At 37.9% G+C, this 105556-nt stretch overlaps 2 protein-coding genes across 3 annotated transcripts; both read left to right on the top strand.

Annotated features, from left to right (window-relative positions):
• The first annotated feature begins 12665 nt into the window (after positions 1 to 12665).
• LOC145775854 (endoplasmic reticulum-Golgi intermediate compartment protein 2-like) lies at positions 12666 to 22999 on the top strand. Its single transcript, XM_082587234.1, has 5 exons — positions 12666 to 12952; positions 17362 to 17500; positions 19624 to 19829; positions 20996 to 21213; positions 21531 to 22999. The coding sequence occupies exons 1-5, from the start codon at positions 12771 to 12773 to the stop codon at positions 21956 to 21958; spliced, it is 1173 nt and encodes a 390-aa protein (XP_082443360.1). The 5' UTR covers positions 12666 to 12770; the 3' UTR covers positions 21959 to 22999.
• An 8836-nt stretch (positions 23000 to 31835) lies between these two features.
• LOC145775288 (von Willebrand factor A domain-containing protein 8-like) lies at positions 31836 to 75827 on the top strand. Of its 2 annotated transcripts, XM_082586546.1 has the most exons (43): positions 31836 to 31895; positions 32544 to 32610; positions 41968 to 42129; positions 42880 to 42957; positions 43471 to 43607; positions 43837 to 43947; positions 44183 to 44350; positions 44541 to 44705; positions 45066 to 45230; positions 45660 to 45758; positions 46513 to 46641; positions 47033 to 47176; positions 48266 to 48504; positions 48950 to 49063; positions 51670 to 51838; positions 52175 to 52383; positions 52652 to 52758; positions 53061 to 53260; positions 53565 to 53641; positions 53907 to 54118; positions 54523 to 54660; positions 54926 to 55131; positions 55539 to 55690; positions 56579 to 56675; positions 61645 to 61786; positions 62266 to 62465; positions 62997 to 63196; positions 63957 to 64082; positions 64478 to 64578; positions 64803 to 64957; positions 65414 to 65606; positions 66654 to 66735; positions 67200 to 67307; positions 67845 to 67944; positions 68172 to 68354; positions 68606 to 68688; positions 68829 to 68937; positions 69442 to 69567; positions 69936 to 70003; positions 70584 to 70674; positions 74071 to 74241; positions 74633 to 74799; positions 75462 to 75827. In XM_082586546.1, exons 3-43 carry the CDS (start codon positions 42021 to 42023, stop codon positions 75562 to 75564), a joined length of 5733 nt encoding a protein of 1910 aa, XP_082442672.1. In that variant the 5' UTR covers positions 31836 to 31895; positions 32544 to 32610; positions 41968 to 42020; the 3' UTR covers positions 75565 to 75827. The 2 variants fall into 2 exon arrangements, with proteins under 2 accessions (XP_082442672.1, XP_082442673.1); XM_082586547.1 differs by lacking the exons at positions 31836 to 31895; positions 32544 to 32610; positions 41968 to 42129; ... (3 more) ...; positions 44183 to 44350; positions 44541 to 44705 and having other exon boundaries at positions 45192 to 45297.
• Positions 75828 to 105556: the final 29729 nt, after the last annotated feature.

Genomic DNA, 105556 nt, shown 5'->3' with positions numbered 1-105556 from the left:
ATGCTTTCAGTCTAAAAAAAATTGCCTAATTTTAAACAAAATTGCGTTAAAAGAGCGAGTTATGCCAATACCAAACATTCAAACATCTCAGCCAGGAATTCGCAACAAGAAAACACAGAGACTTAGCTTTATTTCCGAAAAATGCCGAAGAAAACATGATCTTATCCTTTTGCTATGCTACCGGACAGCACCATTTTACAGGAATATTCGTACCCACATTTTTGTTGAAAATGCTCTCAGAATGCACCAAATTCAAAGTAATTTTTCAACATTTTCTGGGGGAGGCCCCCCAGACCCCCCGCCGCTGGGTGCTCAAAACCTCCCCTTTTAAAATTCCTGGCTACGCTACTGAGGCTACAGCTAATTATCGTAGCCTACTTTAATTTTACCCCAATCAAGATGTTAGGCCTACAGCTTCGGAATTCTACAAGCTTTCTCGTGCTTTTCATAGCGCCAATTACAAGCCTGACCAACTATAAAAAGCAAAACTTTGTGACTTTATTCCGTAGTAGTTATAGTTTTCTACCGTAACACAAGTCACTTTGCCGCACGATTTGGCTTGATCAAAAACAGTTTCCTTTCGTTCACTTGCCTTTTTTCAGCACCCTTCTCTTTCCGACTGCGGCATTGACGGTTTTATAAATTTTCGCAAAATCGTGTCATGCTGTTGGTTGATTGATCAAGCAAAGAAATTCTTTGCTACAGCATTTTGTTGTCTCGCAGCAGATGCTCTAAACTCGTGTTCACTATTCGATTGCTACTATAACTATAAACACCAACCCGGCAACCCGTTGCCTTGAATATACATACCGCCCGAAAACCCCATGGTAGCCGCTTTCGTGGTTTTCATGGCAAGTTTGAAAAGCCTTTCATTTTCTCTGTCTGATTTTTAAAAACCGTTTGTTACTTCTAAGTTAGATTTTGGAAGTACGTTCTGAGGAAATGGTAGCTAATAATTCAAATGTTAAAAGAGTTAAGCAGCCTGGCTGTGAAACTTATTTTTAAGTCTTTGTTTTTTTTGGACATTGCAAGTGTTTTTGGACGCTGTGTTATAGGAAATAATTTTTTTATCTGGCAGCCTTGAGATCCTCTTAGAGTTTTTATTGTAACGGCCTATGGCTGAAGAACCTAACAGTTAAAAACGAACAAACTGAATTAAAAGAGAGCTTAGGCTACTGGATAGCCTAGACTACATTTACATAAAATACAAAACTGAATAAAATACTTTCATAACTATTTTTTCACCTGAGATTGACGAGCAATAATCTCCACCTTACTTCCTGGAAAAACGGAGGTTCAGCAAAACTACGCTTTCCTTATGGCAGACATAGCCTACACAACTCAAACCACTTTAGCTACTTGCATGGTCATAACTTTAACCTTACATACATAACTACGTTAGAGTTTAGACTGCAATATGTTATGTGAAAATGTGACATGTGACTATAGTGAGCCAAGGCTGGGACAAAATTGAAAATACAAGCTATAACTACTTAGGCTACTACTACTAAGCTTACTACACTATTACTACACGGCGCTACTGCATAATATGCCCAGCCAGAAGGTAAATTTTGTTCTCAACAAAATCATTGCAAAACTATGAATCTATAAGAAAGAATTTGTTCTGAACAAATAGCCGAGGTCAAATCTTGCAATGTCAGCAGTGAAAGCACACAATAACGTGTTTATCACCTTTTGAAAGGCTTTTCAACGCAAAGTAACCAAACACGAAATCAACTAAAGTTTGGTTCGCTCACTGAGCCTAGTAGCGAGGTAGGCTATAAAGGCTTTGTCACAAACCAGTGGTTGAGAGAGAAGTTTGGGGTTGTGCCAACAATTAACAGGTCCGCTCTCCCTGAGTCATAAAAGCGATTTTAATCTTAGATTTGTATTAACAATGCCTCAAAATCAACCATAAATAGTAGGGTGGATCGAAAAATCCAAAAATTTTATTTTTCTAAGCTAGTATTTCAAAAAGGTGCGAAATACCCATAATAACATACATGCAAATTTTGTTTGGGTTTTGACAATTTTTTGATCGCCCCCCGCAAAGTTTTAATTTCCTTAATATCGGGTTGGAGAAACTCTCCCACAAACTTGGTCAAAAGCATAAATGCTGTGTGACTCACTTATGCGCTTTATGATGTCATAATAAGCGACTTGTGTTTAAACAGATAGGCTACAATATTGACCCTTTTATCACCATTGCTAAAATACTTGGTTATGTATCTCAACAATTAGCTGATGCAGTATTTGATTCTTCAAAAGAATACTAGATATAAAAGAAGCTTTATAGTAGGCTGCAATTATTGGAATTCGCTTGCACTGCAGGTTCCACAAAGTTTAATAAGTTATATGCGCTTCTTACAGATTAAAAGGCAGTTCACTTAGACCAGGGGTGTGCAACGTGCGGCCCGCGGGCCAAATGCCGCCCGCGAAGAAAAATTGTGTGGCCCGCGAAGATGTGCTAATTTTGAATTGTGTGCGGCCCGCGAAACGTGTTTATAATTTAGTTTAGTCTGGCACGTGTGAACAATTCATTGTGGAGTGGATTATTGTAGATTTCGCACCTTCTGTTAACCATTTTAGAAGTCTCCCATCGGCCACCGCTAATCCATTGTATTTAATTATTTGGAACGTAAAAATGTATGGTCACATAAAAGGCATTATGAACAAAGTATGACTTTGGAAAGCTCACGTACAGACAGGAAATCTTTTCCACTTTCCAACATTAAGAGACTAAGAAATGCATCCTGAGATGAAAACTGAATTTGCTGACCAACTTGAAAAATTGTTGTATGAATTTTTGGCTTGTTTCAAGGACTTCAAATCTCATGAACATTTGTTTGGTATATTCGCTTCGCCATTCAACACAGACAAAGCACCAGAAGATATAACTTGAACTGATTGATCTTCAAGAGAAAACGGATTTGAAAGTAAAGTATTTAGAAATGAATCTTGGCAATTTTTACCAAAAACATTTCAACTAAGATGACTTTCCACATTTGAAAAATCCATGGTTCAAAAATGGCACTTTTTGGCTCAACTTATTTGTGCGAACATTTTTTTCTAAAACGTGCGTCATGAAATCTCCCTATTGATCGGTTCTGACAGATGAACACCTGGAAAATGGAATTCGAATTGCGATCACTTCCATTAAAGTAAATTTGGAAAAAGCCGTCGGGAAAAGAAGCCAGCTGCAAACTTCTCACTGAGCTCGTTTAGAGACTGTGTGACAATAAATTTGAATAGCAGTTTTTTTCAGAAATTTATGCGTCCTAACTTATTATTTCTGGAAGGAGATAACCCCTAATATAAGAATAACATAAATAACAAAAAAACTACTTTTTTGTGCCTGCAACTACTAGAAATCATATGTTAAATAAACGTGCGGCCGCGGTTCCACCCAGTTATATATATCTGGCCCTCCTGTAATAAAGGTTGCACACCCCTGACTTAGACTAGTACGGGTAGCCCTACTGGGCGATGGCCTAGTTTTATTATTACTTGGATCTTCACCATTTAGCGTATACCAGTTTGACTGCACTGGTGAATGTGGCATTGATCTGGCGATGTGAAACCCAGGATGCTTGAATCCCTCAGACACTCACGATAGCTGACTATAGCTAATTAATAGAACCCTTATATGTCAGCGATAACAATCCTTATGAGAAACTGCAAGCATTGGTTATGTTCATTATCCGTGTTTATGCTCCAATGTGGTTCACAATAAAATCACACTCATCTTGCAAAGATGGAGCTAGACACATTCACCAAATGATAACAGCATCACGATATCTTAGTCAGAAGCACAAGAAAAATATCAACCTAGTTATAGGCTTCACCGCAACTGATACTTTGCTCATCCGGAAAATATAATTTTGGCTATGATAACTTACCATCGACCACATATTCGAGAACTAGGCCTGTGTAGAGTGATGAAAGCTAGAGCTGCAAAACCTAGCGGAAAAATACAAAAATTTAAAGTTCGAGCAAAGCTTAATTTTTATGCAGTGAAATACTTCGAATTTATTACCTGGACAGATCTTCGTATCACGGAGCCTCATGTAATTAAAACAATGACGGATGTTGAGCTCCGGCAATTCATCATGATAGATGTGACTCCCAATGTATTTTTCCTCAAATTTCCATGTGACACGCAGGCAGTGAAAGGCTCGTGAAGCTGGTTACCGACGCATCTAAAGCAGTTTGTGGACCGAAATATCGAGACGGCTTCATTCGTGCCCGAATTGCTTCTCGTCAGTTAATGCCAACATTTGAGTCTAAACGTGACTTTATTCACTTCAATTTGTAACTGTTTGTTGTATTGCTTGCAGTCTTTGTATGCATGAGCGCATAAATTAATAGGAAGTAACTTTGCCAATGGGCTACCTGTCAACCCAGTCATGTAAAGTTTAAGCTTGTGAGTCTATAGTTGGCCATCTGATGGTGAATGTTAATAGGCGTTTACCTGTTGGAACCTCGGGAGTCGGGTGGTCCAACCGCCAAGTCACTTTAAAATTAATATGCTGAAAGAGGGTGAAGTCAAAATTCTTAAGTACCCACATTTTCATTGTATTTGGTGTTATTTTAGAACCTTTTGCCCAGGGGCGCCGGAAGCGGGGGGGCAGGGGGGGCGGATGCCCCCCTGCCCTCAAATTTTCTGCAGATGGAGGGGCAGGGGGGCAATGGTGCCCTTTTAAAGTCATGTAAGCAACTGCACATTTTGCAATATAACAAGTTCTGCTATTCGCTTTTAGCCTAATAATAATCTTTCATTTTTGCCTCAAAATAATATTTACGGCAGAAAATTTTGCAACACAGTACAGGCCTTAAAACTCGTTTTTTTTTCGGAAGCTCCTTCTCGGCGGCCAAATCTGTGTGCTTGGAGGCCAAAATACAAAATAAAAATAACGATAGCACAAGTAAATAGAATTAAACTTGCAACAATATTAAAATGATCACTTAGCGTTGTTGAAGTCTGGGCCTGGGCGACGTCCTACAATAGAATCGTCGCACCGCGCAATAACTGCTTTATCGGGATTGTAATCCAGTACTGCGGGACCATCTAACGACACTCGCACGAGTGTCTCCAATGTGGCTGATTTTAAAGAAGTTCGCCATTCCCCTAGAATTCTTTTTAGCAACGAAAAACAACGCTCGACATGATTGTGTTGACGATGACGGCAAGGTAATAAAATAAGTATTTCAATGATGTGAAGGACATTACTAAAAGAAGCATAATTTTTGCAAAATATGATCAAAAAATGTTTTCCCCTTGGATGTCAACTAACCTAGTTCTCCTTTTTAACAACGATTCAATGTCCGACAACATCGAATCGACATAAAAACGACAATATTGCCAGCCGATGTAAATTAGCACTTCGGATTAAGACTTTGTTAAGATAAACGTCGAGAATTACAAACAAGACTTACAGCGCTGGTGATTGCAGCTGGATATATTCCATCAATAACAAATATCCCCGCACAATGCAACAGTGGCGATTATGACTCGCTGACCTAATTTTGCGTCACTCTTTGATACTACATATTTTCGACAGTTAATCCACGACCATTCTATTGCAAAATTAAATAATTGGTTAGAAGAGACCGGCAGCCAAACTTGGCTGATTGAAGAGGTAGCACCGGCGGTCATTTAAGCACTACTTAGCGGCCATGGCCGCAGGCTGCTTTAAGGCTTGACAGTAGGTTACATCATTATAACATAGCATGATGCCCTTCTTTGTATACTGGACACTTGTATGCTATCATTACTCAATACATAGTGAGCTGATAGATTAGCATTATCGCTATATCTTAAAACTTGACAAAAAATTTGCCTTTTAGTAAAAAAAGTGCCCTTTTTTCGTAATCTTGCCCCCCCAGTCAAAAATCGTTCCAGCGCCCCTGCTTTTGCCATATCTACATAGCGAGTTAAAATCGAAAAAAAAATTGCCTTGCAGTTCTTGTATGTGTGAGTGCCTAAATTTGTATGTCGCGGGGGGAGATCAAAAACTTGTTCAAACCTCTTCAATTTTTTACATTGTGTTTTGGTGATATATTGGCAACTTTTGCCATATCTAGCTAATTAAAATTAAGAAAAAAAATTTTTTTTGCCATTTTTGATCCACCCTAATAAATAGCCCATAGATTAGGGTTGCCATACCGTCCGGAAAATTCCGAACATGTCCGGAATTTAGGGTGAAATTTTGCGTCCGGGAGGAATTTAAAAAAATGCTCAAATGTCCGGAATTTTATGATGGGTGTTTTGGGGGAATTAAAATTGCGGGAATAATCCTGTAAATTAATGGTGTCGTAGAAAATTCGCTCAGCCAGCTCATTTTACTGCATCTGCAATCGTACTGTGCACACTGCCAATCCAGAACATTGTTATTTCGTACCGTGTGCATTTTTTTTACTACGAGGTTGTACGGAATTATGATGTAACAGAGCGTTTTCCTTATCAATGATGTTTACCACTTAGAAGTCAGTGTTACCATTTTAGTCTTTTTAAAACCAAATCTGGTTTATCTTGCAACCGTTTGGTTTATTATTTTTCGATTTGGTTTATTATTTTTATTTATTTTTTTGATTTATAATTTGTTTTTTTAACATACTTTACGTCAGATATTCGGTTCGTTGCAGTGATTATTTCACTCGAACAAATTTTTTAGTTTATTTCTGCTTCAATTTGGCTTATTCTGGTCTTTTTTGTTTAGCTTCATGTGTCGTAATGCGATTCATCAGTATTGTATGTTGGTTTATTTTTTAGTGTAAATCTGCTTCAATTTGGTTTATTCTGGTCTTTTTTTTTAGCTTCATCTAAGCGTCATCAAGTTGAGCGTCGCGACTATGAAAGGCATATTGACTCTTCAATATAATTTCAAAGATATGTGCTGTAGTGAATTTTTCTCATTTTTGAAATCACACAAGGCCCTATTGAAGAGAAGAGTAGACTAGACCAGGGGTCCGCAAATACTTTTTGGTGCGACCCAAAAAGCAATCGTTCGAAATCTTCGCGACCCAAACGTTTCGGAAGTATATAGTTTTGCGCAAAACACTTTGCAAATTAATATCAATTCCAATACGGTCGTCCCCACTTATTAAGGCCACATCGGGATCGGACGATTTTGGCTTATTAAGCGGGGGACAATTTTCTACCACTCCAATACCTTCAGTAATTCCGGAATGGACCAAATTGGGCTTAATAAGCGGGTGGACCTATTAACCGTGGGCTTCGTCGTCGTGCAAGCCTCTGGGGCCGAGGGTCTACTCTATCCTTTTATCACCCCAGACTCAAGATGTTCCCGGACTACACTGAAAGGCTACTAGAGAGCAGCCAGTCTTTAGTTTCATCATCCATGACACGCAGACCTTCCACTTCGTTAGGTGGCTTGAAGATGGTACAGTCATTGATGATGTGGTCTGCGGTCTGTTCCTCGGCACCGCATTGATAGGAGGAGGAAGAGGCCAATTCCCCAATGGCGCATGATTAAGCGGAAAAGCCCGACGTCCGTACGAAGACGGTTGAGGCGCACCCATGCTTGTCTTTGTAGTGTCAGGCCGATGGGGCATGTGTCGGCGTCGGGGGATGAACGAATGGAGTCTGGTGGTACTTGACTTCCATTCAGAATTTCATTTATAGTCCGCCCAAGTAGCCGCAGAGATGAAGTTCATTTGCTTCGTTGATCAGAAGTTGAGCGGCTGGCACGAATAGGTGTCTTGATTTTAGTCGACGGGGTGCTGGTTTGGGGAAGCAGAGATCTTGTGGTGGAGAAGATAGTTAGGCTCCAGTGCCCGTCGACCGAGAGACAGAATGGCTTCTTCACGACCAAGCTCAGCAGGTTGGATGCCAGCGAGAATGGCAAAATTGTCCAATGGTATGGGACGCATGCATCCGGTAACTGTGCGCAGGGCGCTGTTTATGGCAGTGTCGATGTTATGACAGTGAGCACTGCAACACCAAACAGGTGCACAGTACTCTGCTGAAGAGTAGACAAGGGCTAAAGCTGCTATACGCAAAGTGTCAGCCCTCGCTCCCAGCTGGAGCCTGCCAGGCGCTTAAGTAGTGCAGCGTGGGATGTCATTTTCTTGCGCAGTGACACCAAATGGTAGCGGTATGTGTACGATCTGTGTAGTGTCACCCCAAGGTATTTTGGTTCGGGGCAGAAGGACAGAGGTTTTCCATTGTTCTGAACATGTAGCTCACGATCAGCTTCCCGATTGTGTAGGTGGAAAGCTGCCGCAAAATTTTGGTTTCGCTGAGTTTGTCGCCAGTTCTGGAGATAAGCTGAGAGAGTTTTCATGCCCTAGCTCAAGCTGTCTTCCAGGCTATATAACCGTGGGCTTAACTACTTTAGCCCTACTACAATCCAAAGTATAAATTTTCTTGTAGCCTACCAAATTGTACGAAACTCAGCACATCAAAGACTATATGATTGTATTTATTTTTGCCATACAACTTATATTTATGGTAAGTTTAAACCGTTTTGCGACCCACTGTGGATGCTCTCGCGACCCAAATTTGGGTTGCGACCCACTATTTGCGGACCCCTGGACTAGACAACCGAAAACAGGCATTGCCGTCGGCTGCAGCGTGGGTCAGGTGTACGTCCAAAGGCGTACAGCGATGCATAGCGCTCATGTCCGCTTTCCCGCAATGCAGGATAAAGATATAACAAACAAACAATTAGATCTTCAGAAAAATATGCATGGTCAGAAAAGTAAATTTGTAGTGACTTGACTTACAAGCGTGTCTTTAATTTGTTTTAAGCATGCAATTGCTTTTCTTCTATTTTCGGCACAACCTAATTCTCATTATTATTTTTCACTCTGAAGTTGAGATTTTTTTCAGTGACGGTCCGTAGCTATGAGAGTGCTTACCCTGCATGGTTTGAAATTCTGCTCGTGACAGAAGACAATACTTTTCACTTCGGTAGCTGGCGCTTTAGCATGAGTATCGTACAACGTTTGCAGCTTTAGCATTTCGGTAGCGCATATATATGGTCTCATGAAAATAGTCATGCACTGTCCGGAATTTTGCTTTTTCAAATATGGTAACCCTACCATAGATACACGATTAAAAGCAAAACCAAATTTCTTTTAAAAGGTGATTTTTTGAGAGATAGGCCACGTAGCCTATGTTCAAACTGAGTGTCTTCTCTAACTCACAGTTTGACAATTTAGACTTGCGTCTATGATATGAGTATGACAATCTCTAACTTGACTAATAAAAATGCTACTATTCTTTTTACAATCCGTGAGAAATAGGTACCAATATTTCCTTTTGCTCGTGTTCTGCGTTACACCACTTTGATTTATTGATTTCATTTTTATCTTCAGACTGAAGGAGCTTTTTTGAAAGCTTAACCTAGTAGCCTACTCCTATAGCAGTTTCGCATATTTGTAGACGTGGAGGCTTTGAACTACTATGGAGGCCTGGTCACCGAGATTGACAGAGTGAAGTTTCCGCTTGTTGATGAAGTGTTGTTGCTAGAGAACTATTCCATCCACTTGGTGCCACTGAATGGAGAGCAGTCTTGAAATGCATTGCTCAGCGCACACCCCGAGAGCCGAACCAGCGCCGCTTGCTATTGAGTCGGTTACGTAACCTCTGAACTAACGAGGCGGACTTTCCGCAACCGAATTGTTTTCTATGCCTGTTTCTAGATAGCAAATCAACCGTTTTTTACGTTCTTTCAACGTCTGCTAGCAAATCTCGTTGTTTTTTTAAATCGAGTCAACATTTGTAAACAATAAATCAATGTAGCCTAAATACATCGGATGTAGGCTACTGTTGGGGTCATAGCCTTGGCTACGTACCAAAAACAAGAATGACTTTGTGTTTAGTCTTTGGTATGGTGCAACGCATGCGCTCGCTTTTCAATCACGTGATCCTAGTCTGGCGCCCATAGCTTAGCTATAGTTGTTGGCAAACATAGGTCACTTGCACTCAAGGTGTGATGAATTGGGTGGGTGTACTGTAGTTGCTGTAGGAAAAGTGGCCGAGATAATAAATAAACTACCTTTCTTATGCTCGTTAATGCCAAAGGCTTTATCATGAGAACCTTAATTGTATTTTCACCCTCCAACGCTTGAAATCAAATGTAGGACCACTTTTACCTCACCTAATGGGACTTAAATTGCCAATCTTCTTGCAGTACGGTAATTCAAGTTTTTGAGGTGAATAGCAACAACCAGAAACCGCAACTCACAGAGCACCAGTGACATTCGGTGGCTTAAACCGTTGGGAAAGCAACTTGGAAATATGGTGCAGCAAGGTAGTAGGCACGAAGGGAGTAGGCCTAACCGTCGGACAAAGCCCGAAGGCGTGTCTTCCAGCGGGGGGTCTGGGGGGCCTCCCCCAGAAATTTTTTGAAAAACACTTTCAATTTTGTGCGCTCTGAGAGCATTTCCAAAACAAATCAAAAATAAAAATCTGTCAAATTGCGCTTCGCCTATGTCGTGATCATACATCCATTTAATGTTTAGAAGTCATGAACAATCTTAATTTTGACGTTGCAGCACCAAAATCCAGTGTTAGACATGGAATAATAGTTGTCTAAACACTTAATTTGTCATGAATGTTCAGCATTCTCAGGTATTCAGTTGGGCCTACACTACAAAAACAAACATTTTAGGCCTTAACATTACAACCGCAAGCAATTTGTACAAAAACCTGGGTAAGTTTTCCTCCTGCGTATAGAAGCTTAACGAACTAAGTATTGCATCCGCACCTGAACGTTTGTTGGCGAAGTAACGTTATATCAACGCTGTAAAATGGACAAAGGCATGACTATAAAAGCTAGTAGGCTAAAGTACATGGCGAGGAGACATCAAAAAACAGCAACAATCTTTTCGCCTTTATGATGCTGTGCTGTGTACCGTGACGAGAGACCATTCTGTGCGTGTGACGAGATAGTCTAGCCATTGTACGCATGGACGTCACTGGGAAAGCAACTCTAACCATAACACATCTGATTGGCTAAGCAGCTGGTGACGTTTTGCAAAACGAGTAAGGATTGAATAAAACGAAGGCGTTTTTTTGACGTTTTTGAGTGTGGGGAAAGCAACTTTGATAGTTGATTTACCTGGAGCCTCAGTGATTGTTTCTGACAGGAACGTTTGCGTTAATTGGCATTTATAGGCAAGACATGCGGTTTGGTGAGGACTTAGACTACTCACAAGCGTTACGAGTAATTCTAGTCACGAACACAGTAATTTTCAAGTTAAAATAGACGTGATAAAAATAATAAGAAGTTAAACCTAGAATTCAGTCATTAGCCTATATTTTGCATAGTTTTCGCTCAGGTAATCACTGCTTTCCTTGCTTTCCCTTACCGATCGTCACTGCAGAGCACCCGTGGCGGTAAAAGGATAAACTCTCGGCCACGGTGTCCAACGAGAGGAAATCATCCTTCTGATCCTGAGCAAGTGCACTTTTCAGTGCAGGCAGTTTCACTTGTCGTAAGGGTTGGATAACACTGTTGAATTAAACCTGCAAGGCCTTGGCCGCCGCAGATCACGGATTTCAGGACGTGATCTGCGGCGGCATCAAACGCAAGAAGACCTCACCTAATAATCATCACCATGTGCCATCTTCGAGCCAAAGGTTGGCTATCATTTGCTTTCACACGTCACATTCTTCCACCATTATTTTTGCTTCTCCGATGCTTGAAAGGTCGTTCTTCGTTGGTAAAGCTGGGCGACTTTACAAACTCCGGCACGAACTTTACAGAGGATTTGATTTGCAAATGCTTTTTTTTAGAGATATTTAGTTTGCTACCGCTGCCTTAATTGCAAGCGGCTTTGTCTGCTTTTAAACCGACACGTCGTCGGTAACCCACCATCATAGGGCTATTAGCCTAACTGTCTAACAGTAGCTTCACCTTCACAGTACCGTATCTCAATCAGTCAATCATTTTATTTTTCATCATTAATGTGTCCGGGACGAAAAAGATACTAACTACAAAAATCGATATAAACCTACCAGCACGTTAACGAACGGGAAAAGGTGGCAAACCTTGAAAGGTTTAAAACGTGCCTGAATGAAAAATTATGTAGCAGGCTATATCAGTAGTTAGCACGGCTATCTTAAATTCAATTGGTTTGGTTTGGTTTGGTTTTGTATCTTTATCCTCGGACTGACAAAGCCTTGATAGGTTATTCCTGGTACTTGTTCGCATACTTGTAGAGGCACTTGACGCAGGGCCGGTTACCGAGATTGGCAGAGTGAAGTTTTCCGATTGTTGAAGTCTTGTTGCCGAGAAATTATTCCATTCACTAGGTGCCGCTGAATGGAGAGCAGTCCTGAAATGCGTTGCTCAAACGCACACCCCGAGAGTCGAACCAGCGCCGTGTGATCTTGAGCCCGGCGCGTAACCACTGAGCCACTGAGCTATCGGGGCTTAAAAAAGATCAGTATTGGCTCTACTTCTATTCAACATCGATAGCCTACTCACGACTTGCCAAGCATACCCGCAAAACATGCAAATTTCATTGATTCAATGAAAGTGGTAGAAGTTGTCCTTGAAAACAAATACTTCCAGTCTAAAAACAATTGGGATTTCAAGTAAAAATCGTAAATTATTTTTGGGAACTCTGGTTGGCAAGTTTGTTTTGTTGGAAGACGTTTATCTCTACAATTTTTATTGTAGCCACTAGCCAGGCCCTGGTGGCGTTACAAATTAAAATAAGTTCGTCTCAACCCAATCAGATCCACCACCACACTTGCATCCGCTATAACATAAAAACATAGTGAATGCTTTAAAATGCTTCGATATCGTGGACCAAGTAAGAAAACTATTGAAGCTGTTAAAAGCCTTGATGCATTCCCCAAAGTTTCTGAGTCATATGTGAAGACAAGTACAAGTGGAGCAACGATTTCAATTATCACTTTTTTGTTCATAGCTTTTCTTGTTGTATCGGAAATTGTATTTTATTTTGATACCAGGTAATTTTGCAAAACATGATATTCCTGACAGAGGCTATGATGATTAATATTAATTTGGCTAATTGATTGACAGAATGTGCTTTAGTGTGCTGTAGCACACTCTAAAGTAAAACTACAAAACCACTTTGAACTGTTTCACAAGATTTGAGTTGTAAGCCTATAGTCTATGTATGGGGCTGGTATACAATCCCCCCCCCCCTGGCAACTCATGACAAAGAGAAATTGACCAAAACATGTGGATTGAAGTGTGTGAACAGTATGTAAAGCTTCTATATCTCCAGAAATGGAAGCTACAGCTCAGCAAGGCAAAGACAGTGTCGGCGGCCTTTCATCTAAACAACAAGGAAGCAAAACGTGAGATCAACATTACCACCGATGACGAACACCTCCCCTACTGCGCCGAACCTACCTACCTCGGCGTAACCCTGGACAGGTCACTCACGTACCGACGACACCTGGAGTCACTGCGCAAAAAACTATCTGCGCGCGTTGCACTTTTGAGGCGGCTGGCGGGTTCCGGCTGGGGAGCTGATGCAAAAACCCTTCGCACAGCTACTTTGGGCCTCGTCCATTCTACCGCTGAGTACTGCGCAGTGCGCACCAGTGTAGTGCCGCAGCTCTCACACCCGCCACATTGACACCGCCATCAATGCCGCACTACGCACTGTGACTGGATGTCTGCGTCCCACTCCAACGGACTGCCTTCCCATCCTTGCAGGCATCCAACCTGCTGAGCTTCGCCGTAAAGGAGCCATGATTTCCCTTGCTCGTCGCGCGCTGGACCTGGACCCCGACCACCTCCTCCGTAGTACACTTCAGCGCCTACCTGGAGGACAGCAGCGACTGAAATCAAGACGCCCATTTGTGCCCGCCGCACGACAGCTTCTGAACAACGTTGAAGATCTTGGAATAAGTGCGGCACACTGGACAAACTACACATGGAACATGGAGTGGCAAAACAACACCTCCCGACTCCGTGATTTCCTACCCGACGTCGATCTCCACCCTTCCGGAAATGTCCCTCGCAAGACTTGCGTGGGTCCGGCTTAACCACCTACGAACCGGTGTCGGTCGCTTTCGTTCAGACATGTGCAGATGGGGCCTGGCTCCCTCACCCGGATGCGAGTGTGGCGCCACAGACCAGACAGTAGATTATATCGTCCATGACTGCCCAATCCATCAACCACCACATGGAACGCTTGGACTGAAGGCCCTGGATGACGAGACTGTTGAGTGGCTGATGACATCATGCCCTAACATATAGTCCGGAAGAAAAGCTCATACGACGAAGAAGAAGTAAATCAATCAATCACTCAATCAATCACTGGTTTATTTTTTTCTCAAATTATCACGACAAATACATTGGTACATTACATAGAAGTGAGAGAGGAAGGAAGCGAAAGACCTTATGAGGTCACCAAGTCAGCTTCCACCCCGGCGGCAGTACCGTATTTTACAAAAAAATACTACCAATGAAAATTATACTGAAAACACTTAGAGAAAATAATGAAACGTTGAATAAGGTTACAATCGCAATGTGGGGGTTAGTAAATGCAAGCCAAAACATGAGAAGATTGTATATGAACATAACATAAAAAAACAAAACAAAAACAGAGAAATCAAACAAAACACAAATTAGATCCCAAAAGTTGTCAGACATGTCAGATCAATTTCACTGAAAAATACACAACAGAGTTGCATTTAGCAAGAGTAACAACCGACCAAGTGCGTTTGATATTGCTTTTTGAATGAAAAGGGAGACAAACATTTAATTTCTGAAGGAACCTTATCCCATGCTTGGGGTCCCAAGTACTGTAGCATTTTTTGCCCGGAGTTATTATTAGTTCTGGGTAAGAAATATTGGGATTTTATCTTGTGGCGAGTATTATGTTGATGGATATTATTTAAATCATTAAAATAAGCACTAAAACAATCAGGTAGAAGTCCATTTTTATATTTGTGCATGAAATTGGCATACTCAATTTCAATTAAGTCATTAAGCTTGGGAACATCAAATTTAACATATAATAAATTTACAGAGGCATGTCTAGGGTAAAATAAACATGCTCTAAGAGCTTTATTTTGAATAACTTTTATGGGATGTAAAATAGATTTATCAGCCCTACCCCAATTTATTAATGAATATTGTAAATGAGATTGAAAAAGAGCAAAATAAACAACACGCAATGTACTAAGTGGTACAAAATGTCTGAGCTTATATAAAATTCCACAAGTTTTATTTAGCTTTGTGCGAAGACAAGTTAAATGTGATTTCCATGATAGCTTGTTGTCAAGGGTAACACCAAGATATTTAATTGAATCTACTTGTTGAATAGGATTTCCATTAATACTTAATTGAAAGGATTTGGCTTTGAAAGGATTTTTACATATTATCATGTATGCAGTTTTTGAATAGTTAATTGACAGCTTATTTTGTCTCATCCAAATATCGACAAATTTCATTTCTTTATTTACTCTTTTTTGAAGGCAAGTGAAGTCTTTATCTGTCATATGTAAATTGGTGTCATCAGCAAATAATGTTGTTTTAAAATTTGTTGCATTTGGTAAGTCATTCACATATAACAGAAAGAGTAATGGCCCTAAAACAGAGCCTTGAGGGACACCACATTTTACCTGTTCAAAGTCAGATGTATTTCCAAGTATTTTAGTACATTGTTGTCTATTAGATAAGTAGGAATTTAAAAGACTCAGAACTTTACCTCGAAGGCCATAATTGTAAAGTTTGCTTAGTAAGATTTTATGATCTACAGTATCAAAGGCTTTGCTTAAATCCAGAAAAATTGAGCATGTGAATTCCTTTTGATTCATGGCAGATAACAGTTCGTCATATATTCTTGTTGTGGCTAGTGAAGTGGAGTCATTACTTTTAAAGCCATGCTGGCATGTAGACAAAATGTTATGTTTGTTGAGAAATTTATTAATTCTTTGATATAGAATTTTTTCAAAGATTTTAGAGAATGTCGACAGTAAAGAAATTGGTCGAAAATCAGTTAAGGCTTTGGGATGAGGGTGTTTTGGTACTGGAGTGATTTGTGATAGTTTTAGACAATCTGGATAAACTTCTTGAGCAATGCATTTGTTGAATAGTTTGACCAGGACAGGAGTAATGACACATTTAGCTAATTTAACAGTTTTAGTGGAGACACCATCCAAACCAGGAGCTGTTTTTGTCTTCATGCCATTGATACAATCAGAGATTTCGCTTTCATCAATATCTTCAAAAGCAAATGATTTTAATTGACTTTTTATATCACTACGTGGATGTACTGATGGTATTTTAGCTGCCATTTTTGTTCCTATTTCAGTGAAATGTTTGTTGATTAGATTTGTAAAATTCATAGAATCAGTTTCATACGTTGTGTCATCAATGATTATATGTTGAGGTAAATTATTTTTTGAGGAAGAGTTTTTGTATGTAGTTAGATCATTAATCACTTTCCACATTTTTCCAGAATCATTTTTGTTAACGTTAAACAGATTGTAGTAATATTGTTTTTTTGCAATTCTTTTTAAGTGTGACAGTTTATTAGAGTATGCTTTGTAGGAAAGAATCTGTTTAGAATCATCATGCCTGTAACACAATCTGAAAAGTTTATTTTTTGTTTTGATTGATTTGTAAATGCCTTTAGTTATCCAGGGTTTAAGTGTTAGTTTTTTTTCACGCCTGAGCAATTAGGTAAACTAGTTTCACCCTATATGTTTGGTTGAGTCCTGTCTTTGTTATGAGTTGCCAAGGGGGGCGGTGAGTGGGGACTTGTATACCAGCTCCGAAAAATATTTTTGTACTCTTAAGTCTTAAACGTGTAATAATGTGGTGGTATTGTGTGTATTAAAATTAGGCTATAACAGTGCATTTTGTGATTGCTGTTTTGATACCAATTTGCGTCCAAACACCACTGTCCTTCTAGCAAGATAATTCAACGCAATCCGCCTAATAAAATGATTTGTAAAAAATGTGTCTTGAAGAATGCGATGGCAGTTACAACACACAAACCCTGATAAAAATACTTCTCGTTGATATGTATATATATGATATTTTTATGTCACTTGAAAGTCAGAATGCCATTGTTTCATTTTTTTATATAAAACAAAATTTTTGGTGTAAAACGATAAAACTTGTACAAATTGTGATAGCATTATTGATAAATATACTGTTAAATTTTTTTCTGACAAATTGTTTTTAGTTACAAAACATTGATAAAATGGATGCAGTTATGTCAATGGTCACAAATTAGTCCATGGATCCTACAAGATGCTGGATATAGGCTACATCAGGACAGTTTTTTTCTGGTTTATTAACACTCCTGAAAGAGCTTGTGTTGTAGCCTTCAATCTTTTATGTTTCATAGCCTATATATTTTGTAGCCTACCATACTTCAATATTTCAGATTTGAATACGACTACAAGGTTGATGTGGAATACGATGCCAAGGTCTGGTTAAACTTTGACATCACTGTAGCAACACATTGTTCTCTAATTGGTGCTGATGTTGTTGATGTCACTGGTCAAGCAAATTCGTATGAAACTGTGAGTTTTGATTATTTATTATTTTATTTTTAATTGCTTTTAAAATGTTTTGTGTTTGAAAATGGGCCACTAAAGCATATATATACAATTTAAAACATAATTTAAACCTTTAACCGTACCTGTTACTAGCGTAGACCTTATGGTCTCGCCCTCTGCTAATTCAGCAATTTCACATAGAAGCAGTGGCGCTAGAACCCTGAGATTTCTTGACTTTTACTGTTTTTCTTGCCCCCAATGCCCCAACTTTTAATCCCGATTATGTTGGTATCGGATAATTGTGAAGTTCACAATACTGTAAACCTTTTGTCACAGCCAGTTATGAAATGCAAGAAATTTGCTGATTTTCAATAGCTTGATTGACAGTTTACTATTAGCGTGCGGTTTCATTTTGTGTTTGTCGGCGGCGCTAAAATTCCATTCTTTACCCAGGCAGCAAAATCCGTCATTTTTACATTGATTCAATGTCGATTTTGCTGTCTGGGTAGGGAGTCGCGATCTGACGTGATATAAGTCATTCTTTGCTGCAGACAATTTAATTAGGAAGGTAATTTGTTATTTGCGCAAATTGCTTTGTAGTGCAAAAAGTGCATGGAATACTGTCTGCACAGAAACGGAAAAAAAATTGATGAAATTCTGTGTTCAACGCAAGAAGACTTTCAAAATAACATGTGAACTGAGAAATTTGACCAAGAAATGGCGAAAATAGGTCAAAAACCGAGTCTTTATCACCTTTTCTACCTAAAATACACAATCACGAATATATTTTGTGAAATAAATTGATTGAAGTGATAGATAAGGCTTTTGACCAATGGCATACTTTTTCCTGTTGTTATTTGATATAAGCCGACGGAGTAATTAGCAATAAGAGAGACGTAGACCTGATGGTCTCGGCCAGTAACTCTTGCCGCCAAAAGGAAGCAGTAACAGATACGGTTAAGGCATATATATACGGTATTATATATATAATTATACTAAATCAAATATAGTTATTACTATCTGATGCCTTTACAAATTGTTTCACCTAACGGATCATCAGAAGGTCTTATTCAAATTAATTCTATTTTTTAAGTCAGGGGTCCACAAATACAGTTTGTTACTTAATTATGAAACTACACAAATATTTTAGAAGCACATTCAACATTCATTCTCGATGCCCACTACTGGAAGTTTAAATTTGTTTTGCATTGTGGGTTTTGTTGGTATTTAACAATTATGCAGTTGTAATATTATATATAATGTGTGTCACATTAGGTATATATATACACATTTAAAACAATGAAAACTATTAACACTACAAAAAGTGCTCAATGCTAAGCAAAAAAGCAAAGCAGAGCGAATTAAATCAAATATATATAGTTATTATTCATACTATCTAAAACTTGAACAGTGAACAGCCTGTTTCACCTAAAGGAGGATCATCAGAAGGTCCTTAAAGGGATACTAAAGGGAAAACCTGACTTGGCGATTTTCCACGTTCTTTGTGTTTAACATGCTACCATAAAACGACTTTCAATAAAATTTTGCCCCATTGCGGTCTGATCAGCATTCCGCGCCCGCTTTTGTCAGCGCTTTCAAGACGACAATAGGCGTGAGCAGCGAAGCGTGCGACTGTGCAGTCTACATCACTATAGGCGAGCAATCAGTTGATCGCGCAATAGTTCTTACTGCGGGCCATTTAACTGTAGGCTATGTATGTATGTACATCAAAACAGCAGGTTTCAACATCAAAACTACAGACAGTTTGCTCAAAACATCAGATCTGATGTTAGTGTTAACGTGGCTTTTGTTATTGCTGTCTATAGTGACGTATTCTCGAGCAGTGTTTGCACTTTTTGATCATTTTGAAAAAAAATAAAAATAAATGAAACATTGAACTTTGGGCCTTGCCAGTGCCATTGAAAACATTTTTTTTTCGGTAATTCTTTTTGAAATGTATTCTTGAATGTTCAGTTTACGCATTTTAATGCTTAATTCCCGTTTGAAAATTTCATTTACTATGCCTTTAATAAGGACCATTGTAGTTTTGGGATACATACATTGGGATAAAACTATATAATAATGCATACAACTAAACATTTTACACAACTTTATCTGAAGATTGCAATGAATTCCTTTTTTAACAGGAGATTGTGCAAGAAGTTACAAAATTTGGGCTAACTCCTGAGGCTGCCAGTAAGAGGAAAAGTTTTATTGCACTTAAACATGGCTTGCTGAAATACAATGATGGCCATAAACTAACAGAAATCACACTAAAACATGGATTAAATGCAACAAAGCTTTTTCATGATCGCAAAGCTGACTCTGTTTTGAAGAATGGAGATGCTTGCAGGTATGTTCATGAAGTATTCAGTATTGAGGACAGTATATATTGAGTAAAGGTATATAGTATAATTTAATGTATAATTATAGTAATTATATAATTATTAGTATAATTAGTATAATTATATAATTGCTCCATTTTTCACATCATTAAAACCCACAAGTAAACTATTGCTAACAACTACCGTACTTATTTTTCATTTCTGCTCTACATCTGAGATAAACACGTTTAGGTGTCATTTTGATGCAGGGATGATTTTTCCGTTTCCATCCATTTGTAATTTTACTTTTCTTAGGGGAGGGGGGAAGTTAATTTTAAATTTGTGGGTTGTCGGTATTTTACCTAACCCAAAAAAAACGGGTGTTTTTTTTTTAATAACCCACTTAAAAAAAAACAAAAAAAAACATAAAAAACCCAGAGCATCATATTTGTCCAATTTTTATAAGAAAATTAAAAAAATGAACCAAAGTACTACAAGGACATTGCAAACTTCAAATTAGGACTTAAGGATGTGATTGTGAAGGAAATTTCCAAGGATAAATTGAAAACACAGTGGATATTTCTGTACACAAAAATCAAGTACTGCCACTTTGTACTACACTAAAACTCATATAAAAATGCAAGAAGGCCTCATAATTAAACAGCCCTAGTGCATTGTTTTATTGAGTTATGCCAGCATGTACTGTTAGTGAGAGGCACTTCATTGGTAAAAAGTAGTATTTGAGGTGAAATAAGCATGATTCTACCTTTTTTGCATCTTTTTTAAATAAAACCCCCAAAAAAAACATGCGGGATGGGCTTTTTTAAAAAAACCCGAGTTTTTCTCAACCCTGACGCGCAAAAGCGTACCGAAAATACAAATATTCTGTATTGAACAAAATAAGAAATAATAATTTTCAGGGTAGGAGCGAGTTTTTGGATGCAAATTTTATTTTTTTTCCCGAGGTCTTGAAATGTTCTGTTGTACTCTAAAACCAGGGCTAAAATTGGATTCGGCAAAAAAAAACGATTAACCCTCCCCCTACTTTTGTTTGATGTTTTTAGCTTGTGTGAAGTGATTAGTGTTCATTGCCGAGAGCATCGACCATTTTTGCTAAACTTTTAATGTTGATTATCTCAAATAAAAACAAGTTTATTAAAGCCAAACTGTTACAGACCAATTTTTACTTTTTCAGATTTTTTGGAAATGTTCCTTTGACAAAAGTAGCTGGAAACTTCCATGTTGTCGCAGGGAAACCGATGAACTTGTTTGGTGGTCACGCTCACCTTTCGCTTGAGTTCTCTGACGTTAAATATAACTTCTCCCATCGAATCGATCACTTGTCCTTTGGTGACTTGCGAACGGGTCTTATAAATCCTTTGGATGGTGACGAAAAAGTTTCAGATAAGCCAAGTAGGTGTAGTTGGGTACCGTCTGTTGCACATAAGTGATTAGGCCTGTATTGGTCTCTAGTTATTTAGTGCTCGGTTTTCCGTCTTTTGTTCCCCGTATTGCGAGGGCTGGACGTCGGCAAACTTCGATCCATCTTGATGGTGGCTTTCCACGCTCTCCTATTGTTATTTTTTTTTATTGTACTGTAATAGCAAGCCTTGTACATGATTGCAATTAAACCTTTGACGAAACATGTTGAATGTGCGATTGATTATTATTATTGAATAAGATTTGATTTATTTGTAAATGACAAAAAGTGTTTCTGTTTATATTTACAGATTATGCGTTTCAATATTATCTGGACATCGTGTCAACGAAAATTAAATCGAGGAAGCTACACGCAGACACCTATCAGTTCTCTGTCACTGAATTGTCTCGCGATATTGATCATTCCTCTGGCAGTCATGGCATGCCTGGACTCTTCTTCAAATATGACTTTTCACCTCTGTGTGTTTCAATTAATGAACATCACATTCCGTTTGGACGATTTTTTGTGAGATTGTGTGGCATTATCGGGGGTGTTTTTGCAACATCGTGCATTTTAGATGGACTTTTTAATGTTTTTCAAGGGTTGTATAAAGACTTCTACAAGAAAACAAATGGCAACGTAGAAGATGATGGTTCCACGCAGCTTGCCACCAAAAATGGATTGAATATTGCTGAACAGGTTTCAGATAACGTTGGTTTAATCCATCCTGTGACATAGTCTATTCCCAAATCATGAAGTGTTTAAAGAAGCACACGTATACGGTATGGGTGAAAACAAGCCTTAATCGCTTGTTTCCTAAGAAGCTGTTCAAATATGTCATCACCTCTTGAGGGATGGATCATAGAGTGATCATATGTTAAATAAATTGGCAAAAAGTTTAAGGTTTAGGGCGATGTAACGTGAAGGTAAGAAAATTATGGGTCATATGAAAAATGTGATATTTGAATAACCCCTGAACGTATTAATATTCATGTTTACGCCAGTTTATTCAAGATTTGAATAATAACGTGGTGAAAAAGCCATCTTTTAATTCATGTAAACAGATTTTTTATATGCTATTTAATTTTGTTATCTTATTAGACACTCTTCCGACTCGAATTTATTGCTTACTGATATAGTATTATTAGATCATTGTAGGAGACTCGCATAGAATGAAGTTTAAGTCAATCGTTGTTCTGGTATCGTTCCAAAAAATTACCTTTGAAGTGACTGGGCAGCGACTTTGAAAGATGTGCCTTTTTTAACTCGAGTTGGCCAGCCCAACCGATTTTGACACAAATTTTTGTATAGCCTACGGTTCTGGACATCATCATCACAATCCATCGTCGGTTTGTTCCCCACTAGTGGGGGTGGCCGATTGTTTCCGCGCAGCAATTGTTTTAATCCCTTTTCTCCATTTCACCCTGTCCCTGACAAATTTCTGTTATCTAGTTTGTTTTTCAATTGGCAATTTTTGTTCAAGTCAGAAGTTAGTAGGCTTAAGCTACTGCACTTTGAGTGGTTCTTTCATTTCCCGAACAATGTTCTGCACATTTTGTGATTTTATTTACACTCTTCCTTTATTTACGCAGACCGAATCGTGCAAGAGCTCTGCATGAAATGTAGAGAAATTAGGCTACAATAATAAATTATTATCGAGATACAGTATAAAAATAAATTTTAAGTTTAAAAGCATTTAGTTGATGACAGCTAGTCCTAAAATGATTTATTTCTGGACATCAGTTTAACTTTTAAAATATTCGTTGATTAAGTAAAAGTGGAGACATTTTCAAAGTAGTATGGCTTTGTAAGCTTATATTTTAAGTTATGTTTTGACATTATAAAAACATTAATTCTGAGAAATCAAGAGCTTTTGGGAAAATTGCATTCATTCCTTTTAAACAAGGACAAGCAATTGCGCGGATGCAAGATGGTAGGGTACAGGCGCGGATTTATGGGGGGTCGCCCCCTAGAAATTTTGTGAGGAATTGTTGAAATTGCATGTTTCCACATCAAATGGTTTGATATGCTTCTAAACAGCTGATATTAGTCCCACAGCGGACTTAACTTATCCCGGGGGGAGGGGAGGGAATATTTTTTTGTTAGGCCTATTACTTTGGTTGAAATTATCCATCAATCAAGACTCCGTTACTTTCTTTCATACAACTTCAAATATATTTTAATAGCAACATTTGTAGTAGCTGACTTAGCTGAAACCAACGCTAAACCAAATGACGTCAGTTGAAATAATCTGAAACTTTGAATGGCTGTTTTATAGTTTTTATTCATTATAATTTCAATCAATTGCCGTATATGCCTGCAAACACACAAATATCCAATTGGTTATGGACACTGCATACAGGGTTTTAAACCAGATTTCAAGTTTACTTTGCATGCTTAGCAATTTTTATTCAAGCAAAATTTATTTTTTAAATATTCACAATTGATAAAAATGGCTGTTTTAATGTCTATTTTATAGCATATCGTATATGTCGTAGTATCATTGTTCATATCTGTTTCATCTTTCTTTTTAATTAATTTTCAAATTTTTTGCTCCCCCCCCCCCCCCCCCCCCTATACCTCGTTGTTTATGAATGAATGAATTGTCCGTCCCGATGGCTCAGTTGGTTAAGCTTTAAGATCAAGCGGCGCTAGTTCGACCATCGGGGTGTGCGCTTGAGCAACGCATTCTAAGGACTGCTCTCAATTCAGCGGCGTCTAATGGATAGAATAATTCCCCGGCAATATCACTTCAACAATCGGAAACTTCTCTCTGTCAATCTCGGTAACCGGCCTTGCGTCAAAAGCCTCTAGTCTACAAGTAAGCGAAACTACCAGGAATAACATTCTATCAAGGTTTTGTCAGTCCGAGGATAAAGATTCAAAACCAACCAACCGAATGAACTCAAAAAGATTTCGTTCAACAATGAAAAAGTAAACCTACCCAGGCCCGGATTAAGGTCAAGTGGGGCCCCTGTGCTAATGAATTTTATGAGGGCCCTTACCAGCTTACGTGGAGCGTAATGGAAGTAAGCTGGTTTTGCTTGCAGAGGAAACCGAGCTTAGCTAAGTTAGATATCTTTGAAATAGCACGGGATCGATGATTAAATAGGTAGGCACTTTAACATTACCCACTGGTCGAAGAGGTACGCAATCATGCGTGACAATGTTCAATCAATATTTGAGGCATTCCATTATAATTCAACAAATCCAAATAACCACTAAGTCTTCAATTTTGATGACTAAAGCATATGTCATAGTATGCGAAAAATGCATCTCGGCAAAAAAAAAATTTTGAAAATCGGACAAGCGGTTTTCGAGATATCGCGTTCTGAAGTTTTGTGGCTGTCACTAGGTGGCGCTGTTGATGTTCCCAATGTTTTTTTGATTTTAGGGTTATATTTGAGGTAGAAAGTCGGTTGAAGTGTCTATTCCACCATTTTTCATGAGGTAGAATTCAAAAATGATGTCAATTTTAGTCTACAAGCATTAGCTAAGGAGTTATGTGGCATTTAAAAAAAATTGGGGGACCAAATGGCAAACCCCAAATTGTCATGTGGGTAACAAGATATCCCAAAATTTTTTTTTGTTCTTTAAAGTTTCTTGCGTATACTTCATGATAATATACTGTTTATTTATGAGACTTTTGTCCTTTTTGCACAATGCAACCTTTTATCAAAGACTTGCATGAGAAGTTATATGATCTATTAATGCAATATTTGAATAATGCATGCTTATGATGTCACAATAACAAATTACAGATTTTCCCAAAAACCTTTTTTCATAGTGAAAATTGCTCAGGAAAACCAGCCCTTGTTTCAAAATTGCAGTCAAATTTTGTTTTCCCGGGCAATTTTCACAATGAAAAAAAGTTTTTTGGGGAAATCTGTAATTTGTTATTGTGACGTCATAAGCAAGCATCATTCAAACATTGCATTAATAGATCTTTGATATAAGGTTGCATTGTGCAAAAAGGACAAAAGTCTCATAAAAAAATATTATACTATCATGAAGTATATGCAAGAAGCTTTCAAGAACAGAATTTTTTTTCGGGATATCTCGTTACCCACATGACAATTTGAGGGTTGGAATTTGGTCCCCCAAATTTTTTTAAATGCCACATAACTCCTTAGCTAATGCTTTTAGACTAAAATTGAGACCATTTTTGAATTCTGCATTATGAAAAATGGTGGAATAGACACTTCAACCAACTTTCTACCCCAAATATAACCCTAAAATCAAAAAACATTGGGAACATCAACAGCGCCACCTAGTGACATTAACAAAATTTCAAAACGCGATATCTCAAAAACCACTTGTACGATTTTCAAAAAATTTTTTTTGTTTAAGTTCAAATTTTGAACACAACAAAATATATCAAAACCAGCATCTTTTGAAACCTAGTGGTTACATTTCTTTCTAAAATTTGTTGAATTATAATGGAATGCCTCATTTGTGTTTTAGTCACAATTTCGACTTGTTAAAGTGGCTACCATTAAGATCCTTCTTGCACTCAGTTCAGTTGCAGAAGAAAAAATAGTATTAGCAGAGGGTGGGAATCGAACCCACGAAATCGAAATTACTATACTCCTCTGCCCTAACCATTACGCAACGGTGGTTGTGGTGAAGCATTCAGTTAAATTTCTTTGTATCAAAATTTTTCGATCAGAATATCACGTCACGAGTCACATGACTGAAATCAGCTGAATCGCGAATGAACATGTCACGCATGATTGCGTACCTCTTCGACCAGTGGGTAATGTTAAAGTGCCTACCGATTAAATAAGCATGTGCAAATTAAGTCAGCAATGTTTACGTTATAATGGATGCAAAATCACACACATTAAATCAACGAAACCGTGCAAGGGAAAACATTGTAGCAAGGGACCACCGTTAGTACTGCACAGTGCACACTACACTGCAAATTGCAATGAAAGGTTATTCTGAATTTCTATTCTAAACTGCTCTTTCATTCACTACTAACTACCAATAGGATTTAGAAAATTAACATGAAATTCAGCCGAAAAACTTTTTTCTGGCTTTCTTTGCTGCAAAGTCTGTAAGGATAACATCAAAATTTAGAAGTCGCAGTTTATCACACTCTATGCTGAGAATACAAGAACCATATTTTATTTCACGTGAAGGGGTAGATATATTGATAAATGTGTTACTTTTTTTATACAGAGGGGCCCCACTTTTCTTAATTTTTTTTTTTTTAATTATTTTCAGGAAAAATTTGTTATTTTATTTATTTCATTTTTAGGAAAAGTGGGGCCCTCTGTCTGCGGGGCCCCTGTGCTTTAGCACACCCTAGCACAATGGTTAATCCAGGCCTGCCTACCAGATATTTTGCTGTCTGCTTGGCGTTAAATCTTCAATTAAACTACGTAGCCTGCGTCAACTATCTTTTCATTGCCTATTAAAGACAAAAGTGGCAGCTTATTGTGATTTAGGAAAGGTAGGCAATAGGCTATGCCATAAAATAAAACTACGGTACGGTAAATCAAAACTGACCAAAATAATGTAGGCTACAAAGAATCCACTGCTGGTTAATTCAAGTAATCTAGTCAATAGTCATAAACTGGAAACTTTAAAGCCCCCTGAAAAAGCAGTTTATGAATTATTACTGATTTGATTGCTAATGCAAGTATTGAGCAACTGTGTCACTGATAGAATGTCTGTTGCATTTATCAGCTGGGCTATAACAAGCAACTTGGTTGGTTTGAATCTTTATCTTCGGACTGACAAATCCTCTTATAGGCAGGGCCGGATTAACCATTAGGCTAATAAGGCTATAGCTTTAGGCCCTGGAAAAATTCGGCCCTCAATTTTTTTAAGGTGATACAGTGATACATGTAAAGCTGATAGTGATACAGATCCAGTACCGGTACAGTAAAGTTATTTGCTTAAAAACAAATGACCGAGTTGAGTTAATCTACATATGAAAAGCCCATTTCCAAAACCACGTAGGCGCCATTTTTACCGAAATTGAGTTTAGAGCAGGGGTTTTCAACCTGGGGGTTGTGAGCCGTTTTTCGGAGAGTTGCGCGGATTTTCGGAGATTCCTCTACTCGGGGATTTTCGGAGATTATTATATCGTTTAAGCCAGTGATTCCCAAACTGTGTGCCGCGGCACACTAGTGTGCCGCCAGAGATTCTCAAGTGTGCCGCGAATCTTTTTGGAGTTTTGGAAAAGAACTGTATAAATATTTAAAATAATAGCTACCTCAATCTGCAGGAAAAAGGATTGATTGCAAGTTACAAAGTGGCTCACTTGTTGGCGAAACGTAAAAAATTACACACGGATGCGGAATCAATAATTAATGGGACCAGCATTAACCATTGTTGTTGAAGAAACGCTTGGTAGTGCTGCCCTGGAAAAAGTTGGAGTTCCGTTGTCAAATAACACAATTTCACGAAGCATAGAAGAGCTATTCTCAATCTCAGATTTAAAAGATCAAGTTAGCGACCACTTTGTTGCTATACAGACAGAGCTGTCTGTACTATGGTCTTAAGCAGTTAACGAATCTACTGACAGAACTTGGAAATCTAATCTGCTGGCTTTTATTCGCTTCATTAACTATGAAACATTGGTAAATGAATGTTTGTTTTGCAAAGAAACGAAGGGCACAACCAATGGAGAAGACATATTCAAATATTTTACTTTCTGAGGTGTTTTTGTTTTGTTTATCTTTATCCTGCATTGCGGGAAAGCGGACTTGAGCGCTATGCATCGGTGTACGCCTTCCGACATACACCTGACCCACGCTGCAGCCGACAGCAATGTCTGTTTCCGGTTGTCTACTTTACTTATGACTTAAATTTGGTACTACCCATTACTCGAAATCGATCACTAGGTAGAGGCAATTATCGTAAAGTTTCTTGCCCAGAGAAACAACAGCAAGTGCGAGTGGCTGGAGTCGAACATGCAGGCTCTCGACTGCGAGCCCAACGCGCTAACCACTCGGCCACAGGTGAAATGGAGTATCTGCGTGAGCGTTTGTACTGATGCTTGTCCTTCAATGCATGGGAAAAATAAAGGTCTCAAAGAAAGTCTTTGATTCGTTTTCTGCTCTTAATAAATCAACTCATTAACAAAAAATCATTCCGCAAATCATGAGCACATTGTTTGGACTTCAGCTTGCACTGCAACATTACTTTCCACCATTTGGAAGCAATGAATCAAGCAATCTTTCTGCAGAAGAAGAAGAACAGCTCATTGATTTACGAAACAACCCGTTTTTTCAAACGCTGTTTCCACAAAAAACTTGGATGAGTTTTAGCTGTCTGCTTTCAAATCCTATTCCATGATCGGTGCAAAACCAATCAAAATTATATTGCCATTTGCATCTTCATGGCTATTTGAACATGGCTTTTCTGTTTTGACTGAAATGAAAAGCTGTAAACGAGAGAGACTGCTTGGAATGGACGATGAAATGCGGGTATATTTGTCAACAATGCAACTTCGTTTCAGTCACAATATAAACAAGCACATCCATTCCATTAACACGCAAAAATAATGTTTTTAAAGCAACTTTTATTCTCTTGTATGTGTGCCGCGAGCATTTTATAATTTTTTTAGTGTGCCACAAGCTGAAAAAGTTTGGGAACCACTGGTTTAAGCTTTCAGACGTTGCAAAAGGCTTTAATTATAGGAAAGCATTCGATTTGTTTCACCAAGTTCTTGTACGTTGCTTTGTGCAGACTAAAGTTAACCAGTAACCACGCTATGGTAAAAAGCAAAATTCTGTAGAATCCTATGCAAATATAGGTTTCTCAGTATTGTTTTCAATGGCATTGAAAAAAATTAGTGTCGGCTATTTTGTTTGAAAGTTCTTTCAGCAACATGAGCACGCATCGACAAACTTAATAGTTAAAAATAGGCTATGCGGCACCAACCATCTCACTGAAATTAATTTAAATAAATCCATAAAAGATTGTAATAGATCCAACCGGTGAAAGTGCGAAAATGTAGATTATTCTCATTTTTTTTCTCCTTTTATCTGGCTAAGATTGATAGAAAAAGAAAATAACAATCGGAAGAAATGTAATAAAAGCCGTGATAACATCGCAAAAATCGTTTTTCGTTTTGAAAATTTACGTTGAAACAGCAAAACAAAACATAACTGGATGTCAGCATGAATCAAATTTGGTTAAATTTTTTATTAAATGCTTTTGTTGAATACTTTTATGGAGGGTCGCGAGATTATTGATTGCTCTGAGGAGGTCGCGGTGGGAAAAAGGTTGAAAACCCCTGGTTTAGAGTGTCATTAGGTTGAGTATTACCAGAGGTCAGGTACCTACTATCCATTCCTTTTTTTGCAAAATCTTTTCCATCGGCTTCAAATTTGACACAAAAATTGCGTTTGTTTCCAAAACCAATTACGCGCCATCATGAGCCATTTTTCAGTTATGTTTATGCTATTTTGCAGTAAATAATTTCAATTTTTCATGTATGTATTCTTATTACTTTTTTTTAGCTTGATTTGCAAAATTAGGCCCTTCTCTAGTAAACAGCCTTAGGCCTACAATACCCTTAAACCGGCCCTGCTTATAGGTCATTTCTTGCAGTTTTGCATAGCCTAGGCCTACTTGCCGAGGCTTTGAATCACTGATGCAGGGCCGGTTAGCGATATTGACAGGGATAAGTTTTTCTTGTTTTTGAAGTGTTGTCTGTGATTTAAACCATCCACAATGGGTGCTGCTGAACGGAGAACAATCCTGAAATGCGTTGTTCAAGCACACATTTCGAGAGCCGAACCAGCGCGCGTGATCTTGAGTTGGGTAGGGCACGAAACCACTGATCTCGCGGACTAGGAATAGCCTAATGTTTTTAAATTTTCTGAAGCAGTCCATCATTTTCAGTTTGTTTTGTTTTTTCGACCATTAGCCTACAATGAAAAACTATCTTTGCCAAACATAGCAAAGGTAACGAGGTCTAGAAAAAAGTAGAGGCATGAAAACGCGGATGTTATACAACGTGCTTATAATACCTTACCGAAACAAGACAATTAGTTTAAAATATGGTACAGTCGTAACCAGGGCCCACAAGAGGGGGGGACAACCGGTGCATTGCACCGGGGCCCGGTGAGTTCAAGGGGGCCCGACAAAATGTCTAAATTCACGCGTTAAAGTTGATTTCAACAATTTTGTATAAAATATTGTTTTTTCTATTAGTTCCGTATGTCGATTGGGCCCCCTCATAGGTATGCCTTTTTTTAAAACCACAGAATTTTCCATTTTTTGGGTTCAAGAGGCCCGACAAAATGTTTAAATTTGCGTGCTCAGGTCGATTTTGCATAAAATATTGTTTTTTATGTTAGTTTCGTAGTTCGATTGGGCCCCCTCATAGGTAGCCTATAGATGCCCTTTTTCAAAACAACAAAATTTTCAATTTTTTGAGTTCATGGGGCCCGACAAAATGTTTAAATTTGCGTGCTCAGGTAGATTTTGCATAAAATATTGTTTTTTATATTAGTTTCGTGTTTCGATTGGGCCCCCTCATGAGTATGCCCTTTTTCAAAACTACAGAATTTTCAATTTTTTGAATTCAAAGGGCCCGACAAAATGTTTAAATTTGCATGCTCAGGTCGATTTTGCATAAAATATTGTTTTTTATATTAACGGTAGTTTCATATTTCAATTGGGCCTCCTCATGGGTAGGCTATGCCCTTTTTTCAAAACTACAGAACTTTTAATTTTTTTAGTTCAATGGGCCCGACAAAATGTTTAAATTTGCATGCTCAGGTCGATTTTGCATAAAATATTGTTTTTTATATTAGGCTACTGGTAGTTTCATATTTCGATTGGGCCCCCTCATGGGTATGCCCTTTTTCAAAACTACAGAATTTTCAATTTGTTGAGTTCAAGGAGCCCGACAAAATGTTTAAATTTTCATGCTCAGGTCGACTTTGCATAAAATATTGTTTTTTACTTCATATTATATTAGTTTTGTATTTTGATTGGGCCCCCTCATGGGTATGCTTTTTTTATGACTACAGAATTTTCAATTTTTTACTTTCAGGAGGGCCTGACAAAATGTTTAAATTTGCGTGCCAAGGTCGATTTTGCATAAAATATTATTTTTTATGTTAGTTTCGTATTTCGATTGGGCCCATCATGGGCATTCTTTTTAAAAAACTACAGAAAACACGTATTGCAGTGTGAATGAATATTTCAGTTTATTTCAGTGGTGTTTTAATGTGAATATTTGGGTGTGTACGGTATGTTTTAATAAGCAATTGATTGGTCAGGTTAGGTTACAGTCATTACACAGAAGGTATTCCATGCATTTTTCTGACATCTTGTCAATTTTCCTTTTTATTTGTTTTCACTAAGTATTTCTTAGCAGTCTTCTCCAGCCAGGCCAATCCAATCTTACTCTTGAATTTCAGGAACAGTGTCAATATTAACTCAAAACAGCCATTCTGTAGTTATGCAGGGTATTTGTAAAGGATTCGATATCGATACATAGTATGTATAGTGATAGATGTAGGTACATTTACATTGATAGGACATGAAAATATAAATACATCAACTTTGTTTTCTACTGATCGCTTGCTGTAGAAATGAAGAGAAAGTGATCCTCAATCCTGCTTGAATGCAGTTTCACTTAAACAAGCAAAGAAAACTAAAGGAGTAACAATAAGAAGCAGCCTATTGATCCTGAAATTAAGTTGGTATATATATATATATTTCTTAATGTCATGAACAATAGCAATGCATTCATCCAAGTTTGGTCTCCTAGTCTCTGCTGATTTTAAGGTCAGAAATGATATTGTACAGTATGTTAATGTAAAGCTGTATGCACACATATGCAATACTACAATACTACATGTATCAGCCATGCCGGATAGTGTTGCCATTTTTATCTTCAAAGTGGATATTTTTACCCACTTTTTGCCATGGTTACATTCAGGTGTTGCCAGAGTTAGGATTAAAGTTAGGAAGGGTTAAGGTAAGGGTTAGAGTTAGGAATAAGGTTAGGGTTTTGATCTTTGCCCAGGACTAAAAAAAATTTCCAAAATATGATACCCTACAAGTTTTTGTTTTTAACAGCTATAAACTTTTCCTCAAAGTTGGGCAGAATTCCTTATCTGGCAACACTATTGAGGCTATATTTACACTACCTAGTGTAACTATAGCCAGTGTTGGGCGCGATAACTCATTTTTCAGTTAAGCGATAACGATAATCGATAAACAAAAAAATGCCTAAAGCGATAACGATAAACGATAAATCAAAAAAAAGTTAAGCGATAACGATAAGCGATAAATTATCGCCGATAATGTCCGATAACGATAATTGTTTTTTTCTTGATTATAGCGCTGCCCCATTCCATGCAGCACGAACTGTTTTCATCAACATGACGAAAAATCGAACATAATATACGGTAAGTTACTGTAGTGTAAAGGGACAAAACTTTTTTAAAGTTATGCATGAATAGAATCGCAACAGCGGCAGTAGGTATCGAATCTTCAACCTCTTGATCCAGAATCAAACCACTGAGGTAACCGCCGTGCTCATAATTATACCTTCAGATGCCAGTTGGCTGCTTTTATCAATTGAGTTACACTGCCGCTTACGTGCAGTAGGCAAAATGAATAAATCAAATGAAAATACCATAAAAAATTTCAAACTTTGTATTTTGCTTTCTGCTCAAAAGGCTGTTTAGGCTACAGCAAAGTCAGCAATAATTTAAAAAATTCCAAAAAACTCCAAATGCTTGAAAATTTATCAGTAATCTTAAACGTTATTGGTAGTAAAAATGTGCATACTGTGAAATCCATCAAGCTTGTCAAATTAGTTGTGTTTGTTTTAGAACAATAACATAATTATTGTAATTTACTGATAATTTTTTTTGTTTTCTTTGTGAACACCATCATTAAAGCAATGGCAGAACGCTGAGTTGTTGAGATAAGAATTACAATGTAGGCACTGTATTAGTGGGAATAAAAATATTTGATTGAGGTAGGCTATGTCGCATTCGCATAAGTAAATGAGAAAGGTAATACTGTATTTGGCATAATTTTACCACGCAACTCGATGCGCCTATTGTCATGCAAAAACTACTACAAGATGCAAAAAATATGATGTCGGTCTGCATGTCAAATGCTTCAAGCAATATCATATTCCGCAATGGCTTGTTTCAGTGATGTTGTGTTACTTTGCTAATTTTCATCTTCATATTTTTTGAACTTTCATTTCAATAAAATGCTCGATGACAATATTGACATGACAAAACATGAACAAGACGTTTCCCATTTATCACTTTGAGCAATAAGTAAAATGTAATAACACTTAAGCAGTACGCACAAGAAACTTGTGAAATTTGATAACGGATTTGCCTAGTGTCTTATATATAGGACGGCTTTTTTTACAAAGTACAAACACAATTAGGAAAAAAATAATTGTGATATATTTTTTAGGTCATAATTATGCAATATTTAAATTTTCCGAATTTTTTTTTAAGTAGGCCTACTTTCACTTTCGGCACAAATGGGTTAACTTTTTAAGTTAAATGGCACTTACGCATTTGGTTATTATTTTTTGATTAAAGTTATATCGCCAAGCTAGAAAAAAATCGATCTTACAGTCTATAACCGATCTTGTGTTGTTATTATGTATGAATTTTGTCTTTTAAACTGAGTTTGTGACGTACACGTCTCAAGGCAAATTCTTACAATTTTAGTTAATCTACTCATCTAAAGATTTCGTGCGCTTAAAACAGTAAGTTTCATGTTTTGACCCGAGAGATTTTATTTTTTTACGACAATTACTAAAAACTATCACTTCCAACGAAAAAAGAAAACACAAAAATAAAATAGTTGGTCGTGAGGTGGCGCGAAAGACCATGTTTCCGATGTAAAAGCGGCCTCGTATTGCGACACTTTCACAAACCACTTGCCCATTTCTTTCGCTTCGCTTCAAAGGAATCTGTACCGCCTTGCGCTTACATTTTAATTGTAAAATTCACTCGCGATTGCTCATTGCAGCAAAACAACAAGAGACTTGTTGCATGCATTTCATTGCATTGCAATTTGCAACTCTAAGAATTATTGTGTTGTCAGGGCCGTCGCTGCAGGGGGGCGTGTCTTCTCCCCTGACAACGACCTGTGCACACACACTTCAGGCACTGAAGAAGAACTGGTTTTAATTTTAGTATCATTAACTACCGTAGGTGGCTAGTAAAAATATTACTTTTCATGATCTTTCCACTTGTGTGTTGATCCGAAATAAAATTTATCGGCGATTAATTATCGGCGATAATCAAATATTGCCTTTGGCGATAACGATAAACGATAACTGAAAAAATAATTAAGCGATAACGATAAGCGATAAAAATTTATCGCCGATAATTATCGCCGATAAATTATCGCCGATAATGCCCATCACTGACTATAGCCACAGCCTTTATTCTTTGTGTATAACTAGTGTGTATCTGTGAATTTAAAGTCATAAACACCAGTACAATACCGGTACTGCATTCTTTGTGAAATGGTGGAGTGTTAATACTTGAACCTAATGTATTCTTTGTATTATTTTTTAAACAGGTCTGGTTTTAAAATAAAAACACTGTGCGGAACACCATGTATGCATTGGCCTTGTGGATTAACGCGCACCGCAAGTTTTGTTTGTGATTTGTGAGTTATCATGCGACATGTCGCGCTGGGGGGCCCGGCAGCAACATCTGCACCGGGGCCCGGCAGGGCTCTTGGAGGCCCTGGTCGTAACACTTTTCAGTACAATCAATTTATTTCTGATTCATTTTTAAGTAAGAATAGCCTACTTGTCAATCAATCTATCCCTTTATTGTTAATCAAAACAAACTTTTGACCATGCCATCCCGATGCCATCCTTGAATGTCCCATTTTTAAGGCACCAAATGAAATGCATGGTATAGGGGCACTGGACGAAGCTACACTAACCTTTCCATCACTTGCCCTGAAATTTTAACAATCCTGTTTTATATGAAAAAAGAATCTAATGCTTGTCAATCTATCCTTTTGTTGGTGTCCGACGTTTTCTTCGTAAACAGTTCTTCGTAAAGCAATTCTTCGTAAGCAATTTTTCGTAAAACAATTCTTCGTAAAGTTAAATCTTTGTAAAACAATTCTTCCCAAAGCATTTATTCGTGCATGCAATGGAGATTTGATGTATACGAAGAAATGCTTTACGAAAATTTTTTTTACGGATTTCATTTCACCAACAACTGTTTACAAACAATTGTTTTACGAAGAATTGCTTACGAAGAATTGCTTTACGAAAAATTGTTTACGAAGAATTCGCCTATAACCCCTTTTGTTGTACTTGGACTCATGGATTACAACACCAAATAATTTTGATATTTGGCAACTCTAATTACAAGTTGATCACTTCAGCAAATTGCGGTAGGCACTTTTACGTATTACACTGCCCGAAAAGGTAACCGCAACCATGCGTGACATACAACGTCGCTGATGTTGGTAGCGCTATCATGCGTGACATGACTCAACACGTGATTAACTGGTCGTCTTTATCGAAAGATTTTGATACAAAGAAATTTAACTGAATGCATCGCCACAACCAACGTTGCCCAATGGTTAGGGCAGAGGAGTAGTAATCTCGATTGCGTGGGTTCGATTCCCACCCTCTGCTAATACTATTTTTTCTTCTGCAACTGAACTGAGTGCAAGAAGAATCGTAGTGACTGCAATCAATGGAGTTTATGAGAAAAGTTGTGACTAAAACACCAGTAATGTCATATACGTTACGCATGGTTGCGGTTACCTCTTCGGGCAGTGTAATACGTAAAAGTGCCTACCGCAAATTGCAACTTTTTGGTGTGGTGTTTGCATTTGCACCAGGGTTGCCAGATGGCCTTTTTTTAGGCCAAATTCCAGAAAACTGGCCTTTTTAAATTGCAGTTGGCCTACAAAAATTGATGCAAATAAGGCCAGAAAATCTGGCCTTATTTGGCCCTTTTTATGGCTGCAAGTTTTGACCGGTTTAGAAAGTATTATTTTAAGGAAATTCAATTTCAAATGTAATATAAAAGTATCACTTATCATCACTTAAAGGCTGACCTATATTCGTTTTAATTTTAATTAGTGAGTAGAGACATTGGTAGAGAGTAGAGAATGTGTTAGCGGTGGACAGGGCGGTTCTATTAAGTTGCACCTGCCGTAAACCGTCAAGTATACACTTGCCTTGTTTGTTAATGTGATGTGTTTGCATTCCATTTGTTCAATTTTGTCGTATTTTGTTTACTGCTAAATAATTTCAAACGCGAGTATTAGTTTTAGTTCTTATGACAACTTAAACGTATTGATTTCGTACTGGGTTGGTCTGTGAATAAGTTTATTATAAAAACCTACGACAACACATTTCACTGATTTTTGAACACTCCACGTTTACCGTACTTCTGATCCGGTTTGCAATACGCAAAATGTTACAGAACGACAGGAAATCTTTGCTTTCGTTTATTTTTGATTTTTTAGATTCGTGGTTTTAAACTTCTATACATCAAATAAGCTGGGATTTTTTTTTGCTGAGACTTTTCGGTCATTTGTCCGAAATGACTTGAAAAAATTCGGTCATTTTTTATTTATTTTGATCATTTTTAGTCATTTTTGGTCATTAATAGTCAATTGACTAAATCAAATGTAGTTATTACTATCTGAAGCCTTTACAAATTGTTTCACCTAACGGATCATCAGAAGGTCTGCAAAAAACATGTAAACAGTAAAGAATCGATAATTCTGAAAAGATATTAAATATTACAACTGTAAATTAATCTGCCAAAAAAAATCTCTAAACCTGTACTTCCTGAGGAGATATTAAATATTACAACTGTAATTTAATCTGCAAAAAACCTCTAAACCTGAATTCCTGAAAAGATATTACTGTAAATATTATAACCGTAATCCAATCTGTAGAAAAAAAACTCCAGAATTACTAAGGACAGCCTCCATCCGCCACGATAAAGTTTCAATCAATTTGTCCCAATGGAAACCAAGCAACAATGATGGCAACATCTATGACATCACAAAGAAGCAAAATGCTTGTTATGATCGGCGAATCCTGTAGTAATCTGAACAGAATGAACAAAAATTGTTTTTAAACCTGTAAAAATTAAATGAGTTTTACAACCTGTAAAAATGAAATGAAATTCAATTTTTTCAAAATTATAACCTGTAAAAATCCCAAGAAATTGTGATGATGTAACCTGTAGTGTCCTGAACAAATGAAATAAAATCTGTTTATAAACCTGTAAAAATTAAATGAGATTTATAGCCTGTAAAAATCAAATGAAATTTTAAAAACCTGTGAAAATCAAAAGGAATTTATTTTATTTTGAAGTACTTGAGTTTAAATTTGTTTCTATGACGACATTTGCCGACCAGTTCCGAACGCTTGTTCAAAAGGTGGCCACTATCAGCCTTCAGAATGGCCAGCTTTTCAGCCAAACATAGGCCACAATTGTTACGACCACCACCACTATAAGGCCGAGCACAGCTGTGGATGGACCAAGTTATTTTAGGATCAACACCCTTGTCCTTAAGGTCCCAAACTGCCTTAGATAGTTCGGTACTGTTTCGTTTAGACCTATCCATGAAGGTACATTTATGGTTGGAAAAACGTTTTTTAAAAGTAGTTTCGCAACAACCAATGTAATTAAGAACCTTCGGGCTGTTATCAATGGTAGCTTTGTAAACAATGGCCTTCTGCAAGCATTGCCCATTCAAAGGACATTCTGGCCTCACCCTACAATTGCAACCAGGCTGCGATGGTATATTATCAGCCTGCAATATTGCTTTATTGTGGGAGGATATGACGCTTGCAACCAGGGCCCACAAGAGGGGGGGACAACCGGTGCATTGCACCGGGGCCCGGTGAGCTCAGGGGGGCCCGACAACATGTCTAAATTCACGCGCTAAAAATTTCAACAACTTTGCATAAAATATTGTTTTTATATCATATTTGTTCCGTGTTTCGATTGGGCCCCCTCATGGGTGTGCCCTTATTTAAAACTACAGAATTTTCAATTATTTCAGTTTAGGGGGGGCCGACAAAATGTTTAAATTTGCATCGGTTTAAATTGTGCAAAGGTTGATTTTTCATAAAATATTGTTTTTTATATTACAGTAGTTCCGTGTTTCGATTGGGCCCCCTCTGGAGTATGCCCTTTTTTAAAAATACATAATTTTCAATTTTTTTAGTTCAAGAAGCCCGTCAAAATGTTTAAATTTGCGTGCTGAAGTCGATTTTGCATAAAATATTGTTTTTTATATTAGTTTTGTATTTCGATTGGCCCATCATGGGCATTCCTTTTTAAAAAAACTACAGAATTTTCAATTTTTTTAGTTCAGGGGGGCCCGACAAAATGTTAATATTTTAGCGCTAAGGTCTTGTTGATTTGGCCAGGCTAACCATCGAATCAAAACTAGCCAAAACAATTGATTTTGACACATCAGAAATTTTTCTGGTAGAAAGGCTAGAAAAGCTCCTCTAAAAAATATAGGCTTTATGTGAATAGGCTTGTTTCAGAGAGTAGATTTTATGTCATATTTCAGTGTGTGCAGGCCTTGAATTTGCAGTTTTTGTGGAGGTCCAACTGAACTGCCTCCTTCGGCTTGTTAAAAATGCAACACCAAGTCAAATTAAATCATTTGCAGATTTTCATTGTCTATTGTAAACACTTCAAGGCTACTACTGGTAAACAAGAGAGATACCCTGAGGCAACTTCCAAAATGTATAACTGTACATTCTTACTCTACAATTAACAATAGTTAGATCAGATGTGCACTGTGCAGTCACTGCTTTGTAATCCTGTTGGAAGTCTAGGTGTAATCATGACAGAGACTAGCGAACATGTCCACCGGCAAGGCCTGCAATCCCTGCATAGTTGAATGTGGTGGAAATGTCTGTCAAGGATTTGGAGGGCTGTATGTGTGTTTTATTGTGAATATTTCAGTGTTTATGTTTAATGCAAATATTGCAGTGTGAGTGAATATTTCAGTTTATTTCAATGTTTTAATTTCAGTGTTAGTCTGGGTGCTTTAATGTGAATATTTGGGTGTGTATGTTTTAATCAGCAGTTGATTGATCAGGGTAGGTTACAGTAATTACACAGAAAGTAATCCATGCATGTTTCTGACAAATTGTCAGTTTATGACACTTAAGCAAGCAGTGACTGTTATGTGTATTGAAATATTGTTAGAGTTGCTGAGCAAGATGTTCTCACTGTCACTTTTTCAGTACGGTACAAAACTGTTTTTTTTGGTTACAAATTATCGAAGTAGCTATTTTTTACCCACTTGTTGCCATGGTTACAATCCGGTGTTACCAGAGTTAAGATTAAAGTCAGGAAGGATTAAGGTAAGGGTTAGGAATAAGGTTAGGGTTTTGATCTTTGCCCAGGACTAACAAAAAATTTCCACAATACAAGTTTTTGTTTTCAACAGCTTTAAACTTTTCTCAAATTGCAGCATTCCTTATCTGGCAACGCTACTGAGGCTATATTTACACTATAGTATATAGTGTAAATATATCTAAACACAGCTTACAATTATACTGAAATCATGAAACTTCTCTGATCTCTGATATATATACAGTACGGTACAATATTTTTGAGTTTTTAGGGTTTGTTAATTCATTTTGCTATATTAATGCAAGCAAGTTTCATAAAAGCAGTGCTGGAAAATAATTTTTGTCCTTGTAGCAGGGCCAAATGTCATAACAGTCTAACAGAAATTGAAAAAAAAAGATGAGTGAAAGTGCGATATTTGAGTAAAAAATCATAGGTCTTCACTTCTGTTGAAGTACAAGTACTTTTAACTCTAGACAGAATTAGAAGTGTCCTAGTTGCAGTGCAACCTACTTTTTCCAGCACTGCAGAAAGGTGCTGATTTTCAAAAATATGTTCAGTATATGAATATCAACAAATATATATATATTTTTTTCTTAAGTTTTTCTTTTTGTTTGTTTTCACTATTATTTCTTAGCAGTCTTTTTTGGCCAGGCCATTCCAATCTTATTCTTGAATTTCAGGAAAAGTGTCAATATTGATTCAAACAGGCATTCTGTAGTTATGCAAGGTGTCTGTAAAGTCTCGATACATAGTATAGTGATAGATGTAGGTACATTTACATAATTGGTAGATTGAAAATAGAAATATATTCAACTTTGTTTTCTACTGAGTACTGACCACTTGCTGTGGAAATGAAGAGAAAGTGACCTCCAATCCTGCATAAATGCAATTTTACTCAAACAAGCAAAGAAAACCAAAGGAGTGAAAATAAAAAGCAACAGCCTATTGAGTATTGATCCAGAAATGAACTTGGTATTTCTTAATGTCATGAACCAATAGCAATGCATTCTTCATGTATTGATGAATTTAAAGTTGTAAACACCACTACAATACTGCATTCTTTGTGAAATAATGGAGTGTTAAACCTAATGTATTCTTTGTATTATATTTTAAACAGATCTGATATTAAAATAGAAACACTGTTCAGAACACCATGTGTGCATTGGCCTTGTGGATTAACCCGCACCCCAAATTTTGCTTGTGATTTGTGAGATCATGCGACATGTCGCGCTGGGGGGGCCCGGCAGCAACATCTGCACCGGGGCCCGGCAGGGCTCTTGGAGGCCCTGCTTGCAACATTCGGAGTACAACTGTAGCTCAGCTTAATAGTATTACGGTTGAATATTTTGTGCAATCTATGATGGGGTGGAAAGTGTATGGAAACAAGTTTGAAAAATTCCTTACCAATATTGCTATCAACCTGCAAGCTGAAAGGAGGGTTAAACCATAAAATTTTCCGGCTCCTTTTCCTATCAACCTCTATTTTTATTATTTATTTTCCTATCAACCTCTATATTTATTATCTATTTTTTTAGTCAATTGACAATATATTTTTTCGGACATTTTGACCGAATTGACTACATTTTTTTAGGACATTTTGCTAAAAAATCAGTCAATGACTGATAAATGACCAAAAAAAAAACCCAGCAAATAAGTTTTGATGTGAGTGAAGGCTATATTTTATATTGTTATTGCGAAATTGAATTTTATACATTCTTTAGTTGATACAAACAGTGTTTTATTTTAATAATTCTTCTGTATTCATGTATAGCCCTGAAAATAGTTTCCAATCCTGTAGTTGTAGACATCCCTGGTACATATACTCAATAAGACAAATTCATGCTTATTGCTTAGCTAGATGTTCCGAATAGCACTGTTCATGAATTGAAGTAATAGTGGTTTCTAGTTTATCTGCTACTACAGTAATTTTTCATTAATCAAATTATGCAAACGAACCGGTCATTATGCTCTGACAGTGCTAAATTATTATCTGTCATATTTGATTGTAAAATGGCATTTTCAAAAAATTATTTCAATTAAGTTGTTAGCGTTTATTTAGCCTTAGAAGTAAATAAAAAATTTGGCCTTTTTTTGGCCTTATTTTATAATGGATTTGGCCTTACTATAGCTTGAGTATCTGGCAACCCTGATTTGCACTTCTACGAGTTCACCAAACGCACTTGTAAGCAAATATGTAGTTTTACATCTAAGGATAGTTTGTTGATATAGGACGAAAAGAACGTGAGCTTTTTGTTAATAAGTAGCGAGCTAGTACAAAAATCATTGAACCATTTGAAATCTGGTCAAGCTCTTCAACAGATCATCTCACTTTTTAAGTGAGATCTGGGAACTTATTGACCTGTTCAAGATGTTGCAATAGAATATCCTTTTTTATAGGAAGTCTAAAGTTTCATTGCCTGGGCAAGCTTGTGTCGAACTGTAGTTTACCAATGTTACGATTGCTTATGAAGTCAGAAAAATCAATTCGTCGTATTAAAAGGTTGGCTGGAATTCTTGATGAAGAAAATCGCAAGCTTTTGTTAACTCGGAAAAAACATGGTTGGTCCATTGTACAATGTACATGTTATTAAAATAAAATTTAAAATAAAATGTTAACATTAAAAAAATAAAACATTAACATACCGTACATAATCTTTGTGTGAAATTCTGTTATCTACAAAAATCAATTAAACCTACTATTTATATATAGGCTAGTGCTTATTGTGGTGTTATTAAACATTAGAAACAAAGATTATCTGTTAGCAGATTATCTGTCAGATTTCTAGCGTACATATCTAAACATAAACAACTAATTGAAAAAATCGTTTGTTACATTCACCTTGGGACCTTTGCAATTTTGGATAAATGACAGTCCTTTACCTGGTTTTCCTAACTATTTTTTGGCCTTGTTACCATACCGTACCTTAGTGGTGCCCCACTCAAGATCAAGCAGCACTGGTTCGGCTCTCAGCTTGTGTGCTTGAGCACTGCTATAGTTTTAGGTCATTGTTGAATGTTGAATTAAACAGGCCTACTTTATGTTACATATATAGACGATTAGACGTTTATTCTAAGTTACGGTAATATAAGTTAATATGACATAGTTAATATTGCTACATAAGTTATGAAGGTGAAAAAGCACTGCTGTGCTTGCAACACCATTATTATTATTATAACTTTTAGCAATGCTTAAAACTTTTATTTTTATTGATGACAAATATATATTTTTGATATTATTATTATTCCATTTTTTCGTTGTTGTTATAATTTGTATTTTGATTGTGTAAATTTTTGTAACTTTTCTTTCAGATGGATTTGTTTCATTTGGAAGCACAAAAGTTCCTGTTAAAGTTCCAAAGCATCCCGAACTTGTTCCATTTGCATTTGGTAGGTTGGGTTGCTGGTGCAAGTTATTCTATGATTGCTTTGCCTAGAAGAACCTGAATTGCTGTATAAAGGCAATAGGTTGGCCTTTAAAAGTGTTGAAAGTTCTGGAGTTTGTAGGTTTTAAGCCGCCTGAGATTTTATCAGAGAGAAATACAAGAGAGACATTGCCGAATGCCGACCATTGGGGGCGGGCGGCTTAAAACCTACTAGCCCAAAGTTCTTTTCAATCAAACCATATAATTTACACTTCATTATTTCTATATCCTTGCTAAGTGTTTTAGCATGCTTGAGAGAATAGACTACATAAAATATATAGTTTTATTTAGCCAGAAATTGAAATCTGTGAGGTCACCTCCAGAACATGTGGTTAGCTAGCCCAAGCTGGGTTAAGAATTGAGCAGTTGGTAGAATTTAATAAACCATGCTAAATACCCAATGATATGAAGAGTGTTTAGAAATAGCTGAGTGAAAGCAAGCCACCTATTTTCAAATCGTATTTCTTTTTCTTGACAGTTTCTGAAAACAAAGATTTACCCCAATCTGTTGTGAGGCATTTGAGATGGATGGCTCAGAAGGATCTGCTCGGACAGGATATATTTTTAATTGGTCCTCCGGGGCCATTGCGAAGACAATTAGCAATGCAATATTTGGTACTATTTACTATTGTTTTTTTATGTTTAGATTATTTTGATCCCACAAACAAAGAGATGAATTATTCTTTTAATTTCTTTTTTAACTGTGAAATCATAATCTTCAGTGTAGGCTGTTATAATCTCACTGTCACTGTTATTATCTGACTGTAACGGTCTGGATTATGGATTTATGTTATTAAAAGTAGCAACAACTTACTACACATAATTTTTTAAATTCACTTTCTAGGAGTTAACGAGAAGAGAAGCTGAGTATATTGCTTTGTCACGTGACACTACAGAGAGCGACCTCAAGCAGCGCAGAGAAATGAGGAGCGGTACTTCATACTACATTGATCAAGTTCGTGCAAGTTTTGACGTTTCTTGGCAATTGAAATTGTTTATGGTTATTTGCACTTTTAAAACAACAAGGTTTACATGTTAATACAAAAAAAAAACGGCCAAGTTTTTTATTATATTTAACATCGTAGACATAACATACAGTATGTAACTATGCTATATTACTACCAGCATGTTATGGTTATGTATTGTGGTCTTGCACTTATTTTCTATTTGTCATTTTGCTTTTTTACCAGTGTGCTGTCAGAGCTGCCACGGAAGGACGAGTATTGATCCTCGAAGGTGTGGAAAAGGCTGAAAGAAACGTTCTACCTGCCTTGAACAATCTGCTCGAAAATCGTGAAATGCAGTTAGATGATGGAAGGTTTCTGATGCATTTCAAGAGATACGATCAGCTCTTAAAGGTTTGTCAAGCACAACTCAATACACAGCATAATAGTAGTACGGAACGTCGGAACAGTCTATGCGGTTCTGTGTTTTTACTTGACATACTACTACCAAGTTTCCTATAAACTACGAAGCAATCATTGAGTTAACCAGATTTAGAGATTGCTTGTATCGTTTTTGTCGGATAACCTTATATTTTGTTTTCAGGAACATTCGAAAGAGACATTGGACAAATGGCAACTTGTGCGAGTTAGCGAAGACTTTCGAGTGATTGCTCTTGGCCTCCCAGTGCCAAAGTATCGAGGCCATCCTTTGGATCCCCCTTTGCGTTCCCGCTTTCAGGCTAGAGATGTCCATCACTTGTCCTACAGTGTGAGCTTTTTTAATAAATCAATCTTAACTATTTATCTCTGATTTTGCAATATAGTAAGTATAATCTGGTGAGAAACATTTAAACAGCTCCCTAGTTTTTTTCCGAAGTAGTTATTAGATGCTAAGATAATTACAGAATGTTAAACATCATGACAATATAACGTATGTGATGTGTGAACATTGTCACTAATGTCACTATCAAAAAGTATTGTATTTGAGTAAATATTAAAATAGACTTGTTTTGTCTGTTCCAGTTTTTGTTTACGTCTGTTACAACTTACAGTGTTGCATGCCATTTGGTCTTAAACATCGGTTAGCTGACTAATTTGTAAAATTTTAAAATTAGAAATTTTCTTCCAGGATCAACTAGAGCAGCTGTACGAACGTGCCCCGTCCTCCGACTCGCATCTTTTAGCGCGGATACTTTCCTGCGCGAGCACTTTAGTGACCCAAGAATCAGCCAGTCTCGGCCTACCCGACTTTCCTCTGGATAACTTAGTCAAAGCTTCCGCAGTTCTTCAAAATGTAAATAAAACCCTGTGAGGCAACAAATAGCCTAGTACTTGTACGACCATAGCCTTTGCCATATTAGGTACTTACTACTTACCTATCCTAGGGATTCTACGTGTACAATAATATTTTTATATTATACATAGTCCTTTCAGAGTGTGACTGTGATGTACTGGATTGTAAAAATCTGCTTAATGTCAAAATTTTGTAATAACTCTGTAGCCCAATGCTTCGTTCTTGTATTCAATTTTTATGCATTTTAGCTAACTATTTTCATTCCTTCTGAGTTAAAGCGAAGCGTTCAAGAGTTCTATTTTGAACTTTGCCTCACTGTGGTAGGCTATATAGAATGTTGTAACTTCACTGCGATAAATTGCATTGTCATCTTAAAGTGGATGTTTGCATAACGTACATACAGTTAAACATTAATTAACATGCGGGCAGGTGCCAGATTATCCTTTGTCAGAACTGATGGCAAGATTGTACCCCTACCATCTCTTGCTTAACAAGGAAGGCTTGCAAGCTGTGGGTGACATATACAAGGTAATAGAACTATTTATGGCGGATTGCGGAGACGTTTAATACCGTTTTTTTCTTTACAACTTTCCCTCATTTGAAACGTTGTTTGCAGGGTGGTCGCTTAAAAATGAAACGGTCAAGAAATATGACGTAAATCTCCATAAAGGCCTTTTATTTTATCTAAAGGCCTCTTAGTTTTCCGGCGACCAAGCATGGCTCCAGAGCTGTTTCCCGGCGATCAAATTCTCGCGCTCGGCAGACAAGATATAAAATCCGTTAAAAACTCGTGTTTTTAAAAACCTGTTAATTAACATCGTGCTTTTGCGTTCATTCAGGTAAGAACAGCGCAAACAAAGCCCTAAAACATATTTGCAGTTTTATGCAAGTGTACTGCTTCTCAAGTAGGTGTAGAGCTAGTCTTCGAGTTTTTATTGGTCTACGCTTAGCTTTTTTGCGAAACTTTGATCAGCAATATTTCTCGTCGGACGTCGGCGTGTGAAAGACTTTGCCTTCGGAGTGAAAAGAAAAACGTCTCACGTCCAACCGCGAGTGGGAAAAAGTTTCAAATACCAACGGAGTGAAGAAAATGTTGGCTTGTGGAAGCCGGCGACTAAACGTTTCCTACCAGCGCGGTAGTTTCGGAAGCCATTTAGCAACTTTCGGCGGTTATCGTCGTCGGGAGCTTAGAGGCCTGCCGTACCAGTTTTGCTTTAACGACTCGTGTTTCATATCTTCGTTTTAGTCTATATGCATTTTAAAATCCATACTGCGTTAACAGAATTTTGAAATCAACTCTTCCAAGAATGAAAGAGACGACAGTTTCAAGCTGGATTCCGTTCGTCTAACCGACCAACCAAACGAGGCAGTGGCCACGGTCATGCTGAACGGCAATGGGCATTCTGTCAGAGTGAGAAATTATACTATTTGAACATGAAGTAGGCTATGATTGCATCAATGTACGCGAATTAGCTGAAGAAAAAGGGTTTTACAACCAAGACCAACGAAAGAAATATAAAATTTTGCTTTAATAAAGCATTTGCAGCTATGATTGTAATGACATAATTGAAATGCTTAAATTTACTTATTAGTTCGTGAAACGTTAAAAAACATTATCGTTTGTATTTGAGCTGTAGAACTTACCAGATAACATTCATCTGAAAAACACAATTTTTTTTAAATCAAGCCAAGCGATTACATACATTACACAATACACACCCAGTAGTAGTTAGTTTCAACTTAGTATATATCATAATTATGTTGTTCAGATGCTTGTACTGTATCAATTGATTGACTTTCAGGTGTCCAGCGGAGATCACCACGTTGTTTCTCAAAGAGGGGAATCCCCGACTGACAACTTTGTTGCCACGTCATACCATCAGCGGTTGCTTGCTGATATGATGCTGACCCACTCAACGATGGATATGTGTGTTGTGGGGGGCCGGGTGAGTTTGAACAATGGACAAGCTAAAAACTTACCAGATTGACCTTGAGAAAATATTTTTTTTAAACTACTGTTCGTTCAATACTAAATTTTAGATTTGAACAAAATTACTATTATCGCCCGTACTTCCTGCTTGTTTCAAGGTTGGCTGCTTTCAACGTCATGGTCAGTTTGCAGCTTCCCGTTGTCATTTGCGTGTGAGATGCAGTTATACCTTTATTTGATTACTTCCTTGTTTAAGTGTTTCTTTTTTAGGTACCCGGTCATTTGGACGACAGGACGTTAGGTCGACAGAACGATTTTAGAGTTAGGGTTAGTTAACTAACTTTAACCCTAACCTAACCCTAAACTGAATCGTTCTGTCGACCTAACGTCCTGTCGACCAAATGTCTGTGGACCAAATGTCCTGTCGACCAAATGTCTTGTCGACCAAATGTCTGTCGACCAAACGTCCTGTCGACCAAATGTCTGTCGACCAAATGACTGTCGACCAAATGTCTGTCGAACAAACGACCGGACACCTTTTTTTACACATTGTGTCATTTTACTATTATTCTCCTGTCGCTGAAATGCACAACAAAATGCATCAATCAATTTTCTTTTTCATAAAGTCTTGTAATCCTCGCCTCAATAGGCAGTTTTTGCCGCAGGTGCCTCCTATCTGCTAAACGTATTCGCTTAATAATTATGCGCCATGTGATGTGTTTTTGCCTTGCGTAATTAAGCATCATGTGATTTTGTCTTTCCTCTACTTTGCCGGTTCATTCTTGTGCATTTCTTTTTTCGATTCATTGTATGTAGATCAGTTAAATTTTTTCAATTTATGTATAGCATCAGTCATTTTGTTACTTAATAAGGGCTAACATGGCCGAAAACGCTCATGTTTTGTAGTTTATTATTCTGTTATCGCGTTATGTTAAATGCCGTGTGGCTGCTAGGTTGCGTTTGTCTATGTTTCCTGTTGAAGTGACATATTTTTACATCATACATTTTCCGCTGTCTGGATCAAAATTGCTTGTTTTGCAAGAAATCTTTTCATTTAAAAAATAGTATTCATATTTTACTTACTTGTCCACTATGTGTTGTTTAGGGTTGTGGAAAAACCAGCCTTGTCAGGGAATTCTCAAAACTTCTAGACTACCGGACCGAACCGGTGCTCATGTATCAAGACATGACTGCTCGAGATCTGTTGCAACAACGTTACACTTTGCCTAATGGTGACACCGTGTGGAGACTGTCACCGCTGATCCAAGTTGCGCTAGAAGGCGGGCTTGCTGTTTTGGACGGCTTGAATCGTGTTAATCCAGGAACGCTTTCAGTTCTGCAAAGGTTGTTCAATGTTCAACGATCAACGTAAAACTAAAATCAACTAAAACTCGTTTTTTTTAATCAAAAAGAGTTATTGTGTTTCATTTGTGTCTTGGTTTCGTGCATTATTCTACTGTTTTTAACCTCATTGACCACGTCATACAAGTAAACGGCGTCTGTATTCATCGCATTTGTTCATCCGGATATGCTTCGTTACACTTAGCCCTTTCATGAAGCAAAGTTGGCTATTGTGTGAGCATCTGTCTTACGTTTGATGGTCGTCGGTTCGAGGCCTACATAGAGCACACAGCTTTGACTTGGAAAAACAAACAAGATATCATTCTTGATGGTAGACACGAAGTTTGACACAATCTTGCCTTCCCGTCCACTTAATTATGCAAATCTTTAACTCTCTGCATAATCCTGAATACGACAAGAAAGCAAGTTTCTTCATCTACTTTTTCAGGCTTGTGCACGATCGGGAAGTGACGTTGCATGACGGAACGAGATTACTGAGGCATGACAAGTTTGATCTTCTGACAGGGAAGTTGGAGTTGACACCTGAAGAGATGAATGCCAAGTGCGGTTAAATTAATATTTCACTTTTCATGGTTCTGATTTCGACGCAGTTTTACTTATCTATAGATTAGGTAGTAGGGTGGGTCGAAATTTGGACTTTTTCTCCGATTTCATTGTTACAAACTTTTTTTCTTGCGAATAGCCATAAAACGACATTCCTGAAAATTTGAGCTTGATCGGACATCGTCTTCATTTCTAAAAATCGCGATTTATAAAGGTACCTGAAGCGATTATTTCGAGGCTTGAAAATGCATTGTTTTTAATAGGAAGTTGTTTTCACGAGATTTGAAAACGTCATAACATACTTAATTCTTATTGAAAAAAGATGATTTATGCGTCAACAGATTCAATATAATTAGGAGAATCCAATTCATTGTGTACTGACTCCGGAAAAGGATGACGTCATCAATGACGTCATTAAACAGTAATTTGGAAATAGCGATAAAACTGATAATCCTACATGCTTCATCTCTAAGTTATTTGATAATGAATTGATGTACTTTCCAAACATAAACATCATGCTGGTGCTTGATGACGTAATTGATGACGTCATCTACATTATTAAATTACATTGCACTATGATGGCTTTTGGAAAATACTGCGTGTTTCTGATAGATAATGGATCGTTATCAATTAGTTATGATTCGCTTGATTTTAAATAACAATATTGCTCTTTAAAGATTTGTTCCACACTGCCTTTCCGGGTGTGCAAAATAGGCATTCTTTTTAACAAATTTCAACGCAATGTCTCGAATTTTATCAGGCAAAAGTGAACAGCACTGCAATGATTTAAGGATATGCTTTGGTCCGTCTTTGTACAATGGTTCACATTTTATATTGAACCAACATGAGGCATATTGAATGACCATATGCGCAACAATTATTTTCAAGTTTTCTGCAATGTCACTTGGCAATTTGTGATCACTGATGTATAGTTTGTAGCAACGTGAAGCGAAAGTTAGCCACCACGAATGATTTAACGGACCAATCTTTGCGTACATCAGTTTAGATGAAACATAGCCATTTCTAATGGCCGGAATGGCCCGATTCGGTGAGTCCGATTCGGTGAGTCCGATCCCTTAACGGGGGATTTTTTCAATTTTTTTTTTTAATTATCGGGTACCGTGGCCTAATTATCATTGCCGTTTTAGGGTTAGGGGTTAGGAGTTAGGGTTAGGGGTTAGAGGTTAGGAACTCACCGAATCAGACTCACCGAATCGGACTCACCGAATAGTAGCAGACCCTCTAATGGCATTGGTAATCTCGTACAGAGATACCTTTGATCAGTCGATAGATCTTTTACTATGTGCTCCGGTAGCAAACGATTTCCTGGCCCCATATTCACAGGCACAAATAAAGGGTTGACTTCTTCAAATTCAACTCTACTTAGCAGCTTCCCTATTGGCCCTTTAAATGGTGTGTCACCACTGGTAGGTCCATCTAATGTAGCGAAGACGTGTCGAAGGGGTAACTTATTGGATGCAACTGTGCAACATGCATATAAACCAACTCACACGATGACCAAGGCGTTGTTCTAGTCCAGTTATCACACCTGATTTAAATCCAGTGTTTACATTCACGGAATCACACCCAACTACTTTGACACAATGCACCATATTATATTTTTTGATACAGTCCATGAGAGCATTTGTAATATCTACAGCTGTTCCTGATATTGGACTGACAACAGTTAAATACTGATTTCCAGGTTTCTGAACAACACTGTAGTGTTTTTCGCGAACAAAAATCTTGCCACCTGTTCTTGATGCTATCTTAACAGTTTCATTTTAATAAAGTGGGTGACGTCATCAATTACGTCATCAAGTACCAGCATGATGTTTATGTTTGGAAAGTACATCAATTCATTATCAAATAACTTAGAGATGAAGCATGTAGAATTATCAGTTTTATCGCTATTTCCAAATTACTGTTTAATGACGTCATTGATGACGTCATCCTTTTTCGGAGTCAGGACACAATGAATTGGATTCTCCTAATTATATTGAATCTGTGGACGCATAAATCATCTTTTTACAATAAGAATTAAGTAAGTTATGACGTTTTCAAATCTCGTGAAAACAACTTCCTATTAAAAACAATGCATTTTCAAGCCTCGAAAAAATCGCTTCAGGTACCTTTTAGAAATGAAGACGATGTCCGATCAAGCTCAAATTTTCAGGAATGTCGTTTTATGACTATTCGCAAGAAAAAAAGTTTGTAGCAATGAAATTGGAGAAAAAGTTCAAATTTCGACCCACCCTATTAGGTAGGCTACCTCAATTTGAGAGAAACGTATTTCGCTGCTGAATCATTTCACAACAATTTGATCACTGAACCAAGTTGAGAGTGTATTGCGGCTTTTATTAATGCACTGAACTCTTTACATCTGTCCAATTAAGGGGCAGACATCGATTCCATGGATGTTCATACCGTCACTAAAAGTGGCATTGAATTTCTTTATCCTTAATGTCACACGAAAAATTAATTTGAATTGTTTCATTTATTCCACTCAGCATATCAGTATTTTTTACAATGATTCAATGTCTGCTGAAGCGCTGAGTGTAAACAAGGGATTGATTTTCTAGCTGAGTGAGTTTTTTTTTCAAGGGGCGTGCATCGAATCCATCCGTCCTTCCGCATCATTGCTCTCGCTGAGCCCCCTAAGCCAGGATCAACGGCCCAGCAGTGGCTTAACCCGGAGCTGTTAACTCTCTTCCTGTACCATCACATGGCACCACTTAATGTACAGCATGAAATGGAAATTATTCAAACCCTGGTGAGAACGAACAGTGAACCTGTGTTGCTCTGTTGCGAAGTTTGTGTCTTATACGCTAGCAATATCACAAGTACCCAAGTTTTTCTTATTTTTCGTATACGCCTACGCGTTGACAAAATGTATTTTCGTGCCTTTAGAAATCTTCCAAAGATGTTTCTACATTTTAACTTGATATAATTTAAGTGAAAGTAATGGCAAAATGTTATAAGACAGAATTAAGTTCAAACACTTCTTAAAACCAGTAGCCATTTGTAGTTCATTTCAACGTCTGCGTTGAAATGACATAAAAATGGCTACTTTTGCCACCTAGAATCAACCTAGACATATCTTGACTAGGTTCCAAAGGTCAACGTATCTGAAGTGAAAGGTCTTCTCAAGCTGTGCCAGCGTCTACGATCTTCAAAGGATGCGAATTCACAATCTTTGGCTTCTTCTTTGTCCACCCGTCAACTCATCAGGATAACGCATCGGTTGGCTGCCAGCTCTCTGGGACAAGACAGAGACCTGCTCATTTCTGATGCTGTGCATAAGGCGTGTCTATCAAGGTACTATTGTAAATTCCCTTCCGGTATGGCTCGTTAGTTGTCGTGATAGAAATGCCGCGTTTTGCAAACGGAAATTCGGCTACTCACTGTGGTGACGCAATTACTCGATAAGCCTTATCACAGATAGCAAAATTTGTCATTTTTACATAGGTACAACGTCTGCAGACGTGGAATCAATGTAAAAATGGCCGATTTTGCTGTCTGGAATGATATTGCTGCAGATAATTAAACTTGTACCTGGTCATTTTGATATATATTTTTTCCTTAGATTCCTTCCTCATCTTGCCAGCACTGCATTAAGTGAAGCGTTGGTGAAATGTGGTTTGCCACCAGATCCTCTGCCAGTCAAAGACTTAACTATGAATGATATTTCATGTACGTGCGTTTGTGTATTGATTTTCTACACTAAATCGCACTGTTTAGTATCAGAAACTGATCTTTCTTCAGCAACGTGTTTTGCAAACTAGCAAGCAAACAGCATTGGTATTGGTCGTGCATAGTCTATATCTTCATACTAAGGATGTCGTTTCAGCTCCATTCATTTGCAACAAACAACATTACATTAAAACTATGGTGTGCAAATATTGTTGGGTTTGTTCCATGTGTTTTTATTTTATTTCCTCCAGTGACACCTGTGATGAATTTTCTTAAAACTTGTAACACAATTTATCTACCAGGCGAAGTTAAAGATGGCGTGCTTCATATTGGTGATGTGTCCTGTCAAACATACTTGGGCGACAAAGAGGCGGTGACGTCATCGTCCGCCGCGAAGATCCCGGATGTTTTGTTCTACGACAACGCCCAACATCTCTCTGTGATGAAAGACATGCTCCAAGACTACATCCTCGGAGAGCACATCTTATTAGTCGGAAATCAAGTTAGTCTAAAGATCCTTGAAAATGTTTGAGCGGTTTAGCTCATATGCAGACGTTGAATTAATGTAAAAATGACGGATTTTACTGTTTGGGTCTTTGTAAACTCTTAAACACACGGCATACGGCAAAGAAACAACAGATGCAGTAAAATATTCGTGTTATGCTTCTTACTTACCGCCAAACCTAATTACTGCAGCTTTGTAAAACTCTGTAGTTTGTGTGCTGCCATAACTGACAACATGAAATATTATCTTTTCGACACAATTTTTTCAGTAAGCAACATTTTGTTAATGTTTTTTGTTTCAGGGTGTTGGAAAGAACAAGATCGTTGATCGCTTTTTGCATTTGCTCAACAAGCCTAGAGAATACTTACAACTGCACAGGTACACTTTTCACGATGTCTTTTTCTGGTCTTTTCATCGAGAAACTTATTTTGTGTGAACATATTAAGAAAAATCATTTTTGACAAACTGTAACAGAGAAAGGTTGCCACCAAACGTACTAAATAACGCATTGGAGAAATGACTGGTAAGATTTTACTGATGTATATCACGAACGTGTAGGTGTATAAATCACAAAGTGAAAAGAAAATTACGAAAACATGATCCGCCAACTTGCCGTTACTGTTCAGTGCTAACATTTCCACAGGGACACTACTGTTCAGAGCTTAACAGTGCAGCCAACGGTGCGTGACGGAATCATCGTCTACGAAGACTCCGCTCTTGTGCGGGCGGCTCGCCTCGGTCACGCTCTAGTCGTTGATGAGGCGGACAAAGCTCCCACCCACGTCACGTGCGTGCTTAAGGCCTTGCTGGAGAGCGGAAGAGCTACGTTGGCCGATGGAAGAAAAATAGTGACGAGTAAGAATGCTTTTGGCGTCTTTATGATCAGTTATATCTAGTTATCACCAGTTTCAACCGGGTGTTGGTCAACCAGCGTTTCTCGTACACCTATTAAAGTTTGAAATCACATCATGCTCCACAGTAGTTTGGATAAAAAGGAAGATTTTTTGAGAATACAATGCACTCACGGAAGCCACTTTGACTTCATCGCCTGCACTTTGACTTCATCGCCTGCACATACCACATCCTTATTATGGCGGCATCATCGTGATGCGCTGAGCTGAGCTTTTGCTCATCCATCCATCCCAGACAGCAAAATCCAGACGTTGATTCAATGTAGAAATGACGGATTTTGCTGTCTGGCTACGACCTAACATCATATGATCTCACTGTTTCAACTCGTCAACAAACGTCTCATTTAGATCCAGCAGAGATGGCCAATTTATCCAGCTCCACCTCCACAAAGGAGATCATCCTCATGCATCCGGACTTCCGCATGTTCGTCCTAGCCAACCGACCTGGGTTCCCGTTCCTTGGCAACGACTTTTTCGGTGTCATGGGTGAGTGCCAATCGAAATATGGTGTCACGACACATGTGCCGTTGTGCCATATGAATGTGCTTTTTTTATTGATATTAAGCAATGACACCAGTGGTGACTATTAATTTCTAGTTTTGACCCGTTTGTTATATGCGCTGTTGCAAGATTTTGTCATATCGCAGCTGTTTGAACAACCGCGTAATCAGTGCGTATTATGTGACGTCATAGCTACAATTCTGGCATACTACGTCACCAGAGTGATAGTAATATAAAATTTTCCTTCCAGGCGATGTGTTCAGTTGCCACGCCGTGGACAATCCAAGCGTCAGTTCAGAGCTCGACATGCTGAGGCAATACGGCGCCAACGTTCCAGAAGCTTCTCTGAAGAAGTTGGTTGCTGCTTTTGGCGAGCTGCGCGACATGGCCGACAGAGGCCTCATATCCTATCCATACTCCACACGCGAAGTCGTTAATGTTGTCAAGCATTTAGAGGTGATTTTCTAACTTTTCGTTGTTACTCATGGAAGTTTTGTTAATTGAAAGGAAATTTTAAAGTTATTTCTGTTTTACTTAGTTTTTGAGATACAGAGCCATTCTTTGTTTCAGCGAGTTTTACCTCTGGCGCATATGTTTTGCCGTTTCATTTTTATCCTTTTTTGTTAATGAATCAAAAAGGCAGCTGTTTCTGTGTGTTCATAACCTGAATTGTTTTGCATGTATTGGTTGCCGGCTTCACAGCAAGATTCTTTTATTGCTAATTCTATTACGCCTGTTGTTTATTTTTCGATTTTCAACGCTGGTTTCGGAATTGACTCATCGTCTGTTAAAGAATAGGTGCAGACGATGGATGAATTTTTTTTTTCTTTTGTACTAACAACAACTACGATATTATTCTTCAGCAATTTCCAAAAGAAGGCATTGCGAATGTGGTCAGGAATGTGTTTGACTTCGACGCCTACAGTAAAGAGACACAGGAGCAGGTGGCCAGCGTCATGCACAAGCATGGCATACCGGTCGGAGCAAAACCTCACGACGTTAAATTATCAAAATTGTAAGGAGCAAGCGCCATCTTTTTACATCGGCTAGCGACCCAAACAACAAAATCCGTCATTTTTACATTGATTCAACGTCTGCAATGTAAAAGTGGCGGATTTTACGGTCTGGGGAATTGGTTTGTCTATTAGAATTGATGTTCCAGTGCCCATTAAAATGCCTTTAAAGTTCATGATACCCGATTTATCGCTTTAAAATGCAACTTAGATGAATAATTTTTTAATATTTATTGTTGTGTTCTTCCTGGCGAAGAATGTGAAGAGCACGTCACCGCTCCAGCTTATAAATCTTCATCTTGGATTTTTCTTTTGTGTCGTTTGTTGTTTTCTGCCTGTTAAGTTTTTGATTCGTTGGATGCAAACTGAACATGAAGGAACTAAGTCAAAATTCAGTAAAATTTTTGTGCACCATTTCTGCATTACATGTTTGCACAGAACCTTTTTTGTAGGGAGTATTTCATCACGTTATAAACCTGCAGAAGTAATTAACTTTCAAAATATTGTTGCATTTGACAAATGTTACCTTGAAATACCATGTTTGAAATTTGTAATTTTCAGCTTGAGATATCCTAACTAATAATTCCATCGTGCGTATGTGGGATCAGCAGAATGTGCAATAAATCAGCATCTCGGCAAAACTTTGTTTCTTACTGATGGAGATTCACCGAGCTAGATATACGAGTTCACTGCAGGTTTATAACATTAGGCAACGGTTACAGTTAAAACTCTTACAAATTTCCGCGTTAAAATATATTATACTCAGCGGTTTAGCCTCTGACTTTTACAAGTGATTGTCTGCGTATGAAGAAGCCTATTTAAAGTGTTAACCTTGCACTGACGTGGCGGATGCATGAACCTATTGGCACTAACTTACAAATTGTGTTTAGTTTACCGCTCGACAAGCCAAAGTTGGATGGATATTGGAATGTTTTAAGCAAATCAAAAGAAACATGTCAAGTTGTTCCACAGAATGTCAGAGTTAAGGTTTGTCTCATGATTGTAACACTCCTTGTAGAGTTGATTTGTAGCACAAAAGTTGAATATACGAGAAAGTTTTTCATCGTCCAAAGCCACAGTTTCATCCGACTCTCTTTAAGGGCCCGTCTTCATTTCACCTTGGAACACAAGAAGCAATGTTATTAAAACTCTTGATTCAGACCAAAAACATTTCCTTAAACTCCCTCGTTAGATTCGTTGGCGTAGCCTATGAGCAGGTCATTCCAGGTTAGATTGGAGGGCAGGAAGTCATTAGATTGAAATTAGATTAGAAATGAAATAAGATTGAAAATACTCCACAAAGATTAGCCAAAATTTATTTTTGTTTTTCTTCTAGTTTCTTTTACCTTTAAACTTTTCACCACATTAAAGTTGACTTTGTTCTGACGACAAGAAGAGAGCCAGACCAAAAGTAGCCTACTACAGTTTCGAGTAACCGAAAATTGTTTCCTCACCGTGATATTTCTTCCTTGTTAATAGTCAAATTGACTAATAAAACTTTTCTGCTTTTATGAACCAACCCAGCAAACTGTCCACTTGAGGCGTTTGACTGTCTCTTATCATTAAATCAGTCCTGCTACTCAACGCAACAAACAGTTTGCCAGCCTCATTTTTGTAATCACAAATCGATTTCGCTAATATAGCATCTTCAGTATGATCTTGTCAAGTCGATTTGTGATTACAAAAATGAGGCTGGTAAACTGTTTGTTGCGTTGAGTAACAGGACTGGTTTGTTAATAGTCAATCACAGTAGTTCGGGTGAACATTGCCAATCTTAGGGCCGTAAAAAGATAAACTCTCGAAGCCAAAAACTCAAACATAGCCCAATTGTGTGGCAACTGCGCTCGTTTTATAGAACCCAAACAGGCATCCGAGAAGTCTTTCCAGGAGATGCAAAATCCTCCTCGGCTCCCAAAACGTGCAAAATTTGTCTAAAATGCAAGAGAAAATGTATTCCATTTACTGTCTGTACAGTGAGACAGCTTGAAATGTTATTTACCTTGTCCATCAGTCATGGACGTCTGTCCCTCTCGAATCCTCGTATATTACTAGGGTTGGGCACACATAGACTTTTTCTCTGTTGTCCCATTAAAAGGAGTGTTTTTTATGGCCATTTTTCACGCTGATCACGAATCCGTTGAAATTTTTGATCTATGATGACGTTTTAGGTTGGTAAAATGCAAAAATTCAAAATGGCCGCCAAATTTACACATTTTTTCAGCTAAAATTTGATAATTATGCCTTATTAAGTCATGTAATATGTCATTTCTTCTGTTGTTAGGATCACTGATATCGATAATCATGTTTTTAAACTTATACAGGTCAACTGGACCGCTCCAGATACATATTGCGATAAAATCTGCACTGAAATGTGAGCAGAACCATAATTTCAAAGGAAAAATTAAGATATAAATTTCCATAAGCTACTTTAATTTTCACTTCAACATCTGCGTACCAGCATCTCAATAACTTTGTTTGTACAAGAGTCCTTTGAATTTCAAAGAACTTTTTTCAGCAGGATATCGACAGCAACAAAAACATTGTCTTCTGGCTTGATAGCATTTCTGATGGATGTTTTCAGTTCGTCTATACTGAACTTCTCAAACGTGAATGTTTTTATACCGTCTGCACATTTAACTCTACGCTTTTGGCGTATATCGGGCGCCACTGTCAATCTAAGGTAACCAATGTCGTTGAGCAGTTGTGATTCATTAAGTCTATCAAGAGAGTCAAGTGTATTTGGAGTCGCCGGACCTCCATGCTTCTTACACTCCTCAAGTACCAGTAGCACTTTGGCTATTTTCTTCTTCTTCGCTTCTTGCTTTATCAGAAGCGCAAGTTGTTGACTTGTTTTTAACTTAACAATAAAGTCTTGTTCAAGCTTTTTCGCCTGGGTAACTTCTTCTGAGCACCTTGCCCATTTTCACTTCTTCCATTTCTCATCTTCATTGAGATCTGTAAGCGACGAATCTATGAGAAATTTATCCGTTGAGACTACATTCTTCCTTGAATGAGTTCTTACTGTCGTCGATCCACCACTGAAAGTTATACGGTTATCAAGTTTGGCGAATTCGCATCCTAAATTTGTCAATGGTGCATGTTTCAATTTGACGTCGTCACTACTTTGACCTGCAAAAAAGTTCATCTCGGACAACTGTCTGTCCATTGCATCTAGAACTTCATTCAGTACAGCACCATACAATCGGACTTGACCCCTCTCCGCGTTCATGCACTCCTCTTGCTTGGCTCTAATTTCTGGTATTTTCTTATCGAAAAACGACCTGACACCTTCCCAAGTTCTCTCACCACCCGTGTCATCTTCACGTTTATCAATATAAAGTGATATTGAATGTGCAGCGTGGCTAGGCGACAACAATTTGGCGATTGCTATCTGTGCCAAAGTATGGACGCTGGTGCTGGGAGATGTGAATACTTTCTCACCAGCAGATACGTGTAGCAACTTTTGAACACCAATCTTTTGCTCTATATTACGAAAAACCTTATCGCAAGCATGGTCAATTCCCAAAATTACATGGGCACAGCATTTTATCATCTTCTCCGCTTCAATACCTAGATGTTGCAAGAGCGTGGTACAGTCACCTGCCCTGTCGGACATCCAAAAATCGATGGCACCCTTGATTTCATCAACGGTTGAATTTGACAATGCTGCCAAGCATTTAAGCTTGTACTCGTATGCTGCGGCGCCATCTGCTCCTGCGTGACTTAGATGCTCTGTGTAACCAGTAGTCATAGTACGTCTGTCACGACTGGGTCCCGATATTGTAATGTGGTCGGCCTTTACATCATACAACCGATGGCCGGCCGCTTTAGTAGTGTCATCGAGGCCGACAGTTACAACAGTCAACACTGTCTTCTTTCTCTAGAAGTATATTAGCGACCCTCTCCAAATTCATATGTGAGGCATCCTCCAAATACCTGTTGAGAGTTCTCCTACTTGGGAAAACGAAGGTCAAATCTTTGGTACATTTTCGTCGTTTTTGTGCAAGTGTCTCGGCTTCGGAGCTTTCGCTTGGAAGCGAAGAGATTAGTTCTTGGCTTTCAGAATCCGATTCATCATCATCTTCTTCATTTTCTTCAATGCTCAAATCCCAGTTTTGATCAAATATCAAATTAGCAGTTTGTACTATTATACCGGCTAAATCCGCAGCACTCACTTTATAATCCGAGAAACATTGCATTGTACATCGCACTATTTTTTCGTTGATTTTATTGCGACTTTCTCTGACTTTGACTTTTGGGAAACGATCACTGTAGAAGTCTTTGACACTGTCCAGAGTATCAAGTAAACTGGACGATTTCTTACTAAGGGTAGTGATGGAAGAAGATGAAGACGTACGAAAGTTTAGATTATCCATTGAAAATTCCACATCTTGTTTCTGCTTATCGCTGATCATGATTGATTGATTATCGCCATCAGCCAGAGACAACGATTCCTCATACTGCAACTTCCTACCATCCATTTTTCGCATTGTAGAAGATTTCATTTCTCCTCTTTTCTTCTCAGCTGATAATTGGCGTGTATCTTGTCGGTGCTTTTGTTTTCGCCAGGAACTTGAAACAGTAGATAGACAAATAGCTTTATAACTTCCAAAGCAGTTATCACGGTAGAATTCTTCATCTTCTGGAGTCATTTTTACTCCAAACTGCTTCTCTAATTTCGCTTGATAGTCGCTGTTTTTTGTTCGAACATTGTATGCATTTTTAGTCATTCTCTCATTAAAACTCATTACTTTACTAATCCACGCATCCGTTTTCTTGTACCTTGTATTGTTATCTTGTTTGCACAAATTTTTGAGAAGTTCATAATCATCTTTGATCTTTTTGGATACCACGCTTTCATGCTCTGGGTATACGTTCTTTTCCAGCCAATCTTTGCAAAGTTCAGTTGCAACTATTTTGCTGCTATCTACTAGTGTTAGTTGTTTTTGTCCTTTCTTTGTTTTGCATACATTTAACATGCGACCGAGGATGTATCTTCCATCGGGTAATTTACTCAACGTCTTTATTTCAGGTTCCTCATGGTAAACCATCCCATACAACGTTTTTTTCACAAAGTCACTTCGTGTATTAAGTATATAACTAGTTTCAGACATCACTGTTGATTATCTGTAATGACACGTACAACATCAAAAACAAAGGATATAGTTAATTAATCAACTCAAAAATGGTTCTGAAATTAAAAAGTAAGTATTTTTCAATAAAAAATACACAGTTTTAGCTATAACTGATATAAAGCTATTATGTATCACTGTTTTGACCTCATATTCGATATCAGTGACCCTAAAAACATAAAAAATGACATATTACATGACCTAGTAAGACATAATTATCAAATTTTATCTGAAAAATGCATGAATTTGGCGGCCATTTTGAATTTTTGCATTTTACCAACCTAAGACATCATCCTAAGTCAAAAATTTCAACGGATTCGTGATCAGCGTGAAAAATGGCCATAAAAAAACACTCCTTGTAAAAAAAGTCATGTTGTTTGCCCAACCCTAATATTACACCAATTGCAACTCTTCTCGAAGTGTTGTAGTTAGTCATGAAAGTAGAATGAAGGGGCATTTTGTGTTGATAAAATGTAGTCTTCCATTTTTCTATGTATTTGTTGAGGCTTCATTTGCACTTTTGTACTCAAGGAATAAAACTAAGTAGCACCACCGATACAAACTGGAAGTGGCATAGAATATTCTCAAAACATTTTAAAACGTAGCCTACATTTTAATCGACTTTAGAAAGAGGTTGAAAATTTTTGACTATTTGAGGCTCGCGCATGCAAACGCTATTATTTTGCGTACGAGTCAAGTTTGCGCACTCTAACGCTAGTCCTATTGTTTTTTTTGTTTTGCATGCAAATTTAAAACTCCTCGGGAGAGCTGTAACATTTGGTTACACTTTCATGCACCGCTTCACTTCATGCATGTCATGTCAGGGTCCTGTGTATCTCAACATCCAACGATACGAAATAGAAAGAGTGGAGGATAGAGGACTCGACTTCTCAGAGCAATGCGCGCACTGGAGCTTGCCGCAGTTCTTCCACACAAACCTCATCACTGATATGGCGGTGAAGAAAAGTAAGTTACTTTAATAATTGTTATACTGTACTTCACAAATTATTTATTCGTCATTCCGCATGACTAAGTAACTCCGAAAGCTCGTAACAAACCGTTACTATCACAGAAAACCCGCAGCATCAGACTAAAACAGGTCGTTTGTATCTACAAATGTGAAATAAATAGCGACCATGCTGCTAAAAGCGAAACTCAATCTATTGCGTATTATTTATTTGTTTCAAATGAAGATTGTAGATTTTTTTTGTACTGCAATCGTCTTTTCTTGGTTTTCGTAGTTTATGCAGTAGAATTCTGGTTTTCTGCTATGGTGATATTTCGCTATGGTGACACTTTTTTAAAATCTCTCCAGGTGTCACTACAGGCGAGTTCTACTGTAACTTGCTTTGGGATTTAATACGTTTGTTTATCGCTTTAGAGCGGAAACCGTAGCCTTGGTTATTAAGAGACAGAGCAGCGATTAATTTATCTTCCTTCACCAGACTTCGACGCCAACGACTCGATTTTCATCGCGGCCGTCAACTCCTCCGCGCTATTCGTTGCTGAGCGCGGCAGCGACATCGTGCAGTTCATTGACCTTTATGACGTTTTCCCCAGTCTGGGCACGATGTCGCAAGCTCGCGTGAAGATCGCGCCACTTGGTAATCCGTTGAAGGGACAAGTTGTTCTCTTTGAAGAAAAGGTGATTGCAGATTTTTAGGTGCTTGTTTTTACTACGACAAGATGGCGATGGTTTAAATCCCAGCGGATGTAATCGCTTTGCTCGTTTGTGTTTAGCCAACCAATGGAGTGAACGACTTTGCTGGTAACATCACATCAACTACGGAGCTTTTTATCGCGGATAACCATTAATGCACCACATCTTTATGATATCATAATGAACTAAAATTTTGTTTTTTGAACTAAAATCGAGTTTTTACCCAAAATACCCCACATCTGACCCCAGGCTTATTGCAAATTGGGAAATGGTGAAAATATGAAACACGCTATTGACCATACTTGCATCACATGTTTGAAATCTTTACAACCTAACTCTCAAAATTGATATTTTGGAAAGACGTTCTCTGTCTGAAGTTAAAAAGTTTTCAATCGATCACTTGTCTTGAAATTTAATCATTCTAGAATTTGTTGTCAGCCTCTGAAAAATTGCACCTAGGGTTGAAGCGTCTAGTAGATGTACAGTTGCGTTTACAGCAGTGATGTTGATCTCCAGAGCAAATTCGTCATTCTTCTGGACACGACCAATGGCATTGTCCGACGCCTGTGCATAGGTGGCTTGGAGGATGACAGCGCCTCGCTCAGTCAAGCGTACAGAGCATTGACGTCATCCCAACAGAAATCATCAGCAGTTCATCGAATGTGCAGCGAATTTTCGGCCGAACATGGAATAGTTTTACTGTATCAGCAAGAAGGGTAAACAATATTATCGTTTACAGATTCGCTTGACAGTCATCATAGTTGGTACACAGTAATTTATTGTTAAATAATAAAATAAAAAACATCTGTTTGCATTGCTAAGCTCATTTTATTATCAGAATTTTTTCGTATCAGTCGTATACTTTGTATTAAAAGCTCAGATTAAGTTCCCTGGTAGGCCAGTCAAGCATGCCATTAACTGTTTTGTATGAACAGCTTGATGATCTGGGTGCGATTTAAATCTGCACCCCTTTGCATTGTGGTCAGACACTCTCACTTTGTGGCGGCCAGTGGAACTAAAAAACTGACCGTTATCTAAACACGATGCTTTAAAAAACTCCTACATTGAAAATCGTACAAGTCCATCAATTGCTTGTTTTTCTTTAAGCGGAACTTTGTAGGTTTTATCTCAGCTTTCTTAGCTGACATTCACTGGTCACTCACTTTTTATCAGCATGGAAATTATGCAAAGCCATTTAAAGAATTCATCTGAATAACCGAGTGGTAAGAGCCCTGATCCAGCTTTCAAAAGGTCACCAGTTCGGCACCGCTCAAGAGCATGTGACTGTGTCTTTAGCAAGACACTTTCAAAGCATACCTGAAGGTGGACACGAAGATTGGCATCCTTGCCTTCCCGTTTACTCAATCTAAATCTTTAACCACCCGGCGTTAGCCTGGATACGACGTCCAACTATTCATCTGATACAATAAATCCCTTTTTGTGATTGTGCCTAACGTGGATACAACGTTACTCCAGGTCAAGCATATACCACGTGAACGTTGTAGAGGGGTCAACCAATCGTGTGGAGTTGCCAGTGAAAGTGCAAGACGTTCAGATGGTGGCGGTGGATAAGTGGCTCGTTACTGAAGTGGAAACTAACAAGTGGGTTCTATGCTTGTACAGTAGAAAGATGTGCAGTTGTGCACTGTACAAAGACAGTTTGTGTTTTTGGGTGGATTTTGTTTGTTTTTTAATCGTTTTCCATGAATTAAAGAGACGCACAACAGCGTCATTTTTTTCCATGAATTAAAGAGAAAACTTATTTCAAGGATGACTTGTCCATTGCCGATTTGATTGTTTGCATCCTTACCCTGTCAACAACGTATTTGTGGAAACTGAAGTGTTACTCCTGTATTCTGCGATACTGTTATTGTATATTTGTGGTGCATCCATTTAGTGTTTTCAGTGTAGATATTAGACTATGCTTGGGTTATGTTCTTTTTTTGCTTTGCCTAGATTCGTGGCCATATTGTTTTAACACTTTCTTTGTCGCCCAGAAAGCATCTCTTGGAAACAGAATCATCAGAGCATTTCATCCCAAATAAATTGATGCAGATCAATGAAGAAGGACTGGACATGGGATTTGGATCTTTCACAAGTAACATTTTATGAGCAAATTATTAAGTTTTGTTTTGCATTGATGAAACGTAGCTTTTTGTCAAACTCTGAAGCTCCGACTGAATGTCAGCTTTGACATAACCAAACTTCTCATCAACAAGAGATTTTTAATTTTCGTGTAGTTTGATTTATCCGAGCAACACAGGCGAGGTGATATTCTGCTTTATAGATTCTTTATAGTACAACTTTAAAATGTTTTGACAGGTTCGACACCTGAGCGACCTCTGACCGTAGCAACACAACCTTTGACCCCTAACCAGCTTTCCACTGCACTGGGTCAGTCAATCGACGCTCCAAACCGCGTGTTGGCTGACCGATCCAGCTATGCCAAGTGTCTGGTTGGATTTCCAGATTTAAAGGTTGTTGACCGTTGCATAGCTTTGTCAGATAATCACTTTCACAAGCACGGCTTTTGTTTTCCAAACTTCTATTTTTTGAACTGGTTTAAAAGCAGTAGGATTTATCACTCATTTTAAGTTTCTTGAGTATGATGCATTGCATTTCACAAACTTACGAGAAAAGATAACATCAACAGTATCAAACTCTTACCAGCCAAACAGTCATACGCAAGCATCGCTACATCTTTTTCTAAGCAGCAATTTGCTTCGTTAGAGGTTCGCAGCTTCCTTTGCTCAAGGACTTTCGGGAAGGAGCCTGAGGTCGGGACTGGCACATGGCAGAACAATGAACTTAGGCCTGTTGTTTTTTCAAGCTCATGCCCGAATATAACTTGTAAAACTCAGGTCGACATTTAACACTATCTTAGTTGGGGTTGAATAAGTCTGTCAAAGAGTTTTCAAACAAGTTCATTTCAGTCTCCAAACGAAGTGTATTCCTTCCCACGCGACAACGACGTAGGAACAAGTCTTGTTGATAAGACCAAGAATTTGTACCGAGGATTGTCGAAGCTGGTTCCACCGAGACCTCCATGCAACTTCCTACCGGAATCCAACCAAATGGTTCGAATCGTTCCGATGAGAGTTGTTCCCGACGCTGCATTTGGGGACGGCAAGTTATTTGGTTGTGGTTTTTCCTAGTCTCATTTACGCTTCATCATGTTAGCCTAAAACTGAAGCTTTCTCGAAGGGACAAATTTTTTTTTTACTCAAACAAGCTCCTGGATTTTCTATGTGGAATATAGCGTGGACGTCGCTATAATAGCATCTGAAGTGGAAGCCAAACGCCAGGCTTCATCTTGCATGGTAAACAGGATTGCCATATTAGCAGTTTTAACGCCAAATTTTAAATTTGAACGTATTTTATTGCGTTTGACAGGCTACTTTGACTTTTGCATTTCAATATATATAGTTATTTAAATCAAATATAGTTATTATCATCTGAATCCTTAACAGCCTGTTTCACCAATAACGGATCATCAGAAGGGTCTTATTCAAGTAAAATCAAATAGGATACAATCAAATAGATTCTATTTGATTAAGAACTTCTGATGATCCGTATAGGTGAAACAGGCTGTCAAGGGTTTAGATAGTAATAACTATATTTGATTTAATTTGCTCTGCTTTGCTTTTTTGCTTAGCAATTAGCATTGAGCACTTTTTGTAGTATTAATAGTTTTTTTTGTATTTATTTAGTTATTTATATATAATATATTTAGTTTTAATATAATAGTTTAAAAAACTCTGTTTTATTAATGCGCAGAAGCCTATTTACAAAACATCAGTTTTGAAAAGGCAACTTTTCCCGAATCTTGATTGATGATGCTTTTCATAATATGCATTTTGGGTTGATTTTGTGAACAGCATGATTACTACCATAGCCTAAGGTGTTGCATGCGACCGTGCCATATTTTAATCTGAAAATGTATTAAAAAACGTCAAGTTTCTAAAATTTGGCGTTAAAACCGCCAATATGGCAATCCTGTCTGCCGTGCAAGATGACGCCTAGTGTTTTTGCTTCCAGTCCAAATGCTATTATAGCAACGCCCACGAATATAGCAAGGAAATCGTTTCACCCTTGAAAACAAATTAAAAAAAAAACAAACACCAGTTTTCTACAATCATTCTAACTTCACCCTTGCTTCGAATGGCACAACAGGAATGCGTCCTGGATCATCCAGTTATTGCTTGGAAGTTGTTGATCTTGAACATCGCAAGTTGAGATACATTCCTCTTCCACCGTGAGTGCTGCTTGTTATAACGCATTTTGTTTCATTTAAACAAAATTTTGGCCTTGGAGTGGTAACGTTGTTTTCGTGTTGATAATCAACCAACAGGCTCACACGAAACTTTTTTTTTAAGTATATCTTTCTGTCAGAAGTGAACTGACGATCTTTCTCTTGGCCTCGTTAGTGTCAAGTTCGATTCTCGTGTTAGTTACTTGCGCCTCTTTGTTCACGCAATACTTGAACGGGCAGTGACGACCCCGTGGAATCGAAACTTGCACAAGTCTTCAGTAATTGTTATATGCTCGTAGGTTGACAAGGCTTTGTGTAGGACGTTGCGTATCGCCCTATTTCCATCTTGACCCGATGTAATGAGAAGAATCACTTTGTGCAAAATAGCACAAGTAGAACTTTACATTAAGATGTTAGCTTATTGAGAATTTGTTTGTAAACTTGATTTCGCGATAATATATTTTCAGTGCAATCTTCACTTCGCCCTATGTGTCCTGGCAGAGCAGCCTATCTGAAAGCGGCTACCACAGCGCACTTGGAGGCAACGACATACTGTACACTGTGGATTCTGGAGGGTAGGAACTGTAACGTTACAATTATATCTAATCTGATAAACGTCTTCAGTTAAAACTTGTAAATGCCAACAACGATAATTTGAGTTGTTGAGAAACTGTTTATCCTCGGACTGAGATAGCCCCATTTAAAGCTCAGTTTTGACTTTTGATAGCTTCGTGTTATTACACTTATCTCGTACTTTGTAGTAATACTCGTCATCGTCTTTCACAATTAACACTTGGCTGCTCTGTTCATCAGTTTCCACAAAATTGAAATAAGCTTTTCAATAATTATTATGTTCCATTTTAACTCCTGTATTCAAATGGTTGATTATCATTTTCTGGATCACAGGATCAAGTGCAAACCTACTGAGTTATTGAAAAGGAAAATTATTATGTTCTCATTCTTAAAGTATTTTTACTTCGCAATCTACCGAAGTTTTGTCTCTGCCACGATGCATTTGTGTCGTTCTTTTGTCTTTCATTCGACTTGATCCGAATCTTTAACCACCTGAATACGACAATAGCGCATTTGTATCCAACTTATTCTTTCCTCAGATGCGTGCGTGAATGGGAAACTGGCTTGGTGAGCTTGCAACGATCGCTGTCGGATTGGAGAGCCATGATAGGCTCGGATGAGAACTACGACCACCTGCAAGTCAGTAGTCAGATCTACCTTAAAGTTCATTTTCTCATTTGAATTCAACGCAAATGACGTTGGTAACAAAATGCTCAATATTTCACTGTAGAAAAACGTTTTGAGTTTGAATACTACGTCTATGTATAATACGTCCACGTATAATAATAATCGGCTTTGTCGAAAAGTCTTGATTCTTTATGTTTTATATCTTTTGTTCTTATTTGCCCCGACAATTTTTTGCGCAGGTGACGACTGAACGTGAAAGCGGAAAGGATGTCACCGCCCCAAAACACGGAAAGTTTGACCCTAAAAACGCCCCCCACGTCGGAGGGAACACGTGGGCCGGTGGCACCGGGGGTAGAGACACAGCGGGTCTGGGGGGCAAAGGAGGCCCGTATCGGTTGGACTCCGGGCATGACGTAACCCAAGTATGGAAACTGATTATTTTACAACAAACAACTGATCATTATTTGTATCGTCATTGAATGCGATTATTTGCTTTTTGAACGTGTTCTGCCGTTAAAATTTATACTGCACGGTTTAGTTGCGCACACACGTATTAATGATGACAATAAAGATTAAACTTGAAGCATTCTATTTCTAAAAACATTTGCAACTATGACAATATACATTTACAAACTACGTACTTGAGTGCCTAAGCATCTCCATTCAATGTCAGATTCCAGATTGGGAAAAAGAAGCAGTACCAGAACACGTCAAGAAAGCCGCTCGCGAGATGGCGCAAAAGGCTTTCAAAGAACGGTAAGCGACGCTCAAAAATACGTTTTACGTAAATACGTAAGTGACGCTCAAAAGTCGAAGTTTTTGTTGTTAACAATTGCCCATGCATGTGGGGGTGACTTTTATTTCAACCGAATTGGTTTCATTTCACTTTTTGCCAGATTAAGCGAAATAAAGATGAGTGAGTTTGACGCTGAAATGTACCAGAAGTTCAGCGGTGGTGTCCGAAAGCAAGTCAAAGCTCTACGCATCATACTCGACAGTCTGCAGGTGAAGAAAAAATGAATTTCTAGTGCTCTTCTGTTTTCTTGCTTTAAGCTTCTTATACCATGTTCCAGCACTGAGTATTATTCATCGTTTACACCTCTATGCTTCAGGCTTCTGTATTTCTGTTGATTGATTTTTTGGTTGCTATAAACACTTTCCAGACCTAAAAACAAATTCGAGGTTCCATGATTGCATTTTCACACGTTCATTTTGACAGAAGGCGCATGATTAAATGGAAATTATTTTAACTGGTGACTTTTATGCTTCAGGCTGAATATATTTTGACAACTGACTTCACTAAAATCAACTCCAGTTTGTTATTGCAACAAAATGTAATTAAGTGATTGATTTTCGATATTGATATGATTTTATGAAAAGCAACCGACTGCGTTGTAATTCAGTCAGCAAATCAGTCATTTTTGCATTGGTACAACATCTTCCGACGTTGTATCAACCTAAAAAAGGAATAATTTGCTGGCTGGGAAAATACTAAAACTCTTCACTCAGGCCAAAGCAAAGGAGCGTCAATGGCTGAAGCATCAGACCACAGGAGAACTTGATGACATGAAGCTCATTGAAGGTCTGACTGGAGAGAAGAATATTTACAAGAGGAGAGCAGAGCAAGAACCGGAGGTGAGTCCAATCACTAATGAGAAGGAGTTGATAAAATTCTCCTCCCAAACTGAGATGATATTTTGCGAAATACACAAATCCATTTGTTAACAAATCCACCATTTAGCCCATCAGCGATATATGTGTCAGATCATTGTTTGCATTTTGATCAAACGTTTTAGAGAGTCACTATTTTAGGTGTGTGTTTGTGGTGCAAGTATTTCCAAGTCTATGCGTTAATAGCAATAAAAACACCAACAATTTATCTTCTGTACTGCTTCATTGCTTCATGACGAACGGTAGAGTTTGCAGTGTCTGGACTGAATCTATGCAATTGTAGTCATCTTGTTGCAATTCAAACATCAACGTATCACTTTCTCTCTACTTAGCCTGGAAGTCCCCAAGAGAAGCCGAAGCGTCTCCGGGTGGTCGTAGATGTCAGTGGCAGCATGTACAGGTGACTCAACAATTTAGGATTGGTACAACTTTGCAATTTTTGATCTTTTCGGTGTTATCGCGTTCCGTTCCTTCTTAGTTTTTGTATTCGTGTTTTGCATTTTGTAGCTGTTACTGCAGTAGGTTATATTTAGCGCTTTAAATTTTTTTACAAGCCTCAAACGAACCCGGAAGGTTGATGGAAGATGCACACAAATCTAACTGCGCATTGATTTTACAACCTTAGATTATCCCAACGTTCGTTGCTTGTTTGTTACCATTCGTTACTGGAGTTGCTTGGCCATTCAAGTGTTCCTCGAGCACAATTTCTGAACATCAATGTTCTGTTTCGGATTTCGCCAACAATTTGGTGAGAAGGGAAGGAAACCCGCGGACTGGACGATGTGATACTGGTTAATTGTGACGTCATAACTTACTGTCGATAGCCTAAGGTTTACATTGGTCAAGAAATGCAAAATCCCAACATCTGCAGACGTTGAATCAATGTAAAAAGGACGGATTTTACAACCTAGATAGTTTCAGACTCGCCCCTTCCGGTCTTCATAAAGTTCATGTTAATTGATTTGTTTCTGTTCTGTCAGATTTAACGGGCTCGATAATCGTTTGGAACGCACCGTGGAAGCAGCTTGCATGGTGATGGAATCCTTTGAAGGATACAAAGAGAAGTTTAAAGTGAGAATTTCAAATTAAAAACAAACAAGACCATAAATCTTCTAGTTATGTATGAGTATTAAGTTGGATTTTATATACAGTAGATGTCATCATAGCTATTTTGAAATTTAACCTGGTGGTAGATGAAATTTAACCTATAGTGATTCTAAGGGAACTCTATTTAAAGCTTAACAAAACTTTAAAGAAAACGAAGACCATCTTAAACAAAACTACTTTTACAACTGTGACTGGCAACTAAACGGTTAATTTATATAACAGTTGTTTGTTAATAATTTGTTACAAATATTTCTAAGGATCAGGCTACCATTTGTTATGAGTTGGCGCTGCATCACAAGAAATGCCTCAGGGAATTCGTCGTTTTAACTGTTTTTTTTTTTTTCTGGGAGCAGGAATAGATTCGTTCGGAGAAGCTTTTCATGGAAAAACGTTTCATATTCTCAGAACGCATACCTTTCTTCAGTTCTATAAATATACCTACTTTTTACTAGAGCAGTGGTTCCCAACCTTTTTATCCGGTGGACCCCTTTAGTCGATATTCCAATCTAAATTCCCCCTATAAATTTAGTTCGTTAAAAACTCGTTTATATTAATATTTTAATCTAAGTCTTGGAAGATAAACTAAACTTTTGGTAGTAGGCTTAGTAAGCTTTTTAGCCTGTAGGCCTAATATTCCTTTTCATACTAAAATAATTTAATTAATGAAGAATGTTGCTGAAACGGGTTTTATTCGAAGAATACACTCAAAATATAAGAGTCAATGCATTTAACACTTTATCAGTCTGTGTGTAGCTTGTGATTTTTTTGTTTCGACAACTCATAAATGTAGTGGAAGAGTATTGGAAAAAACACAACGAATATCATTCTTCACGTCTAATCTGTTTCTCTGTTTTGTTTTCATTTGCAAGAGTTGAAAAACCTGATTGATTTGGTTTTGAATCTTTATCCTCGGACTGACAAAGCCTTGATAGGTTATTCCTGGTAGTTTCGCATACTTGTAGAGGCTCTTGACGCACGGCCGATTACCGAGATTGACAGAGTGAAGTTTTCCGATTGTTGAAGTGTTGTTGCTGGGGAATTATTTCATTTACTAATCACTAGGTGCCGCTGAATGGAGAGCAGCCCTGAAATGCGTTGCTCAAGCGCACACTCCGTCAGTCAAACCAGCGCCGCGTGAGCTTGAGCCAGGCGCGTTACCACTGAGCTAACGGGGCGGACTGATTCACACAGATAAGTAGAAGCAAACGGAAGGATACTTCGAATAGCTTTCTCTGCCACTTTGGGATAGGAATTAAATATTAATGGCCAAAATCCAGTGATTGACTTTTCTCTGAATAAGTCTCTTGCGCAAGAATCCGTTTTGAATTCTAAAAATTCATCCTGCATATTATCGGGAAGGTTTTCCATCAACAATGTGAATGAATTTCGCATTAAATCAAGCTCATCGTCATAAATTTCAGGAAAATATTGAATGAATTCTAGTTATCAATTCTTGTTCCAACTCTGGAAGAACTTGTTCTTTGCCGTCAACAACCAGCACCCCTGATAATTGTTTAAACCTGGTAACATGTTCAATTGTTCATTCTAACTTTTCTCTTTCAAATTATCAAGCTTGCTGGTGAAAGCTTCCAAAGCATCTTTAAATGCTGAGCGGTACTGGCATACGCCCCTGGAAGGGCCACCCAAGCCATGCTGGTCGAAAGGTAGAGGCCTTTCGGTAGAGACCGCGGTCAGGACAGCAGAGCCTTCTAGTAGCCTACTTTAACACAATCTCCTAATAACAGTGACATAACTCAATCATTCTCCTCCAACATGACTTGAGCATGCATGGAAGCAGTACAGCTTGTAAATTCACATGGTATTAATATGTCAATGGCTCATAGATAGCCTACAGATAACCCATGTTGATGTGCAATCTGCTTTGAACGGAGATGGCGATTGGACATATATGCTTGTATTGGTGTTTTTCCCTTGCATTTTCAGATTTAGTTTATTCAATGGACCAAACAAATCAACCAAATAAGCAAGGAATCTAATCCATCTGTCATCATTCAGCAATGCCACAAATTCCAATTTTATTTAAAGGTCAAAAAATAATTTAAGCTCTTCTCTGAGCTCAAGCACTCGCTTGGTTACGTTTCCTCTTGAAAGCCATCGATTATTATTTGAATGAAAAAGAAGTAGGCCTACGTGATGGTCTGCATCCACGTCAGTGCACAGTTGCTTAAATAATTGGGTGTTAACTTAATAATAATTTCCTCTTTAACGCTCTAGTGTAGGCCAACTTACTAGGCTTAAAAAGGTTAACAATCCTAAAACCAAAATCCCCCCTAAAAATTTCAAAATTCCCCCCTAGCGGGGATTTCCCCCCCGGTTGGGAACCACTGTACTAGAGGTAGATGGGGTTCTTGAGCTGCTTCAAACTTATCTTTTTAGTCAAAGTTAGGTTCAAGTCAAGTTCTTCAAACCGATCTTTTTATCTTTACAAAACATTAAAACCCCCCTTCTCTAACCAGCCTACTATAAACTTATAAGAAGGACTTTCACTGAAAATGTTTCGAATATACATTTTAATACTTTTTCTTAAAATCAATGCATTCATTTACTCTCCTCTTCAGAAATTTTATTGATCCCACGGAATCCGTGTATGCTAACTCGAAAACTATTTCTTTTAAAAGATTATGTTCCATTAAAATTGTAAAGAAAAATAGACGTGGCACAAGTCATTTTCCTAAACGTCTTATTCAACCTGTTTTTCACACATAACCTTTTTTATAAATTGAAGATGGTTTGCATGTTCATAAGGCTTATTTTGCCGTTACTTGTCACGTTATAGACAAAAATAAATGCTTGCTGTTGAACTAAAGTTGCATATTACAAAGTTTTGTGACATACCAATGCTTCATTGATTCAACTGAGCATTCAATAACAATACAAGTGGCGTACCGTAGTTCAGTTAATTTTAACCTTTTTTGGACTACGGCACACTTAAGAGTCCGTAGCACATTGAGTTACTACGTCAATCACTTTTCGAAATATTGCTTTTCACTAACTTTTTGATGGCAGCTGCTACGTTTAACATTCGTACACATGATAGAAGTTACGGTACTTAAAGTTAGCTTTATTTTAATGTATATTAGTAAAATTATCTGATTTTATTGCAACGTTAAAGGTGTGCCTGCTTTTGTGTACATACAATATTGATCCAGGGCTTGACATCAGTTGCACTACTCTTGCAACATTCACGCCACCGGACTTTTGCGACCTTACTAGTTGTAGCACATCAGTGTGCAGCGACACACACTTTGGGAAATTCTGCAGTAAACATTAAAATCGATAACAAGTTTATAAAATGCCAAATTGTTTGCTTCCTTTAAACCTATGCAACTTGTCATGCAGTACGAGATATGGGGTCACTCTGGTGATGGGTATGATATCCCGCTAGTGACGTATGACAAGCCTCCAGCCAATGACAAGGAGAGACTGGAGGTTATGAAGACCATGCACGCGCATGCGCAGTTCTGCATGAGCGGTGACCACACTTTGGAAGCCACAAAGCACGCCATTAAGGTAGGTTGATTGCATCTACGGACACTTGTTTTCAGATCATCCAGATTGCTGTGTAACCTTCATATACTTTGTCGAAATCCTTGTAGAGTTGGACAGCCACCAATGGTGATTGATGTGGTCATATTGTTCAAAACACCTGCGTATCCGAGTGGTGAGAACCATCGCTCCACGTTCGGATGGTACTCGGTTCGACACCTACCCAGAGCACAAGGCCGTATTTTTGACAACACACAGACAAGTTTAAAGTTAAACACGAAGATTGGCTTTCTTGCCTTCCCGTCCACTTAATCTAAATCTTCGATCAATGCGACAGAAATTACGTTTTCGATTGAAAAAATGATCAATTACGTTTTGTGAATTTATAACAATTTCAACTCGCAACTTTTCGCAGACGATAAAAGATGAAGAAGCGGATGAATATTTTGTCGTTGTGCTCAGCGATGCAAATCTTGAACGTTACGGTATAAAGCCTTCACGCTTCACTGATGCGCTGACCTCTGACGAAGAGGTGAACTCTTTCGTCATTTTTATTGGTTCCATCGGTGATCAAGCTGATCGGTAAGTCAGATCATGCAAAATATTTTGAAACTCTATAGCAGACATTCTGGATAAATATTACCATTCTGGATAAAATAATAGTTGAATACAGTACATCTGCAGTAGGTACTAGACAGCTATTATACCACTCTCGACTACTACCACTGCATGTTATTTTTATTGCCATAAAAATCCCAGCTACGAAAATCCTTTTTTTAGATTGATGTAACATTTTCAGACGTTCAATCAATGTAAAAAAGATAGTCAACGTGATTGGGTACATCCTGGTCGGCGATAAGTTGTGTTTTACAACATCCAGTGTGGTCGGGTGTCGTATCAGGATCGCATCGTTGAAACCCAAATTCACTCTACCGTCTTTACGTTGATACGATGCAAAAAGACCTTTTTCCAGTTAGAAGTTTAAAAATAATTTTTCTATCAGATCACATATTTCTGACGTTGAGAGGAAACAATAGTTTTGGCAGGTTTTAAACTTTTGTTTTGTTGCTAATATTCTAGTTCGTGTAGGATTGCTGTTCAAATATTGGGCAGGGCGGCTGAGACGTGGTGTGGAATTGATAACTTGGAATGTATCGAAGCAATTTCTCTGCTTAAACTTCAGTTGCACAGTTGAGAATTAGCTTCGATTGTGAGATGGCTCAACAGTGTTCCATTGCTTTCAGATTGAAACGAAATCTTCCATCGGGTCGTTCGTTTGTTTGTATGGACACCAAGAATATTCCACAAATCATGCAACAAATCTTCACTTCCTCTATGTTGCTGTAACGTTGCATTTTCATCACGTTTTGTTTTTTTTTGATTGTTTTTAATTTCTAGATCAATGCGTCATTTTTCATTTATTGATGTTTTATCTATTTCGTTCTCAGAAATAATTCCTGATTTCAACGTTGAGTTAAAGAGTTTTATCGACAGTTTGTTTTTGGTGCTCAGACTTGGGTGACATGGCCGTAGAACTATTGTTACATCATATGAAAAATCAATTGTTGAGTGAAAGTGCATGTTAAGATAATAAAAATAATTTACGCAATCACCTTTGTCCGTCACAGATGTTGAATCAATGTGGGAAAGCTGGTTGGGATCATAATCATATAGATATGTTTAATTGCCTTGATACACCCGCGCAATCAAGTAGTCTATGTTGGGCTTTAAGTCACTCTTTAAATCTACAATCCAAAAAATTTTACCAACGAAGCTGCGTTGCAAATAGCCCAAATTTTTGACAATGACAAATTTGCATAGCCTACAATTAACGCTTCTTCGCACTTTGCTTTGTTTTACTCTTAGATTAACAAACATTTAAATTTTGCCAATGAATCACAATCGCAAACTTTTTCGGTCAAAAAATAAGAAGATCTGCACCTTTTATAAAATCCCATGAAATATTATCTGTCATTCGCTGAAGCCCGACCGCAAACAATAAGCGTTAATTTCTTCTGTGCGCCGGCATGGATACTTTATTCTCGTACCCTGGCCTGTGCCTCATCGTTGAAGATTTAGATGTGGACAGGAAGGTAATGAAGTGATGCACGTTCAACCATGCAATTAAGTGTCCTCATTAGAGATTGCACAGTAGATCACAGGGATGCGAACCTACATCTGCTTTTGGCTTATCCGCAACACTGGAAGGGTTGCGTTTTTTCTGATTTACAATATAATGTAGCCTACTTTTTATGGGTTATTTAAGAAGAGTGAAGATTGTTTTAAAGTAACTGCTTAAGGTTTTTAGTTAAAAGCAAACCAGCAGCAAAACGTAAATAAACTGTCGTTGGCAATTGACCCTTCTAATCTTGACCGAACAACGGAGTTGCGCGTCCCGTAATGTAGGCTACTATCCCTAGTCCTCATAAAAGCTTGATAAAGACATAGCGCTTTTGAACGGTTTAACACCCGTGTTCTGAAGCGCGTTTATGACCTTTGGGGACAATAAATCACTTTGCTTGGACAGCAGAATTACTTCAGCTGAAATTTTAAGGTAGGCTTACGATACACTGTTGCATATCTTACACATTTACTATATTTTATGGAAAAGCTTTGCGAGTTGGGCAAAGTATAGGCTGCAGTAGGTTGTTGATGTACTGTTTTAAATAAGCTACTGTAGCAAATAACATATTAAGCAGACCGCAATTTCGAATACCTGCATTACTTTCGTGAAAGTTTATAGTAAAACTTTGAATTTAGCGTAACAGAATAGAAATCCACAAAAAGTAGAAGTGACAAGAACAGGAACTTTAAAGCGTGCTCTCGACTGAAATGATACATTAAACTTAACTAAGTAGGCTACCAGGGCCGTTGAAAAAATGTTTTGATCGGGCGTCTCCGCGACAATCCTTTCTTCAAAAATCTGAGTAGCTTACGACAAAATCACCGAATAAAGTGTTTTTTCCAAAAAGCAGGGTTTTTTTTACAAAAGGTGGATTGGGTGTAAACGGTTATAGGTGAATTGTTCGTAAACAGTTGTTCGTAAAGCAATTGTTCGTAAAATCAATTCTTCGTAAAGCAATTCTTCGTATACATCAATTCTTCGTATAGGTGAGTTATTGTTCGTAAACAGGTAATAGGTGAATTGTTCGTGAACAATTTTTCGCAACAGCAAGGTTTGTCTTGCAATTTCCGATGAAGGTGCGTAATGCAAATTTTCCTGAATAACCAAGTTACGACGACACAAAGAATTAAGCACAATGAAAAAGCGCATTTTTTGTTATTTGTTGGAATACAACAATTGTCTGTGTTTAGCAATTCTTTGCTTACACTACCAATACTACTTTGAGTAACTTCGTACAAATTGTCCACGAGCCAAGTTTAGTATGAAGTATTGTGTGCAATTCCACGCAAGTAATCACAAATTTCATCATCTTGAAAGTCTTGACGCCAAGTTCGGACGACTCTAGTTAGTCTTTCTGCACTGTCTTTGTACTTCTTCTTTGGAGGGGGTCCTGCCTGGCCACTGACATACTGTTCAATGCGAACCTCATTTAGGTTTTGCTCTCGCTTGATTGCAGATATAAACTTCCAAATATCTGGATGATTTGCAGATACCTGGAACATGAACCCCCTGTGCCATCCTTCAATGCTATTATTAGTTTTGGGAAAGCCACTGAGGACGCTATCATAGCAGTTCCACATTTGAATTGCAAACATTGGAGGACGGCGCCCTTGACGACGATCTGGGCGCCCAACCCAAGTGTCTTCAAAGTAGTCAATTACTGGCTGGGCATCATCTGGTAATACATTCCCATCATATGAGAATGTCAAAGGCCCGGCTGACTTCATCAATAGGCACAAAGGCCAGAGACGACAACATGCGCAGCCTCAGAGCAAACTCTGCACTTGTCTCGTACTGCTGCTTCAGGCCACTTGATTGCGTCTTTCTCCAAATGCACTGGCACAAATGGAAGAAACAGCCACGGTGAGTTGAAAGTGGGTACTCTCTGCTTACTGCATTGACCATGGCTATCTCAAAGTCAGTCATGATTGTCTCTGGAACAGCAACAGCAGGTAACAACTCCTTGATCTTTTGCAGCAGATGAATGTATATCCCTCTCCTTTTGTCCCCCAGCAGGGCATACACCAGAGGCACTGAAGTGTTTTCCGTCAGTCCGTGTATTGTGTAAAGCTGTTCAAACAGTGAAGGCACTGTCCTGAAGGTGCCGTCAGCATACCAGTGCATTGAACGGGCAAGGAGCTGCATATTTCTTTCAGTGGCAAAGAGGACCATACGGTTATCTCCAGGCCCAGAATCATAGGCCAAGAATGTTACACCAGCAAACGTTTGCTTGTACTCTACTGGAAGCACAATGTCACGGAGAGAATGTGGGATTGCTGGGCCTGCATTTTCCTTCAATCGCACTCGGGTGACTGCCCTTTTCATGCTCTGCACACTGGGCAGTTTTGCTGCCGTGGCTTGACTGAGTCCAATAGTTTTTGCTGAGACGAGGTAACTTGGAGCATCACGACTGTCTTTTGCTGCACAACGAATATTTTCCATAACCTTTGCTGCTTCGACATGACCAGCATCTCCAGCATGATTGTGCTCACCTCTGGATTGTACAATGGCTGCCATAGCAGTTGTTAGGCCTACTCGTGCAGGACATTTCTTATTAAAATGCTCACATTTCCAATAAGTAGTTTCTTGCCCTTGTGCGTTAAGTGCACTATAATCTTTGTAATAAAGCTGGCCACTATACAAAAGTTTTGGCTTTCCTTTTTCGCTGCTCACAAACTGTAATGCCATTCTGAATCAGGGAATCTACACTCTGTCTGCTCGTCTACACTCTACAGGTACAGCACGTCTTTAAGCACAATTAGCACATCTCCAGCATATAGGCTACCCTAATTGATTGTTCGTAAACAATTTTAACTGTTTTTTTTTTTTTTAAAGCTGTAGCCTAACTTTTATGAACATTTGTTTACGAACAATTAGTATTACGGACAATTGCATGCCCGAAGAATTGCTTTACGAAGAATTGATTTTACGAACAATTGCTTACGAACAATTGTTTTACGAAAAACTGTTTACGAAGAAAACGTCGGACACCGGTGTAAACATAGGCTACTACTCTTATAGAATACGCGATTTCTTCAAATTCTTTGTCCTTTTAGAAAGCTTCTAGTCCTTTAGAACAAGGGTCACCAACTGGCGGGCCGCATTCGGCCCGCCACGCTGTTTTGTGTGCGGCCGCGGAAGGTATCAGCGTGCAAGTATAATCACAATTACTTTTCTTGAACAGTTAATAATCATTTAGGCAAAAAATCCTTTCCGGTAATCATATTTTCGCTTTGCATACGATTCCACCGACCAATCAGATTGTAGTTCTTGGTGAGGGTTGCTTAAAGTTATTCCAATGCGATGTCCAGCCACACTGTCCCAGTGGTTGATTAAAACGTCTGTTTTCTAAATTGTCTGTAAGTATAGGGTTGCTTATTTTAAGTTTGTAAGTGTCATGTAAACACTAGTGTGCGTTTCACGGCTGTGTTTCACGAGCAGTGTTCCCTTTATGCATAGGTAAAATAGGTCGGTGTGCCAACTCAATTTATAATAAACTGACAAAATATTATACAGTATATAAATTTAAAGACTTTTTGTGGTTGTATTATGAAAATATTTAGCTTAGTAAGCTGCAAAATGTTGTTAATCAACAATTCTTGCCATGCTGATAAGCATCGCAAGTGACAGTTGTCTAATTAATCAAAGAAAGACGGTTTTATAGACTCTCACCAAAACGATAAAAAACCAACTCATTGCTTTTTTAGAGGGAAGACTGTTCATGAGTTACGATAAAAACGTTTTTTCGCTGATTTCTACAAGCGTTTGTTTCATGGTGCCTGGTTTCTTTCTCCCTGTTGTTGGAGCCTATTTTTCACTGATATGTTTGCAGGTCACCAGTGGCGTACCTATGCAAAATGGCGCCCATGGCAAAGTTTAAATGTGCGCCCTTTTTAACAATTGAAGTTAAATATTGCAAGTCTTTTATGAACATTTTTTTCAAATACTAATATTGATTAATTTAATTTGTCGCCGACATTTGTTGGCATGCGGCGGGTTTTGTGACCGTTGGGTTGTATGCTAACTAAGTTAGAGATTGAAGGAACTGATTCCGTAGAGAATCATTTTCAATCCTAACACTGGTGTGTTCTACTACGAATTATGTTCATTTTATCCGTTTGATAACTTGAGGAAGTGAGCTAAAAGTACGGTACCGTATATTCATAAAGCACAGCTTGTGAAGTTGTGGATGAACCTCAAAACTTCAGACTGCTAAGTGCTAGGCAACGCCAGCACAGCACGTAAAATTAAATCATACCTAGCCTAATTCTTGGTCTCAAAATTTCATATACCGGTAATCATGCTTATAGGCTTAATAATACTTTAATGCTAATTTCTTCCAAGAACAGAATGAGTGCTATGGTCAGGCCAAATTGAAGTCATAGGCCAACAACAGATTCGATTTATTAATTCTTATAAAAATAAATAAATAAGTTCTGGTACTACTTCTATAAGCTTCAATTAACCGATGCTTAGCGACTTTACTAAACTTCCAATTGTTGCTGACTGAACGCAAAATGAGCCAGGAGAGGCACAATGTTGCTTTGCAACGTCACAATTGCATTGTTTAACAATGGCTACAGTAAAAGAGAGACTCCTTTTTGACCTTTGTATTGTATTGGGCGCAAATTAGATTTTGAAGACAATCACAGTGTAAGTCACAAATTTTAATTTTTACCAACCGATTTTTGCGCTCCTATCAATGTGGCGCCCATGGCTCGAGCCATGTCTGCCATAATAGGTACGCTACTGCAGGTCACTATTGTTGCCTGTATTCCGATGTGTCAAACATTTCCTTGTTTATTGAAATTGTTAATGGCAAGATATCTTTTGTGAAGCGAAGTGACAACACCACTCTTGCTTGGCGATGAGTATTCTGATGAAACCGCTCGCCTCGCTATAAGTGCGCAAAACAAGTGACCTCGTTTATTAGACAATGAGAAGTCAAAAGTGTTGTTAAAGGAGCTTGGCCTGGCAGTAGCGTTGTTCGACTAATTTTGTTGTTGCAGTATTTTAAGATAAATATTAACAACATGTGACGCTGGATACTGGGTTCAAAATGCGTTCTTTTCTTGCATAAGAATCAACCTACCTAAAATTTTATTAGTGCGGCCCGCCACAGCTCTCCAAAGTGCCAAAGTGGCCCGCATGCAAAAAAGGTTGGTGACCCCTGCTTTAGAACTATCTTCAACCAAGGTCTAAAAGTTCAGTTTAAAAGTACCTCGTGAAAGCATTGCAAATCAGAAACTGCGACACAATTAAACCACATTAACTCATAATAGCAGGAAATATGTCACAATGCCTACTTGGATCAGCGTTATTTTTTCGCAAATTGTTCATTGTTACGTAATTTAAATAATTCTTATAAAACACTTCCTCTTCACAAACGAGGTCTTTTTGAAGATCAACAGTTTGGATTTTAGGAATAGCTTACTGACATTCTGCAATGCAAAAACGCCTAAGCAAGCTAAACCGTCTTCAGCAAAAGTTAGATAGATTTGTCGAGATTTTCCTGGTGAATTTAATGCAACTCCCGGGGGTGATTTAAGGTGCAATTTTTGCGAGTTTATAGTGAAGTGCGATAAAAAGTATTTTGTTGAAAGCCACAGGAAAAGTAAACGCCATGAAGTTGGATTTGAGCGACAACAAGCATCGCAATCAAGGCAAACTTTTATTGAACAAGCTCCTTTTATTGAACACGTTTGGGTCTGAAATCGACAAAACATTTTGTATATGATACATTATGACTTAGCTCTTCGGAGGTGAGTATTTGTTCTGTTTTTACTTTTTACGTGTGGTTGCAATATGGACCATCTTGAGTCTGATGCAAATAAAAACAAACAAATAAATAAATAAGACGCTGGTTTAACCCATTAAACGCCGCACCTATTTCTAGAAGTTAATTTTTTTTTCGTTTTCTGATTATGTTAGTTATTAGTAGCACCCTTCAATTTTCGATAATAATTAGTAAAAAAAAAAATGAAAATTTTTGTTTGTTTATACAAAATCTGAGGAGTTGCAGAAACGCAACGTCAGCGGTTAAGCGATAATTTTTTTTTAATTGTTTGACTAATCGAGGGTTAATACTCCTTTCCCTTTGCGTCTTCTGCGTCTCTCTTTTGACTGTTCTCTTTTTTTCCTCTGAACATATAAAAATCTAAGTGACCATATTTTAGTCAAGTGCGAAAACATAGTTTTCTATTCACAATTGCAAACAACGAAATCATGTGGCATGAAAACATACGAGTAATAAAAGTACACAAAAAATGCACTCAATAAAACACAATGTCCTTGAACACATCTACTTTGGATTATTGCCTGATTGTGTGGTACAATTCATTGCAATGCTGATGAAGAGGAACGTCACACATCCCACAAAGAAAACGAGTTTGGCTGTGACACTGTCTTCAACGACGTCTTTTATTGCAGGGAATAGTTTTTAGAAAGTGGTGCAACGTAGAATTACTTGGTCGGCTATATTCAAGAGCAAAAACACTTGGGCGGCCAGTGGCAGAGATTGCAAAGCGTTTGGAGTTCAAAAGTTTCACAGTCACTTGTCATCGAAACTCTAGTAGCGAGATTTTCTTGTGATGTTGAACATCAAGCCATAATTTCCACGCATTTACCATTACCATACAGACATCAACATAATTAGAAAATATTGGCCACCACCACTTTTTACCTCTAATGCGAATGCGATAGTTGATACCATGTTGTCAGCCAGATCGACACCTCCCATGTAGGCCTACTTATTGTATTGTGAAATCATGTTAGGTTAGCTAACTTGAATCTTCTTCATTTCTGCTACAGCGAGACACACTGCTGACTGGGTCAACTGCTCGGAAATTCGATCCCACTGTCACGGCTTTATTATTGTTCCACCTAGTAATGCAAACTTGATTGTCTCTTCGAAACATGACTCGTACCATTCTCTTTCTTTTTTACCAACAACTTTTTTATCTGCCAGAGGACAATGCCCAGTAGTGATGCAAGCCGCGCCGCGCCGCGTACGCGGCCGCTTTTGACTTTTTCGCCGCGTGCCGCGCCGCGCCGCGTGGAAGGTTGAAATGACAAAGCCGCGCCGCTTGCCGCGTAAACTTTCAAGAAATTAATTTTTCGTAAACGTAAACTTTCAAGAAATTAAACTTTCGTAAACGTAAACTTTCAACTTTTCAAGAATCAGCTATGAAACTTCAAATTTAAATTGGAAACACGGATCAGTTATTTTTCCCTTCGGAAACCCTAAGATGGAAAGCTATGCAAATGCAAATTGCAAATGGCTTGCAGTTGACAGGGTTTTAGGGCTTGCTTGTCAGGGAAGCTGTACGAATGTTTTTGGTTAGTAGCCTAGCTGATAAGCTCAGTTACCAGGCTATAGGCCTAGCGCAACTACCGCATTATTTACTATATCAGTTAGCCCAGTGAGTTCAGGCTATAAGTTTTACTCTTGTGTGTGTAGTTCATATAGCCACTGGCATTATAATTGCATTATTGCTTACAAAAAGTGTTCAAAAGTCCTGATACTGGATCCAGGAACATTCTATTTGTCTTAGTTTGTATCATGTCTTAGAACTTAGATGCATTGCTGATAAGAGAATATGATCTGGTTAGCCTGGCCAATTAGTGCACAACTGTATTGGTACTAGGTTACCAGTTATATGCCATGGATGCTTTTTCCTACAATTGACTTTCTAAACAATAACTTGTTAAAATATTTTTTTTTAATTTTGTAATTTGCGGTGTGCAGTGCGGTGCAGTGTCAAAGTTCCAGATAAATTGCGGTGTGCGGTGCGGTGCGCGGATAGATGAGTCAGTTGCGGTGCGGTGTGCGGATAAAAATTTTGGGTTCGCTGCATCTCTAATGCCCAGTGCGATTTTTTCGCATTGCACCACAAGCGTAGTATCCAACGTCATTTAGGTAAGAAAAGAGATCAAAGGAAGTAAAAAAGTTGTCAAAGTAAAGAGCGTGGTATTCTTTACTCACAATTTGCAGCAGGTCAACAACAACGTTTCCGCCGAGTCCAAGAGAGCTCTCAGAAGTTTTCTCTTTGTTTGATTTCCCGGCATATAGATCAAAAGCATACACATAGCCTACCCATCAGACGATGCAAGCGTCCATGCTTTATATCCGAACCTTACATGCTTCCCTTGCATGAACATTCTTGCTGAGTGACCTCGATACGGAATCATCTGCTCATCAATAGACAAGTTTGTCTTATGAACTCCGAACTGTTGAAACTTTTTGTTCAAGAGTTCCATATATGGCCTAACTTTGAATAACTTATCTTTGTGGATGGTACAGTTATCATTCAGATGTAAATTCATTTTTATATCTCTGAATCTTTGTCTGCTCAGCGCTTGACGCACTATAGCAGTGTTGCAGTCAGGATCAAGAGACCAATACATTTCTTCTCGTGGAAGTTTGTGGTAGCCAGTAAACAATAGGAAGCCTTTAAATGACTTCGTTTCCGAAATCGAACTAGTAAATTCGTGCCTATTGTTTTGTCTGGCGTATAGAACGCTTTGATCAATGAGTAAACTTAGCAATTCTTCATCGAAAAATAATTCGAATACCTCCGTTGGTGACTTTCCCAGCAATTTTGGTTCCTTTCCAAATCTTCCAGCTTGTCAGCTTCTTTGCTTACAGGAGAAGGTAAGAAAGAAGCCTTTTTCCTACTCCATTTTACTTCCGATAAGCTGCGTTTTTTCTTCGGAACTGGGGTCGTTGGCACATCATCACTTTGTACTGGGTTGCAATGAACTTCAATCTCTCCTGCAGCGTCTGGTAGCACTGCTTCACTTTCTGTCAAATTGTTTTCGTCCATGCCTTCTTCGTCGCTAACTACAGCAGGATCTGGTGGTGCTATGACCATGTCAATTTCATCTTCTTCACAATATTCAATATCTTCGAAAGCGGCTAATGCCTCCTCTACAGTAAGAAACTTCTGGCCAGACATTATTTAGTGTAACGCAATGCGTTCGGAAAAAATAGCAGCAGCTCGACCTGCCTTTTGTAACAATCAGTTACCGTGTAAGATAGAAAACAAAATCCAGCTCTTTATCGGTCAAGCCATCAGTAAGACAACTAACCATCGTTTAGAGTTGGACAACTGGTTAGTGGTTACTGGCTAGTCCGCTAGTAATTCTCAGAAATCATTTGCAATTCAGGTCAATTGTCACTTCATTGTTTCGTAAATGCTTTGTTACTAAACAAACAGAAGTTTTCGCCCATAATCAGCATCTCTTTACGAAACAACGATACAAACAGAAGTTTTCGCCCATAATCAGCATCTCTTTACGAAACAACGATGCGTGCCTACTACGTCTACCACTGCATAATAAAGTATCGGTTTTACGCTGACGTTGCGGAAATGGTACAGCAAAGTTTGCACTTAAATAATATCTCCGGCTCTTCACACATTTAGAAGATGTGCTTACACTGGTATGTTCTAGCATCACTACACTATACTTTAAGCCAATTTTTGAAATTATTTTATTGAATTAATTAATGCATATTGAAATACGACTAACAAAATGCGCTCGAAATGCGTGAAAAGTGTCGTAAAAGAGCGATGTTTTTAAGTATACAAAAAAAATATTTTTTTAAAAGGTAGGTTTTAAATACTTTATTTAGAGTTCAAATGACAAGAATATTCACTTTTTTAGATAAAAAGTTGCTTTTGAAATGCGTTTATAGAGGCTCAAAGTAAGTGTTGCAGCAACGCAACGTCAGCGGTTAATGGGTTAATAAGTTCAGCGGTAAAGACACCAGTTTTTTCGATAGTCTGAGTTCGCCTCCTACTATTGACAAGAAATCGTTTCTCCATTGATTTGTTTTCAACACACAGCGAAAACAGATTTTAACCTGTTGTTTATTTTACCCTTGGCTAACTATAAAAAATGCTGAAATTTGAAGAAATAATGTCAAAAATAAATAGCCAAGCAAACATGGCGGATTGACGTTGTTTATATTTGTGGTGTGTTTTGCAAAAAAAAATATTGGCAGCGGTGGGATTCGAACCCACGCCATCGAAATGACTGACACCCTAACCCTTTGAAGCACAATGTAACATAAATATCGCATGACTTCATCTTCAAATATCTTTTTATTTACTACTCTTTTGAGGTTTTGTGACTTCTTGAAACATATTTGAAGCTTAATTTAACTATTTTTTTTATTTGGTTGGAAACACTTTTATTTTTCCATGTTTGGAGTTGAAAACTTATGTGGAGTTTGAATGCAAAATTTCTAGGAGTTTGAAACCTAATTTTCTTTTGTCTAAAAATGTATTTATTTTTATTTTTTTGCGAATTGTATGAAAACATCTTTTAAATTACTTATCACAAGTTTTTGTTTTGATAAAATAAGATGAAGATGCAAAATATTGAAATTCTACATCATGTAACATAATGTGTTACATTGTGCTTCAAGGGTAACTAATCAGCAATCTTGAATGGTTACTGTAACTATAGCTAACTGCTCTTGGCTGATGCTGAGCTGCGTCGGAGTCTGCCTCACTTTCTGACCTAGTCTTATTCTGAAACGATCCCTGTTCCATATCTAGAAAGCTAAAACCTCAATTGCTAAGGTAACAGGGATCAGTTGTCAGTAGATGTTACAGAAAATATATTTCGCACTTATTCAGTGCATCGTCAGTTCTTCTACTGTATATTATACTTCTTCTTTTGTATATTTTACTGTATATGTATATATGGAATCTTCTACTGTATATTATTGTTACTGTAACTATGTTCAGAATCACAAAGACAGTGTTCAGTGTTCTTTTCCCTTACTTCATTTTGTCAGTAGTGTGATTTTTAATTGGTTTGGTTTGGCTTATTGCAGGTTGCCATGTCCGATGGAATGAGGCTTTGAATTGCAATTTTAGTACAAATGTGACAGTTTATCCAAACTGATTTCAGTTCGGGTCTTTTGAAAAAAAAGAGTTTTTTCTTCAATCAGGAATCTTCTACTGTATATTATTATTATTTTTCGTACTGGTTCGAATGTAATAAAGTCCGGATATACAATTTTAAACCTGTGCATGATCGTGTTTGGAAATAATACAGCACAGAAATTTTCATTGATTAAGCACTGTTAATGCGCAATTTAGATCAAAATCAGGTTGGGAATTTTTTTAACTTAGTATTGAAAAAGTATGGAATTTTTAGCATTTAGTATTGAAAAAGTAGGAAATTTGTTTATAAGAAATGTGTGGGAACCCTGAACTAGCTTCACAAATCAATTTAGATTTTTTTTCTTGATTTTTAATGTTTGCTTAGACCTTTATCTGCCATTTTGCTTGTTTTGAACAATCGTTTTGTTGTTTTCTACTAGTTTATTCAACTAGGGTTATTGTAGCATGGATTAAATTGTCATATAGCTTTAAAAAACGGAAGTTCATGTAAAATAAACGCATTGCTCATGTATAATATGTTCAGTAAATACAACTGTATTGTTTATGTAAAATAATTTAGGAAGTGGTTATTTTTCCACACTTAATGCCATGGTTACAATCAGGTGTTGCTAGAGTTAGGATTAAAGTTAGGAAGGGTTAAGGTAAGGGTTAGAGTTAGGAATAAGATTAGGGTTTGGTCTTCGCCCAGGACTAAAAAAAAATTTCCAAAATTCAGGACAAGTTTTTTGTTTTCAATAGCTTTAAACTTTTCTCGAATTAGGGCAGAATTCCTTATTTGGCAACAGTATTAGGCTATTATTACACCATACAGTGTAAATATAGCCACAGCCAATAATTTATCCAGCAAGTACAAATTAGCTACCATATGGCATATTTTGTTAATTGCATGTTGTTTTTCTTTTTCATGACAAGCTAATATTGTGGGCTAATGTACTATTTAATATGACATCATCGAAGAGGACAAAGCACTTTCAACTGAATGAAGATGAAGTGCAACAACTACTATTTTGCGACAACAGTGACTGCGAAGATGCTTTAGAGCTTGATGAAGAAGACATCCAGTTTTTAGAAGATGACATCATTGCAATTGACAGTAACCACCTTCACAATGGTAATGATTTCGTTCCAGTTGAAATAACCATTGAACCACCCACACCATCCCAAATCCAAACTCAAGTACCTTTAATAAATACCAATGATTATACTTCATCCCACAAAAACTTAAAGTTTGTTTGGAAGAAATCAAAATTCAACAATGCAACCAACCAACCTGGTACCAATCACACGGTGATTAATTTTGAATATGGAGAAGTGCTTGCATCAATAACATCTTCTGCCACTCCACTTGAAATTTTTGATAAAGTTGCTAATTTCAGCAAATTAATTGCTGAGATAATAATTCCACAGACGGTTCTTTACAGTCATCAAAAAGGTCATGTTTTCAATATTGAAGCAGATGAACTGAAAGCTTTCTTTGGAATAACTATTGTGATGGGATATCACAAAAACTCGTGTCTAAGAGATTATTGGTCAACCGAAAGCGATCTCGGAGTTCCATATGTTTCAAACGTGATGACTTTGCGACGGTTTGAAGAAATTCGTGCTTTTCTGCATTTCAATAACAATGAGTTAATGAGACAACCATCTGATTCATCTCATGATAGAGCTTTTAAAGTTCGACCTGTTTTAGATCATTTTAAACTTGCGTTTATTGCGGCAGTGGGTCCAACAAAATGTCAGTCAATTGATGAACACATGATCAAATTCAAAGGTCATCACATACTTCGGCAGCATGTAAAAGGCAAGCCAATTGCATGGGGTTTCAAAATGTGGTGTAGATGCTGTTCTAAAACTGGCTATTTGTTTGACTACAATTTGTACACTGGGAAAAAAAGTGGTCAAATTGAATATGGACTTGGAGAAGGAGTGGTTCTTGAACTGACTGAAAATATTAAAGGTTTGAAGTGTGAAGTGTATATCGACAACTTTTTCAATTCCCCGTTGCTGCAATACAAGTTATTGGAAAGAGACGTATTAAGTGCAGGAACTGTACGAGCAAATCGAAAGCATCTGCCAAAGCCACCACAAGTTCCACAGGATAAGACCATGAAAACTGGAGATGTGATGGCTTATGAATCAAATGGCATTTATTTTGTCAAATGGATGGACAGTAAACCAGTAAATATGCTCTCAAACTTTGTTTCTGCCTATCCACTCCTTGAAAAAACAAAAAGAAAAAAAGGTTCCAGCACAAGAGAAACACTAGGTTGTCCTGCTGTTGTAAAAAAATACAATAGCCACATGGGAGGAGTGGATATCATGGATCAAAAAAAGGTAACATACCAATTCGACCATCGATCAAAACACAAATACTATCTCAGAATAGTGCATGACCTTATTGACATTGCAATAAACAACTCGTATATTGTTTACACCAAATTGATGAAGGAAGAAGGTGACAATCACCTTCTTACCTCCAAAAACTTTCGCAGAAGTGTAGCCCGTTCCTTGATTGGGAAGTTTAGTAGCAGGAAGAGAGCTTCTCTTTCAACAGCCATACTAACAGGAAAACGGGCAAGATATACAAGCAGTGCTATTGTTGTTGGGCACACAATGGAAAAGGCTGAGAAGCGTCAACGGTGCAAAGTTTGCACCCGCAGGAAGCTACAAAACCTCACCAACAATAAATGTGTGGAATGTAACGTTCATCTTTGCTTTTTAAAAGACCGCAATTGCTTTCAGGTCTTTCACAGTGCCGACTTTAATCCGCAAGCATAAAATTTAGCCTTGGCATTAAACTTTTTTATGCTCTATTCTGATGATGCAAAGATCTTGCTTTTGATTGCTTTGCACATATCAGGCGATCTTCATCATCACGATATGGAATTGGTATTCCTGTTTAATAAATAAAACTGTTTTACTTGATTTGTGCATATAATGTATATATATCCCACGAAACTACAGTATTCTTTTGTTGTGTTTATCTTCATTTACACCAAGCCATACTATGCAATACTGAAAAAAAAATTACCCTTGAAGCACAATGTAACAAAAAATGTTACATGTCGTAAAATAAAAACTAAACATATTTTGTGTCATTTTTTTGTTAATTGGTGTTAAATTACCTGCCAACAGTTAAAATACAATGTTCAATGTAGAAAAATTATTCTCAATTTCTTATGTGCTTTAAAGGGTTAAGTCAGCGCCTTAGACCACTCGGCCACACTGCCGATGTAAGTCTGTTGTTTTTTTTAGCCATTTATAGGTCATTCACCAATTTTTTCGCAAAACGTCCGAAAAAAATATATAGTCAATTCGGTCAAAATGTCCGAAAAAAGTGTTACAAGGTTGAGTTTCACTGATGATCGTTGAAGAAACGTTTGTCCGTTCTAACTTTTCTCAGATAAAACACACAACGTTTCTCAGCGAAAGTTAATGTTGTAGCTAGTCAGGAAGTGCAAATTTATGTTCGTATCAGCTACTTGAAATGAAATATTTTCATCATAAAATTTGACCGAAATAAATAAAAAATGACCGAATTTTTTCCAGTCCAAAAACCCAGGTTTAAGCAAAACATCTTCAAACAAATTAGGCAGCGACAAGCATCGGCACTTGTTTCTGCAATGAGTTATTTTTATTATTATTTAAATAAGCGTCATAAGCTCGTTCAACAAACACCCTTTATTTGAGAAGGTGACTGATGAATTGTTGAGTAGACCAACAAATAACTAACTAAGTTTGCTCGCCGCCCCTTCCTACCTTTCCTAGTAAATGTCCCCACCAATTTTAGAGAGCGATCGGCGCCCATGCAACAAACCAAACTAACCTACATTATCATACTCGTCAAATGAATAAGCTGTGCTTCTGCAATGGTTTAATTTAATTTTTATTTAAATAAGCGTCTTAAGCTCGTTCGACAAACACTATTTAAAACGTCGGCATGGATGCTTTATTCTCGTACCCTGGCCTGTACCCCATCGTTGAAGATTTAGATGTGGACAGGAAGGTAATGAAGTGATGCACGTTCAACCATGCTACTAAGTGTCCTCATTAGAGATTGCACAGTAGATCACAGGGATGCGAACCTACATCCGCTTTTGGCTTATCCGCAACGCTAAAAGGGTTACGTTTTTTCGGATTTACAAAATAATGTAGGCTACTTTTTATGAGTTGATAAAGCTTTGGTAGAGAGTTTACTTTCCTGAGCTGAACCATAAACAGACAAAACAAAGTAACCTTATAGTGGGTTTAGCATAATGTATTATAGTCTGGGAGCCTACGACAGAAGATTTCACCCCATAAGGTACAAAAGGTTTGACCCCTTGAAGTTACTGGGGTCAACCATGTCACTCACAAAAAGTATGGAAGATTGACCGCACCGGGTGGATCTGGACCCTAGAGCCCCCTAAAAAGCCCAAAAAGGGGGTTAATTTCACCCCATAAGGTACATGGACCAAACTTGGTGAAAACGAAGTTCTATGTCAGGACATCACAAAAATATCAAATCTAACAATATTTTCGAGTGGAAAGGTGATGTAAGACTCCCCCCAAAGTGACCCCCCAGGGGGTTAATTTCACCCCATAAGGTACATGGACCAAAGTTGGTCAAAACGAAGTCTTATGTCAGGACATCACAAAAATATCAAATCTAACAATATTTTCGGGTGGAAAGGTGATGTAAGATGCCTTCAAAGTGACTTCCCTTAATGTGACCCCCTCGGAAGGTTTATTCCACCCCATAAGGTACATGGACCAAACTTGGTCAAAATGAAGTCTTATGTCAGGACATCACAAAAATATCAAATCTAACAATATTTTCGGGTGGAAAGGTGGTGTAAGATGACTTCAAAGTGACTTTCCTTAATGTGACCCCCTCGGAAGGTGTATTTCACCCCGTAAAGTACATGGACCAAACTTGGTCAAAACGAAGTCTTATGTCAGGACATCACAAAAATATCAAATCTAACAATATTTTCGGGTGGAAAGGTGATGTAAGATGTCATCAAAGTGACCCCCAGAGGGTTTATTTCACCATAGAGTACATGGACCAAACGTGGTCAAAACGAAGTCTTCTAGGGCACCACAAAATATCAAATCTAACAATACTCTCAGTTGGAAAGGTGATAAAAGACCTACCCAAAAGTGAATCTCCTCCTATAGTTTAATTTACTTCATCCCTTTCTCGAACCAACCTTGGTGTAACGAAAGTGCTATGCCAGGACAGTACGAATGGATTAAATTTAAAAATATTTTTATATAGGTTTTGATGAAATACATTCACAAGCTGTCCCATGATGCATGAAATGGAACTATAGCCTACTTTACAAAAAGTTTTTGTATAAATCATATTAAGTCAATCGAAAAAAGGCAACAGGACATGACAATACATGGCTTTGTAACACCAAAAACAGAAAGTACACAAGAAGCATATAGGCTACAGTAGCCAGAAAATTGATCCAAGATCTTGATACCACCACTAAATGTGGACTTAATCGAGCAGCTGACTATCCAAATCAAAACGTTTCGAAATGAATCATTTGGAACGTTAATTTAGGCAGTAATGAACATTTTCCAGCTGCTACAATAAATAACCTAATAAACCCAATGCAGTAAATTTTTATTTAATGCCATTTGCTTCATGTCTCCAATCAGTTATCGTAACTGTTCATTCATAAACAGAGATTGTTCGTGTAAATGTAAACGGTCGTTTCTTTATTCTTCATTGTCACTGCTGTCGCTTTCACTTTCTTCATCTTATTCTTCAGATTCATACAATTCTCCTGTTATATACAGAGATAAAGCAAGCTGTCTGCGATGTACCAGCCCCAAGCAATGTGGTTATCCGCACGTCTGACACTGACTGTCTTGTAATTGGCTTAGGTTGCTATGGAACTTTTGATCCTTCATTAAAGATATGGATAGAAGCTGGCTTGCAAAGCAATAACACGCAGCGGTACATCAACATCAACCAGCTGCATAGGCCTACCGCACTTGGAGTGACGATTTGCAAGTGTTTACCTGCATATCATGCCTTTACAGATTCTGATTACACCTCGTCATTTAGCAGGAAAGGGAAAGTGCGGCCGCTGAAATTACTCCAAGCAAACCACGAAGCGCAGGCAGCTTTTAGCCAACTCGGACACGACAAAGAAATTAGTGAAGACACTATCATCGCCATAGAGAACTTTGTGTGTAACATGTACAAAAACAAGAAAATTAATTATGTCAACGAAGTCCGTTTACAAATGTTTTTAGACGGCTACAAACCCAAAAAAGAAAATGAAAGAATATCATGCATACCAGAAGCTACTGTAGATAGTAGTACTCTACCACTTTGTTTACGAGTACTTCTCCAGAAGACAAGGCGCACACATCTCATCACAAGATGGTGGTTATCTTCAACTAGAAGTGAACAAGCAGCAACGTTGCTGCTAGAGTATGGCTGGAAAGAAGAAGGAGGTTCTTATAAAGTGATGTGGTTTGAAGGTAAAGGTATAAAGCATCTTTAGATGTCTCTGCGTGGAATCTGATCTCATCCAGGAAAGTCAAGAAGAAGGTAAACAGCATTGGATGTCGCTTGGGTTACCCTTTATAAATATAAAACTTTCTCCTGGTCTATCAGTCGTTTACTTTCTTACTGTAAACATTAGCCAATAACTGGCTGTAAAGTTTCGTTTTAGGAACCTATAACCAATAGTTTCTGCAATCTTGAGAAAAATGCCTGGGTGCACTAAATAACAAATAAATGTTGAACTTTTTCCAGTTAATAGTAAGTTGCAATGTTGCATTATTCGAAGAAAAATAGACGTCTGTAAAAGATAATAAAATTACTATTGTATGTTACGCATATCTGTAGTGCATAATAGCAATTGTTTCGTACAGTCTTTATTTCTCTGTATATAACAGGAGAATTGTATGAATCTGAAGAATAAGACGAAGAAAGTAAAAGCGACACCAGTGATTGATTGATTGATTGAATCTTTATCCTCGGACTGGGAAAGCTTCTTGCAGAGCTTAATCCTGGCAGTTTCGCATACTTGTAGAGGCTTTGAATCACTGGCGCAGGCCCGGTCACCGAGATTGACAGAGTGAAGTTTCCGATTGTTGAAGGCTTGTTGTCGGGGAATTATTCCATCCATTAGATGCCGCTGAATGGAGAGCAGCCCTTAACGTGCGTTGCTCAAGCGCACACCCCGAGAGTCGAACCAGCGCCGCTATTGATCTTGAAGCTTCTTCGTTCCAGAAGTGACGCGCTAACCAATTGAGTTACCGTTTACATTTACACAAACAATCTCTGTTTATGAATGAACAGTTACAATAACTGATTGGAGACATGAAGCAAATGGCATTAAACAAAAATTTACTACATTGGGTTTATTGGGTTATTTATTGTAGCAGCTGGAAAATGTTCATTACTGCCTAAATTAACGTTCCAAATGATTCATTTCGAAACGTTTTGATTTGGATAGTCAGTTGTTCGATTAAGTCCACATTTAGTGGTGGTATCAAGATCTTGGATCAATTTTCTGGCTACTGTAGCCTATATGCTTCTTACGTACTTTCTGTTTTTGGTGTTACAAAGCCATGTATTGTCATGTCCTGTTGCCTTTTTTCGATTGACTTAATATGATTTATACAAAAACTTTTTGTAAAGTAGGCTATAGTTCCATTTCATGCATCATGGGACAGCTTGTGAATGTATTTCATCAAAACCTATATAAAAATATTTTTAAATTTAATCCATTCGTACTATCCTGGCATAGCACTTTCGTTACACCAAGGTTGGTTCGAGAAAGGGATGAAGTAAATTAAACTATAGGAGGAGATTCACTTTTGGGTAGGTCTTTTATCACCTTTCCAACTGAGAGTATTGTTAGATTTGATATTTTGTGGTGCCCTAGAAGACTTCGTTTTGACCACGTTTGGTCCATGTACTCTATGGTGAAATAAACCCTCTGGGGGTCACTTTGATGACATCTTACATCACCTTTCCACCCGAAAATAATGTTAGATTTGATATTTTTGTGATGTCCTGACATAAGACTTCATTTTGACCAAGTTTGGTCCATGTACTTTACGGGGTGAAATACACCTTCCGAGGGGGTCACATTAAGGAAAGTCACTTTGAAGTCATCTTACACCACCTTTCCACCCGAAAATATTGTTAGATTTGATATTTTTGTGATGTCCTGACATAAGACTTCATTTTGACCAAGTTTGGTCCATGTACCTTATGGGGTGGAATAAACCTTCCGAGGGGGTCACATTAAGGGAAGTCACTTTGAAGGCATCTTACATCACCTTTCCACCCGAAAATATTGTTAGATTTGATATTTTTGTGATGTCCTGACATAAGACTTCATTTTGACCAAGTTTGGTCCATGTACCTTATGGGGTGGAATAAACCTTCCGAGGGGGTCACATTAAGGGAAGTCACTTTGAAGGCATCTTACATCACCTTTCCACCCGAAAATATTGTTAGATTTGATATTTTTGTGATGTCCTGACATAAGACTTCGTTTTGACCAACTTTGGTCCATGTACCTTATGGGGTGAAATTAACCCCCTGGGGGGTCACTTTGGGGGGAGTCTTACATCACCTTTCCACTCGAAAATATTGTTAGATTTGATATTTTTGTGATGTCCTGACATAGAACTTCGTTTTCACCAAGTTTGGTCCATGTACCTTATGGGGTGAAATTAACCCCCTTTTTGGGCTTTTTAGGGGGCTCTAGGGTCCAGATCCACCCGGTGCGGTCAATCTTCCATACTTTTTGTGAGTGACATGGTTGACCCCAGTAACTTCAAGGGGTCAAACCTTTTGTACCTTATGGGGTGAAATCTTCTGTCGTAGGCTCTCGGTCTATTAGGCCTACACACAAAAAATAATATTTTTATGGGTTATTCAAGAAGAGTGCAGTTTGTTTTAAAGTGTTTTAGGTTTTTAGTTTATTCATTCATAGCTTGTCACGCCAGGTAAGAGCATTGTTTTTAAGGTCGTTGTCATCACATGAAGGGCTAAGGGGGCAGTTGGTGAGGATGTGCTTCATCGTCTGATTGTCTGGACCCAGTGGCGTAGCAGCCACCTGGCTCTGCGCCAAGGGCGGCAGGCTGCAAGGGGCGGCAAAATGAGGCTACACAGTGCACACAGCACGAGAAATCAAGTAATGCAAAAATAAATAAAAAGTAACACAAGAAAATGATTTACAAAGAAACAGCTAGCACACCTTCAAAATTTAAGGATAGAACAACAGCTAAAAAGCTCAAGTTGCTTCTTGCGTGATGTTGGATAGCTGTAGCCTGTACTCCGTCTGTTGTTCAATTCTTAGTAACATTTATTACGTCAAAAATATGTTGTGATAATCACGATTCATTTTTTCTATCTTCAAACAGCGTTTGATGTTTTACAGTGGTTAGCTAAATCACACCTACTTGATTCGACACCATATTTATGCTTGTGTCTGAAACTTTATCTTACCATTGGTGTTTCAGTTGCGAGCTGTGAGAGCAGTTTCTCAAAGCTCAAAATGATAAAGTCATATTTACGTTCTACCATGAATGATGATCGGCTATCAGCTCTATCGATTCTTTCTATAGAAAGAGACTACGTTCAAAAACTTGATTTTGAACAAATTATCGCTGATTTTGCTTCGACGAAAGCTCGAAAAGTTGAATTTTGAGGTGGCTATTGATCTTTTATTTGCCTAATACATTTGTTGTCCATTTTTTGTCTTTTAGTTTTGGCCTTAACGCTGAGACAGTGAGGCTTCTTTCTCAAGCAGTATAGAACTTCTGAGACGTGGCACATTATTTGTAATTATTTTTATTGAAAAGATTGCTTGAACATGAAACTATTTCAAAATTTGCTGCAGTCTACTTAGGGCGGCATTTTCAACGAAAGCCAGGGCGGCAGCATATGCTCCTACGCCACTGTCTAGCCCGCAATCACACGTATAGGGTCAGGAGTCATCTTCCATCGGAAAAGGTTGCTTTTCTTTCTCCCGACTCCGCAGCGGGCTCTGTTTCGGCAGCATCACTCTCTTCTCTCAAGGGTGGGAGTTTGTTGAAGACTTTCGGAAGGACTTGGGATGGCAGGATGTTGTGTCCTATCGGGCTCAGAGGTCCAGATTTTTAATCGTGCAGCTGCCGCGCTTGTGTGTTCCAATGGGCCGACTTTGATGAAGCTCTTGCATGACTTGAGTCTTGTTGGAATACGTTTGTGTTCATAAAGAGGGTGGCGTTGGTCGTTTTTATTTAGGAGCAAGTTAGAGGTTTTTAGTTAAAAGCAAGCCAGCAACAAAACATAAACAAACTGTTGTTTGCAACTACACTTAAAGAATACTCGTTGATTTCTTCAAATTTCTAAGTTCTTTAGAAAGCTTCTGGTCCCCTAGGACTATCGCAAACTTAGGTCTAAAAGTATCCCTGAATTCCATTGAAGTCACAGCAAAGTATGCTACGAAGGATTTGGCACTGTCGAAACACCTGATTGAGAACTTTAGAGGTGCGATTTAACTTTAAAAACATGTTGAAAAAATAAAAACCGAGACAGGCAATTGCTGTGTTGGTGGGAATGATGCGTTACAGCATTAAAAATGCTGTTCACGAACATACCTCTTAGTGCGCTTAGTTTAGCTCATAAAGAAAGCAACGTAGCCTACAGATTAAATGTGACAGTTTGTTACACAGTAACTTACTATATAGGCCTATGCAGCATTAGTGCGGTGGTGTACAAACTTTTCCTCAGGCGAGCCAAATTTGATAATGCGAAAGAGCCCTCGGCCCAACAATCTCTGATATTCTTGTTTTGCTCAAAAAATGGTGCATTGTATAGTATTAATGTGCTATTATCATTTTCACACAACAAAGCAATATGCAGGTTTAAGTATTTTGTTATATAAGTTAAGTTACAAATCACGGGATGTGATAAGTTAAGTCTTGTCAGCTTTCCATTACAAATTAAAACATTGGAAAATGTTCGAAGCTACAGCTGTGTTGATGTGAAGAATGAAACTGACGTCTTGATTTCAATAGCCCGTCTTGATTCAGCCCGACGTCTTGATTCAAACTGACGTCTTGATTCAAACTGACGTCTTGATTCAGCCCGCCCCGATAGCTCAATTGGTTAGCGCGGCACTTCTGGAACGAAGAAGCTTCAAGATCAAGCGGCGCTGGTTCGACTCTCGGGGTGTGCGCTTGAGCAACGCACGTTAAGGACTGCTCTCCATTCAGCGGCATCTGATGAATGGAATAAATTGCCCGGCAACAAGACTTCAACAATCGGAAACTTCACTCTGTCAATCTCGGTGACCGGGCCTGCGTCAGTGATTCAAAGCCTCTACAAGTATGCGAAACTGCCAGGATTAAGCTCTGCAAGAAGCTTTCCCAGTCCGAGGATAAAGATTCAATCAATCAATCAATCAATCAATACCCAAGTCAAATTTAGTTCGAGGTTTGAGGTAGATACGCATGAAGTATCTCGTGGTATGCGAGAGTCGCTCAGTTTTGACCTCATGCGGTTCTTATTTAGTTCATAATTGAAAGGTCTTTCAGCGACAGACAGGGCTCATTTTTAATTTTATATTAGGTTTACAATGTCATCACACTATTACCCGACTTATTCTCACTGCGTTATGCAAGAAAGAACGCAACCAGTGCCGTTTTTAAAGTCTTCGTTTAAGCTTGACCCGACCTGGAATCGATTTCAGATCTACCAGAGCCGAAGGCGAAAGATGATGTTGTCGACTTCGGCACTCGGGGTCGCAGTGAAACTCAGTTAGCTGCAGGTGAGCCGGAGCCTCATCAGTAGAGCCAGCAAGAGCGCCGGAAGCGGGGGAGCAGGAGGGCGGATGCCCCCTTGCCCTTAATTTTTCTGTGGAAGAGGAGGCAGGGAGAGCAGTGGTGCCCCTTTAAGGTCAGGTAAGCTACTGCACATTTTGCAATGTAACAATTTCTGCTATTCGATTTTAGCCTAATTATAATCTTTCGTTTTTACCTTAAAGGAATTCACAACACGAAATTCTGTATCACAGTAAGTTACCGGTACATCACTATAACATAGTTTGATGCCCTTCCGTGCCATTGTTCTTTGTATAACGGACACTTGTATCATTATTCGAGTCGATAATGAGCTGATAGATGAGCATTATAGCTATATTTTATCTTAAATTTAAAAAAATGGCCTTTCAGCAACAGTGCCCTTTTTTCATAATCCTGCCCCCCCCCGGTCAAAAGTCGTTCCGGCGCCCCTGAGGGCCAGGGCTGGATTAAGGGTACTGTAGGCCTAAGGCTGTTTACTAGAGAAGGGCCTATAACACTGCGTCACAAAAAAATATGGCATGTCGGTAACTGAGATACCAATATCCATTCCAGACTTAGTTTTGGGCATTGATTCCGAATCTGAACTCGGTTTTGCTCTATCACGTCAGGTTTTTGAGTTATTGACAATTTATTATTTTTAAATTTTTGAAAATTGGGTCAATTTTGTTATAATGTCTCTTTTTTGCCGCAGTCAAAAAAGTCTTTTTAAAATTCATGAAAGAATCTGGAAATTTCTTTTAATCACTGCCAATCAAAAATTCAATTCAACATGAAAAATAATATGCGTAATAAGGAGCCTAACTTTACGAATATTTGCATCAATTGACAGCTATTTTTAAGCTTGTTTTTAATTGATATGCACTATGCAGCATATACGAACAAACTAAATGCAATCGCAAACACTTAACAAATATCACAATTAACAAACTTTTGTTAGCTTAAAAAGTCGTCTTTTAGCATAAAGGCTACGTTATAAGACCAAGATATCAGTCATTTTTTGCAGAAAAAAGGTTCTCATTGAACATTTTAGAAATGCTGTGGGCATCTTCTCTTCCTGCGATGGTCTTCATTGGTGTCTCTTTGAAAAGACCAACAAAAGTCAGCCATCATGGCAGGACTGACATTCCCCTGGTATCTTTCTTCTATGATTTTAATGTCTTGATGAAACTTCTCTTTAGGTTCATTATTGACATCAGCATTGTTGGGTGGAAAAAAATCTAGGTGACTATGCAAAACATGCATTGTCAGCGACATCCGAACCCCCCATCGCTTCATATGACTTTAGCATTTGGTTGACAATTTCTTTGTAATTGGTTGCTTTGTGCTTACCAAGAACATTTTCAACAACCAAAAAGAAACCGTTCCAGGCCGCAAGTTCTTGTGGAGTTAATGTGCTTTTAAAAATTTCATCTTTCAACAATTTTCTTATTTTTGGTCCAACAAAGATTCCTTGCTTCAGCTTTGCGTCAGATTTGTAAGAAAAATCTCGCAAATATGTTTAAATCCATCACTTTGTTTATCCATGGCTTTCACAAAATTGTTGAACAAACCAAGCTTTATGTGTAGAGGAAGGAAAATTTTGTTCGCATCAACTAATGGCTGATGTTGCACATTGAAATTGCCTGGGTTGAAATTTGCATGGGTGGGCCATTTTTCTGTACTATAGTGCTGTTCATCTGCCTAGCTATTCCACAAACAAAGGAAACACATGTACTTAGTGTAACCCAGCTGCAAACCAAGTAAGAGTCCAACAACTTTTAGGTCACCACATACAGTATATGCCATTTATGGTTTTCATAACTGATGCATGTTAGCAAATTCTTCATTGCTTCATATGTTTCTTTGGTCTTGGTACTGTTGGCCACTGGAACTGACGGTTTTTCATTTATATTGTGTAGTAGAACAGTCATGTTTTTTTAATCAATAAAAGCAACTTTGCAGGCAATAAAGCGATTTAGAGGCACACTAGCAATTGCCAATATAATCAACTATAAGACAATTTGGAGAAAATAAAAACTGTGAATAACTCAAAAACCTGACGTGATAGAGCAAAACCAATTTCAGATTCGGAATCAGCGCCCAAAACTACGTCTAGAATGGATATTGGTATCTCAGTTACCGACATGCCATATTTTTTGTGACGCAGTGTAATTTTACAAATCAAGCTACAAAAAGTAATAAGAATACATACATGAAAAATTCAAATTATTTACTGCAAAATAACATAAACATAAAAGAAAAATATCTAATGATGGCGCGTAATTGGTTTTGGAAATTTTTTGTATCAAATTTGAAGCAGGTGGAAAAGATTTTAGAAAGAAAGAAATGAATAGTAGGTACCTATGGTAATACTCCACCAGTCTACTTAATGACACTCTAAACCAGGGGTTTTCAACCTTTTTTCCCATCGCGACCTCCTCAGAGTAATCAATGTACCCTGGCGACCCCCCCATAAAATCGTTCAACAAAAGCATATTCAATGCAAAATTTAACCGAATTTGATTTATGCCGACATCCAGTTATGTTTAGTTTTGCTGTTCCAACGTAAATTTCCGAAACGAAAACGATTTTTGCGATGTTTTCACGGCTTTTATTACATTTCCTCCGATTGTTATTTCCATTTTCTATCAATCTTAGCTAGATAATAGGAAAAAAATAATGAGAATAATCTACGTTTTCGCACTTTCACCGGTTGAATTTATTGCAATCTTTTATGGATTTATTTAAATCAATTTCAGTGAGATGGTAGGTGCTGCATATTTTTAACTGTTAAGTTTGTCAATGCGTGCACCTCTTGCTAAAAGAACTTTCAAACAAAATAGCCGACACTAATTTTTTTCAATGCCATTAAAAACAATACTGAGAAATCTATATTTTACAAAGGATTCTACATAATTTTGCTTTTACCATAGCGTGATTACTAGTTAACTTTAGTCTGCACAAAACAACGTACAAGAACTTGGTGAAAAATATCGAATGCTTTCCTAAAGCCTTTGCATCGTCTGAAAGCTTAAACGATATAATAACCTCAAGTAGAGGAATGGTCGATTGCGAAAAACACAGTTTTTAATCTTTTCTGGCAAAAAAGAATACACTGGAATTTCAAGCGCCTTGCGACTCTCCGAAAAACGGCTCGCGATCTCCAGGTTGAAAACCCCTGCTCTATACTCAATTTCGGTAAAATTGGCACCTACGTGGTTTTAGAAATGGGCTCTTTATATGTATTGAATTGACTCAACTCAGTCATTCGTTTTTAAGCAAAAACTGTAGGACTGGATCTGTATCGCCATCAGCCTTACAAAAATTTAACCTTAAAAAAATTGAGGGCCGAATTTTTCTAGGGCCTTAGTTTATAGTGAAGTGCGATAAAAAGTATTTTGTTGAAAGCCACAGGAAAAGTAAACGCCATCAAGTTGGATTTGAGCGACAACAAGCATCGCAATCAAGGCAAACTTTTATTGAACAAGCTCCTTTTATTGATCACGTTTGGGTCTGAAATCGACAAAATATTATGCTTGGGTAAGTGGTATCAATTCAAGGTAGAACTGTGGCCTCTACAAATAGGCAATTTTGTTAGGTCAAAATAAAGTCAATATTTTATAAAAATAAAGTAAAAAAAGTTTTTTTTAAGGTCAAAATAAAAATGGCCCTACTCATCAGGATTCACGCAGAAAGCAGTGAATAGCAATAAGTCCTTTTCAATTGAGGTAAAATCCCGAAAGCGATTGTGATTTCGCCAACAGGAAAATGAATTCAAAGAAAATGAAGGGGTGTACCAGCAAACATCTATAGGATTGGCCCATGATACAAGAGAAGGATCCCCAGAGGATACAAACTGATATGAATGAATCAACAAGTGAATAAAAAAATAACAGTTAACCTCTCAAGTACATGTAGCTCCACACAGAGTGAAATTTACATGCCTTTTGACTCTTTTTTATTTCTTTAAAAGTATTATTGACTCAAAAAAAATGTCTAAAAAGACATTACGAAAAGTAACTACGGACAAAGGCCAGTGTTTCGATCTTCCGATCTCTTCAGCGTAGTAAAGTGAAAGTAGAAAGTTGTCTTGAAGCGTTGGTTGAGATGATGATTTGAAACTTGAGTGATTGTTGTGACTTGTGAGACAATGAGACTGGATTTAAGTTTTAATTTTGGACCTCAGCGAAACGTAGCTTTACAGCCTATTTGAAGGTGTGATTTTTTTAAGAGAATTTGTGCTAAGAAATTGCAGGAATTTGTTAAAAATAAAAACTAGAAAAAAAGACAAGAATTTACAACTGAGCTAGGACAAAACAATCATCTGAGATGGATCTAAAATACAAGAAATTAGATTCTAGCGGCACATATAAGTATTAAAATTCAAAGAAAATGAAGGGGTGTACCAGCAAACATCTGTAGGATTGGCCCATGATACAAGAGAAGGATCCCCAGAGGATACAAACTGATATGAATGAATCAACAAGTGAATAAAAAAATAACAGTTAACCTCTCAAGTACATGTAGCTCCACACAGAGTGAAATTTACATGCCTTTTGACTCTTTTTTATTTCTTTAAAAGTATTATTGACTCAAAAAGAATGTCTAAAAAGACATTACGAAAAGTAACTACGGACAGTAAGTTTTCAAGGAAAATGAATGGATGAATTCTCGCCTATGAATGCCACCCTCTTAGGAACAATAACAACCTACTTGTTTTTGCAATTATGACGCAACAATGATTCTAACTTTTCTCGCCGGCTTTACTTTGTCTGTGAGAAGCTGTCTTCATTGTTTTTAGAAAATGTATTCTGCGAGCGAAAAGCAACACTTTGTGAAACTAAAGGCGCGGTCTATACAAAAAAGTATCGCGGGCAACTGTTTGTTTCATTTTATTATTGTCGTTTTCAATACACCAATTCTTCTAATAAGTAAGGCCTGCACTTTATCCAGTCTAGGCAGAAAACGTTTAAGACAGCATCTAAAGTGCAATGATAGAAAAATACTTGAAACTATCCATTTCATTTTTAAGTTGGTACATTTTCATTTTAGTATCAAAAATGGGCCCCACTCAAAAACGAAAAAACTACTCGTTTTTCCTTTACAATGTTATGCTAGAGGGGAAAGTTTCCCGACTTCCCATCCCCCTCTCAGAGCCCCTGCCTATTCTTATAAATAAAAACATTAACCACTGGATGACTCACATACAAGACTTCGATAATTCGAAACTTCACTCTGTCAATATCTGTAGCCCAACCCAGTGGCGGCTGGTGGCTTCCTGAATTGGGGGGGCTGCAAGATGGCATATCCGGGAATTGTTGGAAGGCAATATCAGACGAGCTTCGCGGGCGTGTCGCCGAAGGCGACACCCACGGCGGGGGGTCTGAGGGGCCTCCCCCAGAAAATTTTTTACGATTACATTTAATTTGGTGCATTTTGAGAGCATTTTTAAAAGAAATTTGGGAGTGGAATAACAGTCAAAAATGTTGCTGTAGAGCTTGAAAAGTACTAATATTTCAAATTTTTATATTCAAAATAAGTGCTAAATACAAAGGAAACTATGTTCTATGCACTTCGTCGTTTTCTCAATAGTTCGCTTAGTTTGTTGTCTGCAAATATTTATTGTCGATCGCCGGCATCGGGTACGAATGTCCATATACGATCCACAAAAAAAAAATACACAGAAACAAAAGACAAACAGAAGTACATTCACAGCAATGACGCTGAAGTAAGCAATAAATTAATTAATCAATCGTCCATTTCAGATCATGCGATTCATATCGCACAAATTAAACATGGGAAACAAAATCAATTCAAAATGAAATATGACTTAATCTGTTCAAACACCCAATTATAAAAATAAATTTAAACTTTATCAATCGATGAATTTTGATATCACTTCTGTGCCATAGCAGCCATCAAGGTTAGGTATTATATACGGCATACATAGATGATAGTGGTAGGTAGTTTTGTTGTAGTTTTTGTAATGAAGGAGGTAGTTTGAGTTGCGATAGCAGTCAGACATCATCAGGGAAGCAACAATAGAGTTTGACGATGATTCACATCTTCCAGCAAAAGAAAAGGCACATTTCCGTTGTAATGCATCAAATGTTACACAAGACTTGATGTTCACGTACGCTATAATGTTTGGACAAATTGTGAATAATTCTAAATGCATTATTGAATGCAACACGCAAGTGATTAATGTCACGTTGGTGATAATTTTCCCAAAAGAGACATGCATACATTGGGGTACAAAATGAACGGAAGAGAACATTTTTAACTTTACTGGAGCTCTTGTAAAATTTTGATTTTAATTTATTAGCAAAACAGTATAATGATCGCACTTGTCGGTTTACATCCTTGTCATCACACATTGCCGTGTCAAGAAATACACCCAAATATCTGATGCTATCTACAAATTTGATTTGACTTCAGTTGAGCCGTGAAATTGGATTTAAATTTAACTTTAAGTGATTAGTTAGAAAACACACAG

This window comes from Aplidium turbinatum, chromosome 8 (assembly GCF_918807975.1).
Source record: "Aplidium turbinatum chromosome 8, kaAplTurb1.1, whole genome shotgun sequence".
NCBI lineage: Eukaryota > Metazoa > Chordata > Ascidiacea > Aplousobranchia > Polyclinidae > Aplidium > Aplidium turbinatum.
This window is presented reverse-complemented; position numbering and strand designations above follow the sequence as displayed.

Coding starts and splice junctions, on each gene's coding strand:
- LOC145775854 (XM_082587234.1), top strand. CDS start 12,771: ATGCTTCGATATCGTGGACCAAGTAAGAAAACTATTGAAGCTGTTAAA. Junction 12,953..17,361: donor GTATTTTATTTTGATACCAG/GTAATTTTGCAA, acceptor TCAATATTTCAG/ATTTGAATACGACTACAAGG. Junction 17,501..19,623: donor AAGCAAATTCGTATGAAACT/GTGAGTTTTGAT, acceptor CTTTTTTAACAG/GAGATTGTGCAAGAAGTTAC.
- LOC145775288 (XM_082586546.1), top strand. CDS start 42,021: ATGTTACGATTGCTTATGAAGTCAGAAAAATCAATTCGTCGTATTAAA. Junction 45,759..46,512: donor CTGTGGGTGACATATACAAG/GTAATAGAACTA, acceptor CTGCGTTAACAG/AATTTTGAAATCAACTCTTC. Junction 64,579..64,802: donor GGGATTTGGATCTTTCACAA/GTAACATTTTAT, acceptor ATGTTTTGACAG/GTTCGACACCTGAGCGACCT.